At 45.2% G+C, this 144,179-nt stretch overlaps 2 protein-coding genes and 3 long non-coding RNA genes across 13 annotated transcripts; 1 reads left to right on the forward strand and 4 right to left on the reverse strand.

The window, feature by feature from the left end:
* Window positions 1-6,471: 6,471 nt before the first annotated feature.
* LOC123040984 (uncharacterized) lies at window positions 6,472-8,085 on the reverse strand. The gene is made up of 2 exons (XR_006418339.1): window positions 7,795-8,085; window positions 6,472-7,556 (listed from the first exon to the last, which is right to left on the reverse strand). It is a non-coding gene; the product is annotated as an uncharacterized lncRNA (long non-coding RNA).
* Window positions 8,086-58,974: 50,889 nt separating this feature from the next.
* On the reverse strand, window positions 58,975-62,395 carry LOC123044197 (uncharacterized). 4 transcript variants are annotated; one of them, XM_044466868.1, is made up of 7 exons: window positions 62,239-62,395; window positions 60,825-60,893; window positions 60,640-60,710; window positions 60,010-60,058; window positions 59,831-59,937; window positions 59,491-59,570; window positions 58,975-59,408 (listed from the first exon to the last, which is right to left on the reverse strand). In XM_044466868.1, exons 2-7 carry the CDS (start codon window positions 60,871-60,873, stop codon window positions 59,135-59,137), a joined length of 630 nt encoding a protein of 209 aa, XP_044322803.1. In that variant the 5' UTR covers window positions 60,874-60,893; window positions 62,239-62,395; the 3' UTR covers window positions 58,975-59,134. The 4 variants fall into 4 exon arrangements, with proteins under 4 accessions (XP_044322803.1, XP_044322804.1, XP_044322806.1 ...); XM_044466869.1 differs by having other exon boundaries at window positions 59,491-59,567; window positions 62,239-62,393; XM_044466871.1 differs by having other exon boundaries at window positions 59,491-59,567; window positions 60,010-60,095; window positions 62,239-62,365.
* Window positions 62,396-62,522: 127 nt separating this feature from the next.
* Window positions 62,523-80,156, forward strand: LOC123044199 (uncharacterized). Of its 6 annotated transcripts, XR_006419877.1 has the most exons (6): window positions 62,528-62,724; window positions 62,835-62,864; window positions 74,207-74,280; window positions 78,629-78,698; window positions 79,707-79,918; window positions 79,991-80,156. It is a non-coding gene; the product is annotated as an uncharacterized lncRNA (long non-coding RNA). The 6 variants fall into 6 exon arrangements; XR_006419874.1 differs by having other exon boundaries at window positions 62,523-62,724; window positions 79,707-80,156; XR_006419875.1 differs by lacking the exon at window positions 78,629-78,698 and having other exon boundaries at window positions 62,524-62,724; window positions 79,707-80,156.
* On the reverse strand, window positions 62,868-78,853 carry LOC123044196 (probable trehalose-phosphate phosphatase C). Its single transcript, XM_044466867.1, has 11 exons — window positions 78,579-78,853; window positions 78,406-78,494; window positions 70,195-70,335; window positions 70,039-70,110; window positions 69,882-69,947; window positions 68,929-68,985; window positions 68,736-68,840; window positions 68,573-68,653; window positions 63,349-63,498; window positions 63,166-63,255; window positions 62,868-63,072 (listed from the first exon to the last, which is right to left on the reverse strand). The coding sequence occupies exons 1-11, from the start codon at window positions 78,847-78,849 to the stop codon at window positions 63,016-63,018; spliced, it is 1,179 nt and encodes a 392-aa protein (XP_044322802.1). The 5' UTR covers window positions 78,850-78,853; the 3' UTR covers window positions 62,868-63,015.
* Window positions 80,157-87,013: 6,857 nt separating the features above from the next.
* On the reverse strand, window positions 87,014-93,469 carry LOC123044200 (uncharacterized). The gene is made up of 2 exons (XR_006419878.1): window positions 92,899-93,469; window positions 87,014-87,584 (listed from the first exon to the last, which is right to left on the reverse strand). It is a non-coding gene; the product is annotated as an uncharacterized lncRNA (long non-coding RNA).
* Window positions 93,470-144,179: the final 50,710 nt, after the last annotated feature.

Raw genomic sequence — 144,179 nt, forward strand, 5'->3', positions numbered from 1 at the left:
TTATTGTTTGCTCCTATTCTGATGCATAGCCTGCTTTTGTACCTACTATTGTTACCTACCTACTTATCCTAAGCTGCATAGGTTGGCTAGTGATCCATCAGTGACCCCCACCTTGTCCTTGTCGCCCTTGCTTCATCATGGACGAGTCGATCAACGTGATCGACGACCAGAGCCTGACACCTCACATCACATCACGCCCCTTTTGTTGCTCGACTCTGTAGAGCTACTATCGAGTGCCTAGGGTGATCCCTCATAACGCACTCATGATGATAATTTTGTACTGTAGCTATTTGGTCGTGGTCATCGAGGGTGATTTCCTCTTCCACCATTCCCGATACGGCTCTGTCGTTCAACACCTCAAGTGTGAACCTCGAGGGTGGTCCCTCTTATGTTCACCTAGATGATTACATTGAGTGGAATCCACCGGGGGTGATTCCTCGGGTTCTCCCCTTGATGTCTGGACACACGGTTACATTGACTTTACTTGAGACTTTGGTGAAAGTCGGGCGGGCCCGGAGAGCACCCGCAAGATAATGACGTGGCACGGCCGGGCATTCTGAGCCCTTATCGTAAGTCCATGAGACGGGGCGACGGGGTCACCTTCGATCGTTCGTCCCTGCTCGTCTCCGCAAGCTAATACTACACTATGGTTTGGGTATTTGTTCTGAGTTGGCCTCTGGACTTTACGCACCAACCACCACGCGAGAATAGATATGGGCCTCGGCGTCGTGGTATCAGCCGAAGCTTTGTCAGACATCCAGTTCAGCAGTGCGGCACGGCTGGGCCGGCACCATCCTGTAGTGGTGGAGCCTGGACCCGCCCTGCGCGCAACGACCCAGAGTGCAACGGGCGATGGGCCCAGACCCCGGAGTGCTTAGGAGGTAGACCGGCGGGGACCTCTCTGCTGAGCCTAGGTAGGGCTGTGACGTGTTGATCTTCCGAGGCCGGGCATTGACCCCAGAAAGGTGTGTCCGGCCAACGTGATTGAGCATGTTGGAAAACGTGGTGCACCCCTGCAGGGAAGATTATCTATTAATAGTTGTGTCCACGGTAACGGACGTTCAGACTTATATCCTGATCTTATACAACTACGAATGGATACTTGTATATGTGGCTCCGGGATTGCTTTCTCGCAAGGAGTCGAGGAAGAATCTCTGGGCATTAATGTTAGAACATGCTTGTTAAATATTAAACTGCTATTCTTTACTCTTCTACATGCTGCAAGATGCAAGGAGCTGCGTGAAGATGCTAGTCTTTGATAGGCTAGGCCTTCGCCCTCTATTCTGGCATTCTGCAGTTCAGTCCACAGATACAAACCTTCCATTTGATACCAGTGCATACTTAGTATAGATCTGATGCTTGCGAGTACTTTGGATGAGTACTCACGGTTGCTTTGCTACCCCTTTTCCCCCTTCTTTCTTCTTTCCGGTTGATGCAACCAGATAGTGGATCCCTGGAGCCATATGCCACCGCCGATGGATGCTGCTACGTGAAGATCGCCGACGACCAGGAGTAGTTAGGAGGTCCCAGGCAGGAGGCCTTGCCTCTTCGATCGTTGTTGCTTTTGTGCTAGCCTTCTTAAGGCATCCTTGTTTAACTTATGTTTGTACTCAGATATTGTTGCTTCCGCTGACTGTTGTGTATCGAGCTTTTGTATTCAAGCCCTCGAGGCCCCTGGCTTGTAATACAAAGCTTGTATTATTTTAATTTGTGTCTAGAGTTGTGTTTTGATATCTTCCCGTGAGTCCTTGATCTTGATCGTACACATTTGCGTGTATGATTAGTGTACGATTCAATCGAGGGCGTCACAAGTCGCATCCCACCGCCACATCGGCTCCGGGCGAAAGCCACGCCGCCGGATCCCCCCACGCACCACCGCCTGCAGGTCTTCGTCCGTTAGGGGCCTTCATGCTTCCACTGCTCCACATGTTGCACGGTCGCATCAGCTCAAGTTAGCACCTGCGTTGTGTCTGGCTTGAATAAGGGTCTGCAAGATCCTCGGGGTGGAGGTCTTCGTTTCGAATTGCAAAGCACGGTCCGGTAAGGATTCTGATGTGTATCATCTTCAATCTATTGGAGATAACACTTATTATGCCCAAAATTTTACTGTAAAACTGATTATTAACTCCAGCTGGTTATACCAGCAAACTAACGCCATATGAACGCCAACTCCCTGGTCTTTAGCCTTTATTGCAGTCTGCACCTCTCCAAGGATGAAATTAACTTGTGTGTTCTTAAATCCTTCTGTAAATTATTTGCATAAAACATTGTAATTTCCCATTTGGATGAAAAAGGGGGACAGATATAGTGAAATGTCCCTTTTAGACGAGCCCATTATTAGCCCTACAACTTGTGTACCTTGAGTGAATCAGGATTCACGAGGCTTTACCATTAGAGTTTTTATATATAAAGCAAAGACCTCTATATCCCACATACATTGTGCATTCACACCACTACATACTGGATCTACTTATTCTTCTTTTCTCCTATGATCCTATTTAGAGCATTTACCTTTTAGGTTTAATACAAGGCATTTGTGGTCCAGGATTGTATCACAGGACAATTATGCATAGTAGTCTGTCAAGACAATCTCATAGTTTTTGTTTTGTATTTTGTGAGACATTTTAGCTATTTAGAGCTATCACATCTCTGTCAATTAATTTTTTCTGCTCAGATGTGAAACTGCACATATTTAAAAATGTATCCAACATGAGACACTGGATATTGGGACCACCATGTGTTGTTACTTATTCTCTATGAACATGTACTAAATTTCTATTTTTTACAGATATGGGTTGCATATGTTCAGTGGAATGGATATGTGTGCCAATTTTCATATTTTTAAATTTCTTTTATCTTCAACTTTGGAACATACATGGTCACTATATTAAGGAAGATATAGCAGAGAAGGAGCTGGCATCTTCATGCCCTTCCAACTGGAGGTTAGTTCTTTACATCTTTCTCCATTATCCCTCGATCGTTCAAGTTCTCAGTCATTGTAGTGTACTTGCTGGCTTCTAGCTGCAATTTCATGGTGGTAGACACTGAATGAATATGGCCTGAATGTAGATTTTAAATTGTATGGACTGATTTAGAGTATGTTGACCCCTCGTGTTCTGAAGCCTTTTGTCGTATGCTTCCATTTTGAAAGAATTGAAGCAATTGTTCCTTGGAGTGAAATAACACTTTCAACCTCAAACAACAGGTGTCGTCATTAAGTTTCTTATTCACCAATTGAAACATGTGTCAGTAATAGCACAACTAAAGTTGCTGAACACATTATTATAAAACGATAGGCTGGATTATAGTTTGTATGCATTCTACAAGGATTATTTTCTGTGGAATTACAAATTAGTTATCTATTTTTAAGGATACTATTTGTGAAATTTTATCTGGCCAGCTCTTTTTGTTAGGAAATGGAAGCGAGACTGTTGTATTTTCCCCTTGTAAACCAGCGATATGGGAGGACACCATTATTACAAAACTGAAGTCTGACTGCGTGTTATTGGCAAGACACCTACGTGGATGATATCGACAAGCTCGATGGCCACAATGAACCAACTGCTGTCGACTACATGGAGGACATCTATAAGTACTACAAGGCAGCACTGGTAACTACAATCTTCCTCTTCAGCATGTCTGTTGAAGCGACACACAACTGTACTTTCAGCCTTAAGATGAAATACGAGCACATAGCCAACATCACTTAATTATTGTGCAATGGAATTTATGCTGATACAAGACAATACTTCTGTGATACCTCACTAATCTAAACTAAAGACTAACTAATTCGGAAATGAAGTAGACATGTTTCAAGTCCTTTTCAAGTCAAAGTGTTTAGTTTAGGTTGATGTACAGTGAACAAGAGTAGCATTGAGTAGCACACTTTTGCTTTCGAAAACTAGGGATACACATGCCCAGATTCTCATGCAACCATCCAGTACCATTTAGATGTTCTTGGCTCTTCCTGTAGACTTCAGTACTTCACAGTGGATGTGTTTAGTTTCTTGGTTTCTTTTTCTCCTTTTCGCTGAATCTACCCAATTATCCTATGGCTAGAATTGTTTTTAGAATTTAATCTTCTATTTTTTTCATGTGTTGCAATCTATCCTAGGTTTTCTCATGAAACCATTTGATTTGTTTCTTGCGCCTTTCATTTTTGTGTTTTCCTTAACCATCAGTTCATTTGATTCTGTATGACCGATCTCAATTGCCTGATAAACTTTTGAAGTTCGGGAGTTATCCAGGGAATGTTATTTTTCTGTATAATGACTTTCTTTTACAATTGATTTTGTAAACACAGATTTCTTACCGAAACATATTCTTCATATTCCCACTAACTGAAACGAGCTTAGTCACTTTCGACATTTTTTATTCCGTGAAGAATACATAGTGTATTTCTTTCTTTCCTGCTGTCTCAGATGAAGAAGAAAATCTCTGAATTACGTATGTGTTTGAGCTATGAGGGACGCTTGTTATGTCATTTATTCTCTTACAAGACATCTTAGCAGCTTAGCTTCTTGAAGTTATATTTGTAAAAAGTTTCATTTCATGTAGGACATTCAAGAGTGAGTTGTGTTTTGCGGCCAGAAAAAGAAACAATTCCAGTGAGATACTTGTATAATTCATTTGATGGCTCTCATTTTCCTCAGGCTATTCTTTTCCTCAGGTTGTTGTTGATCTCTTCTTTGCATGAGCTTCTGAACACACATCTGAAGCTTCTAAGAAGAAAATTCCATACTCTAGCAGTGACTTGCTTTCCGGTGTTTTGGTGGGAGAAAATTTTCAGAAGCCAAGTTGTGCTATAGGACATAGATAAACCCGCTTATCTCATTTAACTTATGTTCTTGTGAACTATCATAATATCCTCCTCAAGCTTCATGTTATGTTTACACATACCACTTTATGACAATGTGAAGATATACTACGCCAAGGAGCTAAAAAGGCTCTGGTTTTATGAGTGCTCAGGGCTCTGGTCTGACTTGTACAGCAAAGTTTAAGACTGATCGCATGAGCAGAGTCAGAAGAAGAAACAAAGCAGTTCTTCTATGAAATGAGGGAGCATATGACATGTATCATGTATGTCTACACACACGTTTAGATGGAATGTACTTATGTTCTAGGGCAACATTATTAGTGCCTTATTTGATATCAAAGAAATCATTGGCATGTTTGTATGCTTCATTTATTATGTTTAAGCCATATTTACTAAACTTTTTCTAGAGTCATTCCCATAGCACCGACAATGAATTCTAGAAGTTATGGAGTAAATGTTATTCATAAGCTATTTTTCATTTAACTTGATTCGGACTTCAATTATGATACTGAGACTCCAAGCACAAAATATAATTTAGACAATTAAGATTCATGCTTCTGTGTCCCGACAGTTGAAATAAATAATAACGCTAGCTGCTCATCTATAAATTGTTCAAATTTATGATACCCTCTTTTTTGAATTGGTTATATTATCAATTTCTCATACAACTAAAACCCTATTTTATTACTTGTGCGATGTTTTCACAGGCCCATTCACTATACAACTTCAAATCTATGTAAAGCATCACATGTGTTTCCAATAGTAATCTATTTATTAGTTCTGTGATGTTTTCACGGGCCCATTATCTATACATCTTCAAATCTATGTAAAGCATCACATGTGATTTCAATAGTAATCTACTCCCTCCGTCCCACAATATAGGACGTTTTTACAAATTATGTTAGTTTGCAAAATGTCTTATATTATGGGACAAAGAGAGTATCTAGTAGTGTGATGTTTTCACGGGTTGAACCACATTAAGCCATCCAAGGTTTGCCCCGTCTTTAGTACAAGGTAAAACAAGTGGTGAAGTTGTTGTCATTTAGGAATGGAAATCATGCGCAATCAAGTTGGACACATATTTCCGATTTAGAACAACTGTCTAATGTGTGTTTATATGTCTTTTTATCATCCCGTTGTAACGCATGGGCATTCAACTAGTTGTGGTGATGTCGTTACATCAACTCTTGGTATGCATTTCAAAAAAAGAACTCTTGATATGCAGATTAAAAAAATGTAGAGTCTGTAAATTGCATATCATATCTTTGTAGAGGAAGAAGTAAGGCCATGTTTGGTTCATAAGTCCTAAGATTTTTTCTAGTCCCAACTAAAAAGTCCCTAGTCCCTAAAAGGTCCCTCCCTGTTTGTTTCCAGGGACTAAAAAGTCCCTAGTCCCTCCCTAGAGGTTATTAAATGACCATGTTACCCCTAGTATACAGAAAAATAACAATCAAACAACACTATGGGGCGGCGGGGCAATGGGTGCAGGGAGGTGCATTGTTGGAAAAGTCCCAAAAAGTCCCAAAAAAGACTTTCCTTGAGAGTCTTCTTCATTTAGTCCCAAAAAGCAACTTTTAGTCCCTAGTAGTCCCTCTTGTTTGGTTAAAAAGTCTTTAAGAGGGACTTTTTCTAGTCCCTACACCAAAAAGTCCGTAGAAACAAACACCCCCTAAGCTGGTTTACAAGAAATTTGTTGTCAAAGGAAAATAAAATACACACACTCTGCTCCAAGTACAAAGAAAACTACTCACACGACGCTGCTACTTCGGTACCTCTAGCCATGCCCCAAAGATGAAATTCAGCAATGATCGGCGTACTAGTCTCTTTCACATCTCTAAGTTGGCTAACATTATGTTGTTTCCACAAACTCCGGCAAGCAAGCATAACAAGAGAATAAAAAACCCTACGTTTGGCTTTTGGCAATAGGGTCCTGGACTTAGTCCAACAAGAATCACGGTTGTCCACCCCAAATAGAGATGGCCACCTGAAGCAGCACCTGCAACTCATGAAGACATCGGTGCCATACCTGCCTAGAGAAGATGTACTACATCAAATATAGTCAGCAGTGTCTTCATCTTGATCATATATAGGTAACATTCATCCACCAACCCCCTCCTCAAATCCCCGATCTGACATCCATATGCGATATTACATGGGCTAACCATAGAAAAAAACTTGCAATTAAGAGGCGCCCAACTTTTCCATGAATCTAAGAGCTCCTTCTCACAACATTAGATAGGTAGATGATGACGTGTATATTAAGGCCTTGCTCCAATTCCAGATTGCCTCATTGTCGGAGTTATGCTTAAACCCAGTGGCGGAGCTAGCATTTGAGACCAGGGTGGTCCGTCCCAATTTAACATGTGAACGTTCTAACTAATTATCAATATCAAAAAGAAATATATCGATATGGTTTTACGAACACACTAAAATTCTCAATAAATCTGAGCTTTTCATAAAGAAGCCTACATAGTAAATACTACATGGACCATAGTACATACCTTGAGAACTTCAAAAAGACTGTTTATGGCCCATGCTTTTGCTCTATGGTCACATTCGTCATAGAAACTGTTGGTTCATGAGTTTGCTCTTCAATCACAACCGGCATACGCACCAGTTCTCCGGTTTGCTCTTCGGCAACATGCGGCACATTCCCTGCCTTCTTCTTCTTCCCTGTATTAATAGCTTCTCTCTGGAAAAGAGAAACAATGTCGCTGGTCCTATTCATTCTTCAATAATTCTGTAATAAAAATTCCTTTCTATCAATACACAATAAACAAGTAAATTGAGGCATTATGTGTAAACTGAAAGTAATGGAGGAAGAAATGATAGTTGGCTTCATTCAAGACAGCTATAATGAAATAATTGAGGCAAAATTCAAGACTGAATTAAGCAAAGTCCTTAAAGTCATTATGTATGTGTTCATCGGTTCATGTAAAAAAGCAAACCCCAAGTCTGAAATTGAGGTATTTGGGTACCTCAAATCGGTCAGGGGTTTGCCTGCCACCGTGGTGGGGATTTGCAGGGGGCGGCCGGGCCGGCGGGACGCCGGGACAGCAGGGGCGCGGCTAGACCGGGAGCCGGGAGGGCGGCCGGGCGGGAAGCAGGAAAAAGGCGGGAGCCTCCTGGGCGGCTGAACTCCGGGCTCCGGCTGGCGACCGGCGAAGCCGCGAGGAACGGCGATGCCGGGACGGCGAGGCGGCTGGCCGTCTGGGTGTCTAGGTCGGGCAGAGCCATAGAGGAGTTGATATACGAGGGGGGCGAGACGAGGGTTCTGCTCGTGCTTGGACAGGCCGTGATGCGTTCGTCCTGGATAAGCTACTGGGCTGTTTTTTTCCCTCTGGCCCAATTAGAGATATAGGTATATAACCAGATTACAAATCCCAGGGTGGGCCGCGGCCCACCCTGGCCACCCTGTACATCCGCCAATGCTTAAACCGAACCATGACAACCGCTTCCCAGAGGTGCACATATTGCACCAGCCCGGCCGTAGACAGACCTCGGGCAATGTCAGTAACCCATCGATTCCAATTCATCGGGTCAGATACCATTGACAGACCTTGCCCAGGCTTAGAGGGATCTATACGCCGCAACCACTCCCAACGGAACCTAAGCGCCACCGCCTACTTCTGTAAATCAAGCACTTCCAATCTGCCGAAGTACTTAGGCCTGCAAACATTCTGCCAAGCAACTAGGCACTAACCTTCATGGATTTCCTCGGATCCCTCCAAGAAAAATGCTCTACGACTTTTATCTATAGCCTCAAGTGCCCACTTGGGGGCATCCGAGACCAATAGGTGATGCATAGGTCGAGCACATATGACTGACTTAACCAAGATAAGCCTCCCACCTCAAGCCTTTTTGCCATCCCAGAAGCTGCTTGATGATCTTGCCAATAATCAACTGCCATTCATCTTTAGTAAAGCTAGCCAATTGCCAATTGAAGCCCAAGACCTTTGCAAAGCTAGCAATTCTTCAAGGCGAAGGAGATGCCACACTGTCCCTCTCCTCATGTGTATTCCTAATCATAATAGCAGAGGGTTTTGCATAGTTTATGTGTAATCTCGAGGCCTCCCCGAAGACACTAAATACCTCCCTGACAAAGCATAAGTCTTGGACAAATGGCTTGACGAATAACAATTGTCATCAGCGTAAATAGACATTATCTGCAGCGGTGAGACTCCCGCAATGAACTAAGGACATCCACCTTTTCAGCCCTGGTAACGAAGGAGGTTAGCACATCCATGGCGATTGCAAACAACAGAGGTGATAATGGATCCTTGGGGAAGCCCTCTCACATGAGAAAAATTATCTTCGGTCGCACCAGCTTATTCATCTTGAAAATCCTACATTCTCTCGAGTGATTGTAGTTTGATTTAGGCACAAATAAACAAAGTATTCATCTTGAAAACCCTACATTCTCTCGAGTGATTGTATTTTGATTTAGGCACAAATAAACAAAGAACGATATCGATGGAGAACTCCAGAGTATGATGACCTTGACGAACCAAATTTTTAGGCCCAATATTATACATATCTCAATTTTACATGTCCACGCGCGAAAACATCTTTTCAATCACCTAGAGGCACCTTAAAAGCTTTTCATTGGCATGCTTCTATATTACCCAGTAATTTACACGAGTGAAAGTGAAAACTCACACTCTGATGATTATGTCACTCTGAACTAAAATAACATCATCGTTCTTGGCATGTCATGTGGATATGAGCTACCAATTGAAGTGAAAACTAAGATAATCACTGCTACTGTTAATAATCATGCTAATGCAAAATTGATGGTTGTAGACGCTCGCATGCTTCGTGGGGTCGTCCGCCTGCATGCCTAACACCAAGTGACTAGAGAGGAAGATATGACTCAACGGGCCATTTCACCTAGTGTGTTCAAACCCCATCTGTACCATTGCAAGTGAAGCCCTAGGCTCCTCTTTTTTTTATATCAAAATTGATCCTCTTATATGGCAAACCCAATTCTTATTAAGGTGGCGAAAATATATGCTATGGCAAAGCTCACTTGACCAACAATATATGGTAGAATGACATTTCTTGCAACTAACTTTGATGGGCCACCTGACTCTCTCCATATCCTTTCTAGACCTAGGTTTGATAAGTTTCATTTCTATACGGATGTGATTGCTCTATGCAAAAAGGAAAATATGTTAACTATGCCAGTTCATAAAAAATTTGTGGGGGGGGGGGGGGTGCAAATGCAAGAGGTGGGGTAAATGAAACATGATAAAGTATTCTAGAAATAAGAAATACTCCCTCCATTCACTATTGTAAGATGTTTTGGAAATTTCAATATGGACTAGATACAGAGTGAAATGAGTAAACAAACACACAAAAACATGTCTACATACATCCATTTTAGAAAAAAGTTAGAACATCGAGTACCAAGATAAATTCTGAAACTAAAAATTAGATTCAAGTCTTTAGTAGAAATCTTCTCCATAGTATCAATCAATGTGACACCCGAACAAATACACCTGCACAAGTTTGATTAGTTTCAGGACTCATGCTTTTATTTGTATTATTAGTATGGGTATGTGGCATAAACTGTATATTAGTAGTATAGTACAGTAGTGAAGATAAAAGGAGAGTGGCGTTTTGGTGGCCGAGCACCCTGCAGGTCGTAATCTCGCGCCGTGCAATATAGCGCCGTGATGTGTGCTCCTATTTTCTGGCTCGTTCTATACGGTGGCTGATATGTTGAAATACATGCGTGCCATGGGCTGGTGTGCTACCGTTCTACATGAGCCTCGGGGGCACGTGGGGTACACAGGCACCTCATGCGCCTGCTGGGCTGATTTAAAATTAGCACATGTAGCTGGAGCGGTGATTGGTGCGATATTAAGGGCATGTACAATGGAGGCAGCACCTTGGTACCCCGCGACAAGTCGAGCTCTATAGATGGTAATATTACCATCCGCGTTCGTCTTCTTCTTAAAAATCCATTTGTTTTCTATCGCTCGTCGATCATTGGGCAAGTCTGTCAAAGTCCATACTTTGTTTTCATACATGGATTCTATCTCGTATTGCATGGCTTCAAGCCATTTGTTGGAATCTGGGCCCGCCATCGCTTCTTCATAGTTCGAAGGTTCACCGTTATCTAACAACATGATTTCCAGGACAGGGTTGCCATACCACTCTGGTGTGGAACGTGTCCTTGTGGACCTACGAAGTTCAGTAGTAACTTGATCCGAAGTACCTTGATCATCATCATTAATTTCCTCTCCAGTTGGTGTAGGCACCACAGGAACATTTTCCTGAGCTGCACTACTTTCCGGTTCAAGAGGTAGCACTTCATCGAGTTCTACTTTCCTCCCACTTACTCCTTTCGAGAGAAACTCTTTTTCCAGAAAGGATCCGTTCTTGGCAACAAAGATGTTGCCTTCGGATCTAAGGTAGAAGGTATACCCAATGGTTTCCTTAGGGTATCCTATGAAGACGCATTTTTCCGACTTGGGTTCGGGCTTTTCAGGTTGAAATTTCTTGACATAAGCATCGCATCCCCAAACTTTTAGAAACGACAGCTTAGGTTTCTTCCCAAATCATAATTCATACGGTGTCGTCTCAACGGATTTAGACGGTGCCCTATTTAAAGTGAATGTAGCTGTCTCTAGAGCGTATCCCCAAAATGATAGCGGTAAATCGGTAAGAGACATCATAGATCGCACCATATCCAATAGTGTGCGATTACGACGTTCGGACACACCGTTACGCTGAGGTGTTCCAGGCGGTGTGAGTTGTGAAAACGATTCCATATTTTCTTAAGTGTGTACCAAATTCGTGACTTAAATATTCTCCTCCATGATCTGATCGTAAGAATTTTATCTTTCGGTCACGTTGATTCTCTACTTCATTCTGAAATTCCTTGAACTTTTCAAAGGTCTCAGACTTGTGTTTCATCAAGTAGACATACCCATATCTACTCAAGTCATTAGTGAGAGTGAGAACATAACGATATCCTCCGCGAGCCTCAACGCTCATTGAACCGCACACATCGGTATGTATGATTTCCAATAAGTTGGTTGCTCTCTCCATTGTTCCGGAGAACGGAGTCTTGGTCATTTTGCCCATGAGGTACGTTACGTTCGAATATGTGGGACTATTGTTATCAACTTTACATCTTCCGGAGAACAAGTATGTGGGACTATTGTTATCAACTTTACATCTTTTGGTATTCACACTATGAATATGTGTAACATTACGTTCGAGATTCATTAAGAATAAACCATTGACCATCGGGGCATGACCATAAAACATATCTCTCATATAAATAGAACAACCATTATTCTCGGATTTAAATGAGTAGCCATCTCGCATTAAACGAGATCCAGATACAATGTTCATGCTCAAACTTGGCACTAAATAACAATTATTGAGGTTTAAAACTAACCCCGTAGGTAAATGTAGAGGTAGCGTGCCGACGGCGATCACATCGACCTTGGAACCATTCCCGATGCGCATCGTCACCTCGTCCTTCGCCAGTCTCCGCTTATTCCACAGCTCCTGCTGTGAGTTACAAATATGAGCAACGGCACCGGTATCAAATACCCAGGAGTTACTACGAGTACTGGTAAGGTACACATCAATTACATGTATATCACATATACCTTTAGTGTTGCCGGCCTTCTTGTCCGCTAAGTATTTGGGGCAGTTCTGCTTCTAGTGACCCTTCCCTTTGCAATAAAAGCACTCAGTCTCAGGCTTGGGTCCATTCCTTGACTTCTTCCCGGCAACTGGCTTACCGGGCGCGGCAACATCTTTGCCGTCCTTCTTGAAGTTCTTCTTACCCTTGCCCTTCTTGAACTTGGTGGTTTTATTGACCATCAACACTTGATGTTCTTTCTTGATTTCTACCTCTGCTGACTTCAGCATTGAAAATACTTCAGGAATAGTTTTCACCATCCCCTGCATATTGTAGTTCATCACAAAGCTCTTGTAGCTCGGTGGGAGCGACTGAAGGATTCTGTCAATGACCGCCTCGTCCGGGAGGTTAATGTCCAGCTGGGACAGGCGGTTGTGCAACCCAGACATTTTGAGTATGTGCTCACTGACAGAACTGTTTTCCTCCATCTTACAACTATAGAACTTGTCGGAGACTTCATATCTCTCGACCCGGGCATGAGCTTGGAAAACCAATTTCAGCTCCTCGAACATCTCATATGCTCTGTGTCGCTCAAAACGCTTTTGGAGCCCCGGTTCAAAGCTGTAAAGCATGCCGCACTGAACGAGGGAGTAATCATCAGCACGTGACTGCCAAGCATTCATAACGTCTTGGTTCTCTGGGATGGGTGCTTCACCTAGCGGTCCTTCTAGGACATATGCTTTCTTGGCAGCTATGAGGATGATCCTCAGGTTCCGGACCCAGTCCGAATAGTTGCTGCCATCATCTTTCAGCTTGGTTTTTTCTCTAGGAACGCGTTGAAGTTCATGTTGACATGAGCGTTGGCCATTTGATCTACAAGACATATTTTGCAAAGATTTTAGACTAAGTTCATGATAATTAAGTTCATCTAATCAAATTATTTAATGAACTCCCACTCAGTTTAGACATCCCTCTAGTCATCTAAGTGTTACACGATCCGAGTCGACTAGGCCGTGTCCGATCATCACGTGAGACGGACTAGTCATCATCGCTGAACATCTCCATGTTGATCGTATCTTCCATACGACTCATGTTCGACCTTTCGGTCTCTGTGTTCCGAGGCCATGTCTGTACATGCTAGGCTCGTCAACTTAACCCTAAGTGTTTTTGCATGTGTAAAACTGTCTTACACCCGTTGTATGTGAACGTAAGGATCTATCACACCCGATCATCATGTGGTGCTTCGAAACGACGAACTTTAGCAACGGCGCACAGTTAGGGGGAACACTTTCTTGAAATTATTATAAGGGATCATCTTATTTACTACCGTCGTTCTAAGTAAACAAGATGCATAAACACAATAAACATCACATGCAATTATATAGTAGTGACATGATATGGCCAATATCATATAGCTCCTTTGATCTCCATCTTCGGGGCTCCATGATCATCTTCGTCACCGGCATGACACCATAATCTCCATCATCATGATCACCATCATCGTGTCTCCATGAAGTTGCTCACCAACTATTACTTCTACTACTATGGCTAACAGTTTAGCAATAAAGTAAAGTAATTACATGGCGTTAAATCATTGACACGCAGGTCATACAATAATTAAGACAACTCCTATGGCTCCTGCCGGTTGTCATACTCATTGGCATGCAAATCGTGATTCCTATTACAAGAACATGATCTCATACATCACAATATATCATTCATCATTCATCACAACTTTTGGCCATATCACATCACAAAGCAATTGCTGCAAAAACAAGTTAGACGTCCTCTAATTGTTGTTGCATCTTTTACGTGGCTGCAATTGGGTTCTAGCAAGAACATTTTCTTACCTACGAATAACCACAATGTGATTTTGTCAACTTCTATTTACCCTTCATAAGGAGCCTTTTCATCGAATCCGCTCCAACTAAAGTGGGAGAGACAGACACCCGCTAGCCACCTTATGCAACTAGTGCATGTCAGTCGGTGGAACCTATCTCACGCAAGCGTACGTGTAAGGTCGGTCCGGGCCGCTTCATCCCACAATACCGCTGAAGCAAAATAAGACTAGTAGTGGCAAGCAAGTTGACAAGATCTACGCCCACAACAGATTTGTGTTCTACTCGTGCAATAAAGAACTACGCATAGACCTAGCTCATGATGCCACTATTGGGGAACGTTGCATAAAATAAAAAAATTCTACGTTCACCAAGATCAATCTATGAGTTCATCTAGCAACGAGAGAGAGAGATGCATCTACATACCCTTGTAGATCACGAGCGGAAGCATTCAAGAGAACGGGGTTGAGGGAGTCGTACTCGTCGTGATCCAAATCACCGGAGATCCTAGCGCCGAACGGACGGCACCTCCACGTTCAACACACGTACGGTCAGCGTGATGTCTCCTCCTACTTGATCCAGCAAGGGGGAAGGAGATGTTGATGAAGATCCAGCAGCACGACAGCGTGGTGGTGGATGCAGCAGGGTTCCGGCAGAGCTTCGCCGAGCTTCTGCGAGAGGGACAGGTGTAGCAAGGGAGAGGGAGGCGCCAAGACTTCAGGGTGCGGCTGCCCTCCCTCGCCCCATCCTTTATATAGGCCCCCAGGGGGGGCACCGGCCCTGGAGATGAGATCTCCCAAGGGGGGCGGCGGCCAGGGGGGTGGAGTGCCCCCAAGGCAAGTGGTGCGCCCCCCCACCCTAGGGTTTCCAACCCTAGGTGCAGGGGGGCCCAAGGGGGGCGCACCAGCCCACTAGGGGCTGGTACCCTCCCCACTTCAGCCCACGGGGCCCTCCGGGATAGGTGGCCCCACCCGGTGGATCCCCGGGACCCTTCCGGTGGTCCCGGTACAATACCGGTGACCCCCGAAACTCTCCCGATGGCCGAAACAGCACTTCCTATATATAATTCTTTACCTCCGTACCATTCCAGAACTCCTCGTGACGTCCGGGATCTCGTCCGGGACTCTGAACAACTTTCGGTTTGCTGCATACTCATATTCATACAACCCTAGCGTCACCGAACCTTAAGTGTGTAGACCCTACGGGTTCGGGAGACATGTAGACATGACCGAGACGACTTTCCGGTCAATAACCAACAACGGGATCTGGATACCCATGTTGGCTCCCACATGCTCCTCTATGATCTCATCGGATGAACCACGATGTCGAGGATTTAAGCAACCCCGTATACAATTCCCTTTGTCAATCGGTACGTTACTTGCCCGAGATTCGATTGTCGGTATCCCAATACCTCGTTCAATCTCGTTACCGACAAGTCACTTTACTCGTACTGTAATGCATGATCTTGTGACCAGACACTTGATCACTTTGAGCTCATTATGATGATGCACTACCGAGTGGGCCCAGTGATACCTCTCCGTCATACGGAGTGACAAATCCCAGTCTCGATCCGTGTCAACCCAACAGACACTTTCGGAGATACCTGTAGTGCACCTTTATAGTCACCCAGTTACGTTGTGACGTTTGGTACACCCAAAGCACTCCCACGGTATCCGGGAGTTACACGATCTCATGGTCTGAGGAAAAGATACTTGACATTAGAAAAGCTCTAGCAAAACGAACTACACGATCTTGTGTTATGCTTAGGATTGGGTCTTGTCCATCACATCATTCTCCTAATGATGTGATCCCGTTATCAATGACATCCAATGTCCATAGTCAGGAAACCACGACTATCTATTGATCAACGAGCTAGTCAACTAGAGGCTCACTAGGGACATGTTGTGGTCTAAGTATTCACACGTGTATTACGATTTCCGGATAATACAATTATAGCATGAATAAAAGACAATTATCATGAACAAGGAAATATAATAATAATCATTTTATTAGTGCCTCTAGGGCATATTTCCAACATGTGCATAGTCCCCAGGATATGATTTATTACTTTTCTGCTAAATATTTCCCCGCTCATAAGAAACAAGCTGCCTTAAGGGAAATATATAATTTTGTGCAAATTAAAGAAGAGAGTCTCCCACAAGCTTGGGGGAGGCTTCTCCAATTACTTAATGCTTTGCTTGATCATCCTCTCAAGAAAAATGAAATACTTGATATCTTTTATAATGGACTAACCGATGCTTCCAGAGACCACCTGGATAGTGGTGCTGGTTGTGTTTTCAAGGAAAGAACAGTTGATCAAGATGAATTGTTATTGAATAATATGTTGACTAATGAAAATAATTGGACACTTCCTGAACCAACTCCTAAGCCAATTCCAAAGAAAAGGGGTATTCTATTTCTCAGTCCTGAAGATATGCAAGAGGCAAAGAAATCTATGAAAGAAAAAGGTATTAAAGCTGAAGATGTTAAGAATGTACCTCCCGTTGAAGAAATAAATGACCTTAATTTACCACCTATTGAAGAAATACATGGTCTTGATAACCCGACACAGGTAGTAAAGGTAAATTCTCTCTATAGATATGATAAAGTTGAAATCTCGTCTACTAAGTTTGCTAGCCAATTCTTGGATGAGTTTGATGACTTTATGGCTAAACAAGAAAACTTCAATGCTTACATTGGTAGACAATTGAAACGTAATGCTTATATGATTGAACACTTGAGTGATTATATGTCTAGAGTTAAAGGTTAACTTAAACTCATTAGTAAACATGCTTCTATGGTTACTACTCAAGTAGAACAACTGTTTAAAGGACAAAATGATTTGCTCAATGAATTAAATGCTAAGAAAAATTATAATGATGTTAGAGTTATGACTAGAGGGGGTAAAATGATTCAGGAACCTTTGTATCCTGAGGGCCACCCTAAGATAATTGAGCAAGATTCTCAGAGAAATAATGTTGATGCACCTAGTCCTAAAAAGAAGAAAAAGAAAAATGATAGGACTTTGCATGCTTCTAGTGAACCTGTTGTAGACGCACCTGAGAATCCCAATGATATTTTTATTTCTGATGCTGAACACAATTTGGTGATGAACATGAACCTTGTGATAATTATAATGATAATGTTCATGTTGATGCTCAACCTAGTAATAACAATGATGTAGAGGTTGAACCTGCAGTTGATCTTGATAACCCACAATCAAAGAATCAACGTTATGATAATAGAGACTTCGTTGCTAGGAAGCACGGTAAAGAAAGAGAACCATGGGTTCAGAAACCCATGCCTTTTCCTCCTAAACCATCCAAGAAAAAGGATGATGAGGATTTTGAGCGCTTTTCTAAAATGATTAGACCTATCTTTTTGCGTATGCGTTTGACTGATATGCTTAAAATGAATCCTTATGCTAAGTACATGAAGGATATTATTACAAATAAAAGAAAGATACCGGAAGCTGAAATTTCCACCATGCTTGCTAATTATACATTTAAGGGTGGAATACCTAAGAAACTTGGAGATCCGGGAGTACCAACTATACCATGCTCCATTAAAAGAAACTATCTTAAAACTACTTTATGTGATCTTGGAGCCGGTGTTAGTGTTATGCATCTCTCTTTATATCATAGACTTCAATTGAATAAGTTGACACCTACTGAAATATCTTTGCAAATGGCCGATAAATCCATCGCTATACCTGTTGGTATTTGTGAGGATGTGCTTGTTGTGTTTGCAAACATTACTATCTTAACGGACTTTGTTATTCTTGATATTCCTGAGGACGATAGTATGTCCATTATCCTTGGTAGACCCTTTTTGAATATTGCAGGGGCTCTTATTGATTGCAACAAAGGCAATGTCACTTTTCATGTTAATGGTAATGAGCACACGGTACACTTTCCGAGGAAACAACCTCAAGTTCACAGTATCAATTCAATTGGAAAAATTCCATCGATTATTATTGGAGGTTTTGAATTTCCTCTTCCTACTATCGAGAAGAAATATGATATTCTTATTATTGGGGATGTACATATCCCCGTAGAGGTAACCTAGTGCTATTCGAAAATTCTCCGGTTTCATGCGATTTGGAATGAGTTTGTTAACAAAACTTGATCAACCTTGTTAGTGGATTCCTTTTGATGAGCATGAGATGGATGACGTTAGAAAGCACAACTTTCTGTTATTTAGATTAAATAAAGCAAAAATAGTATTTTCTGTTTGTTTTCTGATTATCCTTGCAATAAAAAATACCCCAAAAATAAAAGTTCTCCAAATGCCTTGAAAATGAAATTTGTTTTTTTCTAGAATATTTGAGAATATCTGGTACTAAGAACACACCAGAGGGGGCAAGCACCTGGCCACGAGGGTCTAGGGCGCGCTTTGTGAGTAGTTACGTTTGTTCCTGAGGACATGGGTGAAGTCTTGCTATTAGTAGTCATGTGAATTTGGTATTCGTTCGATATTTTGATGAGATGTATGTTGTCTCTCCTCTAGTGGTGTTCTGTGAACATCGACTACATGACACTTCACCATTATTTGGTCCTAGAGGAAGGCATAGGGAAGTAATAAGTAGATGATGGGTTGCTAGAGTGACAGAAGCTTAAACCCTAGTTTATGCGTCGCTTCGTTAGGGGTTGATATGGACCCATATATTTAATGTTGTGGTTAGGTTTACCTTAATACTTCTTTTTGTAGTTGCGGATGCTTGCAATAGGGGTTAATCATAAGTGGGATGCTTGTCCATGTTAGGGCAGTACCCAAGTGCCAGTCCACCCACATATCAAATTATCAAAGTACCGAACGCGAATCTTATGAACGTGATGAAAACTAGCTTGACGATAATTCCCAATGTGTCCTCAGGAGCTCCTTCTTCATTATTAGAATTTGTCGAGGCTTATCCTTTGCTACATAAAGGATTGGGCCACTTTGTTGCACTTTATTTACTTTATTTACTTTTTGCTCGTTACTATTTATCTTATCACAAAACTATCTATCACCTACAATTTCAGTGCTTGCAGAGAAAACCTTACTGAAAACCGCTTATCATTTCCTTCTGCTCCTCGTTGGGTTCGACACTCTTACTTATCGAAAGGACCACGATAGATCCCCTACACTTGTGGGTCATCAAGCTCTCATATGCATTAGTGTTGATTTAACCAAGAGCCCATATTACCTTCTCTTCTCCCTTGTATTAAATGCTTGCAGATTCCAGCTTAGTCCAATGCACGTGCACTATTACTATTATGCACACCGTTCGGTCGTGCAAGTGAAAGGCAATAATGACGATATATGATGAAATGATTGGGATGAGAGAAGCCGGTATGAACTCGACCTCTCTTGTTTTTGTAAATATGATTAGTTCATCGTTCCTGATTCAGCCTGTTATGAATAAACATATTTGTAATGACAATTAGAGATTATAATTGCTTATGCCATGCTTAATTAACTAGGAGTTTATGATGGTTTACCTTGCGTGCCAACATACTAGTAAAATGGTTGTGATGTGGTATAATAGGGTGGTATCCTCCTTTGAATGATTCGAGTGGCTTGACTTGGCACGTGTTCACACATGTAGTTGAAACAAAATCAACATCGCCTCCACGATATTTATATTCATGGTGGATTGTATCCTACTCATGCTTGCACTCAGTGTTGATTAATTTTAATGCATGTTCATGACTGTTGTCGCTCTCTAGTTGGTCAATTCCCAGTCTTTTGCTAGCCTTCACTTGTACTAAGTGGGAATACTGCTTGTGCATCCACTTCCATAAACCCCAAACTTATTCCATGCTTGAACAACAAGAGCAAATAGAGTTTGTAAAAGTTTGCTAGCCTTCAATTATGTTTTGCTAGCCTTCAAATGGCCGGTTATGTTTTGCTAACTCAAAATAAATTTTGCTAGCCTTCAATTATGTTTTTTATGCTTGAACAGCAAATGTATCAACTAGGGTTGTCTGTATCGTCCATGCTAGGCGGGTTATTCTCAAGAGGAGTGGACTCCGCTCCTCACTCACGAGAAAATGGCCGGTAACCGGGATGCCCAGTCCCAGGCTCAAATCAAATCAAAATAATTGCAAACAAAACTCCCCCAGGATTGTTGTTAGTTGGAGGCACCCGTTGTTTTGGGCAAGCCATGGATTGATGATTGTTGGTGGTGGGGGAGTATAAACTTTACCATTCTGTTTGGGAACCGCCTATAATGTGTGTACCATGGAAGATATCGAGATCTCTTGGTTGTTATGTTGACAATGAAAGTATGCCACCCAAAATATTATTTATCTCAGTTTCAAAAATCGAGCTCTGGCACCTCTACAAATCCCTGCTTCCCTCTGTGAAGGGCCTATCTATTTACTTTTATGTTGAGTCATCATCCTCTTATTAAAAAGCACCTGCTGGAGAGCACCACTGCCATTTGCATGCATTACTATTAATTTATATTGAGTATGACTATGACTGGATCTCTTTTACCATGAATTACAATGTTTAGTCAGTCCTTGATCTTCAGAGGTGCTCTGCATTTATGTTTTGCGGTCTCAGAAAGGGCTAGCGAGATACCATCTTGTATATCATATTATGATGGTTTTGAGGAAGTGTTGTCATCCGAGATTTATTATTATTGCTCGCTAGTTGATTATGCCATTGATATGAGTAAACATGAGACCTAAATGTTATTGTGAATATGGTTACTTCATAATCTTTGCTGAAAACTTGAATGTTGGCTTTACATATTTTGAACAACAAGAGCAAATAGAGTTTGTAAAAGTTTTTCTTTATCACTTTCAGTTTGTCAACTGAATTGCTTGAGGACAAGCAAAGGTTTAAGCTTGGGGGAGTTGATACGTCTCCATTGTATCTACTTTTCCAAACACTTTTGCCCTTGTTTTGGACTCTAACTTGCATGATTTGAATGGAACTAACCCAGATTGATGTTGTTTTCAGCAGAATTGCACTTGTGTTATTTTTGTGCTTAAATAAAAGTTCTCGGAATGACCTGAAACTCCACAAAGAATATTTTTGGAATTAATAAAAAATACTGGGAAAAGAATCAAGGCCAGGGGGCCCACACCCTGTCCACGAGGGTGGGGGCGCCTACCCCCTGGGCACGCCCCCTACCTCGTGGGCCCCTGGTGCTCCACCGACCTCAACTCCAACTCTATATATTCATGTTCGGGGAGAAAAAAAACAGAGGGAAGGATTCATCGCGTTTTACGATACGGAGCCGCCTCCAAGCCCTAATCTCTCTTGGGAGGGCTGATCTGGAGTCCGTTCGGGGCTCCGGAGAGGGGAATCAGTCGCCGTCGTCATCATCAACCATCCTCCATCACCAATTTCATGATGCTCACCGCCGTGCGTGAGTAACTCCATCGTAGGCTTGCTGGATGGTGATGGGTTGGATGGGATTTACCATGTAATCGAGTTAGTTTTGTTAGGGTTTGATCCCTAGTATCCATTATGTTCTGAGATTGATGTTGCTATGACTTTGCTATGCTTAATGCTTGTCACTAGGGCCTGAGTGCCATGATTTCATATCTGAACCTATTATGTTTTCATGAATATATGTGAGTTCTTCATCCTATCTTGCAAGTCAATAGTCACCTACTATGTGTTATGATCCGGCAACCCCGAAGTGACAATAATCGGGACCACTCCTTGTGATGATCGTAGTTTGAGGAGTTCATGTATTCACTAAGTGCTAATGCTTTGGTCCGGTACTCTATTAAAAGGAGGCCTTAATATCCCTTAGTTTCCAATAGGAACCCACTTCCATGGGAGGGTAGGACAAAGATGTCATGCAAGTTCTTTTCCATAAGCACGTATGACTATATTCGGAATACATGCCTACATTACATTGATGAACTGGAGCTAGTTCTGTGTCACCCTATGTTATAACTTTTGCATGAAGAATCGCATTTTACATAATTATCCATCACTGATCCAATGCCTACGAGCTTTTCACATATTGCTCTTTGCTTAGTTACTTTACCATTGCCATTGTTACAATTACTACAAAACTGCTACTGTTACTTTTGCTACCGTTACCGTTACTTCCATACTACTTTGCTACTAAATACTTTGCTGCAGATATTAAGTTATCCAGTTGTGGTTGAATTGACAACTCAACTGCTAATACTTGAGAATATTCTTTGGCTCCCCTTGTGTCGAATCAATAAATTTGGGTTGAATACTCTACCCTCGAAAACTGTTGCGATGCCCTATACTTGTGGGTTATCAAGTGGTCCAAAGGTTGACCACCTCCAAGCAATCATTCTCGAGGACGACTTTCAAAAAACCCCATAGATTGGCAAAGATGATGCCGTCACGAACTGCCATCGTCTCTGCTATGAGGGGATCAGTCACACCCGGCTATGGTTTGATCCAAGCGCCTTGGAAGGTTTGTGTAGATCGAGCAACACCACCCCCTCCACCCTTGCCATCCTCGCGACGGATCGCGGCATCAGTGTTGATTTTAACAAACTCCAAGTCCGGGGGGCGCCACCCATGTCCAGGCAACACTATTGCATGACGCCGAGGGATATCTAGAAGTGCAAGAGTTTCCCTCATTCTGCAAACTGAAAAAGCAGGATCCAATGATTCCTCCCCATGCGTCAACTTGTTTCTAGAGTGCCAAACCGACCACATATCTGAAACTATGATGGCCCGGTCTCTACTCGTGAATCTGTCATCACAAATTATGTCTCTCGCCCAAGTGTCGGGATGTAGTCGTGGGAGATGGAAGTCAAAGAGCTGTTGAGCTTCCTCCCAAAAAAGTTTTGCATGGGAGCAAAGCAGAAGGGCATGGCGCATGTCCTTGTCCATCGCCATGCATACTTTGCAAAGCCCTATCTGTCTCAAATGCCGGTGCTTTAGGGTGCACTCATTTGGCAGAATTCCCCTAAGTACCTGCTAGAAGAAAACTCTCACTTTTGGCATCACATTTAGCTTCCACAAGCCATTCCACATCCATTGGTTATTAATTGAGGATCTGGTATCCGGCCCTTCTTCTAGAGCTTGACGCTCGTTGCGAATCATAAGAGCTCGGTACGCCGATTTTACGGTGTAGTTGCCTGAGGACTCATGTGTCCATGCAAGAAAATCTTCACCACCACTAAACCGGAGTGGAATGTTGAGGATGGCTTCCACGTCTGGTAGTATGAATGTGCTCCAAACCAATTGTCGCCTCCACGTCCAGTTATCAGTATCGATCAGTTCACTTACACTGGATATATTTGTATTTGGTGGCTTGAACAGTGGTGACATTGATGTAGTGGATGGGATCCACCGGTCGTTCCAGACCGAGATAGAGGACCCGTCGCCCACCCTCTTGATCAGTACGGTGAGTAACGCCTCCCGACCTGATACAATAGCCCTCCAACTTGCAGAAGAATGTTTAGGAGCTGTAGCTTGCATAAAATCTGAATCTAGGAAATACCTGCCCATTAGAACTCAGGCACACAGCGAGTCCGGGCTTGTCAATAGCCGCCAGACCTGTTTGCCAAGGAGGGCCAATTTGAAGAGATGAAGGTCACAGAAACCCATGCCCCCATTACACTTGGGTGTTGCAAGTTTTTTCCCAGGATATCCAGTGAAGAGGTCGTCTATCAATCGAGCTACTCCACCAATACCTTGCCATACCGGATGTCAAACTCTTGCACACCTTCTTTGTTAGGACAAAACAAATCATGCTGAAAGTGGGAATCGCCTGGGCAATTGATTTGATCAAAGTTTCTCTTCCTGCACAAGCAAACATTCTTTCAGACCACCCTTGCATCTTGCTTCTGGAACGTTCCCCTATGTGGTCTAAAGTGCCACTAGTGATCTTCCCCACCGCCGTAGGTAGACCAAGGTAAAGTTCACTGAATGCCTCGAGGTGAACATCGAGCGTACTCTTGATAGCCTGCCTAGTGGCAGCCAGCGTGTTTGGGCTGAAATAGATTGAACTCTTCTCCCGATTAACACACTAGCCCGACGCAGCCCCGTATAATTGCAGTATACTATTTAGTCTTCCCGCACATCGGCTATCAGCTGTCATAAAAATGAGACTGTCATCTGCGAAAAGCAAATGATTCACCCACGGAGCTCTGAAACTGACTCGAATGCCTCTATCAATCTGACCATAATATTTCAGCAAGGAAGAAAAACCTTCTGCACATAGCAAGAACAAGTAGGGTGACATAGATCACATTGACGTAGTCCACTGGTGGGAATAAAATATGGTAGTTGTTCACCATTTACCCGTACCAAGAAATGAACCGAAGTTACGCACTTCATGATCAATCTCACCAAGTTGATGCCAAAGCCAAATTTAAGAAGAATTGCTTCAAGATAACTCCACTCCACCCTATCATAGGCTTTCATCATATCCAACTTAACTGCACACGCAAAGTTTTTCCCTTCCTCCTCCGTTTCATGGCATGCACACTCTCAAATGCAACCAAGATGTTATCAGTGATGAGACGACCGGGGATGAACGCACTTTGCTCTTGGCTAATTATCTCATCCATAAAATCTCTTAGTTTGTTTGTTATAGCTTTGGCAGCTATCTTGTACAAGACTGGACATAGAGAGATCGGACGATACTGAGTAATATTCTAGGAATTATGTACCTTTGGTATGAGTGTAATAGACGTATCATTCAAACCCAAAGGCAGATCCCCTCCATTAAGGAATCCAAGGACACCACTTGTTATATCGTGACATAATAGCTCCCAGTGCTTCTGGAAAAAATCCGCCGTGAAGCCATCGACACCAGGGGCCTTTGATGGCGCCATCTGAAAGAGAGCCTTATGCACATCTTCCGAAGTAAAGAGTCCATCAAGAACAACATTCATCTCCGGAGTGATCTGTACAGGCACAAGCGATAACACCTCAGACGCGTCCATGGACCTTCGCGAGGTGTAGAGTTGCTGGTAGAAGTTTTGTATTTCAATTTTGTCTTCGCTTCCATCAGCACAAGCCGAACCATCCAGCCTGCGCAGACCGACAATTTTGTTGATGTGTTGTCGCTGCTTAGCCTGTGCATAGAAATATTCTGTATTTCTATCGCCATCACGGAGCCAAAGGACTCGCGATCGCTGTCAAACCCAAATATCCTCCTGACAAAGAGCTTCTCTTAACTTGATGACAATACTTTTTTCCTCATCATTTGGGCCTCGCCCTATAGACTGCCGTCATAACTTGTCCAATTTTTGTTTAAGTTTTCGGACCGTTCTTCTCAAGCAGCCGAATTCTTTCTTTCCCCAAGGATCAAGCCGCTGCTGCAAGGCACCTAGCGACTCAATAACTCCTTGTAGACTAGGTGAGTGCTGCTATTGTCGCCAACATTATGTCACTATACGTTCATAGTCCACATGCGTTTGCCACACGTTCTCGTATCTGAACGGCTTAGACCGACCAGCTTGACCACACATCTGTTTCTGGAACTCCAGCCTAACAAAACAATGATCAGACTCTATAGCACTGATGTGGTGAACACTTGTGAAACCAAACAACTGCCTGAACTGCTCATTCGCAAAAACACGGTCAATCTGGGCCTTCACGTTTGCCTCCTGAAAGGGTCGATATAGTTGACTAGAGGGGGGGTGAATAGGCAACTAACAATTTTTTAGTTTTTCTTTACCAAATTCAACTTTGCATCAAAGTAGGTTGTCTAGATATGCAACTAGGTGAACAACATATATGATGCAACAACAACAAGCACACAACCAAGCAAGGGATATTACACAAGTAAGCTAGCAAAAGTAAAGGCGCGAGATAACCAAGAGTGGAGCCGGTGGAGACGAGGATGTGTTACCAAAGTTCCTTCCTTTTGAGAGGAAGTATGTCTCTGTTAGAGTGGTGTGGAGGCACAATGCTCCCCAAGAAGCCACTAGGGCCACCATATTCTCCTCACGCCCTCACACAATGCGAGATGCCGTGATTCCACTATTGGTGCCCTTGAAGGCAGCGACCGAACCTTTACAAACAAGGTTGGGGCAATCTCCACAACTTAATTGGAGGCTCCCAACACCACCATGAAGCTTCACCACAATAGACTATGGCTCCGAGGTGACATCAACCGTCTAGGGTGCTCAAACACCCAAGAGTAACAAGATCCGCTAGGGATTAGTGGGGGAATCAAATTTCTCTTAGTGGAAGTGTAGATTGGGGCCTTCTCAACCAATCCCGAGCAAATCAACAAGTTTGATTGGCTAGGAGAGAGATTGGGCGAAAATGGAGCTTGGAGCAATAATGGAGCTTAGGGATGGAAGAGGTGGTCAACTAGAGGTAGGAGACACCCCTTTTATAGCTGAGGACAAAATCCAACCGTTATCCACTAATCCAGCCCGCGACATGCGGTACTACCGCTCCAGAAACGCGGTACTACCGCAAGGCCATGCGGTACTACCGTGAGGGACCACGATACTACCGCGGCAGCTGCAGAGACTAGAACATGCCTGACTGTGAGCAGTACTACCACGAGCGCGGTACAACCGCTCCCTCTTGCGGTACTACCGCAAGACAGGAAGGTCCTAGCCTGGGAAGGGCGCGGATGAATAAAAATACATCCGTGCCTACTTCCGCTGGAAAACAAACAATGCAAACATCTGACATGGTACTACCACTGGGGAGCGGTATGTCACGCCCAATATGCGACCCTATCCAAAAGGAACTCGAAGGTCCCACCAAGGATAGACCCGCATATTGAAACGCTTTTGCAAGGTGGATATTATTACATCAACATTACATAATAGATGGGGATACATACACAAGGCATACAATGCCACACGAATACAACATCACAATACATAAGAGCATCATCCGACTACGGATGAAACACAAACAGAAACTCAAACGACATCCACCCTGCTAGCCCAGGCTGCCGACCTGGAACCTATCCCCTGATCAAAGAAGAAGCAGAAGAAGAACTCCAAAACAAGTAACATCACTCTCGCGTCATGATCATCGCATAACCTGTACCTGCAACTGTTGTTGTAGTAATCTGTGAGCCACGAGGACTCAGCAATCCCATTACCATGGGTATCAAGACTAGCAAAGCTTAATGGGAAAGGAAGGGGTAAAGTGGTGAGGCTGCAGCAGCGACTAAGCATGATATGGTGGCTAACATACGCAAATAAGAGCGAGAAGAGAGCAAATGGAACGGTCGTGAAGCTAGCAATGATCAAGAAGTGATCCTGAACTCCTACTTACGTCAAACATAACCCAAAGACCGTGTTCACTTCCCAGACTCCGCCGAAAAGAGACCATCACGGCTACACACACGGTTGATGCATTTTAATTCGGATCTGGTGTCAAGTTATCTACAACCGGACATTAACAAATTCCCATCTGCCTATAACCGCAGGCACGACTTTCAAAAGATTATACCCTGCAGGGGTGTCCAACTTAGCCCATGATAAGCTCTCGCGATCAATGAAGGATATACCTTCTCCCAAGAAGACACGATCAGACTCGAAATCCCGGTTTACAAGACATTTCGACAATGGTAAAACAAGACCAGCAAAGCCACCCGATGCGCCGACAATCCCGATAGGAGCTGCACATATCTCGTTCTCAGGGCAACACCGGATAGGTCAGCCTACGAGTAAAACCAGACCTCGAGTTGCCCCGAGGTGGCCCCGCAGTCTGCCCGATTCGGACCAACACTTAGACAAGCACTGGCCCGGGGGGGGGGGGCTAAAATAAAGATGACCCTTGGGTTGGCCGACCCAAGGGAAGGGTAAAGGTGGTGGTGAGGCAAATGGTAAAACCAAGGTTGGGCCTTGCTGGAGGAGTTTTATTCAAAGCGAACTGTCAAGGGGGTCCCATAAATCACCCAACCGCGTAAGGAACGTAAAATCCGGGAACATAACACCGGTATGACGGAAACTAGGGTGGCAAGAGTGGAACAAAACACTAGGCAAAAGGCCGAGTCTTCCACCCTTTACCAAGTATATAGATGCATTAATAATATAAGAGATATTGTGATATCCCAACCAAAAATCCTGTCCACCATGGAGAAATCTTCAACTTCACCTGCAACTAGCAACGCTATAAGAGGGGCTGAGTAAAAGCGGTAACATAGCCAAACAACGGTTTGCATAGGAAAGGTGTCAAAGGTTAGAGGTTCATGGCAATATGGGATGGCTTGATAAACAGGTGATAGGTAGCGCAGCGTAGCGATAGAACGAAGCAACTAGCATAGCAATGATAGTAGTGAGATCCAGGGTAGCGGTCATCTTGCCTGAAATCCCGCAAGGAAGAAAAACGAGTCCATGAAGAAGACGAACGGATGAAGCCGAACCAAGCGTAGACGAACGAATCATCACGATTGCAACGAAACAGGAACTATCGAAAAGAAGCACACAACATAGTAAACACACCACACATGAACAAGGCATGATGCATGAACAAGCATGATGCATGACAAGACTACATGAAGCTACTCATGGCAAGAGATGATGCAAACAAGAGCAACACATCAAGACAAGTTTAAATGAGGCGGGGAACAACATATAACAATTCCGGTAAGTCCTCATATGCAAATTTCGAAGTTGGTCCAGATCTGAATAAACCTTATGTTCAAGTTGTTACACAGCAAGTTAAGATGCACCAAGATGATCTACACGAGATTCTAGTCAAGTTACATATAAAGTTCATTTAGTTCGGAGCTACGGCCTAGAAGATATGAGCAAAACAAGTTAAACATGGCATTGATGCAAAATGCACCCAAACATCAAGCAAACACCTCAAAACAAGGATGCAACATGATAATATGAAGCTACATGCAATTCTAAGCAAGTTTCATATAGAGCACACTCAAAACGGAGCAACGGTTCAAAACACACACATGAAACAAGTTTAAAGGACAAGCTGTCCAAAACAGCAACTAGGCATATTGCAAGCATCAAAACAATATGCTACAGTACCTCAACATAATAACAAAAGGCATGGGCATGATGTACAGGTAAAGCATAACAAAACATGAACACTGAGCTATCTCCAGAAATCACTAGAACATGCTCAAACACACATGGTAAGATTGCAAGTAATAACAATTCAGACTTTGCAAAAAATAACATCAGGTTGCAATGTTTAGAGCTATCAAACAACATGTTACAGGAACTTATAATGGCAAACAAAGGCATGGCATGATACTACTAAATGCATAGATCAAAAGTCCTTTACTGACCATGAGCCAAAAAGGATCAGAAAATATGACGGCACCCACGTAAACATGGCAAGTTATATTACAGATTCATACATGGCAGAAACAGAATTATGAAGGCATGTTGGTGAGCTTGTACCACTCACCACAGAGCAATACATGGCATGGCAAGGCAACCAACAGTAAGAAGGCATATTTGTGAAGCTAAGAATGGCAAGAGCAAGTCCATAGGGTGCATGGAACACTAGCAACAATCATGGTAACAACTGATTATCAAGCAACATTATCAAGCAACTTTGGAGCAAGATGTGAACAAGCTACAGCAAGCTATAAATGCAACCAGGGGCATGGATGGATATGGCATAACATGTAGAACAAAACATATTTAGTGGACATCTCCAGATTATGCATAGAATGATTTGTAGTAGCAGGTTTACATAGCATCGCGAAATCACAGATTCAGCCTAGCAAAATAGCAACATCAAATACACTATTTAACAAGCTCGATTCACTCACCACAAGTCATTGCATGACAAGATAAGCATAGCATCATCAAGAAGACATGTTTGTAAAACAAACCAAGTCAAGAACAAGTTCATAGCATGCAAGGATCAACTACAACAACCTTGGCAAAATTGAATAACATGTAAACAATCTGCCAGGAAACATTTTAAAGCAAAAGTAGAGCACGAAAATGACATGCTAGACTACTCCCTAATTGCAACCAAGGGCATGAATGGATAGACAATAACCATATGTTCAAAACACCCTTACTGAAGTATCTCAAAATATGCATGGATCTCTCTGTAGCATCTAGTTTACATGGCATCAAATAACAGCAGAACAGTGACTAAAATCAGCAACATCACGAAGCCTAGTTTGCATGCTTGTGCTAGTCACCACATTGATCACAAAAATACATGGTAAGCACCTCTGTAAAGAAGACATAGCATAGATCAAAACACATGTAGGCATCAACCTCATAGGATGAACACATCAATCATGGCAAAAATGACAAAAGAGCTCGTTCTGTTAACAGACAGCAGATAACATTATGAAGCACTCTCGCAACGATGATTCAGGCATCTAGATGACCTCAAATGAATATGATGCAATGGAATGAAAGGATGCACTCGTTGAGGCCAACAATTTGACATATTACACGCATGAAACGGAGCTACGGATGCAGAGATACGATGCGATGAACATGGCATGATTATTACTGCAGAACTGGGGACTTGGTAAAAAAACGAACTGCGCACTGAAAACTAAAAGTCGCCCGGGGCGAAGGATAGGGGGGGCTGCTCACCATGGGCTACGACCCAGAGGGGAAGGAGAGGAGGCAGGCCGGCTTGGGCCGAGGAGATGGGCCAGCAGGGGGGCGCGGCCCACGTGGCCGACGCAGTCGTTGTCTCCCCTCGTGCCCGAGGCACGAGCAGGAGACAGGGCGGCGGCAGCGGCGCCATGGCGATGGAGGGCGGAGCAGGGAGGCCGGCGGCAAGGGGAAACTGGGCTGAGGCGGCGGGTCCGCATGGTTCTCGGCCGGATCCGAGCAAACCAAGGACGGCGGCGGCGATCTCCAAGGTCAGCGGCGGAGGCGGGGCCGCTGTGGCGGCGGGGACGGCGAGCGGGCGCCGGAGTTGGCCAGGGCGGCTCCGGGCGCGGCGAGGCGCCGCGGCGGCGGCCGGGAGGAGCAGTGGCGGCGGGGCCGGTTGCGGGCGGCGGCGGCGTACCGCGGTGGAGGCGGCGGCCGTTGCAATGGACGGCGGTGCGGGAGGGCCGGAGGCGCGGGGGCGCGCGCGGCCCTGGGCGGGCCTGCCCTGGGCTCGCGGGCCGGCGGGAGGCGCGGGGCGGCGGGCGCCCACGTGGCGGCAGCGGAGTGGAGGAGAGGGGCGGCAGGGCGACGTGGCGCGCGGCCATTGGTCGGGCGACGTGGCCGGCGGACATGTCCGGTGCGGATGGACATGTCCGGCGCGGATGGACATGTCCGGCGGCGCGGGGAGGAGTTGTTAGGGTTTCATCTGCGATTTGGACGGGGAGGGACACATATTTATAGGTAGAGGGAGCTAGGAGAGTCCAAATGAGTAGCGGTTTTCGCCCACACGATCGTGATCGAACGACCGAGAGCATGGAGGGGAGTTAGATGGGTTTGGTGGGCTGTGGGAAGAGGTGTTGGGCTGCAAAGAGAGAGGGGCTTTACGGTTACCGGTTAACCGTTGGAGTATCAAACGGACTCCAAATGGCACGAAACTTGACAGGCGGTCTACCTGTGCTATACCAAGGCCGCTTGGCAAGACTCGGTCCATTCCGAGAAAGTTTAACACCCGCTCACAATAGGAGACAAAAAGGGGGACGCCAGAGGGCATAGGAGTGCCGGATTGCAAAACGGACAATGGGGAAAATGCTCGGATGCATGAGATGAACACGTATGCAATGCAATGCACATGATGACATGATAAAATGCAACATGCAAGTAAATGGCATGGCAACGACGGCGAATAACTGGCAGACACCTGGCGCATCGGATCCGGGGCGTTACACGGTACTACCGCATGTCAGCTGAACCAGGCCGCGTGCGGTACTACCACGCTCGATGCGCGGTACTACCGTGGGGGCGCGGATGTAAAAAATTACATCCGCCCCTACTACCGCGAAGCAGGGGCACTTGGCCTGGGAGCCACGGTACTACGACTCCAGAGGAGCGGTACTACCATGGGTTCCCGCGGTACTACCGCGCAGTGGCACGGTACTACCGCAAGTGCCTGCGGTACTACCGCTCCAGGGAGGAGTACTACCGCAAGCTCAGCAACAGCAGCCAGGACAATCGCATCGAGGATAAACGGGGGATGCTCCAAAGTGCAAGGGAAAGGTGGAGACAAGGAAGGAACGTGTATGTGATGATTCCACCTGAACCTTTCCGACGCGGACCCCCTCTTAATAGTACGGCTCTCCTACGACTCAAATCCACCAAAAAGAAACGTAGGAAAACACTGTCTTCAATAGTCTTCGAGGGGCACCGAACCGTCTTGTGCCTAGCGATGAAGCGTCTGAGAAACCCAAGGCACATGATTAGTCCGCAAAAGCATTGTCATCAATCACCAAAACACTTAGGGATAAATATGCCCTTACAATCTCCCCCTTTTTGGTGGATTGATGACAATACGGGATTTGCACAAGGGGAAATAAAATTGAGCAGAGGCAAACCCCTCCTCTCTAAAATATAGACGGGCTCCCCCTAGATGTGTGCAATCTAGATGGATGCTTTGGACTGCACAGCACACAAACTAGGATCAACACTCCCCCTATATTTTAGAGACAAGGCATGATCTTGCAAGGGTAAGACTAACATCTAAGCAAGAGCATAAAACATAGGTAGCACAATATATCACAAGCTCACTAAGATAGGTAGAGTGCATATGTCTTACACCACATGAAGGTCAAACCAAACCAAAGCAACCGAAACAACTGAAACGAGGTTCAAACGAGGGAGCAGACACACCGAACACGCAAACACACTGAACACGACACACGACTCACAAATCCCTACACTCTCTCCCCCTTTGGCATCGAGACGCCAAAAAGGCAGAGAGGACACCTACACACAAGGGGTGGCTCAAGCAGAGAAATCATCCGAACGCTCCTCGTCAGACTCGGCGGCAGGAATGGTCTCCTCGACGTCCTCCTCAGAATCAGTCCACTTGTAGCCTTGTTTCGCCATCCACTCAGCCTCTGGAGTGATGCGATCCTCAGAACCGCCAGACACGTCCTCCCCATACAGCCTCATGATCTTCTTGTCCTGGCGGTGACTCTCCTTGGATGCCACGTGAGTCCTGTACTGCCCCTTAGCTTGCATGCAGAAAAGAGTCTTCATCTTGTCCTTCAGCTTCTTGGCCCACGAGGGCTCAGAGGAACTATGGGAAGACCCAGCAGCACTATCCTCAGCAACATCCTCTACTCCAGCCTCCTCCTCATCAACAGTCCTCCTAGCAGCAGATGCCTCAGCACGAGTAGTAGTGTTGGCCCAGTTGGGCTTGACACGGAGACTGATGGGATCATGCCGAATCCAGTCTGGAGCAAGGAACTCATCACCAGAGTATTGCTTCTCCCAAGTCTTGGAGATCAACAGAAACAGGTATGGTCCATAGATAGGCACCTTGCGGTTAAACACCACAAACCGAAGCTCACACCACATGATGTGTGAGACATCAAGTGGCTGAGTCTGAGACACGCGTGCCTTCTCGCACAGGAGCATCATATCCACCATATAGGCATGAATCGTGTCCTTGTCACCAATGCGAGGGAACAGAGAGTTGCGAAAGATGCGATACATGATATCCAAAAAGGAGTTGAGCACCCATGCCGACTTGCCATTGGGAAGCACCTTCTCAACATAGAACAGCTGAATCTTGTCCTTGTTAGCAGACTCAGGATTGGCATGGGGGCGAACACCCACGGGTGTGTCGAGCCCGTCATCAGGAACCTGGAGCAGATCCATGAACTCCTTCCAGGTAGCAGCAACTGACGACCATTGGTCATCCAGGTCATCCTTCGGTCCTCCCCAGGGTGAAAGAAAACCGAGGCAAAGAACTGACAGATAAGCTCAGGGTCATAGTCAAGATGGAAAGAGATCACATGTTCAATACCAAACTACTCCACCAAATCTAGAGCTTCTCCAAAGTACTCACGAAACTTGTCCTTCCTCAAGTGATGCATGTCTATCCACTTGACATCCACGTAGGTATTTTGCTTGTTCTTGATGACATCCAGATAAGTGAGAGTCTGCTGCTTGGTCCAAAACAATTCACTGCCTCTGATGGTAGCACGAGGATTCACATACGGGTTGATCTACCTAAAGACGGATGAACTCAGAAGGGGGAATCTCGTCCATGCCCTTAGCGGGTTCCTTGTGCTTGCTAGCGGTGGTCTTGACATGGCGCTTGGGGCCAGTGGAGCCCTCTGGTGCTTCACCTTGATTGCGCAGACGCTTGGAGCCAGTGTCACGACTGGGATTGGAACGGTGAGAGCCACCACCTGAGACACAAAGCGCAAAACACCCACGCCAAGCAAGAAGGATCAATGCAAAGACCACGACAAAGCAAAAGAAACACATAGAAAGCATACGTGGTAATTGCCATGAGATAGATTGTACCCAACGGTAGTACTGCCTGGTGCTGTGGTACTAAAATTTTAGTACCGCTGCTAGTCGCGGTAGTACCATGTGATGTTACGGTAGTACCGGGGCTGGGAGCGGTAGTAAGATTTTAGTGCCACAGCTCGTGCGGTAGTACCGCACCGGACGGGCGGTAGTACCGGTCGAGCAGTAGTACCGCACATGTGGCGCGGTAGTACCGCGCCGCGTCAGGTCTGAACCAGATTTTGAATTTGAGAAGAACCGCGAAACCACGGCGGTACTACGGTTGATCAAATCTATCACAGGACAACATATCAAGTATAATCCCTACGCAATACTACTCTCCTACATCCTACTCTTGCAAAGATTTAGCCTAAAATCTCAAGAACACATGCATCTCCCCAAAAACCTAGAGGCAAAGAAAACAACCAAAAGAGAGAGGGGTTTGGGGAAGTACCTTGTTCCATGGCAAGAGCATGTGGTGGGGAATGATCCCACCGGACGGAATTGCAGGAGAGCAGCCGGAAGCGGAGATCCGGCGAGGGACTCCGGCCCCGTTCTTGAGCGAGAGAGAGAGAGACGAAGTGGGGAAAACAGACGAATGGGTATGGGGGAGTTAGAACTCCCCCTGCCCGTCCTTATCCCTACGCGTCTGCGACAGCGCGGTAGTACCGCACATCATCACGGTAGTACCACTTGGGCTGAAGTACCGCACCAAAGCGGTAGTACCGCTCTCCGAGGCGGCAGTAAAAAATTACTGCCATGCTGGGGTGGTAGTACCGTGCTCTCCACACGCGGTAGTACTGTAGCAGGCTGCGGTAGTACCGTGAGCTCAAGAAAAACAGGTTTCAAACACACGAAAAAGAGGTCTTCGCAAGGAAACTTCGAGCACAAGAGACACCACAAGAACACGCTCAACACAAAGGTAGAAAGGCAAACAACAACAAGAAACAACCACGCGACACCACCTCTCAAAAGAGAGGGTGGTGGCCGGAGCCACCTATGTTTGAGTCAATTGGTATGGCACCACAAAGAATTATCCTTGGGCCCATGACCAACACTCGTCTTTGAAGCACAAGCACCATCAAAAATGGCTAATGTGAAAGAGTTGATCGATTTATGCATAATGGGGGGAAGGAGAGTTCATTGAGAGAACAACACTCCCCCTATGTCCATGCCTACACCTAAACAAGACAACAAGTTGAGTATGGTGGGGTGTGCAAGGGCTCAAGCAACATTGCTCGAATCAGTGATATTTAGCTCATGCCTTAACTCGCGAAATCTTGCTTCATCCAAAGGCTTCGTGAAAATATCTGCAAGGTTATCATGAGTGTTGGCATACTTGAGCTCGATCTCCCCTCGCCTAATATGATCCCGGATGAAGTGATACCGAATCTCAATATGCTTCGTCTTGAAGTGTTGCACCGGGTTGAGAGAAATCTTGATGGCACTTTCATTATCACACCAAAGAGGCAGTTTGTCACACATGACATCGTACTCCTTTAAAGTTTGCCTCATCCATAAGAGTTGTGCACAACAACTACCGGCCGCCACATATTCTGCTTCGGTGGACGAAAGAGACACACAACTTTGCTTCTTGGAAGACCAACTCACCAAAGAGCAACCAAGAAATTGGCACCCTCCGGAAGTGGACTTCCTATCCACTTTGTCTCCCACCCAATCGGAATCCGTATATCCTTCAAGCTTGAAGTTTGCTCCTCTTGGGTACCATAAGCCAAAGTTTGGGGTATGAGCCAAATATCGAAAGATTCACTTGACCGCCACATAGTGGCTTTCCTTCGGTGCGGCTTGAAACCGTGCACATATTCCCACACTCAACATGATATCCGGTCTAGATGCACAAAGGTAAAGCAAGGAGCCAATCATGGAGCGATATACCTTTTGATCCACTGCTTTACCATTGGGATCAATGTCAAGTTGGCACTTGGTAGGCATTGGAGTAGAAGCCGGCTTGACATCACTTAGCTTGAATCTTTTTAGCATGTCTTGGGTGTATTTGGCTTGGTTGATGAAGGTACCTTCTCTTCTTTGTTTGATATCAAAGCCAAGGAAGAACTTCAACTCTCCCATTGAGGACATCTTGAACTTAGAGGTCATGAGAGAGGCAAATTTCTCATTCAAAGCTTTGTTAGGGGAACCAAATATAATATCATCAACATATAGTTGGCACACAAACAACTCCCCTTTGACCTTCTTAGTAAAAAGAGTGGGATCGATTTGCCCAACCTCAAATCCACGATCTTGTAACAACTCGGTAAGGTGGTCATACCACGCACGTGGGGCTTGTTTAAGGCCATAGAGTGCCTTATCGAGTTGATACACATGATCCAGGAAGTAGGGATCCTCGAACCCAGGGGGTTGCTTGACATAAACCAACTCATTAATAGGACCATTAAGAAAAGCGCTTTTCACATCCATTTGTTGTAACTTAAAGTTGTGATGGGAAGCATAAGCAATTAACAAACGAATGGATTCAAGGAGAGTAACAGGAGCAAAGGTTTCACCGTAGTCGATACCCTCGACTTGGGAGTAGCTTGTGCTACCAATCTTGCCTTGTTGCGAATGATGTTCCCATGAGCATCTTGCTTGTTCTTGAAAATCCCTTGGTTCCAATGACGTTGTGGTTCCCCGACGGCCTTGGCACCAATCTCCACACCTTGTTGTACTCGAAGTTGTTGAGTTCTTCATGCATGGCATTGAGCCAATCCGGATCTTCGAGCGCCTCATAGACCTTTTGGGGTTCAACACAAGAGACAAACGCGTGATGTTCACAATAGTTTGCTAATTGTCTACGAGTGCTTACCCCCTTTCTTAGGCTTCCAACCACATTCTCCATGAGATGACCTTTGGTGGTGAGCTTGGAAGGGCACGACGCTCTAATTCTTCCTCGGATGTGGAAGGAGGAGGGTTAACTTGATTATCTTGAGCGCCGTCTTGAGCTTGTTCTTGATCTTGAGCTTGCTCATGATCTTGAACTTGCTCGAGGGGGAGAACTTGACATTGGGCATCATTTGGTGGTTCACCACCATCTTGAGGTTGATCTTGCCCTTGGTCTTGTTCACGAGCTTGAGGGCCTTCACTTTGTTCTTTGGAAGCGTGTGGGTCTTGGGGAGGTGATGGATCCACTTGAGTGGAGCATTGTCCTTCTCCTTCGGCCACAAGGGGTTCCTCAATGGGTAGAATATGACCAATACCCATTCTTCTTATGGCTTGGGGAGGAATTTCATCACCTACATCACAAGTGCCACTTTGCTCCACTTGGGAGCCGTTATTTTCGTCAAACTCCACGTTACACGTCTCCTCAATGAGTCTGGTGGACTTGTTGAGGACACGGTAAGCATGAGAGTTTGTAGCATAACCAACAAATATGCCCTCATAAGCTCTAGCCTCAAATTTAGACAAACGAACACCTTTCTTGAGAATGAAGCACTTACACCCGAACACCCGGAAGTACTTGAGATTGGGCTTGTTACTGGTGAGTATTTCATAAGGAGTCTTGTTCAAGCCTTTGCGGAGATAGAGCCGATTGGATGCATGACATGTTGTGTTGATGGCTTCAGCCCAAAAGTTGTATGGAGACTTGAACTCCGCCATCATGGTCCTTGCTGCATCCATCAATGTTCGGTTCTTCCTCTCCGCGACACCATTTTGTTGAGGGGTATATGGTGCAGCATATTGATGCTTGATCCCCTCATCATTGAGAAACTCATCCAAGGTGTAGTTCTTGAACTCGGTGCCGTTGTCACTTCTTATTGTCAAGATCTTTGCATCATGTTGACGTTGAGCTTCATTTGCAAAGTCGATGACGGTTTGTTGAGTCTCACTCTTCCTCTTGAAGAAGTATACCCAAGTGTATCTTGAATAATCGTCCACAATCACCAAGTAGTACTTTCTACCTCCAGGACTATCAAAGGATGTAGGCCCAAAAAGATCCATGTGAAGGAGCTCCAAGGGTCTCTTCGAGTAGATGATAGTCGTGGGAGGGTGAGCCTTTTCATGAAGCTTCCCTTTGATACAAGCACTGCAAGCACGATCTTTGGCAAAACTAACATTTGTTAGTCCACGGACATGGTCCCCCTTGAGGACACTTTGCAAAGATCTCATATTGACATGGGCTAAACGGCGATGCCAAAGCCATCCCACATCAACTTTAGCCATTAGGCATGTCGCGGTCTTAGTGGGTTGCTCCGAAAAGTTAATCACATAAAGACTGTTCTTGACATGCCCAACAAAAGCTACTTTAAGAGTCTTGCTCCACAAGAGGGCCACGGTATCAATATCAAAGAAAGTGGCAAAGCCCATGAGTGCAAGTTGATGAACGGAAAGAAGATTGAATGCAAGGGACTCAACAAGCATGACTTTCTCGATCGTTAGATCATGAGAAATGACCACCTTGCTAAGACCCAATACCTTAGAAGATGAGGCATCACCCCACTCGACATTGGTGGGCATAGAAGGAATCTTGTGCACGCCCACCACCAAGTCCTTGCTCCCGGTCATATGATTTTTTGCTCCACTATCGAGCAACCATGTCCCCCACCTGAAGCAAACACCTACAAAAGATCAATGCTTGGTTTTAGGTACCCATTTAGTAATGGGTCCTTTGATGTTAGTAACAAGGGTCTTAGGAACCCAAATAGACCATTCAATGTACTCATAAGGAGAACCCACAAATTTAGCATAAACATGCCCATCACTAGCACGACACAACACATAAGAAGGGTTAAAGTCGCCGGCTTTGTTGGAGGAGGTGGTTTTGCCGTTTTTGACATCTACATCCTTCATATTTTTCTTCTTCTCCTTAGGAGCACCCTCTCCCTCTTTCACGAAAGTTTTCTTGAGAGGAGGTGGTCGTTTGGTCCTGTCGTTCTTCTTCTTGTTTTTGGACTTGGGTGCGAACCTAATTCCCTCCTTGGCCACAACTTCCTTTTGATTGCTCAAAAGGTCATTGAGGTTCTTCTCACCTTGAGTACATGTCACAAGGCCTTTCTAAAGTTGATCCTTCAACTTGGCATTCTCCTCCACAAGATGCACATGCTCACAACATGGGTTAGTGGCATTTGCATTATCAATTAATACCATATGAGGAAAGGTGGCTTTTTCCTTGGTTAGCTTAACTTGGAGTTGAGCATGAGACTCCTTGAGGTTAGCTTGAGCACCCTTCAAGACATTGTGGGCCTTGTCAAGTACATCAAACTCCTCCTTGAGTCTAGCATGATCAACCCCAAGTTTATCCTTCTCGGAAGTTAGCACACGAGACACAACAAGAGCATGATCAAGATCTTTCTTTAACTTAGCATGGTCGTTGTTGTGTGACTCCTCAAGAGCCAAATGATGCCCACGCTCTTCCTCAAGAGCATTAGAGAGATCCGATATCTCATCGGCATAGTCATGGCTATGACCTTCCATCTTAGAGATGGTTTCTTCATGAGCCTCGATCATGTCATTGGCTTCACAAAGTTGTTCCAAGAGAGCAACAAAGTGCTTCTTGGATTTGCCCTTGAGCTTACTCATAAATGACTCAAATTCATTCACATCCTCATTAGACACCTCATGTTCATCAATGCAACCCTCCAAAGAGGGATTAGTAATGATGGTGGTTTTGATGTTGGGGGTTACCTTGTTAGAGGCTTTGGCCATGAGGCACTTGGCGGTGATGTTCTCGTTGGGTGAATCAAAGAGAGACATCCGAGGAGTTGTGGCAATGGCAACGGATGCCATGGCCACCGCTTCACTATCTTCATCTTCATTGTCATCCTCACGATATTCTTCTTGAACCACCAACCCTCCAGAAGGAGTCTTTTTTGGTGAAGTTGTTCTTGTTGGGGAAGGACTTGGCTTTGTCTTTTCGGATAAGCTTGCGACCACTGTCTTCCCGCTTCTCGTAAGGACAATCCGCAACGAAATGGCTCACATTGCCACAGTTGTAACATGTTCTTACACGTTGCTTGCCCTTGAAGCCACTTGAGTTGGTCTTGTTGAAGTTTGGCCTTGAGTTCTTCTTGCTCCAAAATTGTATTGAAGCAAGAGCCATGTGCTCATGATAATCATATTTCGTATCTTCGGGATTGCTCTCCTCGTCCTCCTCTTCTTCCTCTTCTTCCACAATAACCTTGGCTTTCAAGGCAAGGTTGGGCTTCTTTGCCCTTTGAGAGCGAAGCACCGCGTTGTCGACGGCCTTGTCCAAGATGCTCATTGCAACGAACTCATCCAACACTTCACTTGAGGTCATGGAGTGGAAGTCCGGTCTTTGACGAATGACGGAGGACATGGCCTTGTTGTAGGGCATCATAGCCTTGAGGAACTTGCGCTTGATCCAATTGTCATCCGTGTCCTTGCTCCCATTATCTCGGAGTGAGACCGCGAGTTTGGTCACTCTTCGAAAGATCTCACAAGGTTCTTCATCTTCTTTCATTGCAAACTCATCGGCTTCATCTTGCACCACTTCATAGTTGGAGCGTTGAATGCTTGCACTTCCCCGATAGAGAGACACAACGCATTGCCATGCATCTTTGGAAATGGCATGGGGTCGAAGATGAGGGAGATCTTCAGGGAGGATAGCATCTTGGATGATGAAGAGAGCATTCTCATTGAATTGATTGTCCACTACTTCTCTAGGGGTGAAGTTGCTTCGGTCATGCGGATAGAAACCTTCTTCAATGATTCTCCAAAGATTAGTATTCACATGATTTAAATAACGCTTGAAGCGATACACCCAAGAATCAAAATCCTCATTTTTCACAATCTTAGGAGGAGGACCGGCATGATTTAAATGAGTAGAGGGAATCGGTCCTCCATAAGTTGGAGTTTCCACATGGGCAAAGATGTCGGTGCCATTTCTACCACTAGTAGAAGGACCCTTCTCACTAATAGCTTCCCCCTTGTCGGAGTTAGCATCCGTCACCTTGTTAGTGGGATCACCCACTTTCAATGGCGAGGTAGGTAGTTTAAGTCCTTCTAAGAATTTATTAAACATGCTTTCAACCGTGGTTGTCATTGAGGTTTTCAATGTGTCCAAGGCCACATTGAATTCCTCATGGGACACCGTGGTTTCCCCATCACCTATAGACGAGATCAGATTCACACTGGAGTGCTCCTCCTCCCCACCGTCTACGGTGTCAACCATACTCTTTGGACAGCGAAGTCCTTAATAAAGAGACGAGGCTCTGATACCAATTGAAAGGATCGATATAGTTGACTAGAGGGGGGGTGAATAGGCAACTAACAATTTTTTAGTTTTTCTTTACCAAATTCAACTTTGCATGAAAGTAGGTTGTCTAGATATGCAACTAGGTGAACAACCTATATAATGCAACAACAACAAGCACACAAGCAAGCAAGGGATATTACACAAGTAAGCTAGCAAAAGTAAAGGCGCGAGATAACCAAGAGTGGAGCTGGTGGAGACGAGGATGTGTTACCGAAGTTCCTTCCTTTTGAGGGGAAGTACGTCTCTGTTAGAGCGGTGTGGAGGTGCTTCCTCTTGAGCACTGCGTTGGTTTTCCCCGAAGAGGAGAGGATGATGCAGTAAAGTAGCGTAAGTATTTCCCTCAGTTTTTGAGAACCAATGTATCAAGCTAGTAGGAGACCACGCACAAGTCCCTCGTACCTACACAAAACGATAGCTACTCGCAACCAACGCGATTAGGGGTTGTCAATCCCTTCACGTTCACTTACGAGGGTGAGATCTGATAGAGATGATAAATAATATTTTTGGTATTCTTGATAGATAGATGCAAAGTGAAAAGTAAAAGGCAAAGTAAAAACAAAGCGAGTAAATAAAGTGATAGAGATTGATATGATGAGAATAGACTCGGGGGGCATAGGTTTCACTAGTGGCTTCTCTCAAGAGCATAAGTATTCTACGGTGGGTGAACAAATTACTGTTGAGCAATTGACAGAACTGAGCATAGTTATGAACATATCTAGGCAATGATCATGTATATAGGCATCACGTCCGAGACAAGTAGATCGAAACGATTCTGCATCTACTACTATTACTCCACTCATCGACCGCTATCCAGCATGCATCTAGAGTATTAAGTTAAAAACAGAGTAACGCCTTAAGCAAGATGACATGATGTAGGGGGATAAATTCATGCAATATGATAAAAAAACCATCTTGTTATCCTCGATGGCAACAATACAATACGTGCCTTGCAACCCTTTCTGTCACTGGGTAAGGGCACCGCAAGATCGAACCCAAAGCTAAGCACTTCTCCCATTACAAGAACTACCAATCTAGTTGGCCAAACCAAATGGATAATTCGAAGAGACTTGCAAAGATAACTCAATCATACATAAAAGAATTCAGAGAAGATTCAAATATTTTCCATAGATAATCTGGATCATAAACCCACAATTCATCGGTCTCAACAAACACACCGCAAAAAGAAGATTACATCGAATAGTTCTCCACAAGAGAGGGGGAGAACATTGTATTGAGATCCAAAAAGAGAGAAGAAGCCATCTAGCTACTAGCTATGGACCCGAAGGTCAAAAGTAAACTAATCACACTTCATCAGAAAGGCTATGGTGTTGATGTAGAAGCCCTCCGTGGTAGATGCCCCCTCCGGCGGAGCTCCGGAACAGGCCCCAAGATGGGATCTCGTGGATACAGAAAGTTGCGGCGGTGGAATTAGGTTTTTGGCTCCTGTTCTGATCTGTCGGGGGTACGTAGGTATATATATGAGGAAGGAGTACGTCGGTGGAGCAACAGGGGGCCCACGAGGTAGGGGGGCACGCCCAGGGGGGCGCACCCCACCCTCGTGACCTCCTCGGTTACTTCTTGGAGTAGGGTCCAAGTCCCCTGGATCACGTTCGGTGAGAAAATCACGTTCCCGAAGGTTTTATTCCGTTTGGACTCCGTTTGATATTTCGTTTCTTTGAAACACTGAAATAGGAAAACAACAATTCTGGGCTGGGCCTCCGGTTAATAGGTTAGTCCCAAAAATAATATAAAAGTGGAAAATGAAGCCCAATATAGTCCAAAACAGTAGACAAAGTAGCATGGAGCAATCAAAAATTATAGATACGTTGGAGACGTATCATGCAACCCCAAGCTTAATTCCTGCTCGTCCTCGTGCAGGTAAATGATAAAAAAGAATTTTTGATGCGGAGTGATACTTGGCATAATTTCAATGTAAATCTTCTTAATTGTGGCATGAATATTCAGATCCGAAAGATTCAAGACAAAAGTTCATATTGATATAAAAATAATAATACTTCAAACATACTAATCAAAGCAATCATGTCTTCTCAAAATAACATGGCTAAAGAAAGTTATCCCTACAAAATCATATAGTCTGGCTGTTGCTCTATCTTCATCACACAAAGTATTTAATCATGCACAACCCCGATGACAAGCCAAGCAATTGTTTCATACTTTAGTAATCTCAAACTCTTTCAACTTTCATGCAATACATGAGCGTGAGCAATGGACATAGCACTATAGGTGGAATAGAATTGTGGTTGTGGAGAAGACAAAAAGGAGAAGATAGTCTCATATCAACTAGGCGTATCAATGGGCTATGGAGATGCCCATCAATAGATATCAATGTGAGTGAGTAGGGATTGCCATGCAACGGATGCACTAGAGCTATAAGTATATGAAAGCTCAACAAAAGAAACTAAGTGGGTGTGCATCCAACTTGCTTGCTCACGAAGACCTAGGGCAATTTTGAGGAAGCCCATCATTGGAATATACAAGCCAAGTTCTATAATGAAAAATTCCCACTAGTATATGAAAGTGACAACATAGGAGACTCTCTATCATGAAGATCTTGGTGCTACTTTGAAGCACAAGTGTGGTAAAAGGATAGTTGCATTGTCCCTTCTCTCTTTTTCTCTCATTATATATATATATATATTTTTTTTGTTTGGGCCTTTTCTCTTTTTTTATGGCCTCTTTTTTTCGTTGGAGTCTCATCCCGACTTATGGGGGAATCATAGTCTCCACCATCCTTTCCTCACTGGAACAATGCTCTAATAATGATGATCATCACACTTTTATTTTTCTTACAACTCAACAATTACAACTCGATACTTAGAACAAATTATGACTCTATATGAATGCCTCCGGCGGTGTACCGGGATATGTAATGAATCAAGAGCGACATGTATGAAAATTATGAAGGTGGCCTTGCCACAAATACAATGTCAACTACATGTTCATGAAAAAAGCAATATGACAATGATGGAGCGTGTCATAATAAACGGAACGGTGGAAAGTTGCATGGCAATATATCTCGGAATGGCTATGGAAATGCCATAATATGTAGGTATGGTGGCTGTTTTGAGGAAGGTATATGGTAGGTGTATGATACCGGCGAAAAGTGCGCGGTATTAGAGAGGCTAGCAAAGGCGGAAATGTGAGAGTGTGTATAATCCATGGACTCAACATTAGTCATAAAGAACTCATATACTTATTGCAAAAATTTAGAAGTCATCAAAAACAAAAGCACTACGCGCATACTCCTAGGGGGATAGATTGGTAGGACAAGACCATCGCTCGTCCCCGACCACCACTCATAAGGAAGACAATCAATAAATAAAATTGTGCTCCAACTTCATCACAAAGCGGTTCATCATACGTGCATGCTACGGGAATCACAAACTTCAACACAAGCATTCTTTAAATTCATAATCACCCAACTAGCATTACTTTGATATTATCACCTCCATATCTCAAAACAATTATCAAGCATCAAACTTATCTTAGTATTCAACGCACTCAAAAGAAAGTTTTCACATATCTTGAAGACCAAGTATATTATCATTAAGCAAATTACCATGCTAATAACGACTCTCAAAATAATCTAAGTGAATCATGAGAGATCAATAGTTTCTTTAAAAGAAATCCAACACCGTGCTCTAAAAGATCTAAGTGAAGCACTAGAGCAAAAATTATCATGCTCAAAAGATATAAGTGAAGCACTAGAGTAAAACTATCAAGCTCAAAAGATATAAGTGAAGCACATAGAGTATTCTAGCAAATTCCAAATCATGTATGGCTCTCTCAAAAGGTGTGTACAGCAAGGATGATTGTGGTAAACTAACAAGCAAAGACGCAAATAATACAAGACGCTCCAAGCAAAACACATGACATGTGGTGAATAAAAATATAGCTCCAAGTACATTACCGATGGAAGTGGACGAAAGAGGGGATGCCTTCCGGGGCATCCCCAAGCTTTAACTTTTTGGTGTCCTTGGATTATCTTGGGGGTTCCATGGGCATCCCCAAGCTTAGGCTCTTGCCACTCCTTGTTCCATAATCCATCAAAAGAATTCACCCAAAACTTGAAAACTTCACAACACAAAACTCAACAGAAATCTCGTGAGCTCCGTTAATGAAAGAAAACAAAAGACTACTTCAAGGTACTGTAATGAACTCATTCTTTATTTATATTGGTGTTAAACCTACTGTATTCCAACTTCTCTATGGATTATAAACTATTTTACTAGCCATAGATTCATCAAAATAAGCAAACAACACACGCAAAACAGAATCCGTCAAAAACAGAACAGTCTGTAGCAATCTGTAACTAACGCAAACTTCTGGAACTCTAAAAGTTCTACTAAAATAGGAAGTCCTGGAAAATTTGTTTATTGAACAGCATCAAAAAGAATCAACGCAAAAGCATGTTCCTGTGATTTAACAAAATTATATTTGTGCACGCAAAGTTTCTGTTTTTCAGCAGAATCAAATCAACTATCATCGTAGGTTATCCTATAGGTTCTACTTGGCACAAACACTAATTAAAATACAAAACCACATCTAAACAGAGGCTAGATGGATTATTTATTCCTAAACAGAAACAAAAACAAAAAATACAAAATAAAATTGGGTTGCCTCCCAACAAGCGCTATCGTTTAACGCCCCTAGCTAGGCATAAAAGCAAGGATAGATCTAAGTATTGCCATCTTTGGTAGGCAATCCATAAGTGGCTCTCATGATAGATTCATATGGTAATTTTATTTTCTTTCTAGGGAAGTGTTCCGTGCCCTTCTTTAAGGGAAATTGGAATCTAATATTCCCTTCTTTCATATCAATAATTGCACCAATCGTTCTAAGGAAAGGTCTACCAAGAATAATAGGACATGAAGGATTGCAATCTATATCAAGAATGATAAAATCTACGGGAACATAATTCCTATTTGCAACAATAAGAACATCATTAATTCTTCCCATAGGCTTTTTAATAGTTGAATCCGCAAGGTGCAAGTTTAGAGAGCAATCATCAAAGTCACGGAAATCTAGCAAATCACACAAAGCTTTGGGAATAGTAGAGACACTAGCACCCAAATCACACAAAGCATGAAACTCATAATCTTTGATTTTAATTTTAATAGTAGGTTCCCACTCATCATAGAGTTTTCTAGGGATAGAAACTTTCAACTCAAGTTTTTCTTCATAAGATTGCATCAAGGCATCAACAATGTGTTCAGTAAAGGCTTTATTTTGAGTATAAGGATGAGGAGAATCTAGCACGGATTGCAACAAGGAAATACAACCAATCAAAGAGCAATTTTCATAATTAAATTCCTTGAGATCCAAAATAGTGGGTTTAGCAACATCTCGGTTCCTATTTATTTCAATCCCACTTTCATCAATTCATCAAGATCTAGAAACTCCGAATTCTTAGAACGCCTTCTAGGTAAAGGAAGATCATATTCAGTTTCATCAAGATTCATATTGCACAACAAAGATTTAATGGGGGACACATCAATAACTTTTAGATCGTCATCTTGATTTTCATAGGATATTGAAGAACACGCTTTAATAAAGGCATCTTTGGAAGCACGCATCCTAGCGGTTCTTTCTTTGCACTCATCAATGAAATTCTCATGGCTTTGAGAGACTCATTGATATCATGCTTAGGAGGAATAGATCTAAGCTTTAAAGAATCAATTTCAAGAGAAATTCTATCAACGTTCCTAGCCAAATCATCAACTTTAAGCAATTTCTCTTCAAGCAAAGCATTAAAATTCTTTTCTGAATTCATAAACTCTTTAACATTACTCCCAAATTCAGAGGGCATCTTATTAAAATTTCCATAAGAGTTGTTGTAGGAATTTCCATAATTATTAGAAGGATTACTAGGATAAGGCCTGGGATTAAAATTCCCTCTATACGCGTTGTTTCCAAAACTATTCCTACCAACAAAATTCACATCCATAGATTCATTATTATTCTCAAGCAAGGTAGACAAAGGCATATCATTGAGATCAAGAGGAGTATTTTTAGGAGCAAACATCTTCATAAGTTCATCCATCTTTTCACTCAAAACATTGATTTCTTCTATAGCATGCACTTTTTTACTAGAAGATCTTTCGGTGTGCCATTGAGAATAATTAGCCATAATGTTGTCAAGCAATTTTGTAGCATCTCCTAACGTAATTTCCATAAACGTGCCTCCCGCGGCCGAATCTAAAAGATTTCTAGAAGCAAAATTTAATCTGGCATAAAAATTTTGTATGATCATCCATAAATTCAAACCATGAGTAGGGCAATTGCGAAGCATTAATTTCATTCTTTCCCAAGATTGGGCAACATGCTCATGATCAAGTTGTTTAAAATTCATGATATCGTTCCTAAGAGTGATAATCTTAGTGGGAGGAAAATACTTAGAGATAAAAGCATCTTAGGCAAAGACGAAAACCATATTTTAGCACGATCTCTAAGCGAAAATAGAAATAACTTCAATTTGACAATATTGTTACCCGCATCTTTCTTCTTTTGCATATCACACAAATCAACAAAATTGTTTAGATGAGTAGCGGCATCTTCACTAGGAAGGCCGGCGAATTGATCTTTCATAACAAGATTCAACAAAGCGGTATTGATTTCACAAGACTCGTCATTATTAAGAGGAGCAATCGGAGTACTAAGGAAATCATTATTATTGGTATTCGAGAAGTCACACAATTTGGTATTATCTTGCGCCATGGCAACAAGTAATCCAACACACAAGCAAACAGAAAGACAACGGAAAAAAGGCAAACGGGAAAGAGAGGAGGAGATTGGGAAAGAGAGGGCGAATAAAACGGCAAGGGTGAAGTGGGGGAGAGGAAAACGAGAGGCAAATAATGTAATGCGAGAGATAGGGATTGTGATGGGAACTTGGTATTGTTGACTTGCTTGCGTGAGCCTCCCCGGCAACGGCGCCAGAAATTCTTCTTGCTTCCTCTTGAGCACTGCGTTGGTTTTCCCCGAAGAGGAGAGGATGATGCAATAAAGTAGCATAAGTATTTCCCTCAGTTTTTGAGAACCAAGGTATCAATCCAGTAGGAGACCACGCACAAGTCCCTCATACCTACACAAAACGATAGCTACTCGCAACCAACGCGATTAGGGGTTGTCAATCCCTTCACGTTCACTTACGAGGGTGAGATATGATAGAGATGATAAATAATATTTTTGGTATTTTTTATAGATAGATGCAAAGTGAAAAGTAAAAGGCAAAGTAAAAACAAAGCGAGTAAATAAAGTGATAGAGATTGATATGATGAGAATAGACCCGGGGCCATAGGTTTCACTAGTGGCTTCTCTCAAGAGCATAAGTATTCTACGGTGGGTGAACAAATTACTGTTGAGCAATTGACAGAATTGAGCATAGTTATGAACATATCTAGGCAATGATCATGTATATAGGCATCACGTCTGAGACAAGTAGATCGAAACGATTCTACATCTACTACTATTACTCCACTCATCGACCGCTATCCAGCATGCATCTAGAGTATTAAGTTAAAAACAGAGTAACGCCTTAAGCAAGATGACATGATGTAGGGGGGTAAATTCATGCAATATGATAAAAACCCCATCTTGTTATCCTCGATGGCAACAATACAATACGTGCCTTGCAACCCTTTCTGTCACTGGGTAAGGACACCGCAAGATCGAACCCAAAGCTAAACACTTCTCCCATTGCAAGAACTACCAATCTAGTTGGCCAAACCAAACGGATAATTCGGAGAGACTTGTAAAGATAACTCAATCATACATAAAATAATTCAGAGAAGATTCAAATATTTTCCATAGATAATCTGGATCATAAACCCACAATTCATCGGTCTCAACAAACACACCACAAAAAGAAGATTACATCGAGTAGTTCTCCACAAGAGAGGGGGAGAACATTGTATTGAGATCCAAAAAGAGAGAAGAAGCCATCTAGCTACTAGCTATGGACCCGAAGGTCTGAAGTAAACTACTCACACTTCATCGGAAAGGCTATGGTGTTGATGTAGAAGCCCTCTGTGTCAGATGCCCCCTCCGGCGGAGCTCCGGAACAGGCCCCAAGATGGGATCTCGTGGATACAGAAAGTTGTGGCGGTGGAATTAGGTTTTTGGCTCCTGTTCTGATCTATCGGGGGTATGTAGGTATATATAGGAGGAAGGAGTACGTCGGTGGAGCAACAGGGGGCCCACGAGGTAGGGGGCGCACCCAGGGGGGCGCCCCCCACCCAATTGACCTCCTCGGTTACTTCTTGGAGTAGGGTCCAAGTCCCCTGGATCACGTTCGATGAGAAAATCACGTTCCCGAAGGTTTTATTCCGTTTGGACTCTGTTTGATATTCCGTTTCTTCGAAACACTGAAATAGGCAAAAAAACAACAATTCTGGGTTGGGCCTCCGGTTAATAGGTTAGTCCCAAAAATAATATAAAAGTGGAAAATAAAGCCCAATATAGTCCAAAACAGTAGATAAAGTAGCATGGAGCAACCAAAAATTATAGATACGTTGGAGACGTATCAGGAGGCACAATGCTCCCCAAGAAGCCACTAGGGCCACCGTATTCTCCTCACGCCCTCACACAATGCAAGATGTCGTGATTCCACTATTGGTGTCCTTGAAGGCGGCGAATGAACCTGTACAAACAAGGTTGGGGCAATCTTCACAACTTAATTGGAGGCTCCCAACGACACCACGAAGCTTCACCACAATGGACTATGGCTCCGAGGTGACCTCAACCGTCTAGGGTGCTCAAACACCCAAGAGTAACAAGATCCGCTAGGGATTAGTGGGGGAATCAAATTTCTCTTGGTGGAAGTGTAGATCGGGGCCTTCTCAACCAATCCCGAGCAAATCAACAAGTTTGATTGGCTAGGGAGAGAGATCGGGCGAAAATGGAGCTTGGAGCAATAATGGAGCTTAGGGATGGAAGAGGTGGTCAACTAGAGGTAGGAGACACCCCTTTTATAGCTGAGGACAAAATCCAACCGTTATCCACTAATCCAGCCTGCGACATGCGGTACTACCGCTCCAGAAACGCGGTACTACCGCGGCAGCTGCAGAGACTAGAACATGCCTGACTGTGAGCAGTACTACCGCGAGCGCGGTACTACCGCTCCCTCTTGCGGTACTACCGCAAGACAGGAAAGTCCTAGACTGGGAAAGGCGCGGATGAATAAAAATACATTTATGCCTACTTCCACTGGAAAACAAACGATGCAAACATCCGACATGGTACTACCGCTGGGGAGCGGTACTAACGCATGGCAGCTGAACCAGGCCGCGCGCGGTACTATCGCGCTCGATGCGCGGTACTATCGTGGAGGCGTGGATGTAAAAAATTACATCCGCCCCTACTACCGCGAAGCAGCGGCACTTGGCCTGGGAGCCACGGTACTACGACTCCAGAGGAGCGGTACTACCGTGGGCTCCCGCGGTACTACCGCGCAGTGGCACGGTACTACCGCAAGTGCCTGCGGTACTACCGCTCCAGGGAGCAGTACTACCGCAAGCTCAGCAACAACAGCTAGGACAATCACATAGAGGATAAACAAGGGATGCTCCAAAGTGCAAGGGAAAGGTGGAGACAAGGAAGGAAACGTGTACGTGATGATTCCACCCGAACCTTTTCGACGTGGACCTCCTCTTAATAGTACGGCTCTCCTACGACTCAAATCCATCAAAAAGAAACGTAGGAAAACGCTGTCTTCAATAGTCTTCGAGGGGCACCAAACCGTCTTGTGCCTAGCGATGAAGCATCTGAGAAACTCAAGGCACATGATTAGTCCGCAAAAGCATTGTCATCAATCACCAAAACACTTAGGGATAAATATGCCCTTACACCTCCCCTTGCTGTCGGTTGTCCCACGTGAATGGTACACTCGTCCAACCCAGATCTTGTAGTTCACACTCATGTGTAACTTCCTGAAACGCTCTCATCTGCCATTCAGGGTGAGCCAAACGACTGAAATGTTCATCTGTGTACAAGGTCTCATTGAAGTTACCCATGCAAATCCATGCATCATGTTCAAGTGAATATAGGGTGCGAAGGAAACACCAACTATGGTGACGGTCCTCCACTCTTGGCGCGCCATAGAAACCTGTGAAGCGCCACATATCTGATGGATGATCAACTCTCCGCACCACACAATCTATGTGGCCGGTACTGAAGTTCTTTAGCTCAACGAACATGTCATTTGGCCAAAATACACCTAGGCCTCCACTGAGACCTACATTGTTCACTACAAAACAACCAGAGAAACCCAAAGAAAGTTTCAGACTCTCTACCCTTTCAGCCCTAATCTTCATTTCCATCACAAAGAGAAGGGTGGGACCTTTTTTGCTTCACCACATTGTGAAGCTCACGAACTGCCTCGGGGTTCCCAAGCCCCCGGCAGTTCCAACTTAAACAGATCATTGAGTCGGGCAGGGTTGTCCTGCAGCCACTGCTGAATTTTTAGAGTTTGTTGGGGTTGGCTTCTTCTTTTTTGGTTCCCTTTCGGTGCCTTCCTCCTCTGCACGATCCCCCTCAACAGATGCACCAGTACTAGTAGGGTCAGTCCCCTGTCCATCATTTGCTGCAAAGTTCGTCAACAGGAGCATCTCCACCCTCCGGTAAACTTGTGTCGCCCCCCCCCCCTTGCGCTTGGGCGCCGCTCTTTTTTGGTGAATTCACCTCGTTTCCTCCATCAGCAGCCGTACTAGATTTCTTTGTGTCCTGCTTACTATTGCGTGTTTGCTGACTGGTTGATGACGAACTATCAAACGACGTATCTCTCCTCTTCTCTTCCCCCGGTCTAAGTCCCTTGCCAAAAGGTAGATCACCATGTTCATCTCTAGTGCCAGGTGTTGGGCAGAGCAAGTCAGAGTGTCCCAATCGTCCACATGAGAAGCAGAAGTGGGGGATGTTTTCATATTGTATGTCATAAGGATCAGTTTGTCCCCTCCTTGCAGATTCAATCAAGATCAACCGTCTCAATGGTTTCGCTACATCCAGAGTAATGCGAGCGCATAGGTAGCCTCCACCATGATTGAAGTGAATATCTATTGCGTTCTTGTCCAGTTGCCTGGCGATCGCTTTGCTCCATGCCTCATCTCAAAGATTAAACGGGAGGTTCACGACCCTAGCCCAAACCTGAAGTTTATCAAACCTAAGCTCCGACGGCCTCATGCAATCGTCGAACTCAGACAAGATGACAGCGTGCTTGCTGATGTGCCATGGACTTCCTTCCCACACGCGACCCCGATCTCGCTTTGTAGCAAACACCACTACAAACATATTTTCCCCTCCGATGCGGAAAGCCAATCCCTTAGGGTTTCCCCATGCAGGACGTAGAGCGTTGGAGATTGTCTGGATGTGCAGTATGTTGCGATGCAGTACCTTCCCCGCTATCATCCACTTCTCCACAGCGCCCTCAACTCGATCATCAAGAACTAGCGGTGTTGCCTCCTCCTCCGTGATGTCCAGTTTCCCCAATTGTTCCTCGAGACGAGCCCTGGCGGACTTGGGCGAGATCGTGCCCCCGCCTCCCCCGCAGCCGCTGCCTGACGGTGCATCCATCCCGGCCCGGCGATCTCAAGTGCGCCCCGTCGATCTAGTCCACGGGCGCCACCAAGTTCCGCCAAACCCTAGTCGCCCTGAGCGCCTAAGGGTTTCTGAAAAAATATTAAATTGTACGTGTATTGCCCGCAACCCCCTGTAAAGATCCGTGTGTGTAGCATTTTTGCGCCTTATGTCTATATTGGCGTAGGATTGATATATACGCGTGTGGAGGCAAAAACAGTGGAATGAGGACGTGCGGCGCTGTGATTCGCACAGGATCGGACGGCGCAGAAAACGACCTAAAGCCAAATAAAAAACAGACGTCTGAATTTTAGTAAAAGTGATTTTTTTTCACTTCTTACTTAAATGAAATTATTTTATTCTTTTAGTTGGAGTTGGTGGAACCTTAGGTGGTTCTCGGAAGAAGATAGCGAAAAATATTATTCCTGAGAGATCAGACAATATAAATGTGGGCAATGAATACTTGCTCCAAAATGCAATATCTTGCACCGAGTAGGAAGGAACGCAATATCTCAAGAAGTGATTTAATGCCAACGAATTAATTAAATTAAATAATATCATAAATGCATGCCTTGATATGCATGTACACCCGCCTATATATTTCCCTCACCTTTCCAATGTTTCTACCCATCCAGAGCACAAAACAAACCCCGAAGTGATCTCTCTTATTAGATACCCATGGCGACATACTCACATATGTTTTTTTGCATGGTAATACGTGTCTCATTCATATCATAAAGAACAAAATACAAGTCACGAAAGAACCGACATGACAAAACTGAAAAGATAGCAGAACATCTCTGAGCTTGACACTAACGCCCGTCACCTGCCTCCGGCACCACCACAGCAGCCACCGAAAAAAAGAATGACGAATCATCTCCTCACCCGAGCTCGACGCGGCTCCATCGCTGATATTCGGCTTTGCGGACCTCCAAGGTGGCTCACCAAAAGTGAAGCCATTGCCGTTGAACGAATCAGACCGGGCAACACCCCGGACACGCCATCGAACTCCAGATCTGGCACTCCACCACGACTAAGACGCCGAAGGAGGAAACCATACCTGCCATCTGCGAACCACGAACACAGCACATGTTCCGTCTTCCAGATGTCGTCGATGCAGACCACAATCTGCATCCGCTTCTGGACTACCTCCCAAGCTCCACGCCGACGCTGGAGCAAACATCGTCGCAACGACGGAGCCCGAGGACACAGGTCCACCACAAGGATGCTGCCGCCGCCACGCCATCCTTGCTTGAACAGACTGATTTTCAGATCCATCCCCAACCATAGGACCGATGGCCTTGTCAGGAAAGGATTCGAAGAATATTTATTCAGCGTCGTCATTGTCGTCGCCGAAGCAAAGACGATGAACAACCTAAAAACCTAGACTACAGATGAGTAAAAACGATCCGCACGCGTGGATCCGGCGACCCCCCTCACCACCGACGACCGAAGTCGCCGGCGGAGGGGAGCCGCCGGAGAACGGCATTGGAAGATCGGCCTCTGGCAGCGGCTAGGGTTGCAGCCGCCAGGTATGAGAGGAAAACAGCCTCGAGGTGGCGATACTTTTCCTTTTCTGTATCGTTCACTCACATATGTTTATCACCCTTGTCATCCTTTCTATTCTCAGTGCCCACTTCCAAGCCCAAGGTATGTATAGACATCGTATTTGTTGGAGTGACAGATCTACAAAAAGAAGTGGACTTTTACCAGATTCGTATATCAATCCTACGCCAATACAGACACAAGGCGTGGAATATTTGGTTAAAATATGCCTTATGCAAGTACTAGGTACCCTCATCTACATATCCGCTACTGGTACAAAAATCTCGAGTTTTAACATCTTTTATGGTAGATTAGTATACACCCTGACAAAGTTCGAACATTGTACACCCATAGTTATTCACATGTTGCTCAATGTTCATAAAGTTTGGTAATCACTTACCATTTATTGCTTAAGAAATCTTAACTTTCTATTTATTAAGCATGAATATATCTAAACAAAGTCGCTGTGTACTTATATATACCAAAACCACTCACTACTTTTTATTCTACACTATGTACAAACAATGCTATTTATTTATGCATAATTGAATATCCATTCAGATAAAATATTTATAGGGTTGATTACCGCCTTGTTGAGCCACCCTATCGATGATAACTTACTACCTAGGTTGAAAGTGTTGCTGTTGTGCGGGCCCCACGGTCGTGTGTCCGCTAAAATGGTATATATACTTGCACACAAAAATGAGTAAAAGAAATGGAGTTCTGTTGGTTGGACTTATGAGTTCTTATTTAGATTCTCATGCTATAAAAAGAGATGCCACTGCCCTTTATCATTATATTTTAAATTAACATAAATATATGATGTGCATGATGAACAGGAGCAACAGAAAGTGTCTCAACTCACAACTCAGTACGTGACAGGAAGACAATTGTCCAAGGGGCCTATTTGCCTCAAAGAACCGTTTCAAGACGGTGCGCACCATGCAAAGGTTGTGCACAAAATACTTGTTGCTACGAGTTCATTTGCAATGATCCTACAAATCCAGGTCTCACTTGCGTTGGTACTATGCTCTATTGTGGCTGTAGTATTGAAACTTGTAATAGTAATTTTTTATTTTTTTGCTTATGAAAATAAATGGGAATAAAGCATGGAAGTTTGTGATACAAATGTGTTTTAGTGGAGTTTCAAGGATGACTAAAAGAAGTAGATGCCCTTACCTTGTTACGTTAAGTTCCACTGATGATTAAACTTGCAAGCTTGATGATACAAATACTATTTTTATATAAATTACACAAAAGCAAAAAAATGGTCAATTCCAAGCTATCTTAGTTGTCAAACTATGTGGATCTAACAGTCTACATCACTTGAAAGTTGAGCACAACCACATTTAGAGTGTTATGAAATGACGAGTTTGGTTGATCCCAAATATCTCCACCGCCCAACCCTCTATCTTATGGAAGAGACCGTCGACCCTACCTTTCATGTCTTTGCTAATCATCCAATAAGAATTGATCCCCTCACCAATAGTGTCAAGTCATGCCTTAGAGACTTTCTCGAGCTCCTTGATCTTTCCCCTTATCGCATCGGGGGACGGCTGTTCCTTTCCCCACTCACGTGGTTCCGGCCCAAGAGGAGATAGAGGAATAGATCCTCCGATGTTAAACTTGTTCTTTTTTTTTTCCTTCTCTTCCTCGATGATCTTCTCCTTGCTAGTCTCCACCTCCTCTGGCGTCTCCTCCTTTAGGCTCATTTTTCTGGGATCCTCCCATCCCGTCAGGACGACCTCCTCCAAGCTTGGGAAGGAGATGATCTTGATGGAAGTTGGGGAAGATCCATTGCTTATGGCGGTGACCGGTTTCTTTATCTTGTAGAACAAGGTTTGGTGAAGAGGTGTCATGCAAGGACTCAAGATTAGATTGATATTGAGCAAAGGGACGTAACCCTTGGCCTTAAATAATGGTTAGAGGATCAATCTTAGTGATGAAGTTAGACGAAAATTAAAACAAAATCTGAAAAGAATCAAGAAAAAATATCGATCGATGACCTTTGGTACGGGCGCGTGCAGTCGTACCACTGCTTGTGCCACTGGTCGCCACAAGCTCTTATTTTTCAAACCTATCATTGAAGTCAAGGTTGGTACGACCGACTGCGCTCATACCTTAGGCCATCTTGAAAACAATACCTTCTCTTGCTTTCCATTGAGGAGCAGTGCCAACACACACCACTACAAAAAAATACTTCTGTGATGATATGTGTTTGTCACAGTCATGTTTTCTGTCATGCATGTACATCTGTGATGATTTTATGACAGAATCAAGATAGTCATACATGTGTTGTTGTAGAAGTGTTTCATGACAATATTTAAATTATCATCACGGAAGTGTCCATTTCCATGACGATAAATGGCGCGTCATCAAAGTGTTTTCATAAAGGGTAACCGACACGTGACATCCACTGTAATGGGTCACTGTTAAGCTATCGGGTCCGGTTTTGGATCCGATAACCCGCTAACAGTCCAAGCCAAGGGCGATTTTTCATGTGTAAAATTCTCATTTGCCAAAGGAACCATGTGTCAACTCGACGTCGCGACGGATGTCATTCATCCATTAGACGAGATGGACCTATGAAAAAATGACATGTGGCACGACCCAACAGTGGCCCATTTAGGTTAAAAAGGCTGGCCCAGTCAAAGGCCCATAAGCTTTGCTCAGGTCCACCGCCAGATCAAGCCCGTTAATTATTCTCTCAGTCTTTGGGCCCCATTACGGCCCAGTGTGTTTTCAGCCTGTTAGAGTCCCGATGTAGAAATGGGCCCATTTCAGCCTGGTGTGTCTTTTGGCCTGGTAATGGCCCGTGTTGCACATGGGCCATTTATGGCCCGACGTGACATTTGGCCCATTAATGACCCGTGATCTTGGTGGCAACATTTCAACCCAACCTGACTTTGGGACTATTAAAGGCATGTCGTACATTCCGGCCCGTTGGTGCCTCTACAGAGCTTTCAGCCTATTAAAGGCCTATTATATGATTGGGCAAACCAAGGCCCGAGGTATGTTTCGGCCTGATAATGACCCATAATGTAACTAGGCCTAGAATGGCTCGACGTTTATTTCAATCTACTAAAGGCCCATGGACTACTCTTAAAAATTGAGGCCCAACATGCTTCTCGGCCTGCTAAAGGCCCATGGTGTCTTCTGGGCCAACACATGCCAGCAGAATATTCAGCATGTTAATGGCCCGAAGCTACATGGGCCGAACTAAAGTTGGGCACGCTAAAGGCCCATTAGAGTTATGGGCGGCATACAGTGTCCATGAAGGGCCCATACGGCAGGTCTGCCGCAGGCCCCAATACAACTTGTTGCGAGCCGACCCAATTATGGCCCGCTGAATGCAGGTGTAACACCCCGATAATTATGCTACAATGAATCCCTTACTAATGCCACGCCATCCCATTTTGCTAAGCTTAATCTCTCCTGGTTAAAACCTAAGTCAAATTTAAACTTAAATACAAGTCAAATTTGTAATTCTTCAAAAGGTAAATTTAAAATGTTCGTTGGGTTGTAAATATTCACTAACTAATTTTCATGAAGAAACCAATATTTCTTCTTATTATTAAAACTCCCTTATCTTCATTTAAAACAGAACCAACACCGTTAAATTGAGCTTTTTTGATTTAAACAAATAGTTAAACATTTCAAGATAAATTGAAACTGTTTGTGATAGCTCAAAATGTTGTCTCATATTTATGTGCCAATACGAGCGTTGTGCATCGCCCTCTTCTACAAATACATGCAGAATACAGTAGCGTCATACCCCTTGGCACCGATCGCGACGGGTACTGACGGAGCTGATTACGGCCTCCAGCTAGCCCGGCCACCAAAGGCCATTTTCGAGATAAAAGCAGTGAGTTTAGTGAATCCAAATGTTGCTGACCATTCAAGTAGATAACGAATTTATAAAGCCTCTTCAACCTGATACATTTGCTATGGTGAATATATTTTTCTTAAATAAAGGAGCTAGTAAATTTAGTTTTTCTATTATTTTCAATTTCATTTACTTGTATACCATTAGCAATCACATATATAGTTCTGCAAGATTATAGTCTACCCAATCAGTAACTCAGGCTTGATTTCCAGCAGCGACACCTAATCAATGCCGGCATAAGTTCTTTATCCTTCTGATGATACAACAGAGTCTAGCAAGAGAACTTAAAAAACTTCAACACGGAGTCTACACCAATTTCTCCACGCCACCGACTATTCCTCGTCCGAACTCTCATACGCTAAACCAAGTAAGCTTACAGCTGCATGCTGCGACTTGGCCTCCGCTGGATCACCTGGTTTTGACAGAGGTTGCACAAAGCTGACTGGCCCTTGAGACGGTTCATTTTCACCTTCAGGCGTAGACATTTTCCTCACAGAATCTTCTTGTTCCTGCTTAGGTCTATCGCCCTCTGCTGTTTGTCGAGGGCTGCTGACTTTTGCTCGCTTTGGTTTGATCTCAACAATCTTCTTCAAGAGATCACGTTGCCTGCCCATAACAAGGTATGTGCCAAATCAGAAGGCAAAAGTATCATTGATGGAAACAGAGTCTTTTCTCGCACACGGCTTACCTTATATCACTTTTGGGTCTAGGCTCGACGCGAAGAGCCGCAGGAATAGGAGGTGCAGAATCAGCTAGAACTGCTGCTTGGTAATGCCAGAGTTAAAGAAATCAAACAAACAAACTGACAGAGTTATCGAAATGTGGAATGCTGCAAGCTGCGATAAGATGCAAAACTACCCCTAGGCATGTGAATATTGTGCTGCAACTGCATGGCCAATGACAAGAAATCAAATAATAGATGTGGAAAATAGCATGCATGCATAGCGAGAACGCTTGGATTATACTAAAGATTGTCTTGTAAAACGTGTGGGAGATGCTATAATGTACTATCATGCAAGAGAGGATATCTTAAAGGCAGCAAATGCCCGCTTCTCTGTACGACGGAGGAGACGCTCTGCATCTTCCTCAGCCTCCATTTGCTCTTTAAGGTAAAGCAAATCATCACTGTCCAATGCTGAACAACATCAAAGTAAACAAGGTTAACAAGGAGCCAGCACGAATTCTTCATTAAAGACGCATGAAATACCTCCTCGCCCATGAAGGTAGCCTCCCCGCTCACCAGCAACATCCTGCATCTGTTGGCATCAACCGCCCAGTAGAAAGCCAAAATCCCTGTCAGGGCATGTTATCAGAACATCGTAAATCAATGCCTATTGCAGACACACTGAGTAATGGGATCAATTTTTCAAGAAGAGCGAGTAATCTCATGGCCACAAGCCCACAACTGACAGCAAGTTAGATACTGTTCCGAACACAACACTGATCAGAGCAGATAATGTATGCTACCTAAACCTAACACAGCCTTGATCTTTTTCCTGATCACATCGAATGATTTCTCACAATCTAAAGTAAACTCCCTGAATTTAAGCTCATTGGTACAAACATATCAAAGGCCTTCTGCACTTATCTATATCTGTACCCAGCACAATACCGTGTCAAAACTCAAAAACAGACCACTTTCTTTCCATGACCCTCATTTCAAATATCAAAACTATCCAATATTCGATGTGAGAATCGATAATGTAACTTAGATTTTGGCAGCTAAACTAATTTCCCAAAAAATAAGATACCTACCAGGACAGTGCTACTAAGTAATTATAACTCAATTTATTCAGAATTTAATCAGAATTATTTTTGCAAGAGCATTCCGGTTAACCTTTGCTACCATGCGCTGGAAGGTGACATCCTCATCGTCGATCTTGTCCTTTCCCTTCCCATACTTTCTATCTGCATATGCATAAGCACAAAGGTGATGATTTGATTTAGGAAAATGTCCAATAAACCAAAAAGGAGAAGAACCACTTGTCCACACTGGGACTGGAGAATGATGAAATCACTAACCTTTAGGGTCGCTGAGGTTAGTGTACTCACGAACCTCACGTCCAGACATGTCTGAGAGCTCAGGTAGCCCTATTTATATTCAGATCCAACATTAGGTACAATTTTTCGAACCGAGAAGGGTAAAAGTTTGAACAGAGTTTTTTGAAAAAACAATAATTGGTATAGGAAAAACAATAAAGAACCTTTCAAAGAGAAATGGTATGACTCAACTGAGTCAACCAATTGGCAATTTCACTCAAGCAATGAATTGGTAGTTGAGCTCTTACTGTCTCAAACTACCGTCCAAACACAAATGGTGTTAACTTGTCATGGCTGGCAGTTTCTAACTTTAGCAATCCTGTGACTTTGTTGTCAGAAAGTACTTTTTCTATAAGACAACTTGACATCTCAATACATGGCAACTGAATGTGCTATACTGTACAACATTTGCAATCTGGACATGTGACAGATAATTCTAACAACTATTTATGATGGACCCAGTATCCAGTATTGGATCCATCTCCTATGCTCATTCTCTGAGCTCTTACAGTAAAGGACATTCAAATGAGCATAGGAGATGGATCCAATACACTCCTGGTACAGTGATTTTAGCTCATAAAAAGCAGAATAATTTGGCAGGAGATGATGTATGCAAGTGTTTGAGGATGTTTGTTGCAGCTGTGGGCGAGCCTGGGGCATGTGATCAAGATGCAGTTTCAGGTGTGGCTGATAAGACAGATGCAATGCAAGGTGCAAACAGGACATAATTAGTGATGCAGCAAAATCAGCATCAAGGTTGGTGAAGGAATCCCCAAATTTGAAGCAGTCACCCAGAGGCAGACTTGATGTGAGGCTTGGGGTTTGGGGGCTACGCCGAAGTCAAAATTCATCCGATAAGTAAGTAAATGGGCCAACAATTTGAGTAGTCCCCTATCCTAAAGAAATACGATGCTCTGCCCTCTCGGCCATCAATCAGAGACAAAAAAGGAGAAATAACTAGCAGCTCAATCAGATCTGAGGCTTGCTCTTCCCTAGCTCTAGGTCGTCAATCTGTTAACTAAGCATGTGATACTACTGCCACCAATGTAGCACAATCATTTTCTTCAGACCTTTTTTGTTTCAAATAACTTGCTTCTACTTGCTGGGTGCCACCCTGCCAACTCCCAATGATGCCAAGCAGGGCACTCCAATTTAATAACCAATTGTAATGCGAGAGCTGGAGGAGCCAATGGATACTCAACCCTAGCTGCTCAGGCAAACTGGGTCGGTAGATAATACATGAGATAATGAGGGGACGAAATAACAGAGTCAATACGCAATAACAGGCTACTCTTAAGTCTTAACCCTAGGTTGGGCAGGGGCAGTGGAGGCGCGCGCATCCACCCGCGAAGGGAGGGCGACGGCCGACGGAGAAACCGAGGAAGGCGAGGCCTACCTCAATCTGATGCGGTGCGTCGGAGAGAGGTGGGCGTTGCGGCGGCGGAGGAGTCCAACTTGCGGCGGACCGGGCAGAGCGTGTCGCCGTGTCGCTCGGGAGGAAGAGGGACGCCGCTGACCGCTTGGCACGGAGAGAGAGGGAGGAGAGGAAAATAATAGAAGATACTCTAGGAAAATTACTTCCAAACGGATCGAACCCAACAGCCCCTAGGTTGGAAATCGGCCCGCAACGCTGATCGTTTCCTCTGGACGGCCCATTAGCTCTCGGCCATTCCTACGTTTTTTTCACCGGTTCGCCTCGTTGACTCGTACTCGAGCACTGAACAAAGAGAGCAGCGGCGGCGCCCCCTCCCCATCCGGCGTTTCTCTACCTTCCCCTAAAAACTCCGTCGATCCCTCCGGCGAAGTCCTCTCCCGCTTTCCTACATCGGGTCTCCTCTGACCACCCTTGTGCGACATCCTACTCCAAAAAAAAGGCGGTCAGGTGCGCCCCTGCTCTCTTCGCATGAAGCAATCCAGTACTCCGAATGCCCCCCTGCCAACGGTGCTGCTGGCCACGGCGCTTTGTAACGCCCCATTCCAATTTGGTTGCAGGATTTGAAAAAATAGTCACTCCATCACCAGGTATGTGTACTTACTACAGAAAAAATATATAGTCAACTTCTCCATCACCAGCTTCAGCAATGTTTTGGTTTTATTTCTTTCATCCTATGTTCGCTTTCGCTAAAATTGGGCGTTCACCGCTCCAAATGGGCTGTTGCAACTTCCAAGGAATTCAAACTTGGTCCTGTTCTCTCCTCCAGCGCACCAGCTTCTCCAGGAACTCTTTCACCTGAGAACAATTAAAATTATTTAGCATTCAATTTGTTGGATACAGCCAAAAAGATTACTCCTACATGCATACTCGTGAGCCTAGATTCATTACCTCACTGGGGTTCTTTAGAGAGTACTCAGCTGCAGTCCTCTTGCGCCACTTGCAGACGCGGATTCCAAATCCACCTTCCTCAGAAAGCACCTGAATGCAACAAAGTAGATTTTTTTCCCCATCTAAATGAAGCTTTAAATCCATTAGGTTTCACTGTTCAGATGATGTTCTGAAGTTTTTTACCTTAAAAGCGTCTTCATCAGTCTTATCATCACCAATATAGATTGGTAAGATCCGAGAGCTGTCCCAGCTATGTTTGTTGGTGAGCTGCTGGAGGAGGTACTTGACGGCGTCTCCCTTGTCGAATTTCGGCCCTGGACGAACCTCTCGAACCTATAGAAAATGTTATAACATTCAAACCCGATTAAATATTCAAAGAAACTGAATAAATACACAACATTTAGGGCTAAGGTAATACAAAACTACAAGTATAGGGGATTTTAACTAATACCCACCAGTCTACGACTAAGTATAGTAACAGAAAAGCACACAACTGCTCTAATTGGCCACTTAATGATAAACATGACGAGTGGGTCCCGGGGGTCACAAAAAAATGAAATATTTTATAAAAAAATCTGTATAGTACTTCTAAGATTAAGCCAATTTGACTGATTTTTTTTAAAAAAATAAAAAATACCTTTAAAAGCCAGTAATTCAGTCCATCTTGTATAATCAACCTGGGAAAATTTTCGCCCATTTTGCCCAACTGGTTAAAGTTTATACAGTTTTTGGTAAGACTCGGCCAAACTTGTTTCAAACATTCAAAGTTTTCAAAATAATCGGAAAAAATTCCAGTAACCCAATACATCTTTAGTGATAAATTCGGGAATGTTTCGGCCTATTTTGCCTAGTCGTTTTTAAATCTGTAAAATTTTCATAAGATTGGCCAATTTTGGTTATGCAAAATCCTTAAAAAAATCCAGTAATTCTATGCATCTCCAATGATAAATGTGGCAAATTTGCAGCCCGTTTTGCTTAGCCGTTTTAAAGGCTGGGACAGTTTGAGATTCAACCAAATTTCATTCAAAAAATAATTATTCAAAATGGTCTGGAAAATTTCATTTAATTCAATACATATTCAATAATGAATCTGGAAACATTTTAGCCCTTTGGCAAGCTGTTTTAGAGTTTGGAAAATAGTTGCAAGATTCAACCAAATTTGTTTCAAAATGTCAAAGTTTTCAAATAAATCAGGAAAAAATCCGTAAGTTTCACCCATGTTTCCTAGCTGTTCTAATTGTTGGACAATTTTTTGTAAGATTCACCCAATTTGGTTCAAAATTTTGAAGTCCTAAAAAGTCCGGAAAAATTCCAGTGGTTGGAGTTATTTTCTCTCATAATTTTGGGAAATTTAGAGCCCATTTTCCCCATCTGTTTTAAAGTTTAGGCGGTTTTGTAAGATCCGGCCAAGTTTGTTTAAAAATTCAAGTTTGCAAAGAAATCTGGAAAACATTCAACCAGTTGGAGTTATTTCTCTCATCATTCTGGGAAATCTTCAGCACATCTACAAAAGCCATTTGTGGCAGAATAAAAATCCAAGTTTGAATATTGTGTATATGCAAGTCCATCTTAATCAACTAGTTTGGTCAAGTGTTGCACTATATTCATGTAGAACACACATGCATAGAGCGAGATTACAAATAGTCAACATAACCTAGGACAAGTTTTTCTAGTTGAATACACCAAATAATTCAACATAACCTAGGACAAGTTTGTAGCCAAAATACACCCAATAGTTCAGCATAATCCGGGACAAGCTCCTCAGGGGAGAGAAGTGGGGGCAGTAGTCGGTACATGTCGTCTTCTCTGACGCCGGTGCGGTAGCCCCTACGGTCTCTAGTGCACGGGAACGTGCCTATGCCTGAGTGGTGGAGGGATCGAGAGGGGACAGACATCAGGGTTGGGCCGGTTAGGAGGTCGGGGAGAATGTTGGTATCAAGGAGCTCTAATATGTGCTTTGTTTGAGTTGGAGACCAGGTTCGACTCATATCGTGTCGGCTCAAGCTGAGGTTTGGAGGTCGAGGCCAAAAAAACTAGCCAAGCCAAATTTGAATATATGAATGATTGGGACCCGGCCAACTCTGCTTATCTGGTCTCAACATAGTTGGTCCCAAGCCCGGGTAAAGGAGGAGGGTTGTAATAGAGTTGGTGAGCTAACGTCAAAACTCAACCACTCTTATGGAGATGAAACCCAGAAGAACACCGTTGGGGTGTAACCCTCTTAGCAACATGACGTATTGTAACTCGGGTGTGGTGTTAAATGGACAAGGATCAGGTTGTCACCCCCTTGGTCGCCCGCTGAATCTTGATGTGGATACGATGAGAGTGAGGATCGGGTCGTCACGTCCTTAGTGGCGCGCTACATCAACGTCCGGATGTACTGAGAAATGAGCAAGGGTCTTCGCATTTGTCTCGACGAGTGTGAACGGTAAGGAAGCTAGCCGAGCCTAGTAGGATTCACATAGGTAGCTGGAACGTTGGGTCGCTGACGGGTAAGCTACGGGAGTTGGTTGATACAACGGTGAGGAGAGGTGTTGATATCCTATGCGTCCAAGATACTAAATGGAATGGACAAAAGGCGAAGGAGGCGGAGGGTACCGACTTCAAGTTGTTGTACACGGGGACAACTATGAATGAAAGGACTAGGCATCTTGATCAACAAGAGCCTCAAGTATGGAGTGGTAGACGTCAAGAGGCAACTGGCCGAGGTATCCTGGTCAAGCTGGTCATTATGGACTTGGTTCTCAATGTTATCAGCGAGTATGCCCCGCAAGTAGGCCACAATAGAACACCAAGAAGGAGCTCTGGGAAGGCCTGGAGAACATGGTTAGGAATGTACCTATTGGCGAGAAGCTCTTCATAGGAGGAGACCTCAATGGCCATGTCGGTACATCTAACACAGGTTTTGAAGGGGTGCATGAGGGCTTTGGTTATGATAACAGGAATGAAGGAGAGGATGTCTTAAGCTTCGCTTTAGCCTATGACATGATCGTTGCTAACACCCTCTTTAGAAAGAGGGAATCCTAGCCAGTGCTTTTTAGTAGTGGTTAGCTAGATTGATTTCGTCCTCTCAAGAAGAGAAGACAGTCGTGCTTGCCCAGATTGTAAAGTGATGCCTGGAGAGTGTTGTCTCTCAACATAAGCTTGTGGTGGCTGACTTCCACTTTCGTATTCATGTCCAGCGAGAAGCGTGCCAAAGTCGCTAGAATGAAGTGGTGAAGCTCAAGGAGGAGGCAGCTCAGGCTTTCAAGAAGAGGTTACTAAGGAGGGCCCTTGGGAGGAAGGAGATGATGCAAACAATATGTGGATGAAGATGACGACTTGTGTTGGGGAGGTGGCTTTCGAGCAGTTTGGGTTACCAACGGAAGTAGAACTGAAGCTAAAGATACCTAGTAGTGGAAGGATGATGTCCAAAAGGCTATTAAGGAGAAGAAAGACTATTTCATACACCTACACCTGGATAGGAGGTAGACAATATATAGAAGTACAAGGTAACAAATAGGTCTGCAAAGCGAGCTATGAGTGAAGTAGGGGGTTGGACGTATGAGGACCTCTACTACCGTTTAAACACGAAGGAAGGCGAAAGGGACACCTATAAGTTGGCGAAGATCCGGGAGAAGAAGACGAGGAATGTCAACCAAGTCAAATGCATCAAGATGGGTGCAGATCGGCTTCTAGTGCAGGACGAGGAGATCAAGCATAGATGGCGAGAGTACTTCGACAAGATGTTCAATGGGGAGAATGAGAGCTCTACCATTGAGCTGGATAATTCCTTTGTTAGGACCAACGGGCGTTTTGTGTGATGAATCTAGGAGTTTGAGGTCAGGGGTCTAATTATATCCCCATTGAGGTGTGGAGGGGCCTTGGAGACATAGTGATAGTATGACTAACTAAGCTTTTCAACCTCATTTTTTGGTCAAACAAGATGCCCGAAATAAGTATGCGGGGTATATTAGTACCAATGTTCATGAACAATGGGGGTGTTCAGAGGTGTACTAATTACCATGGAATTAAGCTGATGAGCCATACAATGAAGCTATGGGAGAGAGTCATTGAGCACCGCTTAAGAAGAATGATAAGCATGACCAAAAATCAGTTTGGTTTCATGCCTCCAAAGTCGGCCATGGCAGCCATTTTCTTAGTACAACAACTTATTGAGCTATACATGGAGCAAAAGGAGGATTTGCATATGGTGTTCATTGACCTGAAGAAGGTCTATGATAAGATACCTCAAAATGTCATGTGGTAGGGCTTGGAGAAACACGAATTCCCAATAAAGTACATTGCCCTCATCAAGGACATGTACAATAATGTTGTGATAAGTGTACGAACAAGTTATGGAGAAATTAATGACTTTCCAATAAAATAGGACTGCACCAAGGGTCAGCTTTGAGCCCTTGCCTTTTTTGCTTTGGTGATGGATGAGGCCACAACGGATTACAAGGAGATATTCCATGGTGTATGCTCTTTGCGGATGATGTGGTACTAGTCGACGATAGTCAGATGGGGGCTAATAGGAAGTCAGAGCTGTGAAGACAGACTTTGGAATCGAAGGTTTTAGGCTTAGTACAACTAAAACTAAGTACATGAGGTGCGGTTTTCGTGCTGTTAGGCATGGGGAGGAGGTTAACCTTGATGGGCATATGGTATCTCAAAAGGATACCTTTCGATGTTTCGGGTCAATACTGCAGAAGGATGGTGATATCGATGAAGATGTACGCGATCGAATCAAAGTTGGATGGATGAAGTGGTGCCAAGCTTCTGGCGTCCTCTGTGATAAGAGAGTGCCACAAAAGCTAAAAGGCAGGTTCTATAGGACAACAATTCGTCATGCGATATTGTATGGCGTTGAATGTTGGCTAACTAAAATGCGACATGTCCAACAGTTAGGTATTGCAGGATGCACATGTTGGGATGGATGTGGCAACACAAGAAAGGGTCCGGTACGGAATGATGATTTACGGAGTTGGGGTGACACCGATTGAAGAGAAGCTTGTCCAACATCATATGAGATGGTTTGGGCATATACAACGCAGGTCTCTAGAAGTGCCAATGCATATCGGATGGTTAAAGCGTGTTGATAATGTCAAGAGAGGTCGGGTTAGACCAAACTTGGCATAGGAGTCCGTAAAGAGAGATATGAAGGACTGGAATATCACCAAAGAACTAGCCATGGACAGGGGTGCGTGAAAGTTAGCTATCCATGTGCAGAACCACTCCAACTTGTTTGGGACTAAACGGCTTTGTTGTTGTACTTTTTAAGTGGCTGGTGAGAGAAATTGTGGGTATCTTTTTCTTGAAAAAAGAAGACTTGTGGGTATCAGTTAAAATTCCCTAGAGTTGTGGTTTTGTGTTAGATCAGCCCCAAATATTGTGTATTTGTGCGATTTCCTCTAACTCTACTTACCTTTTTACCGTTGGTCACCTTGAGATTGGGAAATTCTTCTGTCACAATTCTCATCACGATGTTCTTAAGTAAGTCCTTATCCTGCCAAAAAGGGAGGCCAAACGTGAGATGGATTTTCTCAATATAGCGAGGCAACAATGTTAAAACTTGAGTTCAGTTTTACCTTTTCCCTGCGAACTTCCCGGTAGTGCACAGAAACGCAGAACTTGTTGTTTTCCACACTGGCACCTTTGATCTCTCTGACAGCCTCTTTTAGACGCTCTGTGGCCTATTGTGCATGCAGTGTATTAGTATTTCCATAATTCAATCAACTTGAATAACCAATATGCAAACTAATAACTGATTGTAGTATATACCTCAGCTATTATCTGTAAATACTCGCTGTTAGGTTGGAAGGGATCTGTTCCGTCATTCTGCAGTAGAACATTTACAAAACTTAGGAGCGTTAAAGGCAAACGAAGCATGATTTTTGTGATAAGCATTATAATAAGTTACTTACTTACTTACTTACGAAGCCTTTTATCCCAAACAAGTTGGGGTAGGCTAGATATGAAACCCTTTCACGAGGACTTCCCAGGAGGTCACCCATCCTAGTACTACTCTTGCCCAAATGGGTTTCATACCCAAAAGACTGGCTAGTTTTTACGTTGGCTCGTCAAGCCTATCACAACCCTTAGATATGAAACCCTTTCACGAGGACTTCCTAGGAGGTCACCCATCCTAGTACTATTCTCGCTCAAATGGGTTTCATACCTATGGGACTGGCTAGTTTTTACGTTGGCTCGCCAAGCCTATCACAACCCTCCTCCTTTACCCGGGCTTGGGACCGGCTATGCCTAGAAGACATAGGCGGAGTTATAAGCATTATAATAAGTATGGGAGTTAATTACATCTGCAGTACAACAGCTTGTAGCGAACTAACAAAATCATACACAAACTAACCCCCCCCCCCCCCCCCCCCCCCCCCCGAAAGATGGTACAGTAATTTATCTGTCAAATGGAACCCATACATAGGTAGAGCACCAGGGCCCAGGCCACGCACACATGGCAGTTAACAGCTATAGACAGTACACCGTTAGGATTAACGGAAATTGCATCAAAATGTGCTGTTTGTTAAGTTTGTGTACCATTTTTATGGGGTTTTTAGTTTATTTATGGTTCTGTTAGTTCGCTGCGAGTTCTTGTACTACAGGTGTAATTAACTCGTATGGCTGAATGTATCTATGAGCAGAGTCTGGGGTAATAGAAGCTTCCATTATATAAAAAAGTAGACTACATTTCGGTATTGCAAGAGTAGACAGTGACTTACCAGTTGGATGTCCTGCCCATGGCTCCCTGCATAGTGCAGCTCGTCGAGCTGTATGAACCCTTTCGCCTGAACATGATAGCAAAGCATGTCGAGTCAATGTTTAGAGATGTATAGAACCCCAAATTAAAACGTTGTAGATTTGTTACTATCCTAGTACCTTTTCACAGCTCCTTCCGGTGACGACTGAAGTCGAGAACGCCATCGCAAGTTCTCTAACAGCATTACGCGTCTGGAGATTTCAAATTGGGGATGAAGATGATTCAGACATCTTAACTAGTAGCATGTAAATATTGGTCAAGCTCATTAGGCTTACCTGCTCGGACATGAAGGCCCTTTCAGGCTTTTTCACAATCGGCGTTAACGTACCGTCGTAGTCTAAAAACATCACAATTGTCTTTCCTTGGACGTTGGCTATGATATCATCAAAGAACTTTATGGCAGAAGGGCGTTTAGCCTGCAAAAATAAAACATTAGAAATTCTTTACATATGTCAGTCAGCAAATAATTCAAAATTTTGAGATTGAATATTATGCGATTATTAGAACATATGTCGAACACCATTAAATTGTGTTGTGAGTATTGATACAGAAATAGCAACAGCAGCAATTTATGTTCGAAAATCAGTGGATGGAACAGTATGTTTTATTCAGTGTGGAGGAATCCTGGTGTCAGCCGTACTAAAGAGCAAGGCAGTGTAGCAAACTAGCAATACTTACTGAAAAAGGTAAAAAGGTACAATATAAACTGAAACATATAACAAAAGTCTTTCGAATTTGAAATCATTGATTGAAAGGTGTAATGTCGTGATTTTATTCATGGAAGCTCTAGAGGAGTACAGAAAGCCAAATGGGCCCCCAATTTGAGTGGGTTGGCCCTCAAGACCCAAAGATCCACGTCCCTCTTGCAGCAACCTATAATGGGTTTTGATCTTTCAAGATTGCTTGAAAGATTTCACAGGCTTGAATCCCTGACTCTACCTTCCACCCGAGATGAAATAAATCAAATTGTTAAAAAGAGGCCATTGGACAAGGCCCTAGGCTCAAATGCTTTTAATGGGATGTTCATAAAGAAATGTTAAGAGTATTATATTTGAAGATATATTCAGACTATGTGATGATTTCTACTTGGGCAAAGCCAAAATGGAGAATTTCAATGGTTCCTTAAGTACTCTGGCCCCATAAAACAATCTTTGGAGAATGGTCATGACTATAGGCCTATCTCTTTAACCAATTTGTGTATTAAGTTTCTAATGAAGATATTGGCAGATACACTCCAAAGGGAAATCTTAAATTGTTCACATACCAATCAATATGACTTCATTAGGGAAAGAACAATCCAAGATTGCTTGGCTTGGACTTATATCAAATGCCAAAAATCAGGAAGGTTGAATGGAATATTGAAGTTAGAATTTTGATAAGGCGTTTGACATAATTGAACATTTTGTGATACTTGCAATTCTGAAATAGAAGGGCTTTTACAAAAGATGGTTGCAATGGGTGGAACTAGTTTTGTCATCAGCGATGCCATCAATACTATTGAATGGAGTTTCAGGGAAGCAATTTGTGTGTAAGCTTGGAGTGAGACAGGGCGACTCTCTCTCTCTCTCTCTCTCTCTCTATTGTTTGTTTAGGCGCAGATCTACCATTAACTATGGTGAATGAGGCTTATAGGAGTGTCACGCTTTCTCTTCCAACTAGCAATGTGCACTTGCGTTGCAACGGATCCAAAGTAGAATAATACATGTTCACAAACTTGAAAGAAAAACACTCTAGTTTTGGTATATATATCGCAAAAAATATACTCGTATTAGGTTTCACTCAAAATATATTCCTCGTGGCTGTTTTGATGAGGTGGGGGAGGGATGTGGTTGCTTTCAAGATACTAAGGGGTTTCTGCAATTGGAGCAGAGAAGTGGGGTCTTGTTGAAAAACTGCCACGGCTTACATCACAGTCGTTAGATGCAGATCTGATGGTCAGAAATGACGGATGGCAGACACACCATCATCACCAACTGAGTCTTTTATAGGAGTAGAGATACGTGAACTTGATAATCAAGATTTTCAGATGATGGCATATTGCTTGTACTGCCAGCATCTAAAGGTCAGCTTTTGCACCTCAAGTCTCTGCTCCAAACATTTGCTTCCTCAACCGGTAACTAACACAAATCCTCAATGATGTCTATTAATGTGCTGGAGGAATTAGCAGGCTCCTTTGGTTGTCAAATTGGGACTTGGCTCCCTCTGGGCACTACTAGACCCAAAGTGGAGGAATTTTACCGAAAAAGGGTTTCCCCCCGCTTTGTATTCCAAAGCAACCAACACCGATATAGGATCGCTGGGGCGAACAGCATAACAAGCCCAAAAGAAAAAGAAGAAGAAGCAAATGCCAACAACGGCAGCTCGACAAAGCGCGGATGACCCGCCACCGCTACGCCCACCAGAGACAAACCACTACAACTCGAGGCTCCGGACCACCGCGTACAAAACAGCACCTCCAAGAAGGAAAGCGACGCCGACGACGCTGCTGCCCGGACATGTCCTAGGGTTTCCCCGGCACGCGGAGGGAGGTGGGGGATGGATATCACCGACACCCTCCAGGAAGGAATGGTGGCACCCGCAGGTGTCACCGCATCGGGGCCGAAGACCGGCAAGGATTTCTCCCGTACTCCAATCCCCACCGCCCAACGGACCGGAGCCGACCAGCCAGACCGTCGCCCACCACCATGCGCCATCGTGGTTGCACCGTCACCCACGCCGCCTCACTGCGGACACCAACACGAGGCCAAGAGGACCGGAGAGAAGCGCCCCGCGGAGGGAGAAGCAGCACCAAAGTCGAACGGGAGGGAACCACCTCCACCGCCGTCGTGCGGGAGGCCAGAGCCTCCGGCACCGTCGCGGTAGCCGTCCGGACGCGGCAGCAGGGCATGCCAGGCCACCCCTAGCTCGGCCAGGCCCGAAACGGGCCCGCTAAGCCCTGCCGCCACGCTGCCAAGCTGGTGATGGCGCCGCCAGCACCCTGCCGCTCATCGCCTCTCCCTCGCCTCCCGGAAGCCATGAAGCAGACCCACCCCACCGCCGGCCCGCCCAGGCCCAGAGGGGGCCTGAAGGGCCCAGATCTGGGCCAAGCGGGTGCCGCCAGACCGTGCTGCCGCGTCGCCCCGCCGCCAACGGCGCCGCTGCCGTCCAGAAATCCACCCCCGCTCGCGCCAGGAGCCACTGCCGCGCGCTGGACGCGCCGCCCTAGAAGCACCGCCCGGGGTCGCCCCGTCCCGCGCCGACGGACACCCGAGAGGGGAAAAGCCAGGGGGCCGCCGCCACCAGCATCGCCCGGGCCAGGCCCGCAGCGGGCGACGGCGGCAGAGAGGAAGGGGGAGGGTGAGGCGCGCGGGGGAGAAGGCTGGGCGCGGCCAGCCGCCCGCGGGGGCGGCGCGGTCGCGGGAGAGGAGAGGGAGATGCCTCTGCGGTTCCATGTGCCGCAGTTTCAATGTGTGGAGGAATTTTCACGACTCATGATAGAGTAGAGCGTCATCTCACCGCTAGTGCTTCATTTTGTTCTGTGGGGTGCACCTGCAGTCGGTTAACTTAGCATCATCATCAACCAACATACTAGATGTGCAGTGTGTGTCCCTCTAGTAGTGCTTGAAATCATTGGTAGAACTAGATGGCACTGTCTTTGGAATGACTAGAAGAGTGTTCTTGCAGCATGGTCCATATAGAAGCAACATAATTGGAGAATATTTGAGCATCAGAGACCTACATTTTCTACATGGAGGCGAGGCTTCAAGAATTATGCCCCTTATGCACAGGATTAAAACTAGGAATGAGTATGTGTTCACAATTTGCCCTATATACCTTCTAGTCTTCTGTTTTTTTACTAGTTAGCCTCCCGTTTTCTGATTCTTAGCCTATACTTACCTAGTTTGTGCTTATTTAGACTAAGTTTTTAACAGCATTGTCGGGGCTTCCTTACAGTTTTCCCTCCAAAAACACTATCTGAACATAATGATACTATTCAAATATAGCATTTATTCGCAAACGGATTTCCATGTAATCTTTTATTTGGTAAGTGACATATTCCCATCAATAGAAAACATATTGAATCTTTAAGCAAAATAAAATACATCAGACAAACAACACATTTTTCCTAATGGGTGTTCAACTTCAGACATGGTTTTTTGTGCAGTTTGGCTCAAAAGTCTTTGTGGTTCATAAACTGGAAGTTATCTTTCTTTAAGTTATCATTTTCTTGCATTTTTTGTCTACATTCTACAAAATTGAGGCTTTGTTTCTAATGGACTAATGTTTAGCATTATCTTACATGGATAGGGCCTCTAGTTTTCGAATAACTTGGTGCATGCTGTGATGTAACAAGTGCTTTGCCTATTTGCGGCTAAATTGAGGTAAGACTAGACAATGCTTTAATGCATGTGATTTGAGTTCCTACTAATAATGCGTATTGCATGCCATCCACCTCTTTGGCGACCTCCATGTGGCAAACCTCCTATGGCTTAATTCCGCAAACATTGTACATTGTGTGTCTTCCTGCCATTCCGCAGACCTACAAAGGAGGGGGGCAGAAAAGATCTCCCACAACCGCCCATTAGCCTCAGTCATGCCATTGTAAAGATCATAGCCAAGGGGCCTACCATTCTTCTCAGGCTGCTCATGAACAACCTTGTTTCCAACACCCAATGTGCTTTCATCAAGAAGAGGGGCATCCATGACAACTTCATGTACGTTAGGAACCTTGCATGTAGGCTCCAAAAGAATAAAACATCTTCCGTCCTTTTCAAGTTTGACATCCACAAAGCCTTTGACTCTGTGCAATGGGGCTACATGTTCGACCTCCTCTAACGGAGGGGCTTCCTGAGTAGATTTCGTGACTGGATTAACGCCCTGCTTTGCACCTTGTCCTCGACAGTCCTGAATTGGTTTGTCGGCCCTCCCATCAATCATTGTCGGGGGTTAAGGCAAGGTGACTTGTTGTCCCTGCTCATTTTTGTCCTCACCATCAACCCCTTGTAGCAGATTCTTGATGTGGCCATTGGGCATGTACTCCTTCGCAAGATTCGGGGTCAGGGCACTATCTGTCGTACCTCCCTTTATACGAAGGCACGGTTATGTTTGTCGCCCCAATCAAAGAGGACATTCAAAACCTTGCGACCATTTTGAATTCCTTTGGGGAGGTCATGAGTTTGCCACTATTTCTAGAAGAACTACGATGTTCCTATTTGGTGTGGACACCTCAACCTTGATGATACCCTGTAGAGTTTGCCACCATGAGAACTTCCTCCCAATAAAGTACCCTGGCCTCTCGCTCCTGGCTTGGTAACTCAAGAGGGTAGATTTTGAGCACCGAGACAAGATTGTGGTAAAGCTCCCCCTTCATAGTGGAAGAATATTACTATGGCTGGTCGAACTGTGTTCATTAGACGTCCTTTCTTGCTAGCGGTGTACTACCTCACCCCTCGTTATCCCTTAAGTGTTCTCAATAGTGTCAAGAAGTTAGAGGGGGTGTTTCTTGGCTGGGAACGAACAAAGATGCGGGAGGGAAATTCAAGGTAAACTGTTTTCTGTTTATCGCCCCACCCACCTTGGTGGCCCTGGTGTGCTCCACCTCGAAAATTTCGCTAGAATGCGTCAGTTTACATCGCCATGGTTTGAGTGGAAGGATTCGAGAAGCCATGAGCGGATATGCACCTTTTTATGCCTCAACCACAATCACCATTGGTAATGATGAGGAGACCTTTTGGGACTCAATATGGCTGCTGGCTGCATGGAAGAAAACCGAAAGGCATCGCGCCCCTCATCTCTACGGCCTCCAAAGCATGCATGGATTATGAAGATTACAATGAGTAACGAGATATCCATGGCACACATCTTGGAGTTTGTTGACCTTTGGGATCTCCTAAACAACAACAACAACAACAACAACAACAACAACAACAATAGTCTCAAACAAGTTGGGTTAGGCTAGAGGTGAAACCCATAAGATCTCGCAACCAACTCATGGTTCTGCCACATGGATAGCAAGCTTCCACGCACCCCTGTCCATGGCTAGTTCTCTGGTGATACTCCAGTCCTTCAGATCCCTCTTTACGGACTCCTCCCATGTCAAGTTCGGTCTACCCCGACCTCTCTTGACATTATTGGCATGCTTTAGCCATCTGCTATGCACTAGCGCTTCTGGAGGCCTGCGTTGAATATGCCCAAACCATCTTAGACGATGTTGGACAGGCTTCTCTTCAATCGGCGCTACCCCAACTCTATCTCGTATATCATCATTCCGTACTCGGTCCTTCCATGTGTGGCCACACATCCATCTCAACATGCGCATCTCCGCCACACCTAACTGTTGAACATGTTGCCTTTTAGTCGGCCAACACTCAGCGCCATATAACATAGCGGGTCGAACCAGCGTCCTATAGAACTTGCCTTTTAGCTTTTGTGGCACTCTCTTGTCACAGAGAATGCCAGAAGCTTGGCGCCACTTCATCCATCTAGCTTTGGTTCGATGATTCACATCTCCATCAATATCCCCATCCTTCTGCAGGATAGACCCCAAATATCTGAAGATGTCCTTCTGAGGCATCACCTGCCCATCAAGGCTAACCTCCTCCTCCTTCTCGTGCCTAGTAGTACTGAAACCGCACCTGATGTACTCGGTTTTAGTTCTACTAAGTCTAAAGCATTTGGATTCCAAGGTTTGTCTTCGTAGCTCTAGCTTCCTATTGACCCCCGTCCGACTATAATCTACTAGCACCACATCATCCGCAAAGAGCATACACCATGGGATATCTCCTTGTATATCCCTTGTGACCTCATCCATCACCAGAGCGAAAAGATAAGGGCTCAAAGCTGATCTCTGGTGCAGTCCTATTTTAATCGGGAAGTCATCAGGTCGCCATCACTTGTTCGAACACTTGTCACAACAGTATCATACACGTCCCTGATGAGGGTAATGTACTTTGCTGGGACTTTGTGTTTCTCCAAGGCCCACCACATGACATGCCGTGGTATCTTATCATAGGCCTTCTCCAAGTCAATGAACACCATATGCAGGTCCTTTTGCTCCCTGTATCTCTCCATGAGTTGTGGTACCAAGAAAATGGCTTCCATGGTCGACCTCCCAGGCATGAAACCAAACAGATTTTTGGTCACGCTTGTCATACTTCTTAAGCGGTGCTCAATGACCCTCTCCCATAGCTTCATTGTATGGCTCATCATCTCTTTCCACGGTGATTAGTACAACTCTGAACATCCCCTTTGTTCTTGAAGATTGGTACTAATATACTCCGTCTCTATCCTTCTGGCATCTTGTTTGCCCAAAAAATAAGGTTGAAAAGCTTAATTAGTCATACTATAGCTATGTCTCCGAGGCCTCTCCACACCTCAATGGGGATACAATCAGGGCCCATCGCCTTGGCTCCTTTCATCCTTTTTAAAGCCTCCTTGACCTCTGGCTCCTGGATTCGCCACACAAAACGCCTGCTGGTATCATCAAGGGAGTTGTCCAGTTCAATAGTAGAGATCTCATTCTCCCCATTGAACAGCTTGTCTGAGTACTCCCGCCATCTATGCTTAATCTCCTCGTCTTTCACTAGGAGCTGGTCTGCTCCGTCCTTGATGCATTTGACTTGGTCAACATCCCTCGTCTTCCTCTCTCAAATCTTGGCCATCTTATAGATGTCTCTTTCGCCTTCCTTCGTGTCTAACCGCTGGTAGAGGTCCTCATACGCCCGACCCCTTGCTTCACTCACAGCTTGCTTTGCGGCCTTCTTTGAGTTCACCTAAATAACGATGCCAAGGATGACATAAGATGGAAGCTTTTGGCCAGCGGCGGCATTGGCATACAAAGCACAATACTTGCGAGCTACTCTTAACTTTGATGAACACAACTGTTTGGAAGTCATGGGCTCCCCCAAAGGTCGAATCCTTTGCATGGCTTGCTATCCAAAATAGGGTGTGTACCGCGGATCGACTTGAGAAGTGAGGTTGGCCAAAATTGTAGGCTTTGGCCCTTTTGCGTAAGGGCACAAGAATTGGCCACTCATCTCTTCTTCAGATGTTGTTTCATATTGAGAGTGTGGACGATGATTAAGGATTGGCTTGGATTGGAGGCCTTTGACTTATCTCGATGGGCATATGAGTGACCTATAAAATCTGTGTGGAACATGTCGAGTTCCACCACCGCGAACCAGAAAGCGATGGCTTTCCTCACTATGTTTGCAAATTGGGTCTTATGGAATGAGAGAAATGCTTGTGTCTTTCAAAACAAGTCCACGCCGCTACTATACATTTTGGTGCTCATCAAGAGTAAAGCCAATCTTTGGGACATGGTATGTGCTAAACATCTGAGAAACATCATGCTGTGAGAGTAACGCCTTTTCTAGTTCAGATGTGTTCTTTCTTTTGCAGCATCTCTGTAGTTCCCTTCTTAATTAATGGATGAGGCAATTCTTTTGCATCTGTTTTGAAAAATAGAAATACTAGTTGGGTTATTAAGAATTAAGATGAAACCGTACCGGCAATTTCCACCAAAGTAGAAGTAGGACCAATAATATTATCAGTGCGCCCGCAACACAACCCACCACAATCCAAACCTGCTTCTTCCCTGCATATATATACTTCACCCATTAGTCAATTATGTATAACAGAAAAGAATAGTTGGTTATACATATATATGTGGCCAACTCACCATTTTTTCCTCCGGGGGTGGCTAACCCGCCCTTGCCAACATCGAACAAGGGGCGTGGCTCCAACCTGTAGCTGCACGTCAAAGAAGATCTCCACTCGCTCTGATGTCCATGAAGAAAAGGTACGACCAGCAAATCCTCTAAACAGTCACTACAGTTGGCAGCTGACATTTTTGGGAAACATTCTGCAAGGCCATATATGCTGTATGTGCAAGCACCTCCTGCTAACTCTTTCTGCCCCGTGGCAGACATGTGAGGAGAAACTGCTGCCATCTTCACCAAATATGTGATCAATTCATTGATAGCCATGTCGAATACCTTGCTGCACTGGGCGGGCACCTGAGAACCATTGACCTTAGTGGCAACTTTGTGCACGGCCGAGTGAGATGGAAGGTCCTCGTCGGCGAATGCTAGGGTACAAACTTCGTAGTACATGTACACCCTCTTCCTCAATGGGCATATGACCTGTGCTTCCTGGAAGGCTTCGTCGAGACATGCCTTGCATGTAGATGCATCTGTACCAGGACGACAACGCCCCAGGCCATATACCCTGCTCCCCCAGGATCCGAGAACCTTTTTGTCAAAGAGATCTGGGGAGGAGGATACCGCATCGGGCAGCCCTGCAGACAGCTGCTCCAAGCTCTTCTGGTAGCTGCTGGGCACTGTGTAGTTCCCATCACAATCATGTGCCCAGTAACCAGGACTTGCTAGCGAGACTCGGGTGAGAACAAAAGCAAGGGCAGCCACTGCTGGTATCTTCATGCCTGCGCAGTAAACAAAATGTCAGTTAACTTGCAATTCATTCAGAACGATTCTACATGAACATGTTAAACAAACATTCTGCAAATTGAGTTGGTCCTGCGAACCAAATTAAATTAGGTAGAACATATAGAAGCACATCTAAAAATCCAGAACTTTGTTTTTGTGTTTTGGATAACACAATGTAGATTATGTTTAGTAAAGCATGGATCTGAATGTGTGAATAGGGGAACCATTCAGTGAAACAGGGCCACATTGTAACTCTACTGAGTTGAGTTCTTTTAAATTATTACATAGCATGCAGCTTAATAAAATTAATGTTTACATTCTTCCACTGGATTAATAAAAACATATGGTGGTTGGATATGCAGGGACGAGGCTGTGGAGCAAGGGGAAGCCGCTGCACTTGACAGAGCGAGGGGAAATGCGGTCGTGCAGTATTACGTATGCTGTATCTGAATGTCGAGGGAGTTACCATGTCGCGCTGTTTTTCTGAATGGTTTTTGGGTGAGCGTGCACGTTATCCCTGTAACACCGGAAGCCCAGGCAGCAAGGCATGTTCTGCTGTTCTGAAGGATTCAAGGTTTGACAGGGTTATCTTAGCTTCAGACTGTCTTTATTTGGCTAACAAGCTGAACTTTTCCTTGCTGGACAGAACGTCTGCTGGATATACATGATGCCGGCGTTGTGTGGGTTGACGAAGCCCTGGAACCGTTCCGTCCTCTCGTTTGTACTGAACAAGTTTTTTTTTTAAGATGGATAAACAAGTTTGGCAAAACGGTGACTCTTTAGGAAAATATAATTCTACTGAGTTGAGTTAATTCAGTCAAGTTTCTTTTTTTTTGTAAAAAAGACTGCCTGGTTTGTTGTGGGGCAGGACTCCTAGATTGCTGGACAGGTAGCGTTGTTTTCGCTGAAGAAGCAGGTCCCTAATGAAGAGAGGATTTTTGGCTCTAGGGCTCCATGGAGCCTGAAATTTTAAAAAATTCAAAAGCTGAATTTTAAAGTGTAAAAGAAATCTGAAAATAAATGCACAGGTACTTAGAGATGTATACTACATGTGTGTAAAATTGCAATATAAAATATGTTTTGATGTGAGCTGTACAAAAAATCAAAATCATGTATTTTTATAGTGAAAGTAAATGATTTTGTTATTTTTGTGTAGCTTGCATAAAAATGTATTTCACAATAAAACTTTACACACAAGTAGTATACATTCATAGATATGTGTGTTTCTTCAGATTTTTTTTGAAACTTAAGTCAGTTCTTTCAACTTTTAACAAGCCACGCTCCATGGAGCTTGGGAGCCAAACACAATTTCTGGTCCCTAATGAAGACCTCTTTGGAGACCTACTAATCGGCCCCTGTAGCGCCAAAACGAGAACTAGCCCTCAGGCGCGCGCTTGTTGTGGTTCGGCCAAGCTATGCGACCTTCCTTGGCTCACTCGGTTGACAGTTGACTTAAAAAAAAAACATAAAATTGAAAGAAAAATAACCTTGAAAAAAGTTCACAAGTTTTTTTAAAAAATCGAAATTGTAAAAACGTCATAAATTTAAAAAGAATCACAAAAAATTAAAAAAAATCACAAGTTAAAAATATTTGTGTGTTTGGAAAAGTATTTTAATTCAGAAAAGTTCATGCATTTGAAAAAAAAACTACAAAAACCAGATACCCAGCCCTGGAAACCGATGATGTGAGAGATGAGTGTTTGGACCGGCCCAGTTGCGCTAGTGAATAAGCACGGGAACAAGCTCCTCTTTGACGTTACCATGAGCCCAACCCACTAACGTTTGCTTAGGCTGCCGCTCGCTCTACGCCCACTAGTTTCGTATTTTGATTTTAGTTTCTATTTTACTACAATTTGTCTACTGTTCTTAGAAAGGAACCGACCGGTTGTTCAAATAACTTTCATTAATTTTATTAAATTTTATAAATTTATTGGTAATTTTAAAATTATTTGTGGATTTTAAAAGATGTTCATGAAATAAAAGGAATGCCCACATATTTGGCAAAGTGTTTATGGATTTTTATAAAGTTCATGAATTTTTTAAACGATCAGGAATTAAAAAAAAGATCCTGAATATGGAAAACTGATCACGAATTCAGAAAAATAAAGAAAAGTAAAAAAGGAAATTAATTTTTTTAAAGAAAATCCAATGGAAAAAATGGCCAGGAAAAAAAAGTAAAATAGAGAGAAAACTAGGGGAACATTCTAGAACGTTCCCAGGGCGCAGCTGCCGGTAAAACACTATTTGGCACTATAAGCACCAAATAGGATTTGCTGTCCCGAGACATCCTCTTCGACGGTTAATGTGGCAGTTGGTGAACCACCTAGCCTACTAAAGCTCGCATGGTTCCTGCTCGCTCTGCGCCCGCTCATTTTTTTCTTGTATTCTTAAAAAATAAATGGTACTTCATTGCTTGTATTCTGCTACAGTTGGTCTCATGCACTTCGAAAAACAACACCCAGTTTATCAACTACAAATGTTCAGGAATTGAATAGAAGTTGCACATTCAAAAATATTATCCTAAATTTCAAAATTATTCATGCATATTTAAAAAGTTTGGTGAAATATAAAAATGTACGCAGATTTTGTGGTCGAATTTGAAAAAGGGTTATAGATTTTAGAAATGTTTGCGGATATGAAAATAGTTTGTGGGTTTACAATTGTTTATGAATTTGAAAGACATTTAAAGAAATCTTGAGAAAAAAAATGAAGAATTTATATAAAAAGAGAAACAAAACTTAAAAGAAAAACCGGCCAAAGAAACAAAACTAAAAATAGAGGGAATACCGGTAAAACATTATTTGGCCCATAAGCGCCAAATGTAATTTGCCATCCCATGACGTCCTTTTCGGCGTGATCAGTAACTTTCGCTCGCTCGCTTGGCGCCCACTATTTTGTGTTTTTCGGCTTCTATTCTACTACATCAAGTTTTTTGTTCTTAGAAAAAAAAGTCAGTATTTTAAGATGCTCACCTTTTTTAAGTTTGTAAATTCATTTTTTGGGAATGTGAAAAAATGTTTGTGAATTTGAAAATTGTTCGTGAATTTAAAAAAAAATTGTGAAGCAAGAAATGTTCGCTGATTTGGAAAGAAGTGTTTACAGATTCTGAAATCAGTTTGCGGATTTGAAAGAAGTTTGTGGATTCAATGTGGTTTGGAAAAAAATCACAGATTTAAAAATGGATCATAAATTTTAAATCTTTACTTAATCTGAAATTTTGTGAATATAAATAAAGTTCAAAAATTATGAAAAAGGTAAGAAAAAATTGAAATGAATAATGAAAAATAAAACGAAATGAAACTAAGTAGAAAAAATGGCCAAAAACAGAAGTAAAAACAGAGAGAAAAGTGGCCAGGAAAACCTAGGAATATACAAGAAGGCCGAAACAGAAAAAGCAGCTACTCCCTCCGTCCCATAATGTAAGACGCTTTTTGTAGTGTCAGAAAGCGTCTTACATTATGGGACGGAGGGAGTAGTTATTAAGTGCCAGCTACCGGTAAAGCACTATTCGGCTCATTTGTTATCACAATACCTTTTCTTCCTCGGCGCTTAACGCACCAGTTCGGCCAGGGGGTCTCCCGCATGGGCCTGGCCCGGTAACCCTTTGTTGACTCTCGCTTGCTCTCTTGCTTCGTATGTTTTTCTACAACTTGTCTGTTTTTCTTTAGAAAAACGTCCGCTTTTTTAAATATAAATGTGCACATATTATAAAAATCGCAAATTCAAAAATTTTGGTGAATATTAGAAGATGTTCGTGAATTAGAAAACAGTTGCGAATTTTAAAAAATATTGTTTAATTAGAAAATGTCCATAGATTCTAAAAAAAAGTGGTTGTGGATTTTTAAAAAGGTTCACAGATTTTAAAAATGTGTCCGGAGATTTTAAAAAGGTTCACAGGTTTTTAAAAAGTGTAACGATTTGAAAAATGCTCACGGATTGAAAAGAAGAAATGCAAAAAATCAAAATCAAAATGGAAATTGAAAAATAAAAAGAAAACTAAACCAAATAGAAAAACTGGCCAAGGAAAGAGAAAGTAAAAACATAGAGAAAAACAGCCAGAAAAATAGGAGAACCTCCTAGAAGGTTCCCAAAACTGGAAAACGGTCCGCAGTATTAGTGTCACGTGAGCTCCAGCTACCGGTAAAGCACTACTATTTGACAATATTAAGGTATGTACAAAATATTTATCTTAGCAATGTCATGTTGCGGTGGAGTTAAAAAAAACTTTGTGTTTTTTTAATTAAGAGATGATCTCTTAGCGACAGATCTCTCACCACATTTTAGAAAAGTCTAGTCAATAGAGATCAAATGAAGAAAACCCATCGTACATCATTCTGTTTTTGCTATTTCCAGATTATGTGACAGGATTAAGATAAGACTATCATACATATTCTTAGGGTTTGCTGTCCCTAACCGATGTGCGAATCATACCAAGCTTTTTCCTTTTTTGAACTGCAATCATACTAAGCTGAGACACTAATAAAACCAGGAAAGCAATGGGTTCCAATATGCAACGGAAACATCTGAGCAATGGAGCAGATTCATTAAACTTTAAAGCTGGTTAGTACGATGCTGTAGGAGACCTCTGATTTCGTAAGACATCAAGGGCCATCGTTTGTCACTTTATTAGGCGACATTGTTTTTCAGTTTAATCAAAATAGTTTGTCTTTTCTTACTAATTACATAGTTTTATTTTATGTAATTGTGAAACTCTAGAAGTTGTATGCATTTTTATGGTATGAAAATTTGAAACCACAAAACTATGACTATTCATACACGAATTCTACTATGATAAACTACATAATACGTTGTGGTGTTGCTCACCTCTATACATTTGCGTACCACTTGCACCCTGGCCGGTTCACAACCTTTATGAAATATAGCCCTGTAGATAAATCATGTTAGATGAACCAAAGCACTAAATTTCGGTACCGTCTGATAAACTTTTATATCCATCATGTAAAAATAAATCAAAGACGACTCCTTTTGAACATAGTAACAAATTCAAATTAGTAATTTATCCTATAGAAGACGATTCCTTTTAACAAGTATGCTAATAAAACCTTTAATTCCTTTTGGGAGTTGAGAAGTGTATATGACGTTCTCATTTTTAATAACTTTTTATTTCATTATTCTCAGCATATCTAGTGCCAACTAATTTAGTCGTACAACTTGTGTTTTTGTGGCCTTAATACAAATGTTAAAAAATATATATATTTTAGCAAATGGAGAGGAGATTGAGCTCACCTGCCCGTACACTTCTCTCTAGTATATGTCCTGGCTCACCAGCTCTATAGAAAATCTACATGCAAGTACATCAATAAGTCAAACGGACTGCTAAAACATCAAACTCTAAGTTCAACTAAGCAATTTGAGGGAGTGATTTTTCCCATAATATTTTGGTAGTGTCATCGTTTTAATACACTTGAATTGGTGGAATGACTGATAAAACAAAGAAATTGACAAGTAAGCAGATTTGTGAAAATATATAAATATTTGTTGTACTAAAGGAATCATGCTGGTTAGAAAATTGGAATCAAGGGAAAACCAATACGCCTTCACAAGTTGCTAATAACGCACAGCATGTCCTCAGAAGGTTACAAAAATCATGAAAAAAGAAATCAAGATTCAGTTTGAACCAAGCTTCCAATTCTTAGTAATTGGATTTAACACTTCCTCACTAATATGCAGGTGTTTCATGGTGTTAGGAAGTGTATTGAGGACAGGGTTTGTCTAATCACTTTTTCGGCGGCCATTGTGTGTTTCTGTAGCTTGTTAGTCGAAATAGTACGAAGAGGGTTCTCAGAAGCAAACACCCATATGTGCATATGGAAATCATATACTCCCTCTGTTCCTAAATATAAATCTTTGTAGAGATTTCTCTATAGACTACATACGCGGCAACATGAGTGAATCTACACTCTAAAATGCATCTATATACATCCGTATGTGGTCCATAGTGGAATCTCTATAAAGATTTATATTTAGGAACGGAGGGAGTAGCATTCAAGAAAAAATAGTCAACCTAGCTCACCTGTCCCTAGACTACTAGTCTGCACGGTATACCCCTTCCTCGCTAACCATTCTTGGAGAATATACAATACCTGCAAAATCATGTTAAATTAGTGAACAAAATATCTGATCTTAATAGAAATAACCAATGAGCAATAATTTCAATAGGCTAGTTTTCATGCTTGTTGTTTATGTTATTTCTCAATGCATATGAATGTGCGAACTTACAATAGAAACAATAGTACAAGCTTCTCTAAGATACAAATATGACTTCTTCTATCAGCAATGAAAAACGTGTTGCGTATTAATGACATTGATCCTAACAGTTAAGAAGAAAATCCGTCATGGACTTGAGTCATTCAATTAGTGTATATATTGCTCATAATCATATAGTTGCACTAACATTTCAGGCACTATACTAGGCCACTTTTCGGAACTTCGCCATAAGAAGACAAAGATCAAGAGAGTAAAATAAAACAAATTTGCTTTGAGGCCGCAGTTAGCGGAAATAAGATGGCACACTCAAGTAGAGGATCCCTACTTGATTTCTTAGAATTTGTCATAACAATATTCATATAGAACATATAAGTTCACATTTTCTTCACCGAGCTGTTCTATTTATCATGTGGACATTTCATTCCTAGACCAACTCCTCTCATATGCAGCGGCTGGTTCATATCTCAACAGGATAAAAACAACAAAAAGAACGACAAGCAGAATCATACACATGCAGAAATTCAATCCGCTATTTTTTGTTGTTGTTGTAGACTCCATATTACCGGTTTCAGTAAGTAGAATCACTTACAGCATGCCCATGACAAAGAAAAAGCAAAAAATAATATGAAAATTGATGTTGGTGGAAGATAGTTCATTTTGAAAATTCGTATTTTGCACTTAATGTGATGATTTCAGCATGATGTGAGAGATTCATGCATGCATGTGCTCCCTGTGTTGGGGTAGGAATCTCATTGAAACCACCACATGGAGAGCAATAGTGCATATGTGTCGATTAATTTATTTTGATAATAGTGCCCAAAATATTATATGTGATGGCAATGGCCAATGGGTAGTTTAAAAGATGCTCTTCCACGCAAGAGCACGTACAAAATGGTGACCTAATTCAACTATTTTTATAGGGGCTTAAGTAAACTCTTATTGGAGGCAATGTAACAGATTTGGACTCAAGAAGATTTTGTTGTATATTCTTCCAAAAGTACAATGTAACTTGACACTTGATAAAAGTACAATATCAGAGGTGATTCAACAGCATGCGGTTTCTAAGGGCATCATCCCCGGCCCAAGTCCATTTATCGCTCACAACTTCCCATCTTGTAGTTTCGATGAATCAAGGGGATCTCTGAAACCTTTGTTGATAATCAAGCACAAGTGGCAGTGTTGCTACTCCAGTTTAATTGCGGTAAGAGAGTTCTTCTGTGCCCTTCTAGTCTAATTGCAATGTCTTTGTTGAAGTCTTTGGAAGAATTTCATGTACAAAAAATTATTACCATAAAAAGATTTCATCATAATTCTTGGTTCATCATAATTACCATAAAAGCATTGTACCTGTAATGATTGTTGTGTTTGAGTAAAGTTATTTGTTCTTTTGCCAAAAGTGAGCAAGACAAGATTGAAAGCCAGGGGAGCAAACATGACTGAATAAGGCATCAAAGATAATCACATCACATAGCAATAGCATAGTGGGCTCAAATAATGGAGTATTATTACATCTCTTGTTCTTTTGACAAGAATGGGCAAACATCATGGATGGATTCAGCGGGTATATGGCATAAAAGGGCATATTACATTGCAGGTCACCAGCATGGGCGAACCAAGCAGCAGGCATTTCAAGAAGTGCGACAGCCTAGGGCCCATCTCAAATAAGCTTTGACGACTGTCTCTTCGTCCACATGAGACGAAGGTGATGAGTGGTCACTACCACAAGAAACAAAGTGATCCCCTTCGCCACCACCTGCATACAGTTGGGAAACCTCTACGAAGAGTTTGATGCCATGCTTACCATGCTCTGAATAGTGACATGAGAGAGAAGTCCTTCACCTTTTGCCATGGCATAGGGCCGGCTCTTGTGCATGCAGAAGCATATGTATCACCATGGCAAGGCTGAATACATTTTGCCATGACATAGGGCCAGCTCCTCCATGAGAAGCATATGTATCACCACTGGACCTTGACAAGGCTGAATACCTTTTGCCATGACATAGGGCCAGCTCCTGCATGAGAAGCATATGTATCATGAACTCTGAAAAATCTTTGATATTCAAGCCTAATGATATTAAGGGTACACTTAAGAGTTTTCCTGGAGTGGGTGGGGGGGGGGGGGGGGGGGGGGTGCAACGGCCCCCTTTGGCCCCCATGAAGCTCCGCCACTGTATGTCTGCACCTTGCAGGTAGTGCAAATGATGATAAACTTCAACCCATCAGCACTTGCCGAACCCACAGCTCTGGGCCATGGCGATAAGTGTGGCGGCACAGGGCCCACCTATGATCTGTGTACATACAGTAGTGCGTATAGCTATATCTTCTCAGTTCAAAGGTTGAATTTTGGCAGTCAAAATATGCCCCTTTGGCCCCCATGAAGCTCCGCCACTGTATGTCTGCACCTTGCAGGTAGTGCAAATGATGATAAACTTCAACCCATCAGCACTTGCCGAACCCACAGCTCTGGGCCATGGCGATACACACGGCCCACCCAAAAATAGGAGCCTATGAGCTGTGTACATACAGTAGTGCGTCGTCTCAGTTCCAAGGTTGAATTTTACGGTGAAAGCTTGAATTTTGGCAGTCAAAATACGCCTCATACATTATTGGGATGGAGGGCTTCAACTAATATAAGATGTTATAGATCACTAAAGTAGTGACCTAAAAAGTCTTATATTCAGAGAGGGAGTATCGATCCGATGAAAAATGATTATCTGATAAATAGTTTTACTTTGGAAGTTGGGTATCCTCCCTGGCCGTAAGGTAGCTCCGACAGTAATTTTCAAAGAACTACATGTTCCCTTTGCAAACTTATAAAGGACTTGTATGCAATTTAGTATGGTAAACTTTCTGGGGTAGCAGGGAGAGAAATGGGGCTTGAGGTCCAGTGTTTGCACCTTGGAGTAAATTACCTACACCTTGCAAGTGGTTGCAGTGATGAGTGATGATAGGTTCTCCCCACCAGCAGGGGTGGGCCCAGTATTAGTGGAAGAGCCATGATAAATATTTGATGGGGTTGGGGTGGAGGTGAGGGACATGCAATCAAAAAACACTGAAGTAGATTAAGAGCCATTTTACTCTTGGAGGCCAGTCGTAGAGACAGCTGCCACTACACCACCTTTAGAAATTTGGGTGGAGAAAAACATCTTCCGTTCACGATCGCCAGAGTACACGCAATGATTGCGAGCGGCAAAGCGTGGTGGAAGCGTCTCTCGCCGCGCCGCCGGCACGAGATCACAAACATCGTCCACGACTGGCAGGCCTGGCGTGTGGAACACATAGAGGCTGGTCTGCCTTCGAGCTTGCCGGAGGAGAGCTTGGAGGACCGGACGATGGAGGAGGCGTCCGACAACGAGCCAGAGCCCCCCCCCCCCTCTCCCGCCAAAGTTGCGGGCTTCGCCTTCGCACAGGCGCAGTACAACGCGGCCATGGCGGAGGACGAGCGGTCGGAGCAGGCAGCGCCACCGCTCTCCGCGTTTCGGATGCTACGGGAGTAGCGGTACAATCTACAGCTCCTCGAGCAGCACCTACTCGTGGAGAGCCAGATCTTTGACAAGCAGGCGAGCAAGTAGGCCGTCGCCACTATGGCTGGGGACGATCCGGGTTTCGTCGAAGAGCAGCGGGTGCTCTATGAGTCCGTGCATAGCGCCCGCACCATCTGGCGCGAGCATCGGCCTCGTCGGTTCCCTCCTCCTGAGCAAAAATTAACAACCCACCGGAGACCATGCTCCGCACCCCGACGAACAAGGAAGGGCCCCACCAACCAGCGCTCACACCACCACCGCCGGATCCATGCACGGCTCCACCTACAAGCGTGCTGCAAATTCCGCAAGCATTCACCGGCAACCTACAGTTCACCCGACTTACCAATGACGGCCCACCCCTCCTATCCAGGCCAGAGCAACCGCCTATAACACCGGAGTGCGTCCACCCGCTTTAGCCATGAGATGATTCCTTCACTAAGCCGCCGAAGCACAATTTTCTCCACTTCGATGGCGAGTGCCCGCGCGTCTGGCTCGACCGTTGCTTGGCATACTTGTGAGCTCTACTGCGTGCTGCCGCCAAACTAGGTGGCTACCGGGGCGCTCTATGTGGAGGGCCACGTCGCGCCCTAGCTACAGGCATTTCGCCAGCAACATCTAGTGCTGGATTAGGAGATGTTCGGCGTGCACTAGAGGAATTCGGACCAGAGGAATTCGAATCCATGATGCACAACCTCCTGCAGCTCCGACAGACAGGCAGTGTGGTTGAGGACATACAACAATTCAAGGTTTACATGTAAAATTTGATGCTCTGGATGCCACCCTCAATCCGAGATTCTTTGTCACTCAATTCCCGTTGGGTCTGAAGGACGAAATGCGCACGACCATGCACATTCAGGCACCAACAAGCATCACTCATGCAACAGTTTTTGCATGCATTCAAGAAGAGGAGCTTGAACACCAGCATCCCCGTCTACGACTAGCGCCTGCAGGACGGCAACACCTACTGCCATATACATCACCAACACCAGGTCGGCCTCCTACAACAACACCGGCACCTACCGGCCGTATCCACGCCGCGCGCCATCGCCGTGCCCAAACCAGCACCAGATGACATCTTTGTTTTTAGTCAATCCCTACAGGATCATCTGGAACACCTGCGCACCGTCTTCGCAATTCTGCGCCAACATCAACTATATGCCAAGGAGTTGAAGTGTTCCTTCGTGCAGCCTCGCAACGAATACCTGGGACACATGATCTCCAAGCAGAGCATGGCGATAGACACGAGCAAAACAAGTGCAATGCGAACGTGGCCTACCCCAACAAATGCCACACAATTGCGCAGATTCCTCAGGCTCACGGGGTACTATCGAAAATTCATCCCCTGCTACGGAATCATTGCCAAGCTACTTACATAGCTCCTCAGCAAGAAAGGATTTGCTTGGACCGAACAAGCTCAAGCTGCATTCGAGCTGCTCAAGGATGCCAAGGTGAACACGCCGGTACTCGCCCTCCCGGATTTCTAGCGTCCCTTCTCCATCAAAGGGGATGCTTGCGACACCAGTGTGGGGGCAGTACTGGTGCGGGACGGCCACCCAATTGCTTATCTCAGCAAGGCACTGGGAGTGTGAAATCAGCGCCTCTCCATCTACGAGAAGGAATTCCTCACGATGATCATGGCAATCAACAAATGGTGCACCTACTTCCAGCGAGCTCCATTCGTCATCGTCATGGACCACAAGAGCTTGTGCAGTCTGGGCGAGCAGCAGCTTGACACAAAGCTGCAACGCAAGGCGATGTCCAAGCTCGTAGGGCTCCAATTTTCCTTCAGGTACCTCCAATTTTCCTTCAAGTACCTGCGCGGCGTCGACAATGGCGCGGCGGACACACTCCCGGGTGTTGGACACCTCCTCTCTCGATGCCTTGTCGATCTGTCAACCCCAATGGCTTTAGGAGGTCACCAACTCGTACGAGACTGACGCCAATGCGCAAGACCCGCTGCAACACCTGGCCATCTACAGCACCGACGAGCACGGATACGAGGTATGCCAGGGCGTCATCCGCTTCCATGACAAGCTATGGATTGGTAACAACACGGCCCTCCAAACCAAGCCGGTCAACGCCATCCACGCAAGCGCTGTCAGTGGCCACTCTAGCGTGACGGCGACATACCAGTGCGTGAAGAACACACTTCGCCTGGCATGGCCTCAAGCAGGTCGTGGAGGATTTCGTTCCCAGTGCGCAATGTGCCAGCACGCCAAGCACAAACACACCAAGACGCGCAGGCTGCTCCAACCCCTTCCCATGCCCACTGAGCCATGGCATGACCTCACGATGGACTTCATTGGGGGACTGCCGGCGTTCGAGGGCTACGAGGTCATCATGGTCGTCGTGGACCGGTTCACCAAATACGCACACTTTGTGCCTCTGCGTCACCCCTTCACGGTTGCCACAGTCGCAATACCTTCTTGGACAAAATTATCAAGCTGCACGGCGTTCCACACTCCAGCGTCCCTGATCGCGATCGCATCTACACCAGCAACATATGGTGCGCCTCCTTGACGCCGCCGGCACCAAGGTCAAATATTCAACGGCGTATCACCCGTAGACGGATGGCCAAAGCGAGCGCATGAACCAGTGTCTCAAGATGTACTTGTGTTGTGCCATCCACGACACACCCAAGCAATGGCCCAAGTGCTGCCGACAGCGAAGTTTTGGTACAATACAACTTACCATTCTTCGCTGAACATTTCTCCCTTCGAAGCAATGTACGGCAAGGAGCCCAATTCTGGTGGTTTGCCAACACTCGCCACCAACTTGCCAGAGGAAGCGGGCGAGGATCTGGATTGGGCGACACACACTAACAGGCTGCGGGCGCAGCTGGTACGCGCTCAGAACAGGTGCAAGCACAAAGCACACAAGAACACGAGAAAGTGATCATTCGTGGAAGGGGAACAAGTACTGCTCAAGCTGCAACCTTACGTTCAGTCAAAGGTGGCCAACCGCCCTTGTCCCAAGCTCGCCTACAAATTCGTCGGCGCCTACACCATTCTGCAACACATCGGTGCCATGGCGTACAAGCTCCAGCTGCCAGACGACAGTCGCATCCACCCTGTCTTTCATGTTTCCCAGCTTAAGCCCTTCACGCCGGATTACTCACCGGTCTTCTCCGAGCTACCATGCGCCCCGGACCTCACCGCTGCTTCACACAACCCATCGCCATCCTGGATCGTCAGTTGGTCAAGAAAGGGAGCAGCTCCACTGTGCAGGTGCGCGTGCAATGGTCGTCACTATCTCCAGAGTCTGCAACTTGGGAGGAATACAACATGCTATGGCACCGCTACCCAACGGCACCTTCCTGGGAAGACGAGGCTCTCGCTCAAGGAGGGGCAAATGTCACACCTGGTACCCATGTATCGGGGGACAAGTAGGAGGAGAGGAGAGTATGAGTAGGCTGTATTGATGTGGGCTTGAGCCCGTGGACAGTTTGGGCCGCGTGTGTGTGCTTGGACACCGAATCAGGCATGAAATGAGATAAGTCTGGAATCCTCTCATCCCCTTTCGTCTACGTCACCTACTCTGCTCCTCTCCTCACATCCAATTCCCCTTCCGTGCGACCGATCCCCTCTAGGGTTCATCGGCCCTCACACAGTTCTACACAAATAGAAATAGTCACTCTCTAGTTTGTTCTACAATTACAACAAAAACAAGGAGAACTAAAATAACTAAATAAGCATCAATTGTTGAGATCAGAATACTACTTATCACTAGATGTAATGAGGAACTAAACAAAGTAAGGCTATTGCTTATTAAATGGGGAATTTGGGGGAAGATATTAGTTTACCTGCGTGCTATGTGTGATGTGGCTGGCCTCAATAAAATTCTGTCCGGCAACCCGGCAGGCAGGGTGGTCAGCGAAGGAGTGCTGGAGCCTTGGGGAGAGGAGACGCAGGATAGTCGGCCGGCAACACAACGGCACGGCCGCGCGGGCAGTCGTCGCCGATTGCTTGGGGTGGAGGGAGCAGGGCAGGACCGCCAGGGGGTGGCCCCTGGCTGCGCGATGCAAGAACCGCGAGGGGGAGATGACAACTTACGCCGACGCCAGATCCCTGCGGGCAGGTCGTTACGGTGGCCGGTGGTGCTCCCCCTCCCCGTCCCAGGTCAGCGGCGCGGCTATGTTCTAGTCCAGATGGGGAGAGGCGATCGGGTGCGGGGAGAATCCTAGCGGGGCTGGAAGGGCGAGGGGAAAGAGATCGAACCCTGGAAACCCTTCACGCCGATTCACACCCTTCTCTCGCACACCTCTTAAAAAAAGCGGATCCTTAAAATAACCATCACTTTACGGTTTCACTAGAAAAAAACATTCCAACCAGTCTCCTTATTCGCTCTGAAATCGTAAAAAATATGAGGGGCGCAGAAAAATCCCCCTGACCCGAGAAGTCCCAGTTTCGTGGCTCGACATGAGCATGCCGTATATCGGACAAAAAGGTTGGTGTGGCGGGCATTTCACGCGCGCTTTCTTCTCCCTTACTTCTCTCTCGGCTGCCACCGTCGCCGCCGCCCCGCTGCCACAGATTCCGGCCATGGCGGCGGCAAGTTGCTACCTATGCGCCGTAGCCCCGGATCCGCCGCCTCCCCCACCGACGTGCCCCCACTGAGCAGCCGCCGCGCCATATCGACCACTCCCGGCGCGAACGCACCGCCACCGAGTTGCCACCCCCCACCCCCCCGATCTGCCGGTGAGTATTTGCTTGCTCCTTGTCCGCAACCACAGGGTCGCCGCCTGATTCATCTATTTGCTCGCGGTTTTGTAGATGGATTTGAGCTCGGCTGTGGAATTTTTGCTTGAGGATTCCTCCTCGTCCGGCGATTCAGACATAGATACGCTGCTCGAAAGCCATCGGTAGCAAATGGTGGCGGTTCTCGCCTTGAAGGAACTCGAGGAGAGGAAGAAGAAGAAACTGTGTGGATCAATTGTGGCACTATATATATAGTGATGTTATTCATCACCCAGGGTGCAGAATAAGTTATTCTTCACCCGAGGTAATCTTACGATCACTTCATAATTAAATTACATTTGGAATTCAAATAGTTACATTCCTATTGATTCACTACGTAAAATTTGGTATAAGAAAAATAAAAATATAGGTCATAAGACAAGAAAATTTGAAGTTTATGTATATTTTACACTATATTTTTACGTTTGTAATTTTACATAATGTAAAATATTTTTTACGGTGATTATATATTTTCTTACGGTCTCTTTTTACGTCAGAAATAAGATAAAACTTACGGAGCGTAAAATTACAGTGTATTGGTGGTAAAATAGAGGGGGGGTGAAGAATAACTATTCCTCACCCAGAGTATTATTTTCTACTAGTACTACTAGCGAAAGAGCCCGTGCGTTGCAACGGGAGAAAAAATACAACACACACTCTTAACCGAACAACCATCACTCAAGACGACAATAGGTCCATCTCCTTTATTTTAGCGACGCATCATATTTGTGTTGCCGCTTATCCTTCTTCTCACCTTCGCCGGCGATGGCCTTAGTGTTCACACAAACCAAAACATGTTAGAATGTGGTTAATCCTAAGACAGCTCTCTCTCCCTCTCTCCTCCCTCTCCCTCTCTCTCGCTTTCTCTCACACTCGTGATGAGAAATCTGTTGTTTTCCCCTGCGATGTATTCAGAGGTATGCATGTGTAGTTCTCGATGTTTTATTTTCCCTATATGATTATAGTGGGTGTTTATTTGCAATCCGGATCGCCGCCTGTATGAAAGAAAAATGGATCGTGCGCTATAGTTATAAGTTTTCTTCCAAAACAATATTAAAATTTATTTAATAGGTAAAATTAACATCATATACAGATTTCACACATGTTTCTAATTAAATTTCATATATAACATATTAAAATCAGAGTTACGGTTTAAAAGATACGTATAATTTAGAAAACCATTTATTTGAATTAAATATCTTCTAAAATAATATTTATAAATACTTAACAGGTCAAAATAATCTTATATTCATATTCTACATATTTTTCTAATCAAATTTCATATATAACATGTTTTAAATCAGAGTTACGGTTTAAAAGATATGGATGGTTTAGAAAAGCATTTGTTTGACTTAAATATGATTCGCGGATGGAATACCTAAAAAGTCAGGGGGGGCTTTGGAAACCTGTAAAATAACGGTTCGGTGTGACTTAAATCTGGATTGCAGGTTGATTTCCTGAAAATGCAGGGGCTTTTTTGCAAATTGGCGCGACGGACGGGCAGAAACCCTACGTGCTTTATTATTAGGTAGAATATGACATATATGTGGAAAATGATGAAAACCAAGTGTTTCAAGGGCAGGAAGTAGCAGCGCACCGAACAGACCCCGCAAAGATATTCTCCTATACCGTTCGGGTTTGTGGAGTCTGTTTGGCCGCAGCCACTTCCGGCCCTTAAAACACGCTTTTCTCGGCCTTATCCCGGTTATAAGGAGTCGCGGTTCTAAGTGGTCTGCTAGAGATGCTCTTAGCGCATTATATAGACCCGCAAAAACCGTTTACGGCTCCCAAATTTGTACCGCGGTGTGTCAGACAGAACAGATGCCGCAAATGTGTACCGTAAATTTTTAGGTACAAGATATCAGACATCTCTTCCGATGGACATCACACGACACTGCAAATTCGTACTCCCTCCGTTTTTGTTTAGTCCGCATATTAGATTTAAATGAAGTCAAACTTCATAAAGTTTGACCAAATTTATAGAAAAAAATGAACATTTACAATAACAAATATATATGATGTGAAAGTATATTCAATAATGAATCTAATGATATTGATTTGTTATTCTATATGTTAATATTTTTGTCTATAAACTTTGTCGAAGTTTACAAAGTTTGGCTTTGACCAAAGCTAATATGCAGAGTAAATAAAAACGAAGGGAGTACCATAAATCATTAATTTAGGCAATATAAACTTAAATAAAAAATAATGCATACGAAACATAAATGTTTTAACATCATACAATTCAGTAATTATCTCGAATACAACAAATGTTCAAATCTAAATAACAAATGGTTCAAAATTATTACAATAACAAATCGTCCGGAATTAAAATAAATGTTCAAATCACATATGAAATTAAATAGATCAAATCAATAAAATGGGAGTCAATTACCCATTCAACTGCCACTCATGATCAATGAGATCACTGCGGAGCTGTTGGTGTTTGTCACGGTCTTCAATCTGTCGGTAGGTCTTAAGAAATGCATTGATCTCATCTAGGTTTCTGGTAGGCTTGACACAGCTACCAATGTTGTCATAGAAAAACTCCAAGATTAAATCCCGCTAATCCTTGATGATCATATTGTGTAGAATTACACATGGAGTCATGATGCTTGAGAGGGATTACTTATCTCAGAAGCGAGCAGGACCTCGAACAATGGCAAACTGAGCTTGCAACATACGAAATGCCTTCTCAATATCTTTTCGGCATGCTTCTTGTGCTTGGGTCAAAATAGTTTGTTTATTGCCTACCGGCTTACTAATTGTCTTCACAAATGTTGCCTACAAAGGATAAATATTGTCGGCAAGATAATACCCCATGGTATATCATGTACATTGACCATGTAGTTGCAAGCCAGAGCATTTCCACTAGCTAGCTGCGCAAAAAGATGTGACCTATCCCATACATTGGTATCATTGAGAGACCCCCGGCAATCCAAAGAAGCAATGCTAAATCCACAAGTCATGCGAAGCCATAACTTTGAGCACAATAATTGTTTGCGTTGATGGCCGGTGTAGTGCCCGGCCCAAGCCTTTGGATAGTTCTTCCAGTTTCAATGCATGCAATCCACACTACCAAGAATGCTCGACCATCCTCTTTCTTCATTCACCGCCATTACTATTTTTGTGTCCTCTTCATTGGGAGCTCGAAGGTACTCAGGATTAAATACCCGGATCAATGCCTTTGTAAACACCCGCACACATTTGATCATGGTATCTTCTCCAATACGAAGATACTCATTGGTGTAATTGGCCGGAATGACATATTCTATCGCTCGCATTGCCGTCGATATTTTTTTGTATGCACTAAATCCTAGCAAGCCAGCGACATTTCACCCACGAGTGAAGAACCGACAATTTTGCTCGCAAGCTTCCACAATGCGAATAAAAAGATGCCTACACATTGGATAACGCGTACGAAGAGATGAGCCGGATAGGTCGGTACCTCAACAAACTAGTCTTTCATGGGCAACTTCTTATCGAGAGCTCGGTTGCATGGAATGCAAAGCTGGCCGAGCATCAATCCGCATCGCTTCTTCTTCTTGCTGTTGGGGAACGTAGTAATTTCAAAAAATATCCTACGCACACGCAAGATCATGGTGATGCATAGCAACGAGAGGGGAGAGTGTTGTCCATGTACCCTCGTAGACCGAAAGCGGAAGCGTTAGAACAACGCGGTTGATGTAGTCGTACGTCTTCACGGCCCGACCGATCAAGCACCGAAACTACGGCACCTCCGAGTTCTAGCACACGTTCAGCTCGATGATGTCCCTCGTACTCCGATCCAGCCGAGTGTCGAGGGAGAGTTCCGTCAGCACGACGGCGTGGTGACGATCTTGATGTTCTACCGTCGCAGGGCTTCGCCTAAGCACCGCTACAATATTATCGAGGAGGACTATGGTGGAGGGGGGCACCGCACATGGCTAAGAGATCAAGAGATCAATTGTTGTGTCTAGAGGTGCCCCCCTGCCCCCGTATATAAAGGAGCAAGGGGGAGGGGGCGGCAGGCCTAGGAGGGGGCGCGCCATGGGGAGTCCTACTCCTACCGGGAGTAGGACTCCCTCCTTTCCTTGTTGGACTTGGAGAAGGGGGAAAGAGGAGGGAGAGAGAGGAAGGAAAGGGGGGCGCCGCCCCCCTCTCCTTGTCCTATTCGGACTAGGGGGGAGGGGCGCGCGGCCCAGCCCTGGCCGCCTCTCCTCTCTTCCACTAAGGCCCATGTAGGCCCATTAAGCCCCCCCCGGGGGGGGGTCCGGTAACCCCCCGGTACTCCGGTAAAATCCCGATTTCACCCGGAACCTTTCCGATATCCAAATATAGGCTTCCAATATAACAATCTTCATGTCTCGACCATTTTGAAACTCCTCGTCATGTCCATAATCACATCCGGGACTCCGAACAACCTTCGGTACATCAAAACTCATAAACTCATAATATAACTGTCATCGAAACCTTAAGTGTGCGGACCCTACGGGTTCGAGAACTATGTAGACATGACCGAGACACGTTTCCGGTCAATAACCAATAGCGGAACCTAGATGCTCATATTGGCTCCTAAATATTCTACGAAGATCTTTATCGGTCAAACCGCGTAACAACATACGTTGTTCCCTTTGTCATCGGTATGTTACTTGCCCGAGATTCGATCGTCGGTATCTCAATACCTAGTTCAATCTCGTTACCGGCAAGTCTCTTCACTCGTTATGTAATGCATCATTCCGTAACTAACTCATTAGTTACATTGCTTGCAAGTCTTATAGTGATGTGCATTACCGAGAGGGCCCAGAGATACCTCTCCGACAATTGGAGTGACAAAACCTAATCTCGAAATACGCCAACTCAACATGTACCTTTGGAGACACCTGTAGAGCTCCTTTATAATCAACCAGTTACGTTGTGACGTTTGGTAGCACACAAAGTGTTCCTCCGGTAAACGGGAGTTTCATAATCTCATAGTTGTAGGAACATGTATAAGTCATGAAGAAAGCAATAACAACATACTAAACGATCAAGTGCTAAGCTAACGGAATGGGTCATGTCAATCACATCATTCTCCTAATGATGTGATCCCGTTAATCAAATGACAACTCATGTCTATGGTTAGGAAACATAACCATCTTTGATTAATGAGCTAGTAAAGTAGAGGCATACTAGTGACATTAAGTTTGTCTATGTATTCACACATGTACCAAGTTTCCGGTTAATACAATTCTAGCATGAATAATAAACATTTATCATGATATAAGGAAATAAATAATAACTTTATTATTGCCTCTAGGGCATATTTCCTTTAGTCTCCCACTTGCACTAGAATCAATAATCTAGATTACACAATAATGATTCTAACACCCATGGAGCCTTGGTGCTGATCATGTTTTGCTCGTGGAAGAGGCTTAGTCAACGGGTCTGCAACATTCAGATCCGTATGTATCTTGCAAATCTCCATGTCTCCCACCTGGACTTGGTCCCAGATGGAATTGAAGCGTCTCTTGATGTGCTTGGTCCTCTTGTGAAATCTGGATTCCTTTGCCAAGGCAATTTCACCAGTATTATCACAGAAGATCTTCATTGGTCCCGATGCACTAGGTATGACACCTAGATCGGAAATGAACTCCTTCATCTAGACTCCTTCATTTGCTGCTTCCGAAGCATCTATGTACTCCGCTTCACATGTAGATCCCGCCACGACGCTTTGTTTAGAACTGCACCAACTGACAGCTCCACCGTTCAATATAAACACGTATCCGGTTTGCGATTTAGAATCATCCGGATCAGTGTCAAAGCTTGCATCGACATAACCATTTACGACTAGCTCTTTGTCACCTCCATAAATGAGAAACATATCCTTAGTCCTTTTCAGGTATTTTAAGATGTTCTTGACCGCTGTCTAGTGATCCACTCCTGGATTACTTTGGTACCTCCCTGCTAAACTTATTGCTAAGCATACATCAGGTCTGGTAGACAACATTGCATACATGATAGAGCCTATGGCTGAAGCATAGGGAACATCTTTCATTTTCTCTCTATCTTCTGATGTGGTCAGGCATTGAGTCTGACTCAACTTCACACCTTGTAATACAGGCAAGAACCCTTTCTTTGCATGATCCATTTTGAACTTTTTCAAAACTTTATCAAGGTATGTGCTTTGTGAAAGTCCAATTAAGCGTCTTGATCTATCTCTATAGATCTTGATGCCCAATATGTAAGCAGCTTCACCGAGGTCTTTCATCGAAAAACTTTTATTCAAGTATCCCTTTATGCTATCAAGAAATTCTATATCACTTCCAATTAATAATATGTCATCTACATATAATATCAGAAATGCTACAGAGCTCCCACTCACTTTCTTGTAAATACAAGCTTCTCCAAAAGTCTGTATAAAACCATATGCTTTGATCACACTATCAAAGCGTTTATTCCAACTCCGAGAGGCTTGCACCAGTCCATAAATGGATCGCTGGAGCTTGCACACTTTGTTAGCACCTTTTGGATCGGCAAAACCTTCTGGTTGCATCATATACAACTCTTCTTCTAGAAATCCATTCAGGAATGCAGTTTTGATATCCATTTGCCATATTTCATAATCATAAAATGCGGCAATTGCTAGCATGATTCAGATAGACTTAAGCATCGCTACGGGTGAGAAAGTCTCATTGTAGTCAACCCCTTGAACTTGTCGAAAACCTTTCGCAAGAAGTCGAGCTTTGTAGATAGTTACATTACCATCAGCGTCCGTCTTCTTCTTGAAGATCCATTTATTCTCAATGGCTTGCCGATCATCGGGCAAGTCAACCAAAGTCCATACTTTGTTCTCATACATGGATCCCATCTCAGATTTCATGGCCTCAAGCCATTTTGCGGAATCTGGGCTCATCATCGCTTCCTCATAGTTCGTAGGTTCACCATGGTCAAGTAACATGACTTCCAAAATAGGATTACCGTACCACTCTGGTGTGGATCTTACTCTGGTTGACCTACGAGGTTCGGTAGTAACTTGATCTGAAGTTTCATGATCAATATCATTAGCTTCCTCGCCAATTGGTGTATTTATCACAGGAATCGGTTCTTGTGATGAACTACCTTCCAATAAGGGAGCAGGTATAGTTACCTCATCAAGTTCTACTTTCCTCCCACTCACTTCTTTCGAGAGAAACTCTTTTTCTAGAAAGGAACCCGATTTTAGCAACAAAAGTCTTGCCTTCAGATCTGTGATAGAAGGTGTACCCAATAGTCTCTTTTGGGTATCCTATGAAGACACATTTGTCCGATTTGGGTTCGACCTTATTTGGCTGAAGTTTCTTCACATAAGCATCGCAGCCCCAAACTTTAACAAACGACAACTTTGGTTTCTTGCCAAACCACAGTTCATAAGGTGTTGTCTCAATGGATTTTGATGGTGCCCTATTTAACGTGAATGCGGCCGTCTCTAAAGCATAACCCCAAAACGATAGCGGTAAATCAGTAAGAGACATCATAGATCGCACCATATCTAGTAAAGTATGATTATGATGTTCGGACACACCATTTCATTGTGGTGTTCTGGGTGGCGTGAGTTGCGAAACTATTCTGCATTGTTTCAAATGTAAACCAAACTCGTAACTCAAATATTCTCCTCCACGATCAGATTCTAGAAACTTTATTTTATTGTTACGATGATTTTCCACTTCACTCTGAAATTTTTTGAACTTTTCAAATGTTTCAGACTTGTGTTTCATTAAGTAGATATACCCATATCTGCTCAAATCATCTGTGAAGGTGAGAAAATGACGATATCCGCCGCGAGCCTCAACATTCATTGGACCACATATATCAGTATGTATGATTTCCAACAAGTCTGTTGCTCGCTCCATAGTTTCGGAGAACGGTGTTTTAATCATCTTGCCCATGAGGCATGGTTCGCAGGTACCAAGTGATTCATAATCAAGTGATTCTAGAAGTCCATCAGTATGGATTTTCTTCATGCACTTTACACCAATATGACCCAAATGGCAGTGCCACAAATAAGTTGCACTATCATTATCAACTCTGCATCTTTTGGCTTCAACATTATGAATATGTGTATCACTACTATCGAGATTTAATAAAAATAGACCACTCTTCAAGGGTGCATGACCATAAAAGATATTACTCATATAAATAGAACAACCATTATTCTCTGATTTAAATGAATAACCGTCTCGCATCAAACAAGATCCATATATAACGTTCATGCTCAACGCTGGCACCAAATAACAATTATTCAGGTCTAAAACTAATCCCGAAGGTAGATGTAGAGGTAGCGTGCCAACCGCAATCACATCGACTTTGGAACCATTTTCCACGCGCATCGCCACCTCGTTCTTAGCCAATCTTCACTTAATCCATAGTCCCTGTTTCGAGTTGCAAATATTAGCAACAGAACCAGTATCAAATACCCAGGTGCTACTGCGAGCATTAGTAAGGTACACATCAATAACATGTATATCACATATACCTTTGTTCACCTTGCCATCCTTCTTATCCACCAAATACTTGGGGCAGTTCCGCTTCCAGTGACCAGTCTGCTTGCAGTAGAAGCACTCAGTCTTAGGCTTAGGTCCAGATTTAGGTTTCTTCTCTTGAGCAGCAACTTGTTTGCTGTTCTTCTTGAAGTTCCCCTTCTTCTTCCCTTTACCCTTTTTCTTGAAACTGGTGGTCTTATTGACCATCAACACTTGATGCTCCTTCTTGATTTCTACCTCTGCAACCTTTAGCATTGCGAAGAGCTCGGAAATAGTCTTGTCCATCCCTTGCATATTATAGTTCATCATGAAGCTCTTGTAGCTTGGTGGCAGTGATTGAAGAATTCTGTCAATGACACTATCATCAGGAAGATTAACTCCCAGTTGAATCAAGTGATTATTGAAGGAAATATGCCCTAGAGGCAATAATAAAGTTATTATTTATTTCCTTATTTCATGATAAATTTTTATTATTCATGCTAGAATTGTATTAACCGGAAACATGATACATGTGTGAATACATAGACAAACATAATGTCACTAGTATGCCTCTACTTGACTAGCTCATTAATCAAAGATGGTTATGTTTCCTAACCATAGACATGAGTTGTCATTTGATTAACGGGATCACATCATTAGTAGAATGATGTGATTGACATGACCCATTCCATTAGCTTAGCACTTGATCGTTTAGTATGTTGCTATTGCTTTCTTCATGACTTATACATGTTCCTTCAACTATGAGATTATGCAACTCCCGATTACCGGAGGAACACTTTGTGTGCTACCAAACGTCACAACGTAACTGGGTGATTATAAAGGAGCTCTACAGGTGTCTCCAAAGGTACATGTTGAGTTGGCCTATTTCAAGATTAGGTTTTGTCACTCCGATTGTCAGAGAGGTATCTCTGGGCCCTTTCGGTAATGCACATCACTATAAGCCTTGCAAGCAATGTGACTAATGAGTTAGTTGCGGGATGATGCATTACATAACGAGTAAAGAGACTTGCCGGTAACGAGATTGAACTAGGTATTGAGATACCGACGATCGAATCTTGGGCAAGTAACATACTGATGACAAAGGGAACAACGTATGTTGTTATGCGATTTGACCGATAAAGATCTTCGTAGAATATGTAGGAGCCAATATGAGCATCCAGGTTCTGCTATTGGTTATTGACCGGAGACGTGTATCGGTCATGTCTACATAGTTCTCGAACCCGTAGGGTCTGCACGCTTAAGGTTTCGATGACAATTATATTATGAGTTTATGAGTTTTGATGTACCGAAGGAGTTCAGAGTCCTGGATGAGATCGGGGACATGACGAGGAGTCTCGAAATGGTCGAGACGTAAAGATCGATATATTGGGTGACTATATCCGGACATCAGAAAGGTTCCAAGTGATTCGGGTATTTTTCAGAGTACCGGAGAGTTATGGGAATTCGTATTGGTTCTTAATGGGCCATACGGGAAAGGAGAGTGTCGGTGTCAAAACCGGTGGATCTTGGGTAGAGGGTCCCGATCTGTGCGCCTTAGGCTGATGGTAACAGGAAGCGAGGGACACAATGTTTACCCAGGTTCAGGCCCTCTCGATGGAGGTAAAACCCGACTTCCTGCTTGATTAATATTGAAGATATGAGTAGTACAAGGGTAGATCTACCACGAGATCGTAGAGGCTAAACCCTAGGAGCTAGCCTATGGTGGTATGATCGTAATTGTGACCGGCCTTCTAAGGACCAACCTCTCCGGTTTATATAGGCACCGGAGAGGGCTAGGTTTACATGGAGTCGGTTACAAGGAAGGAAACCCAATATCCGGATCGCCAAGCTTGTCTTCCACGCAAAGGAGAGTCCCATCCGGACACGGGCCGAAGTCTTGAGTCTTGTATCTTCACACTTCAATAGTCCGGACGATGTATATAGTCCGGTTGTCCGGATACCCCCTAATCCAGGACTCCCTCAGTAGCCCCTGAACCAGGCTTCAATGACGATGAGTCCGGCGTGCAGTCTTGTTTTCGGCATTGCAAGGCAGGTTCCTTCTCCGAATACTCCAAAGTAATTATCGAACACGTAGACCGTGTTCGGATCCACAAAGTGATCTTCACATACCGCTGTAGAGAGAACGATATTTCACAAATGCAATCCGCTGACAACTTTTTAGACAACGTGACATGTCATTAAGGTCGTTGTTGTGGATATAACTATTGAGTATAAACCACCCAGGAGGGGCCAGTTTACCCTCAACCGTATTGAAGCCCACGAAGACTCAGAAGATGGCGTTTTACTATGAAGCTTAGAGGCCCGGAGCCCAGTGGTGGATTAGGGCCCATAAATAGCAAACCGCCATCGTTATGTAAACTTGTGTTGTAAGTTAGGAAAGGAGAGACCGAGCCGGACCCTTGTATGAGCCGGTCTCGGGACTCTGTAGACCGGTCGGGCGTCAACTTGTGTATATAAAGGGACGACCCAGCAGCGGTTCAGGAACAACAGACAACAACTCGAGACTCAGGAAAAGCATATTCGCTCCCTGATCATCGAAACCCAATCAATCCCATAACAACTAGACATAGGCTTTTACCTTCATCGAAGGGGCCGAACTAGTATAAACTCCCGTGTCCCTTGTCCGGTTTAACCCCTTCAAGCTAACCCGTAGCGATGGCTCCACGACTAAGTCCTTTCATGAGGACATCTGACGTGTTAATTCCACGACAGTTGGCGCCCACCTTGGGGCTATCGCACGATGGTGTCGAGTTCTTGAAGGGCTGCTCTGAAGGACTTAAGGGGTACGTGGTCGGCCGGATGACCAAGAGTCGTCGCGGCAAGCTCTACATCGACGACGAAGGATGGGGCCCCGAGGCCGGCTCAATCGAGTATGGGTACTGGGTCCCCTTTGGCGGAATTCACGTCTTCATTGGCAATATCGGTGAACCGGGCCCTGAGACGGACGTCTACACCGACCTCGTCAAGACGGCTCAGCGTGCAAGCCCTACCTGGGTTAAACCCGCCATGAAGCGTGCGTTCGTAGGATGTGTCCATGGGATCGGATCTGAACCGATGTCTAAAGGCGAGACGATTATTTATTCCAATGACGAGTCGTCCACTGGTGAAACCGAGTCCCTATACCAAGTTCAGGATGGTGTGTTTGAAGGATATTCCGATGGTAACAGTATTTCGGATCTTTTTGAACCGCCAAGTCGGGTTGCTGTTTTCATGGCCGGAACACAGCCCACTCTGCAGTCTTCATCCACAGCAGCAATGAATACCGGATCAGCAGTCGCGGCAGGAGGCCCGGCGCGCCGACCGACTCAAGTCCTCTTCGGTTTGATGGATGCCTGGGCTACCTTGTTGACTACGGCAGTCATCCCGGAAATGCAGGATCAGCATAATGCGAATATTGCGAAGCTGAAGGACCAGATAACACAGTCGAAGGAGGATCTAGCAATGGAGGACGCTAGGTTGGCTGAAGAACGGGCCGCTTTGGATGCACAGTCACAACAAATACAGGCGCAGAACTACCGACTCCTGCTGGATCAGAATGCAACACATGACGTAATGCAGAGAAAGTACCGGTCACGTCTGCCATTGGTCTACGAGGGAATGAATCTTTTTAACACGCCAGGGGCTGGGCCAAGTAATCCGGTAGCCACAAACCGGACTGACGCACCAAGGGCAGCACTGGATCAACCATGGACGATGGAACCACCTCGACGAACAGATAACCCGCCGCAATACGTGCCTACCCCGCCGGGTCACTTCTCAAGTCCTTTGGATAATATGATTGCTGCAGCATCTCGCTTGGCAGCTATTCCGATGGAGGGCGATTCACCGGCAGTGATTGAGACACGGCGGGCCAGAGATCTTCTTCAAACCGCCGTGGTGCAGCAATAGGCTTATTCTTACAGTCGGGATAGAATTCATTCCACTCCTCATCCGAGCAAAAGTTACAGCAGGCACATGGATGAACCGGAAGTGGCTAGCAGTGCACGGCACCGAAATATTCCCCAAAGGCCCAATCTGGTGCGTGGTGAAGTAAATGCTCAGGATGTGGTGGATAATGGCAGGGCACGAAGGGAGGCCGCTTTGGCAGCACAGCATGTGGGTCGTTATCAACCCGCCCTGGTTCAACCTGTGGCGTTAGTAGATTGTGGTACCGGGTTAGCCTTTAGCTCCTGGGGAGTGCCCTGTCTCATTCCGGCTCTACGCAATGTGCGACTGCCTAAAGATTTCAAGGGTCCACGTAAGGTGCCGAATTACACGGTGGATCAACCACCAGAAGCGTGGATTGAAAGTTATGAGATGGCAATGGAGATGTTGGACATGGATGAAGCGGCTTGTGCCAAGTATTTCACGATGATGTTGGAAGGGACAACCCGTACCTGGTTGAAAAACTTACCAGCTAACTCCATCGAATCGCGGGATCAGTTGAAGGCCCGGTTTATAGCCAATTTCAAAGACACCTGCAAACAGCCCATGTCTATTGTGGATCTGGATGCCTGTGTTCAAGGGGAGAACGAGTCAACCACTCATTGGGTGCGCCGAGTTTCAGAAGTTTTGCATTCTTCAGACCGGATTAACGCTGGTCAGGCAATCATCACTCTGGAACGCAATTTCCGGTTTAAGTCACTAAAGATGAAGTTGGGATGGCTCAAGCGCCATTGCGATGACTTGGGCACCCTCATGGCCGCCTTGGTCAAATATGCCGATTCTGATAATACCAAGGATCCCGATTCTAATGAGGAGAAACCGGAGAAGGGAAAGAAGAACGGCGGTGCCAAGGGACAGCAGCACAACCAAGGAGGCCATGGGAATAACGGTAAGCGTAAAGCGGATTCAGATTTTGTAGCTAACGCTAATGTGCAGCGTCGTAAGGGTAAACCGCCCCAGCGCGGCGGCGGAATGAATCTGGAGCGTTTGTTGAATCAGCCCTGCCCAAAGCATGGGACCAAGGAAGTTCCTGCAACGCATCTCTGGAAGGATTGTCACATTATGAAGGAGTTCAAAAACTCTGATCTTTTCCGGTATGATCAGGGTCCATCAGGCGGTTCAGGTCCAGGTTTTCATGGTGGCGGCGGTTCAAACTCTGGATTTCAGAATAATCAGGGCAACCAGAACAACCAAGGTGGTAATAACCAGCAGAATAATCAAGGAAATCAGTAGCAGTCGGGTTACCAGAGTCACCCAAAGCAGTTGAATGGTGGGCAGTATCATGTGTTTACCACTAGTTTGTGCAAGCGTGATCAGAAGCTTCACAAAGAGGGCAGTTAATGCCGTTGAACCGGCGGTACCACGTTATCTGCGGTGGTCTGAACAACCTATTGTATGGAGTAGAGAGGATCATCCGCCCCGGGTTGACAATCCGGGTCACCTGGCTTTGGTGGTGGCACCTCAGGTAGGAGGTTATAAGTTCACCAAGGTACTCATGGATGGAGGAAGCAGTATCAACATTTTGTATTATGAGACCTTCCGTCGCATGGGGTTGACAGACAAGAGTCTTAAACCATCCAACACTGTTTTTCATGGTGTGGTACCAGGTAAATCAGCATATCCTGTTGGTAAGATCGCTTTGGAGGTTGTGTTTGGTGATGAGCACAATTCCCGGTCTGAGACATTGACCTTTGAAGTGGTGAGGATCCAGAGCCCGTACCATGCACTGTTTGGGCGACTGGCTTATGCAAAGTTCATGGCGAGGCCATGTTATATTTACTTATAGCTCAAGATGCCGGGTCACAAGGGGACCATCACGGTTCACGGAAGTCGTAAAATCGCTTTGGATTGCGAGGAGGGTGATGCGGCCTATGCTGAGTCGGTTTGTGCTACAGAGGAGCTGAAGTTTTATAAGGAAAATGTTGATCCGGCAGACATGACCCCTCTGAAGAAGCCCACCACTCAGCATGACCCAACCCTGCATTTCAAACCGGCTGATGAGACTAAACTTGTCGACTTCGTTCCTGGCGATTCGTCCAAGCAGTTCAGCATCAACACAAATCTGGATCCGAAATAGGAAAGTGTGCTCATCGAGTTCATCCGTGAGAACCGGGACATTTTTTGCATGGAAGCCTTCTGACATGCCAGGTGTACCGAGGGAACTCACTGAGCACACTCTTAATATTGATCCCAAGTTTAAACCGGTCAAGCAATTTCTTTGTCGCTTTAATGAGGAAAGACGCAAGGCAATTGGTGAAGAGGTAGCCCGGCTGTTGGCTGCTGGGTTCATCATTGAAGTATTTCACCCTGAATGGTTGGCTAATCCGGTGCTTGTTCTCAAGAAAAACGACACTTGGCGTATGTGTGTGGACTACACCGATTTGAATAAAGCTTGTCCGGTCGATCCCTTTGCTCTCCCGTGTATTGATCAGATCATTGATGCGACGGCAGGTTGTGAGCGCCTGAGTTTCCTGGATGCTTATTCAGGTTATCATCAGATCAAGATGGCAGTTAAGGACCAGGAGAAGACAGACTTCATCACTCCCTTTGGAGCCTTCTGCTATGTTTCTATGCCCTTTGGGCTCAAGAGTGCCCAGGCAACTTATCAGCGTTGTGTGCAGAATTGTCTTCACACACAGATTGGGCGTAATGTTCATGCCTATGTGGATGACATTGTGGTAAAATCCAGGAAGAAGGAAACACTGATACATGACCTCAAGGAGACGTTTGATAATCTTTGGGTTTACAAAATGATGCTCAATCCGGATAAATGTGTTTTTGGTGTTCCGGCAGGCAAGCTCTTGGGCTTTCTGGTATCCAACAGAGGCATTGAGGCTAATCCGGAAAAAATCAAGGCGATTACATCTCTGGCTAAACCGAAGTCTATCAATGATGTTCAGCGTCTGGCAGGTCGGATTGCAGCCCTTAGCCGGTTTATCAGCCGTTTGGGAGAGAAGGCAATTCCTTTGTATCAGATGTTGAAAAAGACAGACGATTTCGTCTAGAGTGACGCAGCTAATGCGGCTTTTGAGGAGTTAAAGCGGCAGTTGGTTGAACCGTCGGTTCTTGCAGCTCCGGTTGATAATGAACCCTTGCTATTATATGTAGCTGCCAATGCCCGAGCGGTTAGTGTGGCAATTGTGGTTGAACGTAAGGAGGCTGGGAAGGAGTATCCGGTTCAACGACCCGTGTATTACATCAGTGAAGTCCTGATCGAGTCAAAACAACGCTATCCACATTGGCAGAAGTTGGTGTATGGAGTTTTTATGGCAAATCGAAAGCTCAAACAATACTTTCAAGGCCATCCCATCACAGTGGTTAGTTCTGCTCCTTTGGGTGACATAATTCAAAACAGGGAAGCCACTGGACGGGTTGCAAAGTGGGCAATTGAGCTTGGTCCACACGGTTTGAAGTATGTGCCTCGAACAACCATCAAATCCCAAGCACTTGTGGATTTTATCAATGATTGGACTGAGTTGCAAGCACCAGAGGACAAGCCAGATAATACATACTGGACTATTCATTTTCATGGATCCAGGCAATTGGAGGGCTCGGGGGCTGGAGTTGTCCTTACTTCCCCTCGAGGTGATAAAATTTGCTATGTTCTCCGCTTGATGTTTCCCTGTACTAACAATGTAGCTGAGTACGAAGCTTTACTCCATGGTCTCCGGGTGGCTAAAGAGATGAACTTAAGTCGAGTTCGTTGTTTTGGAGATTCTGATATGGTGGCTCAGCAAGTTTCTGGTACTTGGGATTCTAAGGATCCACTCATGGCAGCTTACAGACGTGAGGTGGATATTGTGGTGGGTCACTTCAAAGGGTATCAGGTTGAGCATACCGATCGACGCAAAAACGAAGTAGCAGACGCTTTAAGCCGGCTTGGATCTCAGCGCAAACCGGTGCCTCCCAATACCTTTTTAGATATCTTGCATAACCCGTCTGTTAAGTTGCCTACAGAAGAGGACTTGGCTGTTCCTGATCCGGAGGCTTAGTTGGTGGCCGCTTTACACGTTTTGCCGGATTGGACGATTCCATATATGGTGTACATGAACCAGGGCGAGTTACCAGATGATGAAGTTCTGGCTCGGCAGATAGTCCGGCGATCCAAGTCCATGGTTATTCACAATGGCGAGTTACACCGCTGTAGCGTTTCAGGCGTATTTCAGCGTTGTGTTTCTCCGGAAGAAGGCCAAGAGATCCTACGAGAAATTCATGAAGGGGATTCTGGTCATCATGCCGGTTCAAAGTCACTGGTTGCAAAGGCTTTTCGACATGGGTTCTACTGGCTGACAGCTCATGCTGATGCGGAGGATCTGGTAAAGCGATGCGATACTTGTCAAAAGTTTTCACGCAGAGCTCATGTTCCGGCTCAAGAACTACGGATGATTCCTATCACTTGGCCTTTTGCCACTTGGGGGCTTGATATGATGGGACCCTTCAAACGTTCCAAGGATAAGAAGACCCACCTATTGGTGGCGGTTGACAAATTCACCAAGTGGGTTGAAGCGGAGCCTGTCAGCAAGTGTGATGCGGCTACGACGGTTTAGTTTCTCAAGAAGATTATCTTCCATTTTGGCTTTCCACACAGCATCATCACGGATAATGGCACAAACCTTTCTAAAGGTGAGATGGAAGATTTCTGTCAGAGAGAGCACATCCGGCTTGACTTAGCATCTGTGGCGCACCCTCAGTCCAACGGTCAAGCAGAGAGAGCCAACCAAGAAATTTTGAAGGGTATTAAACCCCGGCTCATGATTCCCTTGAAGCGGACGCCGGGTTGTTGGGTGGAAGAGTTGCCTTCTGTCTTATGGAGCATCAGCACCACCCCCAATTGTTCAACAGGATACACACCTTTCTTCATGGTGTACGGGGCAGAGGCGGTCCTCCCAAGTGATATTCGTCATGACTCGCCCCGGGTTGCTAATTATGTTGAAGCGAACAACAAGCAAGCACGCCAAGAGGCGCTGGATCTGTTAGATGAGAAACGGGACATGGCTCTGGCTTGATCGGCGGTTTATCAACAAGACCTGCGGCGTTATCACAGCCACCGGGTTAGGACAAGAACCTTTCAGGAAGGCGACTTGGTGCTCCGGCTCATCCAGGATCAGACCGACATGCACAAGTTATCCCCACCTTGGGAAGGACCCTTTGTGGTCAGCAAAAATCTGCACAACGGATCATACTACCTCATTGACGTTCGAGACAACTCACGCAACCCTGAGGAAGAGACCCGGCGGCCGTGGAACATAGCTCTCCTACGACTTTATTACACTTGAGCCATAGGCTTTTCTTATGTATATATTTCGACAATGTATATATTTTGATCAATAAAGTAAACTAGCATCCTTGCTAAAAGCAGGGCCTCTGCTATTTTTTCAAATATCCTTTGAGTTACATGGGGGCGTCAGCTGACAAAGCGGAGTACTACCTGTTAAACCGGCTATCATGCCACAATACAGCTTGGGAGCTTCACACCCAAGGGGCCAAAGAGAGTCTAGATGCTATGCACAGCTCAAACATAGGCACCCAATGAGCACAGCTCATCATGTTACTTGGGGGCTCCTTGTGTCAAATACCAAGGAGTTTGAAAGGACCCTTGTAGCTGGGTATCGACCCACGGCTTGGAAGCCTGGTATATTTACCTAAAACCCCGGGTTAACCCGCCTTCATCAAGTAAGCCACTCCTATCCAGGTAATCCTGGTATGACCCTCCGAACGTTTGACAGTTACTCTCATTGAGACCCTGAACTTGTCAAAGTTAAAACGGTGATTGGTTAGTTGGAGGCCCATCTTAAAAGGCTTTGTCAAATGGTTTAACTCAGCGGCCTGGCAGCCCATGAAAAGCCTCGAATTTGGGCCTGGCAGCCCTTGAAAAGCCTCGACTACATGGTTTTATTTGCGTTTGTCATTTTTCTTTTGATAAAATCTATGTTAAACCGGTGTCTATGACCTGGTATGGCTTTTCAGTCATCTTATTAGCCCGGTGTTCCTTAAACCGGCTTGGTTTTCAACTACAAGTTGACAGACCTTATTATCAAACCGGAGTTTTATAACCCGGCCTGGCTTTGACTACTCGTCACCAGTTTTGATCATCTGAGGTTCATTATAACCCGACATGACTTATTATACGCCATCAATACATGATGGAGTTATTCAAAATTCCAGATTTGGGTCTTCACCCTTATTACAATCAAAGTTGGCAAACCAACTAAACGTGATATCACATCACATGTATGAGTTATTTCATATTTCTTAAGGTTTGATTATCAATCAGGCTTTATCTTGGGCATTATGACCCGTCCGGCGGTAAACCGCCAGGACAGTTCTTTTTATGCAGACATAGGAATTGCATACTATGATATATGAGGCAACATTGAACTATTCATGACGGATCACATAAAGTATTTCCCACTGAACCATGGCAGCAGATCAAAGTATTTTTGCTACCCTATTACAAGGCGCTTCATGGCCCAAAATATGGAATTGTTTTAAATCAGACAGTTTCTGCAATATCCACCGGATTGCCGGATCAAGCTTCGTCACCATGTTGATGCGAAGTGGATGGGTCATCTGGCATCGGTTCAACCTCCTCCTCCCCATCCAGTGGCTGGAAATCAGTGGTGGTCCAATCAATCCGAATTAAGGCCTGAAAGATAGCCTCTTCACTTATAAGTTCAGTCAGATCAACGTCAGGGGCGTAAGTGTGCTTACGGATTGGCATGATAAGATTTTGCACTTCAGGAATAACAGCCTCAACCCATTTGTTGTCAGCATCATAGAAGGACCAGTGAACCGTCAAGTTGGCTTCTTCTGCCAACTGACTCGCCAGAGGACGCATCTCCCTTGTCACACGTTTGAGGGCGTCGTTATCGAACACTGCCCCATTTTCTTGTTCACTGGGAAAGCCCTTGGCAATATCGACCGGATCAAGGTCAGCTATCCATGCCTTGGCTCGGGTGAGTGCTAACAAAGCGCCAGCCCTGGCGGCGGATCGCTTCACCTCTTCTATCTGTGCTGGCGTCATAGATAACCTAGCCAGCGTGTCCTTGATCAGTGTCGGGGCCGCATTGTCATAAGAAGTTGCGTAGATAACCCGTTGGGCACCGGTATACAGCTGTTCAATCAGCGTATAGGCGGCCTTGAGCTTCCTCCGCATACAAGAGCCCAGATGAGCAATGCGGCTACCTACAGCGGTGTAAGGATTTCACGTTAAACCGACAAAATTTCAAAGAGGAATATTCATAAAGCCTTGGCAAACAGTGCTTACCAAATATTGCAGAAGTCATGGCATTGACTTGGCGCTTTACTCCAGTAAGCTCTTCCATCACCGGTTTAAGAGCCGATTCAGCGTCTTCCGCCCGCTTCAGTAATCCAGCCTTTTTGGTATCCCAGTTGGCCCGCTCAGACTTGAACCACTCTTTGAGCTGCTCCATGGTGGTTAAGGCGGTTTTCAATTCATCCCTGGCCTTGGTGGTTTCTGCTTGTTGGGATTTCAGATTTTCTTGAAGATCGGCAATTTGAGAGACTTGTTGATTTATCTCACTCTTCAACAATAAGAAGAGCATGTCAATACCTTTTTGAAAGTCCCAAGCATATAACCAGTTATACACTTGGCACTTGGGGGCTAATGTGGATCATTCTTTTTCTACTGATTCTTGAAGTCCCACGGATTAATACAAGTTTTAATCATGGCACTTGGGGGCTAATGTGTGTTTGATCAAAAATACACAAGGAAAATTAACAAAGTACTGTATGGAATATACAAAGTCCCGGTTTGACTTTCTAAAAGACAAACCGGCCCTTGGGGGCTATAATGCAATGAAGGTACAGAATAAAGGATCAAACGGTTTACCTCATAGCGCTCCTTCATCAAATTTACCAAACCGACCTCATAGTCTCGGCTGGTGAAGAGACAGTTTAAGAAACCGGAATAAAGGTCCTGAGCAGATAAGTCAGCATAATCTGACAAGTCGGTTTTGCTTTTTCCCTTGTTCATAAACGCAAATTCATCCTTGGCAGAATGCTTAGATAAAGCAACTGGATTGCCTGGGGTGGTATATGTCGTGCCAGTAATAACGACATCATCATCCTTCGCGGGGCTTGATGGATTGACATTCTCTTTAGCAGGGCTCGGCGGTTTGGTAACAGGGCTTGGCGGATCAACAGTTGGACTTGGAGGGGTGGCATCAGGAGTTGATGTATCAACCTGTGTCTCCGGTTCAACTTCTGGCGGGTTAGCATCAGCACCTGGATTTTGCAGAGCAGAGTGGTCTGTGGCAATCTCAGGATTTTCACCCTTGTTCTCTAGGGTCTTCTCCGGATCAACATCGTTAGTATGGCCGCTGGTTTTGGCTTTCTTACTTAATCGGGCCTTGGCGCTACAACATCCAAAAGTTAGAATATGGTAAACCGACGCATGAAGAAATAACTTAAGGAATAGTGTATTTACCCAGCGACGGTCCTAAGGGGAGGCAACTGAGTGGTTGATGAACCGCCAGACGAGTTGGAAGATGCCTGATAAATTGGATCAGACGGATTGAGTGGGCATCGGAAGAAACCCTTCAAAGGATAAAGTTTTTCAGGAGAACAAGTCACCTCTGGACGATGTTTCCGGGTTGGTGTATCTGGTAAACCGGACGAGGTGATTTGCTAGCTACTGTGCCGGGTTGTGCGACGTTCTGCAGCTTGTTGTGTCTTCAAAGAAAATTTTGGATCCAAATGAGCAAGGGGGCGAGAGTGTTTTACTTTCTAAACTGTGCGGCAAACTCTTTGAACCGACACAAGATCTGAATCGGAAGAAAGAGTGATTACCTCAATAGGGTCTGCATGGCTAGCTTCAACATCGTCCTGAGAATAATCATTGTCAATAAGATGTACGAATAAGGAACCAAGTGAGTCAAGTTCTACCTCTGCGTCTGATTCCTCATCTTCGGGGGGATCAGAAGACTTGGCGGTTTTCTTCTTGGAAATTTTCTTGGTGGCCTTAGTCTTGGCATGAGCCCTGGCCGGTTTAGTCCGTTTCCAGAAGGAGCTGTTGGCCTGTGATATCAAGGCAAATAAATGTTAGCACATAGTTAAAGCGAAGGCGAATTAGTAAATATTAAGATAAAACTTTATGACTGGCGGTGGATTGGGGACGCAAAAAGGTGGCAACCCGGTTTGACTGCATGAAGTGATGTTTCATCGAGCATCTTCTTCACAGATTCGGTAACTTCAAGATCCGTCATTACTACTTCATGATAGCGTTGAGGGTCGTTGACGTTGCTAGTATATTCATGCATCAATCCGGGGCGGCGGCTTAAAGGCAAAATGCCCCAAGATACCCAGCAGCGGACGAGGTCAATGCCAGTCAAACCGTTGGCCATGAGAGCCCAGAGCTTGGCGATTTGAGGTGCAAAGTTTTTCCGTTCCGCGGCGGACAAGCGTGAAGGTAATGGGTGACCATTGCTAAGCCGATGAGGACGGTAACCCGGCAAAGGATTTTCTCCATCAGGGGCAGTGTTCCGGCAGTAAAACCAAGTCTGGTTCCAATCTTTAGGATGGCTATGATGTTTTGCATGTGGGAAGTCAACTTCTTTCCTCTTCTGAATTGAAACACCACCGAGTTCTATGTTGGGACCATCAGAGAACTCTGTACGGCGGTTCAAGTGGAAAAAATCCCGGAACAACTCCACAGACGGCTCTTCTTGAAGGTAGACTTCGCAGAATACTTGAAAGTTGCATATATTGGACACGGAGTTCGGTCCAATGTCTTGTGGATGGAGCTGGAAGCTTGTGAGGACATCCCGGAATTTTTTTGATGCGGGCGGGCTGAATCCCCGGTCTAAGTGTTGCATAAATACAATCACTTCTCCATCTTGAGGTTCAGGTGGGCATTCAGAGCCCGGAACTCGCCAGTGAAGGACCCTTTTTGAGGCTAAAGCGCCAGTGATGACATATCTGTTGATTTGTGTCTCCGTAATCCGGGACGGAACCCAATTGCAAGCAAAGAATTGTTTGGTCATCTCGGACGGAAACTGAAAGGAGAAATAAAAGCCGGTTTACAATTAACGGTTTAAGTGTATTATTCAGTGTTAAACTAGAATATTGCTGTTCAATTTCAGTTGGTGGTTTAAGAGAGGGCTAATGATATATGGCAGATTGGTATCAGAAGTTAAACCGCCCGTAGGCAGAAGGGCCTGGGTTCAAAATCTACTAAGTGTTACAAAAACAGGTTTCACAGTATCGTAGTACAATTTTAGATCTACCGTGGATAACTAAAGAAAATTTATCTGAACCCTACAATGGCGTTAAGAGGAACATGGAAGATCCAAGCAGGGTCTATTTTGAGTAGCAAGAAGCCATGGGATGTTGGACTATCAAAATGAGTCTAGCCACAAATCAAAGCCTAGCAAATGCATACATACATCTCTCAGTAAAAAGGACTAAAGAGAAGGTTGCAGAAGAACTAAGGAACGGCGGCGGACATGGATGAACTCGAGAACCCTAATGAAGATCTAGGGTTAGAGGGAAACGAACTTACCAGGGCTACTCGACGGCGGAGGAGTGCGACAGTCTCTGGAACAAACAGGGTGATGCAGTGGCCTTGGTCGATGCAGATTTGAAGATCGACAGCGGCGGCGGCGTTGGAGTTCTTCGGTCGCGAGGAAGAAGATGAGGAGAAAGGAAAAAATGAAGGTGCCCGTTGGGGATATTTATAACAGGGAAGGGAGATAAAGACTGGCGTGAAAATCGAGGAGTCCAAAGCGGCAAGTGGCGCAACTGTCGCCTCGATTTCTGGAATAACATTAAATGAAGGGAATCTTTTTATTCATTTTTTACAGAGATGACGTCATGATGATCTGTTGCTGTATCCAGAGGATGACGTCACGGCGGTTTAACAAAGTTTATAAAACAAGACGTCATGGCGGTTTATGAGAAGCAAAGGAGATGTTCACAGGATTTTTCTAAGTACTGAAGATTGATATGAACAAATTAAAATCACTCTGGGGCCTAATGTTGGGGATATAACTATTGAGTATAAACCGCCCAGGAGGGGCCGGTTTACCCTCAACCATATTGAAGCCCACGAAGACTCAGAAGATGGCATTTTACTATGAAGCTTAGAGGCCCGGAGCCCAGTGGCAGATTAGGGCCCATAAATAGCAAACCACCATCATTATGTAAACTTGTGTTGTAAGTTAGGAAAGGAGAGACCGAGCCGGACCCTTGTATGAGCCGGCCTCGGGACTCTGTAGACCGGCCGGGCGTCAACTTGTGTATATAAAGGGACAACCCGGCGGCGGTTCAGGAACAACAGACAACAACTCGAGACTCAGGCAAAGCGTATTCGCTCCCTGATCATCGAAACCCAATCAATCCCATCACAACTAGACGTAGGCTTTTACCTTCATCGAAGGGGCCGAACTAGTATAAACTCCCATGTCCCTTGTCCGGTTTAACCCCTTCAAGCTAACCCGTAGTGATGGCTCCACGACTAAGTCCTTTCATGAGGACATCTGACGTGTTAATTCCACGATAGTCGGGTTATTATTCGAACCGTTTTCCTACAACCAGCCACAGCGCATATTGCGAGGCGGTTTCCTTGACACGTCTTGTCAAAGCAGAGATCGTGCCCCCTTATCATGGGATTATCATCAATACGGGTATGGGTAATCCCACCATGCCATCAATCGTGGCGCTTGGGAGGTGAGCGATTCCCAATGGGCAAGTGGGGAGGCGCACCGCTTCCGTCGCCTCTATAAAGGGATAAGAGTTCCCCATTTTTACCCACGCCTTCTTCCTCCTTTGCCCACTCTTGCCCCCTCGAGCTCCAGCACCCTAGCCCAAGTCTTCTCCGCACAGCTAAACATGTCCGGAGCAGGAGGCTAGTGGGTGGCTTCCACCGTGAAGGAGAAGGATATTGCAAATCTTCGAGCGCCGGATACTTGGCCGCAGACATAGCGCACTGGCTACGGGACGACGGGCAGGTCATTCCAACCCCAGGACCCCATGAGAGGGTCGTGTTTCTCGCCCACTTCGTCCGTGGACTGGGGTTTCCACTTCACCCCTTCATCCGCGGGCTCATGTTCTACTACAGGCTAGATTTTCATGATCTAGCCCCGAACTTCGTCCTCAACATCTCGGCGTTCATCGTCGTATGCGAGGCCTTCCTCCGCATCAAGCCTCATTTCGGCTTGTGGCTGCAAATCTTCTACGTGAAGCCAAAAATTGTGAGCGGCCAGCAAGCGGAGTGCGGAGGGGCCATGGTGGGCAAGATGCCTAACGTCACCTGGCTTGACGGCTCCTTTGCAGAAACCGTGAAGGGGTGGTAGTCGGGGTGGTTCTACATCACCGAGCCACGCGGCGCCAACTGGGCGGTGGCCCCCGATTTCCGATCCGGAACCCCCATGCGGCTCACCTCCTGGGAAAAGAAGGGCCTGTCCTGGGGCGAATCTACAGAGCTAACCGGACTCCAAACCTGCACCAAGAGCATGAAGGACAAGAACATCAAGCTTGTCAACGTGATCCAGGTCATGCTCGTTCGCCGAATTCTACCGTGCCAAAGGCGGGCATTCAATCTATGGGAGTTCGTCCTGGCCGAACACCAAATGCTTCAGAGGCTCTACAACATGAAGCACAAAGACGCGTGGAAGGCATTGTTCAAGGCCTCCGAAGTACCTCCTCCCACATCCGAGGACCGTGGGCTCCATGCCGCGTGGCCTCCTAGTCGGGTGAGTTTTCAGGCTACCACCGGATTCGGTTCTTCCCAATATATTCATGGGGGAGTCTTATGTAATTGTGCATATTTGTTCAGGATTATGTGGAGATAGCGGAGCAGATTGACTGTCCGGCTCCGCTGCCAGAAGGCCCAGCTGATGCTCTTCTGATGGAGATGCTGGTCCCGGCGCCTTACAAGGTGCCGGATAAGAAGGCCGAAAAGAAGGCTCCGGGGATCCGAAAGGGTCTCCGGCGTAAGGTTGCGCTGGAAGCCTCTTCTGAAGACGACGAGGCACACTCCTCCCCCGAAGGGGAGGAAGAAGAAGAAGGGACCACCCCACCCGGAGAGGGTGAGGGGCCCGAGAAGGAGGACTAGGGGGCCGGGAAAGGCCCTCGGTGCAAGGCCGTCATACCCACGTCGTCTGACGACGACGAGACAGATTCCTCCCGCGGAGGCGGGAGGAAGCAGGAAGAAACTCTACCTTCCCGCACTGGGAGGAGAAAAAGAGGAAAGCCGCCCCAGAGGGGGAGGCTGGGTCGTCCAAGAAGGGAAAGGTGTCCCTTACGGACTACTCCACCACGGCCGCCCATAGCGAGGAGGGGTGGCTGCCCAGGGGGAAGCCCCTAACGTGATCGTAAGTATCCGCACTCTGTTAAATGACCTCACTTCACAGTCTTTTTATAACGCCGAACATATATGCAGTCCGGCCAGGGTTCATCCCGAGGTATCTTCTTCGGATGGATCCCTGAGCGATTCAGAGATGAACTCGCTCCTGATGGCCACTACTCCTCAACCCACAGATGACACGGAGGTGTTGTCCCGAAGGCTCCTAGAGCGGGGGGAGGTGACTCTGGAGATGCCCCAAGGCGGAATTCCAGATGTCGGACACGAGGGGTTCAAGATCCCCGCGGATCATGTTGATGAGAGCCACAGTAGGCCGGGCTCTCAGCCGAACACTGTTCCAGAACCTTCAATGGTTCCGGACTCAGGCGGTCAGCCCCTCGCTAGGGAGGGCGAGCCGTCTGAGTCGAGGACTTCTGTTGCGCCCGAGGCACCGGATTGTCTGTTGGAAGGCTTCGCGGAGCTTCCATGGATGAAGAGCACCGTACTCTTATGAGTGCGGTGATTCAAAAGGTTTCGTCCGCCAAGAGCGGACTAACCGAAGCTTGCACCAGCCTCCTGACAGGATTTGAGGTAAGTAATAAAAATGTGTGAAATTACCACCCGATAGGTAGTAGCCCTTGATACACTGTTTGGTGTTCGGAAAGAAAAACCAAACGAAGGGTCAATTATAATCCGCAGGAGTCTAATAATAAGTGTGAATGTGAATAAGCAGGCTGTGCTGCTTGCCGCTGCTATCCGCATAGCCGAGATCGCCGGACTAAAGCGGGATCTGGAGCAGGCGCAGGGAGAGCTTGACCTCACGAAGAGGCAGCTCGAAGAGAGCAAAGGTGAGTGATTCCCCGCTCTCAAATAATGAAGGGTATATAAAATTGGTTATTCTAATGACGAAGCGTCGTGATTTTGTAACAGGGGCCACCACCGAAGTGGCCTCTCTAAGGAAAGCGCTATCCGAGGCCGAAGACAAGGCGGCCTTGGAACGCACAAAGCGCGAGAAGCAAGATGCCGGAATCGGCGAGGTACAACAAGAGCTCCAGGAGCTCGGCAAAAAGTTTGAGTCCATGGAGCATGAGCTTAAGGCGAAAGAGGCCGAGCTTGTGAAGGCCCTTGCTAGTATAAAAGACGCCAAGGCCGAAGCCGAGAAGGCACAACAGGAGGTCCAGGGGGCCACAAATATAGCGGCGGGTAAGAAATTCTTTATGCAAAGCAAACATGTGGAGGAGGCATTTCTTTTACTTACCCGAGTTCGGAGCTCTCTAGGGGCATTCGCAGATCTGCCATGCAACGTATCAGATGCCGCGGAGTTCTACCGTGCCCAGGAGGGGAGCTCAATGGAGAAGCTGTTCTAGTCCCAGTATGCGGGGGCCGAACATCCAATGCCTCTGAGTGACCAACTGAAGCAGTTGGTCGAACTCCACAGGGCGGCTGAAGCGGCTATGAAAGATTTCATAGTCCGGATGTGGCCTGGTGAGCCCCTGCCGACTAGCTACTTCGGCCTGATCATGCGGATGGTGAATGCCTGTCTGCGGCTCGAAGTCATCAAGCGATCCATTTGCATTAAAGGTGCCCGCCGGGCCTTTGCCCGCGCGAAGGTGCATTGGGGCAAGCTGGATGCGGAGAAGCTGGTGAAGGACGGGCCACGGGAGGGCAAGGCGCATAGCTATCCGGAGAAGTATTACGATGGCGTTATGAAGGGCGCTTGTCTCATGGCCGATGAATGTACCAAGGATACCATTTTAGAATGAATTCACTTCTGTCATGTTTGTAATTTAAGGACGAAGTTACTTGCACTATGTAGCGCTTTTGTTATTTAAAATATTACCTTCTGTCCGGTTGTTTATAAAATTCTGAAAGTAGGCCAGTTGTCGGCTTCCGCCCCCACGTAACTAGTACTGGGGTGTTCATGGAAAACCCGAACACTCTTTATCCAAATGTTTGGTCCCTTAAGGAGGTGTCCGGTGCAGCGAACAAGGCAATCAGACTGTGCGGCTTTATAACTTTCACTTAGCCATAGAAGTCTATGAATTTAAATTTCGGTGAAGCCCCTAGAATCCGGAAGGCCGAATTGGGGCGCTATATACGCCTAAATCGGATGAAGCCGATTTATCGCCTAAAGCGGAAAAATCTTTAAGGATTTTAAGACCTCTCGAACAACGACCAGCTCTCGCCACATCATGCCGGTCAGTTTTCGGCTTTCTGTACTGAGGTGCTCGTCCGGAAGAATCGGGACACAATCACAGTAGTTCTCCCTACGCTACCTTAGCCGATATAATAGGACGTAAGGTACCAAAACAAGGGAGCCGGGCTAACCCAACTGTAGACCCAAGACATGATTCGGAGCTGATGCATATAGTGCTATAAGTTCGGGGTGCCACACTGTTGAAAGTGTTCGGACTTGTATTGCCATATTACGGGGCGCCATAGGAAGCCCCTGGCAGGCTAAACGTACCAAGGTGTATGGATGCTATATAAAATAAACATTTGTGAGAAAAAATTTCTCAAATAAGACTGATAAGCTGACGCTATATGTGATCTCCCATTGATGAATAATACATTTAAGCGTATGGTTACAATGAATGCATTAAGTGTAGATAAATAGGACTATTTGACATGTACTATCCAGGGGCAGGTCGCGTACAGATAGATAAAACAGGTGTAACGATCGTAAATAGATTCCACCTGGGTGTGTCCTTCTGTGCGCAAAGCCTGTTGCCTCCTTGGTTTTCTCTCCTATGTAAGTCCGGCAATCCAGCCCTTCTGAAGAGGCTACACTAAAGCAATGTCCTGAAAGGTAAAAGGGAAATATTATGAAGGTATGTTGCGGTGATACCACACTGTTGACTGAGTCACTGATGCGCCTCCGCCTGTGCCCATGGTATTTTGAGTGTGTAATTGTGTACGCGTGGCACGAATGCTGCTTTAATGGGGTTTGAGCGGAGGCCGGACTGCTAATCATGCTCTTGGCGTGCCTAATGATCCTGTTGCGGGGTGCTCCGGACTCGCTTGACGGTGCTTGAGGTTGTCGTCGCTGGATTGGTGGTTTGCCGGAGGAGGCCGCATTGTACTTCTGCCGCGAGGGCTGCAGTATGCTCTTCTGTAGGGAGAGAGCGGTCCATGTTTCCGTTGACTGTTATGACCCCGCGCGGGCCTGGCATCTTGAGCTTGAGGTATGCATAGTGTGGCACCACATTGAATTTAGCGAATGCGGTTCGTCCGAGCAATGCATGGTAACCACTACGGAAAGGGACGATATCGAAGATTAACTCTTCGCTTCGGAAGTTGTCCCGAGATCCGAAGACCACTTCCAATGTTATAGAGCCCGCACAGCGGGCCTCTACTCCAGGAATTACACCTTTAAAGGTGGTTTTGGCAGGCTTGATCCTTGAGGGGTCGATGCCCATTTTGCGCACTGTGTCCTGATAAAGCAGGTTCAGGCTACTGCCGCAGTCCATAAGGACTCGCGTGAGGTGAAATCCGTCGATGATTGGGTCTAAGACCAATGCGGTTGAGCCGCCGTGATGGATGCTAGTAGGATGATCCCTACGATCAAAGGTGATCAGACAATATGACCATGGGTTGAACTTGGGGGCGACTAGCTCCATCACGTAGACGTCCCGTAGTGCTCGCTTCCGTTCCCGCTTGGGGATGTGAGTGGCGTAGTTCTTGTTGACCATTTTCACCTGGGGGGGGGGATTTCTTCTGTCCTCCCGTGTTCGGACACCGGGGCTCCTCGTCATCGTCGCTGTGCAGCCCCTTGTCCTTGTTTTCAGCGTTTATTTTGCCGGCCTGTTTGAATACCCAGCAGTGTCTGTTGGTGTGGTTGGCTGGCTTGTCCGGGGTGCCATGAATTTGACATGAGCGCTCAAGTATATGGTCCAGACTGGATGGTCCCTGATTGTTTCTTTTGAACGGCTTCTTCCGCTGACTGGACTTGGATCCGCTGAATCCGGCGTTTACTGCCGTGTCTTCAGTGTTGTTGCCATTGTTCCGTTGCTTATGTCTGTTGTGTCGTGGCTTGCCATTATTGTCGCGCATATCCGAAGTGCCAGAATGTGGCGTGGTGCCGCTGCGAGCCAACCAGCTATCCTCGCCTACGCAAAAGCGGGTCATTAGTGTTGTGAGGGCTGCCATGGACTTGGGTTTTTCCTGGCCGAGGTGTCGAGCGAGCCACTCGTCACGGATATTATGCTTAAAAGCCGCCAGGGCTTCGGCGTCCGGACAGTCGACTATTTGGTTCTTTTTAGTTAGGAACCGACTCCAGAACTTCCTGGCTGACTGATGTCTACTACACAACCTTCTTCTTGTAGACGTTGTTGGGCCTGCAAGTGCACAGGTTTGTAGGACAGTAGCAAATTTCTCTCAAGTGGATGACCTAAGGTTTATCAATCCGTAGGAGGCATAGGATGAAGATGGTCTCTCTCAAACAACCCTGCAACCAAATAACAAAAAGTCTCTTGTGTCCCCAACACACCCAATACAATGGTAAATTATATAGGTGCACTAGTTCGGCGAAGAGATGGTGATACAAGTGCAAAATAGATAGTAGATATAGGTTTTTGTAATCTGAAATAATAAAAACAGCAAGTTAACGGGCGGTAAAAGTGAGCGTAAAAGGTATTGCAATGGTAGGAAACAAGACCTAGGGTTCATACTTTCACTAGTGTAAGTTCTCTCAACAATAATAACATAGATAGAACATATGACAAGCCTTCAACATGCAACAAAGAGTCACTCCAAAGACACTAATAGCGGAGAACAAACGTAGAGGTTATGGTCGGGTACGAAACCACCACAAAGATATTCTTTCGGATCGATCTATAAAAGAGTTCGTACTAGAATAACACCTTAAGATACAAATCAACCAAAACCCTAATGTCACCTAGATACTCCATTGTCACCTCAAGTATCTGTGGGCATGATTATACGATATGCATCACACAATCTCAGATTCATCCAACCAACATAAAAGTACTTCAAAAAGTGCCCCAAAGCTACTACCGGAGAGTCAAGAACGTGTGCCAACCCCTATGCATAGGTTCCCAAGTGTCACGAAACCCGCAAGTTGATCACCAAAACATACATCAAGTGGCACATGATATCCCATTGTCACCACAGATAATCATGGCAAGACATACATCAAGTGTTCATAAAAGACTCAATATGATAAGATAACTTCAAAGGGGAAACTCAATTCATCACAAGAGAGTAGAGGGGAAAAACATCATAAGATCCAACTATAATAGCAAAGCTCGGGATACATCAAGATATTGCCATAGAGGAACACGAGAGAGAGAGATCAAACACATAGCTACTGGTACATACCCTCAGCCCCGAGGGTGAACTACTCCCTCCTCATCATGGATAGCGTCGGGATGATGAAGATGGCCTCCGGTGATGGGATCCCCCTCCGGCAGGGTGCCGGAACAGGGTCCCGATTGGTTTTTGGTGGCTACAGAGGCTTGCGGCGGCGGAACTCCCGATCTATCTTCTGTTCTGGAAGTTTTAGGGTATATTGGTATATATGGGTGCCGGGGGAACGTCGGTGGAGCTACAGGGGCCCCACGAGGCAGGGGACGCGCCTAGGGGGGAGGGCGCGCCCCCACCCTCGTGAGCACCTCCCGTATCTTCTGACATGGGGTCCAAGTCCATCAGGTGGGTTTCCTTCCAAAAATAACTTCTCCAGTTGATTTTGTTCCGTTTTGACTCCCTCTGATATTCCTTTGCCTCGAAACACTGAAATAGGCATAAAACAGCAAATCTGGGCTGGGCCTCCGGTTAATAGGTTAGTCCCAAAAATAATATAAAAGTGGATAATCAAGCCCAATATTGCCTAAAATAGTAGATAAAGTAGCATGGAGCAATCAAAAATTATAGATACGTTGGAGACGCATCACTGACTCTCTGGGCTATTGAGTAATGTGGCTCAAGTCATCGACGTCCGGTGGTCGCACATATGTGCCCTGGAAGTTATCGAGGAATGCGTCTTCCAGGTTTTCCCAACTGCCAATGGAATTTGCTGGCAGGCTGTTTAGCCAGTGCCGGGCTGGCCCTTTGAGCTTAAGGGGAAGGTACTTGATGGCGTGTAGATCGTCTCCGCGAGCCATGTGAATGTGGTGAAGGAAATCTTCGATCCATACTGCAGGGTCTGTTGTGCCATCGTATGATTCGATGTTTACGGGTTTGAACCCTTCTGGGAATTCATGATCCATCACTTTGTCAGTGAAGCAGAGGGGGTGTGTGGCGCCTCTGTGCCGGGCTATGTGGCTACGTAGTTTGAATTGGTCTAGGTTGCTGTGTTCGGCCCGGCCAGACTTGTTGATGATGTATCCAGCGTGATGGTCATCGTCACGCGCTGGGGCACGTCCCCACGATCTGTAGATCGATCTTGGCTGTCCTGCTTTGTTTTCCAGAATATCTTGCGGGTCCTGCCTGTTGCCCCGGGCCGTAGTGTATTGGCGTGCGGGTGCGGGCTGGTATTCGGGCTGATATCCCATTTTACCCCGGCCACGGGGTGGCCGGTCAGCCGTTTGGCGCTCAAGTCCGTATTCCTTGGCTGCTAGGACTTTAGTCCATCTATCTGTGAGCAGGTCTTGATCAGCCTGGAGTTGTTGCTGCTTCTTCTTCAGGCTCCTCGCTGTGGCAATAAGCCGGTGCTTGAAGCTCTCCTGCTCCACGGGATCCTCAGGCACTCCGAACTCGTCGTCGCCGAGGCTAATCTCGTCTTCGGAGGGGGGCATATAGTTGTCCTCCTCCGGATATACGTCAGTCGCCTGTTCGTCTGGGCTGACCTGCTCATCTTCGTGTTCGGCCTGCTCGAAGGCGGGCTGGTCAGGGTTGTATTCCTCTTCGGCACCATCCGGATTGTTTTCATCTGCGGGGCCGGTATTGTTGTGGCGGGGCTTGGAGCGGCACCGACGACGCCCATGCTTTGCTTTTCTCCCTGAGGGGTTATCCTCCGTTGCCTTGTCACCATTGGTTTCCTTCGGAGTGTCCACCATGTATATATCATATGAGGAGGTGGCCGTCCACCACCCTGTGAGCGGTGGCTCATGTAATTCTCCTGCATCGTCGTCCATACCGTCGATGTCTTCGGAGTCGAAGTCAAGCACGTCGGTTAAATCATCGACCATGGCAATGAAGTGGGTGGTGGGTGGGCAGTGAATTCCTTCGTCGCCTGCTTCCCACTCAAGCCGGACATAGTTCGGCCCAGAGCCTCCTGACAAAGAGAGAGACTTTAATGAGTTTAGCATGTCGCCAAAGGGCGAGTGCTGAAAGATGTCCGAAGTGGTAAACTCCATTACCGGAGCCCAACCTGGCTCGACTGGCTCGAGGGTGTGCGGACCGGAACCAACAACCGAATACGAGTCCGGGGGCCCGGGGTTACAGGCTTCCACAGAGGTGAGACCTGTGTTCGATTCCACCGCCGATGAGTGTGCGGCCTGTAGGGCGGGGTCCATCCCTTCGTCCTTGGGCAACGCAACTTGCTCCGGATTTAGATCCGAGACTACTGCAGGGGTGATATCCCGAGCTTTGTTCGACAGTAGGTCTAAGCCATGCTCATCGTGACTGTTCGATGCTCCTAGCGTAGGCCCAAATCCGTCGAAGATCAAGTCTCCGCAAATATCTGTTGTGTAGTTCAAGTTTCCGAACCTGACCTGGTGGCCGGGGGCGTAGCTATCGATCTGCTCCAGATGGCCAAGCGAATTGGCCCGCAGTGCGAAGCCGTCGAACACGAAGATCTGTCCGGGGAGAAAAGTCTCCCCCTGGACCGTGTTGTTGACGATTGAAGGCGCCATCAAGCCCTACAGTGACGACACAGAGGAACTCTCAATGAAAGCACCAATGTCGGTGTCAAAACCGGCGGATCTTGGGTAGGGGGTCTCGATCTGTGCGTCTTAGGCTGATGGTAACAGGAAGCGAGGGACACAATGTTTACCCAGGTTCGGGCCCTCTCGATGGAGGTAAAACCCTACTTCCTGCTTGACTAATATTGAAGATATGAGTAGTACAAGGGTAGATGACCACGAGATCGTAGAGGCTAAACCCTAGGAGCTAGCCTATGGTGGTATGATTGTAATTGTGATCGGCCTTCTAAGGACCAACCTCTCCGGTTTATATAGGCACCGGAGAGGGCTAGGGTTTACATGGAGTTGGTTACAAGGAAGGAAAAACAATATCCAGATCGCCAAGCTTTTCTTCCATGCAAAGGAGAGTCCCATCCGGACACGGGCCGAAGTCTTGAGTCTTGTATCTTCACGCTTCAATAGTCCAGACGATGTATACAGTCCAGCTGTCCTGATACCCCCTAATCCAGGACTCCCTCAGAGAGAAAGGCCCCAAAGGGTGGCTGCACCCCTCCCCATGGACTAGTCCGAATTGGACTAGGGAAGGGGGGCGCCCCCTTCCTTCCTTCTCCTTCTCCCTTCCCTTTCCTTCTCTCCTACTCCTTCTACTTGGAAGGGCTCCTAGTTCTACTAGGAAAGGGGGAATCCTACTCCCGGTGGGAGTAGGACTCCCCTAGGGCGTGCCATAAAGAGAGGGCCGGCCCTCCCCATCCTCCACTCCTTTATATACGGGGAGGGGGCACCCCTTGGAGACACAACAATTGATCTCTTGATCTCTTAGCCGTGTGTGGTGCCCCCCTCCACCATAGTCCTCCTCGATAATATTGTAGCGGTGCTTAGGAGAAGCCCTGCGATGGTAGAACATCAAGATCATCACCACGCCGTCGTGCTGACGAAACTCTCCCTCGACACTCGGCTGGATCGGAGTTCGAGGGACGTCATTGAGCTGAACATGTGCTAGAACTTGGAGGTGTCATAGTTTCGGTGCTTGATCGGTCGGGCCGTGAAGACGTACGACTACATCAACCGCGTTGTTCTAATGCTCCCGCTTTTTGTCCACGAGGGTACATGGACAACACTCTCCCCTCTTGTTGCTATGCATCACCATGATCTTGCATGTTCGTAGGAAATTTTTTGAACACAAGTGGCATCCGAGCCAGGTTTTATGCGTAGATGTTATATGCATGAGTAGAACACAAGTGAGTTGTGGGCGATACAAGTCATACTGCTTACCAGCATGTCATACTTTGGTTCGGCGGTATTGTTGGATGAAGCGGCCCGGACCGACATTACGCGTACGCTTACACGAGACTGGTTCTACCGACGTGCTTTGCACATAGGTGGTTTGCGGGTGTCAGTTTCTCCAACTTTAGTTGAACCGAGTGTGGCTATGCCCGGTCCTTGCGAAGGTTAAAACAACACTAACTTGATGAACTATCGTTGTGGTTTTGATGCGTAGGTAACAACGGTTCTTGCTCAGCCCGTAGCAGCCACGTAAAATTTGCAACAACAAAGTAGAGGACATCTAACTTGTTTTTGCAGGGCATGTTTTGATGTGATATGGTAAATATGTGATGCTATATTTTATTGTATGAGATGATCATGTTTTGTAACCGAGTTATCGGCAACTAGCAGGAGCCATATGGTTGTCGCTTTATTGTATGAAATGCAAGCGCCCTGTAATTGCTTTACTTTATCACTAAGCGGTAGCGATAGTCGTAGAAGCAATAGATGGCGAAACGACAACGATGCTACGATGGAGATCAAGATGTCGCGCCGGTGACGATGGTGATCATGATAGTGCTTCGGAGATGGAGATCACAAGCACAAGATGATGGTGGCCGTATCATATCACTTATATTGATTGCATGTGATGTTTATCCTTTATGCATCTTATCTTGCTTTGATTGACGGTAGCATTTTAGGATGATCTCTCACTAAATTATAAAGAAGTGTTCTCGCTGAGTATGCACCATTGCGAAAGTTCTTCGTTATGAGACACCACATGATGATCGGGTGTGATAGGCTCTACTTTCAAATACAACGGGTGCAAAACAGTTGCACACGCGGAATACTTAGGTTAAACTTGACAAGCCTAGCATATACATATATGGCCTCGGAACACGGAGACCGAAAGGTCGAGCGTGAATCATATAGTAGATATGATCAACATAGTGATGTTCACCATTGAAAACTACTCCATCTCACTTGTTGATCGGACATGGTTTAGTTGATTTGGATCACATGATCACTTAGATGACTAGAGAGATGTCTGTCTAAGTGGGAGTTCTTAAGTAATATGATTAATTGAACTTAAATTTATCATGAACTTAGTCCTGGTAGTATTTTGCAAATTATGTTGTAGATCAATAGCTTGCATTGTTGCTTTCATATGTTTGTTTTGATATGTTCCTAGAGAAAAATTGTGTTGAAAGATGTTAGTAGCAATGATGCGGATTGGATCCGTGATCTGAGATTTATCCTCACTACTGCACAGAAGAATTATGTCCTCAATGCACCGCTAGGTGACAGACGTATTGTAGGAGCAGATGTAGATGTTATGAACGTTTGGCTAGCTCAATATGATGCCTACTTGATAGTTTAGTGCACCATGCTTAACGGCTTAGAATCGGGACTTCAAAGACGTTTTGAACGTCATGGACCATATGAGATGTTCCAGGAATTGAGGTTAATATTTCATGCAAATACCCGAGTTGTGAGATATGAAGTCTCCAACAAGTTCTATAGATAAAAGATGGAGGAGAATCACTCAACTAGTGAGCATGTGCTTAGATTGTCTGGGTACTACAATCGCTTGAATCAAGTGGGAGTTAATCTTCCAGATAGATAGTGATTGACAGAGTTCTCTAGTCACCATCACCAAGTTACTAGAACTTCATGATGAACTATAGTATGCAAGAGATGACGAAAACAATTCCCGAGCTCTTCGTGATATTGAAATCAACGAAGGTAGAAATCAAGAAAGAGCATCAAGTGTTGATGATTGACAAGACCACTAGTTTCAAGAGAAGGGAAAAGGGAAAGAAAGGGAACTTCAAGTAGAATGACAAGCAAGTTGTCACTCCCGCGAAGAAGCCCAAAGCTGGACCAAAGCCTGAAACCGAGTGCTTACCCTGCAAAGGAAATGGTCATTGGAAACAGAAATGCCCTGAATATTTGGTGGATAAGAAGGATGGCAAAGTGAACAAGGGTATATTTGATATACAGGTTATTGATGTGTGCCTTACTAGTGTTTATAGTAGCCCCTGAGTATTTGATACTTGTTCGGTTGCTAAGATTAGTAACTCGAAACAGGAGTTACAGAATAAACAGAGACTAGTTGAAGGGGAAGTGACGATGAGTGTTGGAAGTAGTTCCAAGATTGATATGATCATCATCACACACTCCCTATATTTTCGAGATTAGTGTTAAACCTAAATAAATGTTATTTGGTGTTTGCATTGAGCATAAATATGATAAGATCATGTTTATTGCGATATAATTATTCATCTAAGATAGAGAATAAATTGTTATTCTGTTTACATGAATAAGACCTTGTATGGTCATACACCCAATGGTGATGGTTTATTGAATCTTGATCATAGTGACACACATATTCATAATGTTGATGCCAAAAGATGCAAAGTTAATAATGATAGTGCAACTTATTTGTGGCACTGCCGTTTGGGTCATATAGGTGTAAAGCGCATGAAGAAACTCCATAAAGATGGATTTTCGGAATCACTTGGTTATGAATCATTTGATGCTTGCGAACCCTGCCTTTTGGGCAAGATGACTAAAACTCCGTTCTCCGGAACAATGGAACGAGCTACTAACTTGTTGGAAATAATACATACCGATGTATGTGGTCCAATGAGTGTTGATGCTCATGGCGGGTATCGTTATTTTCTGACCTTCACAGATGATTTGAGCAGATATGCGTATATCTACTTAATGAAGCACATGTCTGAAACATTTGAAAAGTTCAAAGAATTTCCGAGTGAAGTGGAGAATCATTGTAACAAGAAAATAAAGTTTCTACAATCTGATCATAGAGAAGAATATTTGAGTTATGAGTTTGGCCTTCATTTTTAAACAATGTGGAATAGTTTCACAGCTCACGCCACATGGAACACCACAACATAATGGTGTGTCCGAACGTCGTAACCACACTTTATTGGATATGGTGCGATCTATGATGTATCTTACCGATTTACCACTATCATTTTGGGGTTATGCATTAGAGATAACTGCATTCACTTTAAATAGGGCACCATCTAAATCCGTTGAGACGACACTGTATGAACTATGGTTTAGCAGTAAACCTAAGCTGTCGTTTCTTAAAGTTTGGAGTTGCGATGCTTATGTGAAAAAGGTTTCAACCTGATATGCTCAAACCCAAATCGGAGAAGTGCGTCTTCATAGAATACCCAAAGGAAACTATTGGGTACACCTTCTATCACAAATCCGAAGGCAAAACATTGGTTGCTAAGAATGGATCCTTTCTAGAGAAGGAGTTTCTCACGAAAGAAGTGAGTCGGAGGAAAGTAGAGCTTGATAAGGTAATTTGTACCTTCTCCCGAATTGGAAAGTAGTTCATCACAGAAATCAGTTCCAGTGATTCCTACACCAATTAGTGAGGAAGCTAATGATGATGATCATGAAACTTCAGATTAAGTTACTACAAAACCTCATAGGTCTTCCAAAGTACAGTCCGCACCAGAGTGGTACGGTAATCCTGTTCTGGAAGTCATGTTAATAGACCATGATGAATCTACAAACTATGAGGAAGCGATGATGAGCCCAGATTCCGCGAAATGGCTTGAGGCCATGAAATCTGAGATGGGATCCATGTATGAGAACAAAGTGTGGACTTTGGTGGAGTTGCCCGATGATCGGCAAGCCATATTGTATAAATGGATTTTTAAGAGGAAGACAGACGCTGATAGTAGTGTTACTATCTACAAAGCTCGACTTGTCGCAAAAAGGTTTTCAACAAATTCAAGGTGTTGACTACAATGAGATTTTCTCAAATGTAGCGATGCTTAAATCTGTCCGAATCATGTTAGCAATTGTCACATTTTATGAAATCTGGCAAATGGATGTCAAAACTGCATTCCTTAATGGTTTTCTTAAAGAAGAGTTGTATATGATGCAACCAAAAGGTTTTGTCAATCCTAAAGGTGCTAACAAAATGTGCAAGCTCCAGCAATCCATCTATGGACTGGTGCAAGCATCTAAAAGTTGGAATATACGCTTTGATAAGTTGATCAAAGCATATAGTTTTATACAGACTTGCGGTGAAGCCTGTATTTACAATAAAGTGAGTGGGAGCACTACCGCCTTTCTTATAAATATATGTGAGTAACATATTGTTGATCAGAAATGTTGTAGAATTTTTCTGGAAAGCATAAAGGAGTATTTGAAAGAAAGACCTCAGTAAAGCTACTTACATATTGAGCATCAAGATCTATTGAGATAGATCAAGACGCTTGATAAGTTTTTCAATAAGTACACACCTTGTCAAGTTTTTGAAGTAGTTCAAAATGGAACAGTCAAAGAAAGAGTTCTTGCCTGTGTTGCAAAGGTGTGAAATTGAGTAAGACTCAAATACCGACCACGATAGAAAATAGAAAAGAGAATGAAAGTCATTCCCTATGCCTCAGTCATAGGTTCTATAAAGTATGCTATGCTATGTAGCAGACCTATTGTATACCTTGCTTTGAATTTGGCAAGGGAGTACAATAGTGATCTAGGAGTAGATCACTGAACATTGGTCAAGAATATCCTTAGTAAGGACTAAGGAAATATTTCTCGATTATGGAGGTGATAAAAGAGCCCATCGTAAAGAGTTACATCGGTGCAAGCTTTTACACCGATCCAGATGACTCTAAGTCTCAATCTGGATACATATTGAAAGTGGGAGCAATTAGCTATAGTAGCTCCGTGCGGAGCATTATAGACATAGAATATTTGCAAAATACATATGACTCTGAATGTGACAGACCCGTTGACTAAACTTCTCTCACGAGCAAAACATGATCATACCTTAGTACTCCTTGGGTGTTAATCACATAGAGATGTGAACTAGATTATTGACTCTAGTAAGCCCTTTGGATGTTGATCACATAACGATGTGAACTATGGGTATTAATCATATACAGATATGAATGTTGGTGTTAAATCACATGATGATGTGAACTAGATTATTGACTCTAGTGCAAGTGGGAGACTGAAGGAAATATGCCCTAGAGGCAATAATAAAGTTATTATTTATTTCCTTATTTCATGATAAATGTTTATTATTCATGCTAGAATTGTATTAACCGGAAACATGATACATGTGTGAATACATAGACAAACATAATGTCACTAGTATGCCTCTACTTGACTAGCTCATTAATCAAAGATGGTTATGTTTCCCAACCATAGACATGAGTTGTCATTTGATTAACGGGATTACATCATTAGTAGAATGATGTGATTGACATGACCCATTCCGTTAGCTTAGCACTTGATCATTTAGTATGTTGCTATTGCTTTCTTCATGACTTATACATGTTCCTTCAACTATGAGATTATGGAACTCCCGTTTATCGGAGGAACACTTTATGTGCTACCAAACGTCACAATGTAACTGGGTGATTATAAAGGGGCTCTACAGGTGTCTCCAAAGGTACATGTTGAGTTGGCGTATTTCGAGATTAGGTTTTGTCACTCCGATTGTCGGAGAGGTATGTCTGGGCCCTCTCAGTAATGCACATCACTATAAGCCTTGCAAGCAATGTGACTAATGAGTTACTTGCAGGATGATGCATTACATAACGAGAAAAGAGACTTGCCGGTAACGAGATTGAACTAGGTATTGAGATACCGACGACCGAATCTCGGGCAAGTAACATACCGATGACAAAGGGAACAACGTATCTTGTTATGCGGTTTGACCGATAAAGATCTTCGTAGAATATGTGGGAGCCAATATGAGCATCCAGGTTCCGCTATTGGTTATTGACTGGAGACGTGTCTTGGTCATGTCTACATAGTTCTCGAACCCGTAGGGTCCGCACGCTTAAGGTTTCGATGATAGTTATATTATGAGTTTATGAGTTTTGATGTACCGAAGGAGTTCAGAGTCCCATTACACAGTTGCCATCAAGCACTACTGGGACGAAAAGCTTTCGCCCGCTTTAACGCCTTACCACACTACACGGCTCCTATACCTACGATGCCCGGTTAACGCGACATAATCTCATTAAAGAGTAACTACAAGTGTTCCTTGACCACGGAGAGCGCGGGGCTGCTTTGACAGCCACTCCGACCTTGCAGGTCAAGGCCCCTAAATACAGGTCATTCAGACCCCGGACACAGTTAGGCGAGTCCGGCATGAATAAACAAGGGGCTTCCCAGCCGCATACCCCCTTTATAAGGGGCCACGTGTTTCAACAATGAGAGCCAATAAAGCTCAACTTTCTTTATCTACCAAATTATCCTCTATTTTAACATAACTTTTGCACAATATTTCTTAGAAACTAAGTCCTCTTTTACAGATGAAGCACGTGCTACACCCGTCCAGGACACATCACAACGGGGACACAGGCGCAGACGTGCAGCAGGGACCCGTTGCAAGGATTCTTTTTAGATTAAGACCCTGTGTAAACCTTTCTTACTGTCTCTTGTTGATACACATCCCCCGGTTTCCTACCATAGCCGAGGAGGAGGCTGGCATTTTGGCATCGGCCGCGTCAGAAGTTCCCGTCTGTACCTGGACACTAGGGGCTTAGGGCATTGTTCTGCCCGGTATCATAAAGACCGAACACCTCAGGGAGTGTTCGGCGTCACGAGTTAGGCCTTATATGCATCAGCTCCGAATCATGTCTTTGGTCAAATGTTGGGTTTGCCCGGCTCCTGTGTTTTGCTGCCTTACGTTCCGTATCATCGGCTAACACGACACCAGGAGAACTACTGCGATTGTGCCCCGGTTCGGCCGGGCGAGCACCTCAGTAGAGAAAGCCGAAAACTGACTGTCATGATATAGCTAGAGTCTGGTCAACCACTCGATCGACAATTGCAATGTTTAGAATTCCTCCGCTTTGATGAAGGACCGCTTCCCGGTCAGGCACATACACACCCCGAGTTCGGAGATGAGAGGTGCCGCCAGGGGCTATATAGTAGCCCCACATTCGAGCTCCTATGGCTAAGTGAAAGTGATAAAGCATTATAGTACGGTTGCCTAGTTTGCTACGCTATCACCTCCTTAAAAGGACCAAGACGTTGGATTAAGTGTGACAAAGCGTTTTTCTTTTTGCAAACACCCCCGCACCATGTGCATGGGGGCTGAAGCCAAAGACTACCATCTTTAAGATTATACATAAACATACGGCCGCACAGGAGATAGTTCAATAGTTGAGCTCACAAGTATAAAAAGCTATTGTATTATAAACATGATCTCAGAAATCATACATGTCACTCAAACATAACATTTTTTGAGCACTGCGACTCTATTAAACGAGCGCCCTGCAGGACTTCCTCAAAATAGTGCTCGGTGGGGAACCGGCTTCTATCCGAACCCCGGGATGCAACAGCGGTGGCATCCATCTCAGCCCAGTATGTCTTACCATGGGCAAGAGTCATCCGCGCACCCTCTATACACGCCGACCGCTTCATCACCCTAATACGCGGCACCGCCCCAAGGAATTGCTGCAACAAGCCAAAATAACTCTTCGGCTTGGGTCTTCCCGGCCACAGATGAGTGACCACATCCGTCATGGCAAGTCCGGACAATCTATTTAGCTCAGCCCACTCAACCAGCCGATCACTCAGCGGAAGTTGACGCTCCGGACTATGGAATTGAGACCAGAAAAGCTCTTCCATTTCGTGACCCTTCTGGCTTCGGAAGTGCACGACTGCGTCCGCCGCACTCGCTGCCAAGTCCAGATAAGGATCCTCCGCACCATACAATCGGCCAAGCTGAGCATACTTCGGATCCGTGAACTTCCTGCGCAGCATAAAGGGCTTTCCAGCCACAATGTCTCGGATTTGACGCAGTTCCTCCTTCATAGCCCGCATCGCACTACGGGCATCCTTGGCTTCGGTGTCGGCCTTCTTCCGGTCCTCTTGTTCCGCTCAACGTTCTCTTTCAAGAACCTCCTGGTGGTCGGTAGCAACTTTTAATTTTGCGGCCATTCCGGCCATCTCCTCCCTGCTTCGGCAGTGAGCAGCCTTCTCGGCTTCTAGCTCTTCCGCTGCCTTCGAGGCAGCCGCCTCGCTTTTTCTGGCTTGCTCCTTGGCCCGAGCAAGTTCGGCTCGAAGGCCTTCCATAGCAGCAGCGCCATCTGCATCAAGCATACAAATTGTAAGGCACGGGCGTCAGCTCCCTTGCTAGGCGACTGCGGAGCAACCACGTACCTTGTGACTCATCAAGTCGTTTATTGACTAGCGAGATGTCCACATCCGCAACGTCGAGTTGCCTTCTCAGCTCGGCAAATCCATCAGTCCGGCTGGCCACCGGACGATCCACCACCTCCATAGGAAAGGTGCCATTCTATAACTGAGATTACAATCCTTGGCACACTATCGCTTTCGACAGCATACCAAGTCTCAGTGGCTACTATCTATAGAGGGCGCACTTCATGTGCAAAACTGTCAAAAGGTACGTTATTTTTTGCATACCTCAAAGCCCGTCAGCAAGCTTCTGACGGCCTCATACAACCCGCTCTCGGTGCACGAGATCCTTTCAATAACCGTACTCATTAATGTGCGGTGATCTTCCGAGATGGACGCCCTCTTAAGCAAATCCTGCAGTTCCACCGGCCGTACTCCAGTGGGTGCCGAACTCTCAGGCCCCACCGGACTCGGGGAGACCCTCCACGACGACACCTCAGGGTCGTCCGCCCCGCACGATGGGGCGGCAGATGGAGGCGTTTCACTCTCCATCATCTCCGGACGAAGGTCCCCCGAAGATGAGCTGTGCTGAGACAGGCTGAGATCCGAACTACAAGATGAAAACTTCGGCTACCCTCAAAAATTAAGCAGGGGTATCCACCATTACAAAATTCCTCCTTTTTTACTTACGGCTCGCTGGAGGGCTGATTCCTCTGAGGAGACAGTGCGGCTGGGGCTCTCCCCGGCACAGGACCTTCCGGCACAGATTTCTTTCCCCGCTTCGAGGCCTTGGCCTCCGGGTCTTCGGAAGCTGTCCTCTTCTCCTCCTGGAAGGAGGGACTCTCGATTCCTCCCTTACTGAAAGCCTCCTTGGCAGAGGTGGTAGTTCCCCTATGCCCCCCTTCGCCCTCCTCTGAGGGCACAACTTCCAACATTTTGATTAACACGGGATCTTTCGTGGTCTCAGGGGGGGGGGGGGGCGGACACCGTATCAGTTTCGCTAGCGCTATCCACTCCTGTTCAAGGGATAGGTGGTTAAAGGGCAAACCCACGATAAATAAGTGGATGGTGTGTCCGAACACAGGGCTACTTACTTGAGTATCTGGGCGATTGCAGCTTAGGCCAGCGTCCTCGGTCAAGTCCGGACGCATCTCTTGTGATCCGAAGAACAGTTTGTACATCTCCATGGGTGTCAAATCCATAAAGTGTTGAAGAGCTCGTGGCCCCTTCGGATTAAATTCCCACAGGTGGAGGGGGCGACGTTTGCAGGGCAGTAGGCGCCGGATCAGCATAACCTATACTAATGCGACTAGATTGATCTCCCTTTCTTGGAGGCCTCGAATCCGGTCCTGCAAAAGGGGTACGTCTTTGGGCGGCCCCCAGTCACGCCCCATGTTGACCCATGACGTCAACTGTTGTGGAGGGCCCGAGCGGAAGACGGGCGGCGGCTTCTGCCTGCTGCCCCTGGGAGCGGTGATATAGAACCACTCCTGTTGCCACATGCCGAGCTCCTCTTGAAAAGAGCCCTCGGGCCATGGAGCATCGGCCCTCTTGCTTATAAACGCCCCTCCGCACTCTGCCTGACGCCCCTCGATCATCTTCGGCTCCACATTGAAGGTTTTGAGCCACAAGCCGAAGTGAGGGGTGGTGCGGAGAAAAGCTTCGCAAACGACAATAAACGATGAGATGTGGAGGATGGACTCCGGAGCCAAGTCATGGAATTCCAGCCCATAGTAAAACATGAGCCCCCTCATGAAGGGGTCCATCGGGAAGCCTAAACCCCTACGGAGGTGAGACACGAACACAACGCTCTCGTCGGGCTCAGGAGTAGGGATAACTTGCCCTCGGGCAGGGAACCTATGCGAAATCTCATAGGTCAAGTACCTGGCGTCTCTCAGCTTTAACACGTCTTCTTCCGTGATGGAGGAGGGCATCCACCGGCCCCGCGGGTCGGAGCTGGACATTGTCAAAGGTCGAAGGTACCCGAATCTGGAGCCCTGGGTGTTGGAACTCGGGGGCGAGGGGCGGATTCGATTGAGGATTGAAGAAAAAGAACCGACCTTGGTCTCATTATAAAGAGGAAGAATACCGAGAGCCGTCCCCGTGACCATTTGGAACCCGCCTTCGATGGAGGGGGCGTGGCGACGGGCGCGGTTGGGTTACCCACGTCCGTATTGATGGGAATCCCGGAATAAGGGGAACACGATCTCTGCTTCGACAAAGACGTGCCAAGGAAACCGCTTCGCTAAAACGCGCTGAGGTGGTATAATAAAAATAATTTGAGTAAAGGCTTGGTAATGGTGTGACATCACGCCATCAAATACGTCAGCAGATTGAACTTGTGTAAATATTATTCTCTCTACGGTGGTATGTGGAAATTATTTTGCAGAGCCGGACACTATCCTGGTGTTCACAATCTTCTATGAATTATTCGGAGGGAGAACCCGCCTTGCAATGCCGAAGACAACATGCGCGCCGGACTCGTCATCATTGAAGCCTGGTTCAGGGGCTACTAAGGGAGTTCTGGACTAGGGGGTGTCCGAATAGCCGAACTATCATAATCGGCCGGACTCCAAGACTATGAAGATACAAGATTGAAGACTTCGTCCCGTGTCCGGATGGGACTTTCCTTGGCGTGGAAGGCAAGCTTGGCGATACGGATATGTAGATCTCCTACCATTGTAACCGACTCTATGTAACCCTAGCCCTCTCCGGTGTCTATATAAACCGGATGGCTTTAGTCCATAGGACGAACAACAATCATACCATAGGCTAGCTTCTAGGGTTTAGCCTCCTTGATCTCGTGGTAGATCTACTCTTGTAACCCACACCATCAATATTAATCAAGCAGGACATAGGGTTTTACCTCCATCAAGAGGGCCCGAACCTGGGTAAAAACATCGTGTCCCTCGTCTCCTGTTACCATCCGCCTAGATGCACAAATCAGGACCCCCTACCCGAGATCCGCCGGTTTTGACATCGACAGGGCCCTTCCTAGATCGTAGGTAGATGGACCATGGTACCCTGGTTCCCACTGGTCCGACAGTAACCCCCGGGCCCATGACACGCATGTTCCGCCCATTGAGGAACGAAACAACATGGGGCCTAAGACTATTGGGCCCAGGCAAAGACGCGTGGCAGCACGACGGGATGGGGACACCCCAAACATCCCCACGACGTCTCGGTAACTGCGGCCCTAACATAAAACTGCCCGCGCGGGGCGCCGGTGCCATCATTGCCTTCTCGCATGCCTCGCCTCCTTGTGCACTGCTCCTCTGCTCCTTCTTCCTCCTGCGCCCAATCTGCCTCATCTTTCCCCCATCGCCATGGCTCCCAAAGCAGCCAAGAAGTCCACCGCTGCGAAGGGCAAGGGGCCGGCGGAGCCGGCGCTGATGAGGTCCTCCATCCAGGATGAGCAGGGCTTGGCCATGGCGCGCCCGATGGTAGCCGGTGCTCATAACGAATGGGGGAGGGGGGCACGCGCATCTAGCCAGCTTGGCTGCCGCTGGAGGAGATGGAGGAATCGATGATCCTCACCTTCTTCCTCTCCATCTTTGCGAGCCTGGTGCCGCCCTTCCCCGACTTCCTCTATGCCATCCTTAGCCATTATGGGATTCATCTCCTGCACCTGTAGCCCAACTCCGTTCTCCTCTTCTCCATCTTTGCCTACCTTTATGAGGGCTTCCTTGGAGTGCTGGCGTCAGTGGCGCTCTTCAGGAACTTCTATAGCATGTGGATCACTGCGGGCCACCAGCGCTCGGGGTGCGCCTCGTTCCGTCTTAACGACAAGATGGCCGACAACATTATCGACATGAAGACTCTGAAGAAGGTTGAGGGCTACAGGTCACGTTGGGTCTATGTGGATGCCAAGCTGTTCAACCCTCTCTTATAGATCCAAACCACGCCTGCCGAGAAGGGTCCCGGGTGGGAGCACTACGAGATTGTCTACATGAGGTTGAGGTCGCTCATGAAGAGGATGGCGAAGGTGAAGGCCGCCAAAGTGACGACAACGATAGTGGCGAAGGAGTTCCTACGCCAGTGCATCGCGCCCCTCCAAGCGCGCTCATGTACGGTGTGGGAGAGCTCCTGCATCGAGGACCGGATGCGACCGGCCAAGGAAAACCATGAGACATCGGAGCTGCATGAGATCGTGAGGGTCTTGTTCCCCATAGATGTGAACAACCTCCCCAAGGACATATACTCGGTGTACCACTTTACAAACAGGCACAAGTTCATCGCGAGCATGCCGGAGTTTGACCAATGGGGGTTGGTTTCGCCGAGCCGCGACGGGCCTCGTAAGAACCCAGCCGTGGTGCTGTTTGATATGTCCATTTTGCATCATGTTTTCCTACTGCTATTTATAGTGTTTTAATCAACATAACACTTTGTGGAGTAATTCTAATGCCTTTTCTCTCTTAGTATGCAAGATTTACATGAAGAGGGAGATTGCTGGCAGCTGGAATTCTGGACCTGAAAAAGCTATGTCAGAGATACCTATTCTGCACATCTCCAAATGAACTGAAATTTCACAGAGATTTATTTTGAATAAGTAAAAAATATTAGAGAAAAGAAGTACCAGAGGGGGCCACCCAGGTGCCCACGAGGCACCAGGGCATGCCCACCCCCCAGGGTGCGCCTTGGTGTCTTGTGTGGCCCCTGGCCAGCCCCCGATGCCCATCTTCTGGTATATAAGCCCATTTGCCCTAGAAAAAAAAATTAAAGAGAGGACTATCGGGACAAATCACCGTCGTCTTGAGGCGGAACTTGGGCCAGAGCACTTTTGCTCTCCAGCAGAGCGATTCCGCCGGGGATACTTCCCTATGGGAGGGGGAAATCAAAGCCATCATCATCACCAACAACCCTCTCATCATGGGAGGACCAATCTTCATCAACATCTTCACCAACACCATATCATGTCAAACCATAGTTCATCTCTTGTATTCAATCTTTGTATCAAAACCTCAGATTGGTACCCGTGGGTTGCTAGTAGTGTTGATTACATCTTGTAGTTGATGCTAGTTGGTTTATTTGGTGGAAGATTATATGTTCAAATCCATTATGTTATTCAATACCCCTCTGATATTGGACATGAATATGATGTGTGAGTAGTCACTTTTGTTCATGAGGACATGGGAGAAGTCTTGTCATAAGTAATCATGTAAATTTGGTGTTCATTCGATATGTTGATGGTATGTATGTTGTTGATTCCCTTAATGGTGTTATGTGAACATTGACTACACGACACTTCACCACCTTTGGGCCTAAGGGAATGCATTGTGGAGTAGTAATTAGATGGTGGGTTGCTAGAGTGACATAAGCTTAAACCCTAGTTTATGCGCTATTCCGTAAGGGGCTGATTTGGATCCATATGTTTCATGCTATGGTTAGATTTATCTTAATTCTTCTTTCGTAGTTGCGGATGCTTGCGAGAGGGGTTAATCATAAGTGGGAGGCTTGTTCAAGTAAGAACAGAACCCAAACACTGGTCCATCCACATATCAAATTATCAAAGTAGCGAACGCGAATCAAACAAACATGATGAAAGTGACTAGATGAAATTCCCATTGTCCTCAAGAATGCTTAGCTTATTATAAGTGACCATTCCGTCCTATCCTTTGAAACAAAAAGTATTGGGATACCTTGCTACACTTTAGTTACTATTGCTACTTGCCACTTGTTACAAATTATCTTGGTATCAAACTACTCGTTAGCAATAATTTCAGTGCTTGTAGAAAATACCTTGCTGAAAAATGCTTGTCATTTCCTTCTGCTCCTCGTTGGGTTCAACACTCTTACTTATCATAAGGACTATGATTGATCCCCTATACTTGTGGGTCATCAAGGCTCTTTTCTGGCACTGTTGCCGGGGAGTGAAGCGCTTTCGGTAAGGAAACATTTATATTGCGTGCTGAAATTTACTGTTACTTGCTACTATGGAAAACAATCCTTTGAGGGGTTTGTTCGGGGTATCTTCACGTCGACTGGAAGCACAAAGAGTTGCTCCTCAACCTACTGCACCTACTGAAAATATTTATTGTGAGATTCCTTCGACTTCGGGTATGATAAAGAAACTGCTAGCTGGTCCTTATGCAGGAGATTGAACACTACATCCTGATATGGACCTAATCTATGTGGATGAAGTTTGTGGATTATTTAAGTTTGCAGGTTTACCTAGAGATGAAGTTAAGAAGAAGGTTTTCACTTTATCTTTGAAGGGAAAGGCATTGACATGATATTGGAACATGGGATTGGAATTGATTGAAATTGGAATTTCATCAAAAGTTTTATCCTATGCATCTGGTTCAACGTGATCGGAATTATATACACACATATATATATAATTTATGTCCTCGTGAAGGAGAAAGCATCGCTCAAACTTGGTGGAGGCTTAAGTACATGATGTACACATGCCCCAGTCATGACCTCCCAAAAGAAATTATCTTACAGGATTTTTATGCTCAGCTTTCTCATGATGATCAAACCATCACTACAAAAAAAGACACATCCGTGACATTATGGCCTGAACAAAAACTTTTTCTGTCATGGTTATGGCACTTCTATGATGATAATTGTAACAAAAACACGTACCATCACAGATGTGGTGGGCTCCTACTTCTGTGACAAAAAACCATGACATAAATTGGGATTTTCATCCTGGGCGGGCTGAAGACGCACCTGCATGACATTCCTTGGGCCGTCCATGACAGAAAAAATCATGTAGAGGCAAGGGCGAGGAAAATTTTGAGGAGTTCCCGGCTACGATGGGTGGTCGGTGCTGAGCGATGCAGTGTGGTATGCATCTTTCTCTCGTATGTAGGTGTGTGTGTGTGTGTGTGCGAGGCATTGGCCCTAACTAAACACGAGGGAGGCATTCACTTACTAAACCCGAGCGATTGCAGTAGCTACATTACTGAACCCGAGCGACCGATCCCTTGGCTGTAAACTGAACCCGAATATTCCTACGCTGCTGACTGAACCCGAGCGATTCCTTCGCTGCTGCTGCTAACTGAACCCGAGCGATCGATCGCTGCTGCTGCTTACTGAAGCCGATCAAGGTGTTGTGGAATACATAGCCAGCCAGTGTTGGGTCGCCTCTCGATGAAGAGTGACCATTGCTACCGCGCGCACGATACATAGAATGAGTCGAGACATGGTGGTTCAAGCCGGTTGGTTGGTTGTGGATAAACAGTTCCTGGTGGGGGTTGGATGAATAGGACCCCATGGTAGTATAGGCGGTTACCGCTGGATGAACATGAAGGAAATATGCCTTAGAGGCAATAATAAAGTTGTTATTTATATTTCCTTATATCTTGATAAATTTTTATTATTCATGCTAGTATTAAACAGAAACTTAGTACATGTGTGAATACATAGACAAACAGAGTGTCCCTAGTATG

The sequence above is a fragment of the Triticum aestivum genome, chromosome 2B (genome assembly GCF_018294505.1).
Source record: "Triticum aestivum cultivar Chinese Spring chromosome 2B, IWGSC CS RefSeq v2.1, whole genome shotgun sequence".
In the NCBI taxonomy this organism is placed as follows: domain Eukaryota; kingdom Viridiplantae; phylum Streptophyta; class Magnoliopsida; order Poales; family Poaceae; genus Triticum; species Triticum aestivum.

Coding starts and splice junctions, on each gene's coding strand:
- LOC123044197 (XM_044466868.1), bottom strand. CDS start 60,873: ATGTCTGGACGTGAGGTTCGTGAGTACACTAACCTCAGCGACCCTAAA. Junction 59,571..59,830: donor GGGCATTTGCTGCCTTTAAG/ATATCCTCTCTT, acceptor CTCTGGCATTAC/CAAGCAGCAGTTCTAGCTGA. Junction 59,409..59,490: donor AGACCCAAAAGTGATATAAG/GTAAGCCGTGTG, acceptor TGTTATGGGCAG/GCAACGTGATCTCTTGAAGA.
- LOC123044196 (XM_044466867.1), bottom strand. CDS start 78,849: ATGGCAGCAGTTTCTCCTCACATGTCTGCCACGGGGCAGAAAGAGTTA. Junction 68,986..69,881: donor ATGGGCAGGACATCCAACTG/GTAAGTCACTGT, acceptor GTTCTACTGCAG/AATGACGGAACAGATCCCTT. Junction 68,654..68,735: donor GGGAAGTTCGCAGGGAAAAG/GTAAAACTGAAC, acceptor CCTTTTTGGCAG/GATAAGGACTTACTTAAGAA.